Genomic DNA, 144,179 nt, shown 5'->3' with positions numbered 1-144,179 from the left:
CTTCCAGGGCCCGAGTGTGGGCTCTTGTCTAGCACTCAGAAATGAATTGTCTGAGGAGACACACGTGCTGACAAAGCAAGAGACTTTATGGGGAAGGGGTGCCTGGGTGGAGAGCAGCAGGGTCAGGGGCCCCAGGGGAACTGCTCTGCCACGTGGCTCGCAGTCTCGGGTTTCATGGTCATGGGGTTAGTTTCTGGGTTGTCTCTGGCCAGTCATCTTGCTCGGCCCATAGTCTGACCCACCGTCCTTCCTGGTGGCGTGGCTTTGCATCTCTCAGCCAAGATGGATTCCAGTGTGAAGGAGTCTGCGAGGTTGGTCACCTCCTCCTCTTTTGGCCCCTTTCATATTCTCCCGGGGGTTCAGAAGGAGCACCATGTTCCCTATCGGGACCTCCTATTGTGAGACAGCTCAGGCAAGCTGTTATCATCGTGCTTGTCCAAGGTGGGAGGTTTCGGTCAAGATTCCCTTACAATATTACTGCTCTTTTACGTATCTTTATAATTATTACTTTTATTATTCTAAATATACACTTAAGATAGTAAACTTCTTGAAGGCAGGGACTATGGCTAACAGATCTCTGAATATTTTGAAGTTATCAGTACAGCCCTTTAATTGGATGACCATTTAAGTAGTTTTTAAAAGTCCGTAGATCCTGAAAATCCTGACTTATTTTTAAGGTTTCCTACAATGATCATCATGGAATTTAATGCCTAATGCAGACAAGAAACTAGAATCAAGACACTAGGAATGAATTTTAAGTGGCACATGGTAATCTCTTTGGTGTTTCTCTCTGGATCTGTGGTTTCAAAGTTAAATCATTGGTCTGTAAGTTCAGAGTCCCTGGTCCATGGTGAAAGGTGAAAGGTGGGGACAACTTGCTTTCTAGACCTTTCTAAGGTTATAGGCACAGAGTCTGGCTTCCCAACCAGCGCCTCCATCTCTAGGTCACAGGACCATCATGTGAAATGGGTTTCTCTGCAAACTGACCATCTTTCTACCCTATATCCATGTTACTGTGACTGCTTTCTTCTCAACTTTAGTGCCAAATTGGGGATAGGATTCACCTCAATTTCCTCTAATTAAGAAAACAGTTTCTGCCAAAATCAGTTTCTCTGCCAGGGACGGCATCAGCCTCATTTTCCTGCTTCCTTCCCAGAGGTTTGCTAGAAGTGCCCATGGCCTACCCCTCCCATCTCGGGCTGTACCAGCTTCTGTAATGAGAAGTCTTGGATGTAACTTGATCCTTGGAAAAACAAAACCACACTTTCTGTTCTGTTTGAATCAGTACTCAGAAATTGCCAATGTTGCCTGAGATTATCCTGCCTGGTTTCTAAATGGAAAAGAAAGTAATCATATGAAGGAGAATAAATGAGCAATCAGATTTTGATTCTTAAGACGTTTTTAAAAAAGAATTTCACCTTAAAATAGTTTTCTCTCTGAAATGCTGAGAGAATTAAAATAAATACTTTCACCTATTTTTAGTACCTTGGCGAGATCCATGTCAGCTTCAGCCTCGTCTGGTTTCTTTCTCTGCTCCAGAATGAGGGACATTCTTCAGGTTCATATTCAAATATGTCATTTTCACAATACACTAAACTCATCATCTCATATTGCATTTATTCATTCTACAAACATGCTTCAGTACCTGCTACAGGTAAGGCACAGTGACAGATACAGAGGAGATAGAAATGGTATCTCTGTTTAATGAGCATCTTGCTACTATGCGACAGATGCCATGAGAAATGTTTCATGTACATTCTCTTTATCTTTATGACCACCTCCATCCCTGCTGCTGAGGCAAGTTTTTATTATTATTATACCTTTGGTATTATTATTGTTATTCACTGAGGCCTAGAAAAGTTTAATGGCTGTCCAAGGTCATGCAGCTAGTAAGTGGTAGATGTAGGAGTCAAACTCAGGACTAGCTAAGTGCAGAGTCCAAAACAGCCCAAAGTAGCAGAGTCAACTCTCAATTTTACAGAGGTGAGTGAGTCACAGTCCCTACCCTCCTGCATCTAATGGCCTCCTGGGGTCAGACTGACATATACCAAGTAACTGGAGGAAGCATGCTAACATGAGGGTGGTTTAAAAGAGATACACATTCCAGGGGACCCAAAGAGGGCTTCCACCTGGAGATCAGGAAAAGCAATAAGAAGGCAGGAAGAAGAAGAAGAAGGAGAAGGAGAAGGAGAAGAAGAAGAAGAAGAAGAAGAAGAAGGGACTTCCCTGGTGGCGCAGTGGTTAAGAATCCACCTGCCAATGCAGGGGACACGGGTTTGAGCCCTGGTCTGGGAAGATCCCACATGCTGCAGAGCAACTAAGCCCATGGGCCACAACTACTGAGCCTGCGCTCTACAGCCTGTGAGCCACAACTACTGAGCCCATGTGCCACAACTACTGAAGCCCACGTTCCTAGAGCCCGTGCTCCACAACAAGAAAAGCCACTGCAATGAGAAGCCTGCACACTGCAATGAAGAGTAGCCCATGCTCACCGCAACTAGAGAAAGCCCACGCGCAGCAACAAAGACCCAACGCAGCCAAAAATAAATAAATAAAGTTATTTTTGAAAAAGAAGACGAAGGGGAAGGAGGGGAAGGGAAGGAAGAAGAGGAAAAGGAGGGAGAAGAAGGAGAAGAAGAAGAAGAGGAAGGCAGTAAGTTGAATCTTGTCTTGGCTGGGGACACTACAAAGCGGTGAGCGAGGGAAGGACATTCTGAAGAGCAGTAGTGTCAAAGTAGTAATGCAGGAATGTGAGGGGTTTGAGGAAACGTGCAAATTCTCACACACTATGTCTGGGTGTGGGGGAGCTAAGGCTGGACAGGGAGGTGGGAGCAGATCGGTGGGAGAGCATGGAGCCAGTCACAGAGCCTCAGAGGAGGGGACAGTTTGAGATGTGAGGGAGGGGTTGAGAGGGCTAGATTTCTGCACACAAGGAAGACAATCGTTGGGGCTGACAACCTCTTCATTACTGCCTTCGTGAAGGTCAGTTGGGTCCGGAGAAGGCAGGGATCAGGGACCAGAAAAGCTTGTTCCGCACCCTTTCAGCTCAAGGTTATGGATCCAGACTTCCATATGTGATTGAGATATGGTTAATTAGATCCTTAAATATCTAATTTAAAGATTTAAAACAGGTGTTTGCACCCAAATTTACTTTTCAAATCAGACTAAATGAGGGTAATTTATTCATCCCATCAGCAGCACCTATTGTATGCAGGACACTGTGACAGGTGTTGGGGCAGGTATAAACCTAGCCTTGGACCCTGTCCTGAGATAATTAATAGTCTAGTGGGAGAGATATGACGTGTATGCAACTAATGAGGATTACGAGGTAGAAAGGTCTAAATGCGATAAAAGAAGTCCATGAGGCCTAGGAAGTACAGAGAGTTTAGAGATGGGGGTGGGAGGGGCAGGATTTCTCTCCTCCATGGGATGAGAAAGGACCAGGGAATGGCTCACAAAGAGGCAGGTGAAGACTGAATAGTATGTGAACACAGGGACACACAGGAGAAGGGTTTCCTGGGAGAGCAGGAGCTGGGAAGAAAACCAGCATGCAGGTTGGTGGGTAGAGGTGAGTCAGAGGGAATGAAGCTGCAAGGTTGGTTAGTGATCCTCTTTCAGACAGGACAGACTGTGAATCCCAATCCCATGGAGGCAGGACCAGGGTCTGTCTTACTCTCACTAAATCTACTCTGAGTGAATGGATGAATCTGGACTAACTAAACCTCACCTCCACACCTAGTCAACTGAGTGATATAGTGAGCAACTTTGTCACAATTCTGGCTCAATTAATCTAAATGTGAACAGTGGTGTAAAAACAGGTAAAGAAGGCAAAGTGAAAGGAAAAATATGAGGGTAAAATACATCAGGTTCTGTTCTTATAGAATTTCCAGAGAAAACAGTTGTTTAAGAGAAAAAATAATTTTACACTTAATGCTCTGTTTACCTGTATTCTTATTTTTCCTATTAGAGGTAATCTCCTATAATATTTTTCCTAATAAATGCTGTGTGTGTGTGCATGCATGCTGGAAAAAAAATGAATTTTCCTCTAGGAATTTGGAAGTGCTTTAGGGGAAATACATTTCTTTCTACTAGTTGATAATGTTCTTCAAAGATGTTTATATTAAAAATAAATAATGTATAGTATGAAGCAGTAACAAATTCTCCCAGACCTCACATCAAGACTTGTCTGAATCCCACACGTTAATCTGCAGCTAAACATGTGAAAATGCTAAAAGAGCTGTAAACATGATGAAGCTTGTCTTTTCTTTGATTTAATACATTTTTTTCCTTTCCATAGGAATAATCTTCACTTAGAAGTTCACATGCACAGAAAAAGAACAAAGTGCAACCAAGTGCAAAAGATTCAGCAGCAAGTATTTAGTGCTACCCTTTAAGGAGAAATATTGTAGATCTGTGAAAAACCAAGTTTATCTGCAATCATGGCCTCCAATACAGAAATCACTGACAGAAAAAAAAAAAGAATTCTGACTGTACTGTTATCTAATATTATTATAAAATAATACAAATAAAATGTACTTGGTAATAAAATGTACCAGTGCTACATTTCCATTATATTAGGCATGATCAGATGCCATTTTACATTATTACTGTATCTTTGTGATGATTAATTGTATGTATCAATTTGGAGGGTGGTTTTAGATGAGATTAACATTTAAATCAGTAAAATTTGAGTAAAACAGATTGCCCTCCATAATGTGGGTGGGCTTCATCCAATCAGTTGAAGGCATGAATAGACCAAAAAGATATGCCTCAATGAGCTAGAAGGAATTCTTCAGCAGACTGCCTTCAGACTTCATCTGGACTACACACTACAGATATATATATATATATATATATATGTTTTATATTTATATATATATGTTATATATGTTATATATATATATATATATATATATATATATATATATATATATATATATGTTATTTTAATCTTAGCCCTTTGCAGAATTGCTTTCTCTCATCTACACTTTGTTGTTATGCCCCAGCTTGGCGATGTTATAAGAATGAGGCATAGGACATTCAGTATGTTTGGGCCACAGGGAGGTTGTTGAGGTACTTGTACAGAAACATTTGTTGTACTAACCTCTTGTTTGTTTTTCTTCCACTTTGTTTTCTTTACCTATTTTTATGTATGCATGTATGTCAGCCACCCATACTATTCTAAGAATGAGGTGGAGTAGAATAAACAAATGAATACATTAATGATTTTTGCTTTATATGTTTTGCTCAGATGTCTTACCAGAAAAAACAGCGAAGCCAGAAAGGATTAAAACACCATTACAGTATTTATTAGTCTTGTACATACCATTCTTATAATTACACTTCTGCTTTTAGAATTGTAACTACTTGTTAAAATATACATTACAGACTTAGAGAAAAATCTTTCTTGCTATTTTCAAGTCAACTTTTGTTCTATTATTCTGTAATCTTCCAATTCAAGGAGAGAATATATAATAAATTTTTAAAGTTAAACAAGATATTATGTTATGCTGTACATCTAAAACTAGTACAAATTTACATTTCAATTAAGCTCAATAAAAATAATAAAGGTGATTATTGTAAAAAAAAAGATTACAACTGATAGTCGTTTTTTTTATGATTCAAGATAGTAACTTTTATATATACATAATATATTATACATTCTATGGTATATATATATTTACCCATTTTATATTAAAAATTTTATATTACATATATTTGTATGTTTATATAATAATTTTTTTTACATATTCCTATATATATGTTATAAAGTATTGAGTTTGGTTTTTTGTTACTGAATGTCCCTATTTGACTGCAAATGTCCAAGTTCCATAGCGACATTTAAAGAGGCTACAACATGAAGTCTTAAGTTATATAACATTATGGCTTTCTTTGTTTTGCATTTCCACCCATATGTTACTTGTAATAAAAGGTGAATTGCATATGATTTTTTACTTAAATAGTTGTTATTGTTGAAAAATGCCAAAAATTAAAAAAAAACAAATGTTTATATAATGAATTTTTAGAGTTTTTCTCATAAAGTAAGGGATACCCCAATTACTCTATTTCTAACCCCAGATACCTGCCCTTGTCAATTATGAAACTTTCACTTATGAAACTTTCCTGTAGTAATTTATATAAACACAACCAGAATAATAGATTTTAGAACTAGAAGGGATATTAGGGGTTTGGTCTAGCTCCTTAACTTTACAGATGTAAACATCAGGCCCAGAGATATTAGGCACCGTAATTAAGGTCATACACATTCTTAAATAATTCTTAACCACAAATTCTTAAAAATGAAAACAAAACACTAAAATAGTTTCCAAAGTCTGAAACAAACATTTTAAAAAGAAACACAGGAGCCAGCTTTACATTGAAGCACCATTTATAATCCTACATAAAAGATTGGTTTACTCCCTGCTAAAATATATGTTTGCTCCATTGTAACTGTAGTCGTAATATTTCAGCACAGTCAGCTCTAAAAAGTGGTTGGGGTATTGTAATTTGTGATGCCACCTGGGTAAATAAGAAGTAATTCATACGTATGATTATTGCTACCTTTAATCATATCAGAAGAAGAAAACGTATATAAATATATATCTCTACCACATGTGATGGAAAAACTTCATTTTCTTTTCCCAAAGAAATAAAATGGAGAAAGCCTCTTGAGTGGCAAAACAAAACAAAACAAAACAAAACAAAAAAAAAGAAGAAGAAAACGTTCCAAAAACACTGCCCAGGGCATGTGGTTTTCTCATGCTTTGGGCTCTCTCTCTGACAGTAGACATAACCCTGACTGGCATAAAAGGATATTAAGAGGCTTCAGTCTTGCTAGTAATTTTTTTTGACATTTGTTCTCAGGTGTTGTTAATATTAAACTTTCCATATTGCCATCTTTATGTACTGCACCATGAAATACGTCTAGAAAGAGTCAAGGTCCCTCTTTAGTCCAAATGGAGTCTGAGCTTGTCGATATCTTTAGCTCAAGCAACCACAGTATGAGGAATCGAATGTTCAGGTTTTTCTTGTTGTTAGAGGGTTCTAGTTGATTTTGGGCCAAAAGCTGCCTCTTTGGCTCTGCTAAGTGTAGTCCTGACCTTATAATAATAGAAAGACACCTGGCAGGAACAACATTCATTATTAAAAATAATTGGGGGAATGATATATTATGGATACAACAACCCTATTTTGATCAAGATTCAACCTTTGCACTAATCAATTTTTTCTCCCTCAATCAGAATGATGTTGATTAGAGTTCATGCATTCTCAACAGGGGCAAAAATTAGTCTCTTGGGGGACACAAAAATCTAAGCCATAAACATTTAAAAATTCTTAGCATAAATTCTAAAAACAGGGCTTCCCTGGTGGCGCAGTTGTTGAGAGTCTGCCTGCCGATGCAGGGGACACGGGTTCCTGCCCCGGTCCGGGAAGATCCCACATGCCGCGGGGCGGCTGGGCCCGTAAGCCATGGCCACTGGGTCTGCACGTCTGGAGCCTGTGCTCCACAACGGGAGAGGCCGCAGCAGTGAGAGGCCCGCATACCGCAAAAAAAAAAAAAAAAAAAAAAATCTAAAAGCAAAACACCAAAAATTTTTCGAAGGCTGCAACAAATATTTTTAGAAGAAATATATGAGCTAAATTTATATTTAAAACCCATTTATAAGCCCAGAAATAAACCCTTGCATATAAAGTCAAATGATTTTCAGTAAGGGTACCAAGATCATTCAATAGCAAAAAGATAATCTTTTCAACAAACAAAAGAATATTCTTTATTGGAAAAACTGGATATCCACATGCAAAAGAATGAAATTGAATCTTTAACTTACATCATATATAAAAATTAACTCAAAATGGAACAAAGACCTAAACACAAGAGCTAAAACTATAGAAGAAAACTTAGGGGGAAAGCTCCACGACATTGAATTTGACAAAGATTTCTTGGATATGACACCAAAAGCACAGGCGACAAAAGCAAAAATAGATAAATTGCAGTACATCAAAATTAAAAACTTTTGTGCATCAAAGGACACAATCCACATTCTCAAAAGGCAACCCGAGAATGGGAAAAAATATTTGCAAATCATATATCTGATAAGGGGTTTATATCTAGAATGCATTTAAAAACTCTTACAATTCAACAACAAAAAACAACCGTGATTGAAAAATGAGCAACGAACTTGAATAGATATATAAATGGCCAATAAGCACATGAAAGGATGCTCAACATCAACAGTCATTAAGGAAATCCAAATCAAAACCGCAATGAGATACCACCTCCCACCCATTAGGATGGCTACTAACAAACAGACAGAAAATAATGTATTGATGAGGGTGTGGAGAAACTGGAACCCTTCTGCACTATTGATGGGAATGTAAAATGGTATAGCCACTATGGAAAACAGTGTGGCAGTTCCTCAAAAAATTAAAAATAGAATTACCAAATGATTCAGCAATCACACTTCTGGGTATACACCCAAAAGAATCAAAAGCAGGATCTTAGAGAGATATTTGTATACCTATGTTCATAGCAACATTCCACTAAAAGGTAGAAGCAACTCAAGCATTTATTGACAGATGAATGGATAAACAAAATGTGGCCTAAACATACACTGGAATATTATTTGGCCTTAAAAAGGAAGGAAAGGGCTTCCCTGGTGGAGCAGTGGTTGGGAGTCCACCTGCCGATGCAGGGGACACGGGTTCGTGCCCCGGTCTGGGAGGATCCCACGTGCCGTGGAGCAGCTGGGCCCGTGAGCCATGGCCGCTGAGCCTGTGCGTCCCAAGCCTGTGCTCCGCAATGGGAGAGGCCACGACAGTGAGAGGCCCGCGTACCACAAAACAAACAAACAAACAAACAAAAAAGACAAATACTGTGTGATCCCACTTATATGAGGTCCCTGGAGTAGCCAAATTCATAGAAACAGAAAGTAGAATGGTGGTTGCCAGGGGCTGGGTTTGGGGGAGGAATGGGGAGTTATATTTTAATCAGTTCAGAGTTTTAGTTTCATGAGATGAAAAGAGTTCTGGAGATGGATGGGGGTGATGGTTGTACAACAATGTGAATGTATTTAACACCACTGAACTGTACAATTAAAAATGGTTTAGATGGTAAATTTTGTTATGTATGTTTTAGCACAAGTTTTTTAAAAGCTGTTTATAATCTTACATAAAAGATTAATCTATTCCCTGCTAAAATATTTGTTTGCTCTTAAGTAACTACAGCCATATTATTTCACCAGGGTGTAAAAACAGCAGTTATACATAGAGTACACAAACAGATATGCAGTGTACCTATGACATTAAAATTTCATGGTAAGGGAGGGTCATTAGGAAAAAAAAAGTCTAAAAAGGCTTCTGGGGTGGAGGAGGTAAGGAAGAACAAGTTGAGAAATACTCCGTTTCCTTAATGAGTTCCTGCTCCCTATTCCAGTTGAGCAGACACATGTCTAATGGTGAGACTGGAAAATGCAGAATAATCTACAGTAGGGTTTCTCAGCATTTTGACATTTGGGGCCAAAATGGTTCTTTGTCATGGAGGGGGCTGTCCTGTGCATGGTAGAATGTTTAGCAGCCTATCTGGCCTCTACCACTAGAGGCCACTAGCATCTCCAGTCCAGCTATGACAACCCAATTTGTCTCCAGACCTTGTGAAGCATCCATTTGGGGGCAAAACCACTGCTTCACAATTAGTTAAAGTTAACCATAACTTGGACAATGGGTAGATTTTGAGTAGGGGCTCAGGTGTCTCAGCCCTGGCAGGTATTGGCAGGTGCTGTCTTGGCTGCGACATGTGTAAGGCTGTCCTATATATATATATATATATATATTATATATATATTATATATATATATGTATATATATATATAATATATATATATAATATATATATATATATATGTATTTTTTTTTTTGGTGGGGGGTATGCGGGCCTCTCCCGTTGCGGAGCACAGGCTCCCGATGCGCAGGCTCAGCGGCCATGGCTCACGGGGGATCCTCCCGGACCGGGGCACGAACCCGTGTCCCCTGCATCAGCAGGCGGACTCTCAACCACTGCACCACCAGGGAAGCCCAAGGCTGCCTTATATTAAATGGTGATCTCTGCGACAAAGGAATGCCATGCCTTCTGAACCTGTTTGGGAAGCTTTGGAAAGGTATCATTATTTCTATTGTTACCCAAAGAATCTGGTGATGACAACAAAGTTTAAATGTTTGGGAGGCGTGGAGGAGGCAAACAGTCCAATTAAACTGGAAGAGAAGCGAATTCACAGCGCAGGCCTAGAGTTCTCCCTAATATGTTCTTGCTAATAAGTTCTTGCTAATCTGGCTAATATGTTTCTATTTCACAGGTCACATTTAAATTACAAAACAGTGCACAGGTGTTTATCAGTCTGCAGTTGTCTACCACTGTTAGGATAATGCAGGCATGTACAACCCTGTTTTCACCCTAAGGGGTGTAGAATATGTTTGGGACTTTATATATATGCAGTCCCACCACAATGGGACAGAGTATATGATTAATTGCTGATGGTTATTATGCAGGGATTCACATAAAGATGAAGCCATCATTGTGGGCTCGACTCCTGTACTGGGTTGAGCAGTGTCCCCCCAAAATTCATGTCCACCCAGGACCTCAGAACGTGACCTTATTTCGAAATATTGTCTTGGCAGATGTAATTAGTTAAGATGAGGTCATATTGGACTAGGGTGGGTCTTAAATCCAATGACTAGAATTCTCACTAGAAGGCCACGCGAAGACACAGAAAGACAGAGGGAAAATGACCATGTGAAGATGAAAGATTGGGAAGGATGTGTCCTCAAGCCAAGGAATGCCAAGGCAACCACCAGAATCTAGGACAGAGTTATGGAAAAGATTCTCCCTTAGAGACTCCTGGAGGAACCAACTCTGCTAACGCTTTGATTTCAGGTTTCTAGCCTCCAGAATGATGAGAGAATAAATTTCTGTTGTCTTAAGCCATCCAGTTTGTGGTACTTTGTGGACACAGCCCTAGGAATCTAATATAAGTCCTAAGGGAAGATTTCATCAAAATGCTGAGGAGAGAAGGGGTGATGAGTGAATTCTAGACGAAAATCAAGGTGAGGAAAAACAGGGAGCAAAGCATTTCCAGAACACAGGTGTGGGTGGTGAGAAGCAGGGACTCATGTCGATGATGAATGAGCTCTGTCTGGGTAGGTAGGACGGGCGGTCCTGTCCATAGATGCCCTGGGAAGAGACACACAGGAGCTTCCAATCTGGGGAAACAAATGCAGGCTGAGGCTTTACCACCTCAGTGCTGCCTGCATATTTCCCTCTACCTGATTTATCTTCTATTCCTTCTCACGCTGCTTGCTATTTCCTGCTGAAAAATATTTTCACTTTATGTCTTTGTTGCCAATCTATATGTTTTATTCATGCTCTCATGGTGGTGTATCAGTGAATTAATTCTGCCTTCAAGGAAGATGAAGCCTTTAATAAACTTCCCTTTGTATTCTCTAGAACAAAACTACACTGGCCTTTGAGCTTGTTACACTCGTGGTTCTGAAATAGGAGTGAATGTTGCTACTTAGGAACATCTGTGCGGGAAATTTCAAACTTTTTAACAGATTTATTAACGTGCTTAGTTCTAAATATGTGGTATAAGAGGGGTGATGAAAAATCTTGATACAGTGCTCTGAATTTTTTTTTAGAGTATGGATTACAGTTATTTTAGGGGTCATGAATTTGAATTGGTTAGAAATGTTAGCATCTTGGAGTCGGTCCTTTCTCTTCTTTTCCTTCTTTCTACATGATTCTTTATTTGTTGCTGTTCCAATCCAGCAAAGGTTACTAGACAAACCACTACTGTACAAAATACTATTCATTCACTTTTGTCCACCCCTCCCCAACATCCCTCCCTTCTAAAAAGATGATTTGATATGAGCATATATTACAAAATGACCACTACAGTAAGGCTAGTTAACATCTGTCACCATACATAGTTACAGAAAGTTTTTTCTTGTGATGAGAACTTTTAAGATCTACTCTCTTAGCACCTTTCAAATATGCACTACAGGATTCTAACTATAGTTGCTGTGCTGGACATTCCATCCCCATGACTTATTTTATAACTGGGAGTTTGTACCTTTGACTCCCTTCACCCATTTTGCCCACCCCTCACCTCTGTTCTCTGTATCTATGAGCATGTTTTATTTGTTGTTGTTGTTTTCTTTTTCTAGATTCCACATATAAATGAGATCATACGGTATTTGTCTTTCTCTCTCTGACTTACTTCACTTAACTGAATGCCCTCAAGGCCCATCCATGCTGTCATAAATGGGAAGATTTCATTCTTTTTTATGGCTGAGTATTCCATTGTGTGTATATATAAAAATATATAAAAATATATATATATACACACACACAATGTATTTGTATATGTGTGTGTGTGTATATATATATATATATATATATATATATATACTGCATCTTCTGTATCCATTCATCTACTGATGGGCATTTGGGTTGCTTTCTTATCTTGGCTATTGTAAATAATGCTGAAATGAACATGGGGGTGAATATATCTTTTTGAGTTAGTGTTTTCATTTTCTCAGGTAAATATCCAGAAGTGGAATTGCTGGATCATATGGTAGTTTTTTAATTTTTCTGAGAAACCTCCATGTGGTTCTCCATAGTAGCTGCACCAAGTTACATTCCCACCAACAGTAGACAAGAGTTCCCTTTCCTCCACAGCCTTGCCAACATTTGTTATTTCTTGTCCTTTTGATAGTAGCCAGTCTAACAGGTATGAGGTGATGTCTCATTGTGGTTTTGATTTGCATTTACCTTATGATTAATGATGTTGAGCATCTTTTCGTGTGCCTGTTGGCCATCTGTATGTCTTTAGAAAAATGTCTATTCAGATCCTCTGCCCACTTTTTTTTTTTTTTTTTTTTTTTTTGCGGTACGTGGGCCTCTCACTGTCGTGGCCTCTCCTGTTGCGGAGCACAGGCTCCGGACATGCAGGCTCAGCAGCCATGCCTCATGGGCCCAGCCGCTCCGCGGCATGTGGGATCTTCCCGGACCGGGGCACGAACCCGTGTCCCCTGCATCAGCAGGCGGACTCTCAACCACTGTGCCACCCGGGAAGCCCTGCCCATTTTTTAATAAGGTTTTTTTTTTTTTTTGCTATTGAGTTATATGAGTTCTTTATATATTTACTCTTTATCAGATGTATTTTCTCCCATTCAGTAGGTTGCCTTGAAGTAATATTGAAAAAAAAAGAAGTGTGGGGCGCAAACCCTCACGGAACACACGGGGAGCATAAGGATGCCATTCTAGTCTTACACTGAGCCCTGCTGTGCTTCTGTGAGCAAGTCCAGGCTGCTCCACTAGACCCTAAGTTCTTGGGATGCAGGGTGGCGTTTTTGTCCTTCTGTGTTCTCCCTAGTGCCTAGAGAGTGTAGTGCTAAGAGCACCTTGATGCCTGGGAAGCAGCATGGCCAGTAGACAGATCGTGGACTTTGACCCTGGACGAGTCCTTGAACCCTGCCTCTCCACCAGCTCTGCCCCCCACAGTCTGCGCTTCAGTGTCTTCACCTGTAAAACAGCAGCCACTGTTGTCATTGTCATGAACATTACATGAGAGTGTAGTATAAAGCACCATGCAGATTGGCACTCAATAAAGGTTCCCTTCTTACCTTTAAATCTCACCACTGCTAAGATTCGTCTACACATTTGGAGGCTGCAGTTTTTGCACTGAAACTATGCAGCCAAAAGAGTCCATCATGCAATAAGTTGTATCTTTAGTCCCCAGAGTTTCTCTCTTTGAACTTCATTCATTTGTCTTTAATCTGAACCCAGAATCCAAGTTTCGATTCTTCTGGTTGCTGGTGTGCTTGCTCAGATGTCATTCCTTGCTTGGGTAAAGGACTTGGCAGAGGGATGGTGAGTGGCGAGGGTGAGGTGGAGACACTGGAAGAAGAGACTCTGGATCTCGTTCAAAACAACTTGCATTCAGGAGGAAAGGGGGCTCAGTATTTTTTAAAAAGTAAGTGATGTATTATTTGAACAAGATATGAGTTCATCTGATGCAGTTGCTCTTAGACACTTAATCCCTTTCCCCCTGATATTCTTGCTTGACAGTCCAGGGAGAGTATTTAGAATGGTCTCTTTATGCAGATATTAAAAAAAAAAAAAACTTCCCAATTCCTACCCCAGTTATCTTGGTTGAGGAATAACTACTTGAGAGCATGTAGTAGCAGAGTTGCCTGTAGCAGTTCTCAAGCTTTTTCTTGTTGGGGGGGGTGTGTGTGGCGTTGGGGGTAGAGTTTACTTGTTAAGCCTGCAGCTAACCAGGGAGCTAAACTGTCTATGTTCAAAACCTGGTTCTGGGGCTTCCCTGGTGGCGCAGTGGTTGGGAGTCCACCTGCCGATGCAGGGGACACGGGTTCCTGCCCCGGTCCGGGAGGATCCCACATGCCGTGGAGCGGCTGGGCCCGTGAGCCATGGCCGCTGAGCCTGCGCGTCCGGAGCCTGTGCTCCGCAACGGGAGAGGCCACAGCAGTGAGAGGCCCGCGTACCGCAAAAACAAAAACAAAAACAAAAACCTGGTTCTGTTACTAACTAAGCTTTCCTGGCCTCAATTTCCTCATCTGTAAAGTGAGGATAGTGCTTACCACATAGTCTTTGGTCAACACATACTTGCTCAAATCCAGCCACATCAGAAGAGGGAGGGAGAAGACTTTTTTCCCACTAAAAATATCTATGTAGCGTTTGTTACATGCCAGACACTGTTCTGGGTACCGGGATGACGAATGGTGATGATTGTCCTCTGTAATGGTACGTCATGCCAAGGTACAAAACTGGCCGGGACCTGTGCTAGATGTATCTGTGTAAAGTGGAGTTTCATTCCCGTTGTAGCTCCAGACAAAGAGTGCATTTTATATTTCCATACCCCTAATACAGAAATGGCCCATGAGATGTGATGAAATGTCTCAAAGTCCTTCCCTCGTCCTTTAGCAATATCTTTCACCTTTTCAAAGAGGCAAAAGAGTAATATTTAGCATATCGGATAATAAACATTCATGAAATCACATTGTATTGTCAATAGTTCGTATCTTTTTTGGATTAAGTTGACAAAATATATATAATTATTTATCCTGAGCAGTGGCACAAGTTGAAAAATATAAAATGTTCAAGAAACGTATACAGATGAAAAATAAACGATGGCTGATGAAGGGAGGAATTTAGGAGTGCTGAAGATATACTCAGTGTGGCAGGTTAAACAATGGCCCCTAAAGATATGTTCATGTCCTAGTCCCCTATGGAAAGAGGTTTTTGCAGATGTGATTAAGTGAAGGATCTTGAGATGAGGGGATGATCTTGGATTACCTGGGTGGGTCCCAAATGCAATTACATGTTTCTCTAGAAGAGGAGGGTAGAGGGAAATCCAACCACACACAGAGGAGAACGTGATGGGAAGATGGAGCAGAGAGTTAAAGATGCTGGCCTTGAAGACTGATGCAGCCACAAGCCTATGAACGCTGGCAGCAACTAGCAGCTGGACGAGGCAAGTAAAGATTCTCCCCTAAAGCCTCCAGAGGGAGCGTGGTCCTGCTGATGCCTTGATTTTTGGCCCAGTGACACTGATTTCGGACTTTTGGCCTCTAGAACTGTAAAAGAATATATTGAGTTGGCCAAAAAATTCATTCGGGTTTTTACGTAAGATGCTATGGAAAAACCTGAACGATCCTTTTGGCCAACCCAATATTTCTGGTGTTTTAAGCCACCCAGTTTGTGGTAATTTGCTGCAAGAGCTACAGAAAACGAAAACACCCAGTCATTTTAGATTCATGACAGGGAGGACAACCACTGACTACTCTGTCAACCATCTCTTGGCATGATGCTATTTTGTACATGTTCTGGTTCACTGTGTCACTTCTAGCTTAATGTTCCTTTATTTTCCTTTGCATTCTATTGAATGCCACGTGGCATACAGCTTTTTTAAAAAGTTTTTGATTTGTACATTGGTGTTTTGACTGTGGATGGAACGGTCGAGTCTCCCTCACTTTCTTTTTTTTTTTTTTCTTCAGGTACTCCAAGTAATTTCGATGCATGGATCACGTTGGGAGGCACTGATTTAGGTAAGGGATGGAAAAGTCTGATGTCTGCTCTGATCCACAGCACAGTACACACTTTTAGTGACATGCATGCAAGTATCTCTTAAATCTAGGGTCTCTTTCCCTTGAATATCAGTGGAAGAAATAAGTTAACGCTTGAGGTCGGATTTTATTTTTTTCTTAGGCTCTGCTCTGACCCTGTCACTTTTTAAGACCTTGATAAAAATTTAACTGATGAGATTATCTTCATGTGTTCACTATACCTGATTAGGTCGTTAGCATCATCCCTCCACAATAAGATGATAATACGTGTTGACTCATCATGTTTTCTTAAAATTAAACCCTAGTTACATAAACGGATTTGTGTGCTCCGTCAAAAGTTTCCAAAGAGTAACTGCGCTTTAGTATGTCTCCTCCTTAGGGTGGGGCCTTTCCACGGAGTCTAATGTCACCCATTTCATTTAGATTCTTCCTGCTTTCATTCTCAAGGCTTTATCTTGAAGTGATCATGGCTTTAAATACCATCCATACGCGACAGACCCCCAACTTTCTATCTCATCTCCAGCCTGCACCTCTCTCCCCCACTTCAGGCTCCTTGCCGACTGCCTGCTAGATGTCTGATCGCTCCTTGGATGTCGAAACAGACATCTCCAACTCAACCCCGTTCATCTCCATGAGAGCAGTCATTCGTTGTCACCCAGGCTGTCTGTTGGCTTCCTCGTTTGTAAATCATAAGTTCCGCAAGGACAAGGCCAATGTCATGTTCTGTGCTGTAGCCCCAGCACGTAGAGCAGTGCTAGACACATGGCGGGCAGGCAAGAAACACTTATTTGTAATGAATGAGCAAATAAACCCAGCTGCATCCAGCCTCTTGGAGCTGGGTCTTTTTTGGGGGAGGCTAGACTGGTCCTTTAGGGAAGAGTGAAAAATGGGGTCTGTGTTTACTCATTTGACAGGGACGTAGTGATGAACCCATTTTCCTTCGCCCTCCGCCTTTTATTAAAGGCTGTGGGTTCTTGCGGTAACTTTCGATCGCGCAGAATCCCAAGCCTTTGGCGCGGACAGACTGGTGGTGGCGAGCCCCGGCGCTGACCGCTGGGGTCCGCGGGGTCCCCGTGAGGATGGCGCGCGTCGCGGCGCGTGCGGCCCAGGTCGTCGAGCCCGCGAGAAGAGGTCGGGGCCCCGGGGCGAACACGCCTCTGAACCAGGGCGGCCCGGGTGCGGGCCCTCGGGGTGTGTGCGGCCCGGGTCTGGGCCCTCCGGCAGCGGCGCGTCGGGGTCTGCTCAGCCGGGGGTCGCGGCCGTAGGCTACGGCGCGGGCAGCGCGGGTCCCGGAGGCCGTGCGGCCGGCGCCAACCGACGTCACTTCCGACCGGAGCCAAGATGGCGGCGGCGCGGCCGCGGGCTCCTGGGCCGGCGGAGGGGCGGCGGCGGTTCGGGCGGTGGCTCTCGGTGCTCTGAGGCGCGGGGCGCGGCGGGCGCAGGTAAGAGGCGGCCGGGGCGGGTGGCCTCCGGGACGGCGGCGGGCTCGGCGCCGGGACTCCCGTTCCTGCCCGCGAGGAGCGAGGCGGCAGGGGCGACACGCCGGAGACCCGGGCGCTCAGGGCCGGGCGGGCCGGCGGGCGCGCCCCTTCCGAGGTTCCGAGGTTCCGGTGTCCCGCGCCCGCCGGGGCCCCGGAACGAGGCGCGGCCCGCCGGCAGCCCGGTGGCGGTCCGGGGTCAGTCCGTCCCGCGACGAGCACCCTGGTCCGGCCTTGGGGCCCGGCGCCGGGAAGTAGTGGGGTCCGCTTTGTCGCTGTTGGTTTGCCGCGCGCCCCGCGGGGAGGACGCGTGTGGGCTGCGGGGCGGCGGCGCCGGGCAGGCGGCTGCGACCCCAGCGGGACCCCGTGCGCCCGCGGGTCCCAGGGCCGTTACAATTTCAAGTCGTCTTGTTTCTCTTTTTTGTGTTGCAGCCGAACGTGTCTCTCACACTTGCGTTCTGAATTTGTTTTGTGTCTAGTGTCTTTGTGTTTTCTCAATCCACAAAGTGTGGTTTAAGCCTGGGGGTGTTCTCCCTCGGTAATCCCATCATAGACCCACCGGTGTTCTTGTTTTTAACAGACGTGCAGTTCTCTTTTACTCATTTTGTTACCAAAGATACCCACGAACCTGTTTTTTGATGGTGGCAAGTGAGACACGAAGTAGACCAAACGGGTCAGCGTCTTTCCCACACCTCCGTGGTTGCTCCCGACCCACACGTGAACCACTGAACCGGGAATAACCCCACATCAACCCGGGAAGCCCACATTCCCTCAACTACGCAGCTGTAATTTCCCCAGAGAGGACACGCATGCTGGCCCCTCATCTTCCGTTCAGCGTTGCGTTGGGGTTTTGGTTTTATTTCAGAGGTGGAACGCCCTTTGGTGAATCCCAGTTAAGTCTTTAAATCCCTCTAATCAGACACTAAAATGGTCCTATTCAGAAGGCGATTAAAATGTTTCTTAAAGTTTTTGTTTACTACAGAAAAGCAACCACAGTGTTTAACTAACGGAACCTTTCAGTGATTCTGTTAAGATGCCAGACTTCATCTCCGTTTGATCAGTTGTGTGCAAGTATTGGGGAAATGTAGGCCTTTAAACGTTTTTTTTTTTTTTTTAACATGTTATGAAATGTGCTGTACAAATATTAAGGAGGAGGAACTGAGAGACATGTCGTGTGTTCCTTTTTAGTAGGGTCTTGCTTTTGAGATGGCATGCAGTTGCCCCTTCATTCGCCAGAAGCTCACTTACACTCATTTGCCCACATTCTTTTACATGTAGAATCTCAGTGTAGCCTTGAGAGGACCTTTAAAGATCGTCCAGCTCCCTCATTTCAAGCGATGGAAACGGAGATGGAAATGCATAGCGGGACTAACATTTGTTCACAGCTTCTGGTATTCCAGGGCTCTTTTTACACATCTTTTTTGGTTTGGTTTAAATACGTTAATACATTTGAAGTGGTTAGAAAAGTGCCAGGCACGTAATCATAACGCTCAATAGAGGTTCGCTTTTGTTGATTCTGAAGGTGGTTTCTTTCACTGAAAAGTTGGCATATTCACATTTGTTTTTTCTCATTTTGTGGCCAGTTCCTGAAACAATTCGTTATAAATTTGTAATAATGTATTGATATTCGTTTTGTAAGTACAAAATGTAACAAAAGATTCTCACTGTAGGACAATCTGAGAATGGAGAAAAACACAAAGAAGGAATAGAAATCAGCCATTCCCTTTCCACTCCTCAGATAACCACTGTGAACATTTTGGCAGACCTTCTCCTCCTCCCTGTCTCTCTTGGTGTGCATGAGTATTTCTTTCCTTGTATATATTTATTCACTTCTATATATTTACATTTTCTACAGTATTGATATCATATATACTGTTTGTCTTCCTTTACGATATTGTGAGCATATATCCAAGCCACTAAATCTTATTCAATATGATTTTTAATGGCCATGTCTTATATGCACTGGCCATAATTTATTTATCAATTCCGTATTGATCAGTAAGGTTTCTATAGCCTGAGATTTTCTTTTCGTTAAGATTTGTTTAAAAGGTTTTTCTATTGTGAGTTGTAAAGTTCTGTCATCTTTTAAGATACGTGAGAATGTAAATTCTGTTTTTTAGCCTCTAAACACTCATTCTTCCTGCCAATGCAGTTTTAAGAAATAGCACTCCATTTCAGCTCCCTTTTATTCTCCTCCTTCAGCCGGGTCTGTGCAGTTACGTGCATATATCTGCACGAATATTCTTTTGATGATTATTTTACGTTAGATGTTTATTTATTCATGGGACTGTTTCTTTAAGCTGCCCATCGCTTTTCAAGTTCCAGATCTGATTTACAAACCTTTTAAGTCCTGTTAAATCATAGACTTTCCGGGATGGAAAGCACCTTAGGTTATTTACTATTTTCATGTCTTCTGACTTGCTTTTCATGCTATTTTTAATCCCCATGCAGAAGAAAAAAAGCCTGTGGGCTGCACTAGAAAACTCCACAGTGGGGACTGAAAAGGGAGTAGGTGGACAGTGGGGGAAAATTGTCAAGCTTGCGTGGCAACGTGTAGATCCAGTGAGTTTCCAAATGATGGGGACGTTACCCGACAGAGACTACTACTGATACTGCTGACGTGCGTCCGGGGCTGTGCCGTTTGCCTGGAGCTCCTCAGTTATGCTGTGACTCCTCTCGGCACTTGGTGAGAGGTCTGGGGTTCTGTTCTGGCTCTTTACTTTTGAAGTTAGTTGTTCATAGTTAGAGCCGATAAAATCATCTGAAGGCAGTAGTTAGGATCCACTGAAGCAGGGTTTCTTGGCCTCAACATGGTTGACTTTGGGGTTGGGTAACTTGTGTGGGCTGACCTGTACCTTGTAGGATGTTGGGCAGCACCCCTAACCTCTGCCCCCCAGATGCCAGTGGCACCTCTGCCACGTGTGACAGTCGACAGAATCTCCAGGCATTACCAGATGTCCGTCCCTCGGGGGGGCAAAATCGCCCCAGTTCGCAGCCACTGCATTAAAGGAAGGTTCATCAGACTGGGTGGTTGAATCATTGAAGCGGTTTATGGAATCTCTGTAGTCACAGAACTGGAAGAATATACTATTCAACACATGGTTAACCTCAGGTCCCCACTGAAGCCAGGGAATGGACCTACTGTGGAAGTTCTTTCCTGAGTTTGGTTTTATGACTTTGTTGAATGGTCACTTTCAGAAATTTTGCTTTGGCGTCCCTTTCGTGGCAAGAGGTAAAGCAACGTGAGGTAACCTGGAAACTATGGAGGAATTTTCATGACATAGGATCAGCGTTCCCAGTATGTAGGTTAAATTATTAGGAATTTTAAATAAATTTGCATAGAGTTGATACCTGGTGAATGATTTAAGCTTGTGGTCTGTTATACTGAATAACACGGAAACAATGGTCTTTTCTAGAAAATGAGACTTAGTGAAGCAACCCCTTAAAAACTGATGATAAAAGTCTAGTTTTTCTAAAATCTTTTTTTTTTTTGTAAACCACCGGTTCAGGGTTATGCACTGAAAGTGATAAATTTGTCCTGAAGAAATAAAGTTTACTTTTGAAGTGCTTACTAACTATTTATAGTTTAGAGATAGGTTATTGATCTTTATGGCAAACATGCAACTTCCCCTGGGGAAAAAAAAGTATAAGTTGTCAAATCTTTATTTGAATTATTTAAAAGAACAGATAGTATAGACTGAAATTTATCGTGGCATAAGTAATCTTTAATCAGTAGTAATAGTAATAATAATAATAATGAGTAATTTAGCACTTAACAGATAAATAAAGCAGAGAAAAAGAGACGTGCTCTTGGACCACATTCGGTAATGGGCTGGTTTTCTGAATTACAGAATATCTGAATGCACAGAATCACGTTCATGCACTGGGGTGAATGCATGTGTCATTTAAATATTCTTTCTTAAAGAGAATGCCTTTCATTCCCCACTCCGACTTCCCTGAAACATGTATTAAAGTTATTGTATGTAATAAATCTGGTTCATTTGGAGTGAATTATACTTATAATATTTTTCTCAGTACTATATAATATTTATTCTTAGGGTCTTGGTTCACGTCATCTACTCTGTTTTCATTTATTAGTCCTTTGGAACGTGCAATAAAGGAGGTTTCACTGAATACTTATATATTTGCCAGCCATTTTGGTGAAAAACGTATTTTGTAGCTCTTGCAATAAATCATATGATAGGCTTTGCTTTGGAAGAGCTAAATTACTTCTTGGCACAGTTTGCCTGAAATATGGAAAGCTAAGTGCAACTGTTAGTTTGATTACGGTGGGCAGCCTGTCTGGAAATTGGCGAAGCTTACAGATTTTACATGTGCGTATAAGTAGTTCCACTAAGACTTCATTAAACTCTGGTGGGAAAATTCTGTGGCATTTTCAGATAATTTAAATGATGCCATCAATATTTGAAAAGAATTGTGAGATTCACCAAACCCTTATATACCAGTATGAATTCTGCACATTTCATAAGACCTTATTAAGGCAGTGTAAATTAGGCATAAATTGGAGTATCAGTATAAAAAGATTCTAAATGTTTCCCATTCCGTGAATCTTATTTTAGGGACTTTGCCGTAATTCTGAGAGGCCTAATTTTGAGGTACATCTAAAAGTAGGAATTTTAAAAAGAAGGACTCTTGGGATAAATTTAGATTCTTCATTGTGAAGCTCTGTTAGCTCTGTTAGAGGTTATTGAGCAGGTCAGGTCACTTGTTTTGCGAGATAAATATTGGATCGGTGCAATTCCCTGGTAATTTATTTGAGCGCTACCTCGATGTACAGAATAAACTATCTCACAGATCAAGCGCAGGGACTTCGTTCTTTCTGGCAGTGGTAGGGGTAGGACAGTTATCCTCTCTCTCTTCTTCCTATTTGAAAAGTGTAGACAGTGATTACTTCTGTCTTTTCCTGGGATGTTTTAAGAAGAATAGGTGAATATGTGAGCAATCTGAGATACTTTAGGTTTTTCAGAAACATTAATAGCGTTTTTCTTAGATACCTGTTTAATATAATAGGTATTGAGGGGTAACATGGCACAGTTATTTTCAAGAGAAACACTTCCAAGTTATCTCTGAGTCCTAAAGGTTTTTGGCCTGTCCTATCCTCCCCCTACTGAACATGAACATGGTGGAGGGGGCGACTTTTTTTCCTAGTTTTTTCCACGCCTTGCACAAAGGCCAGTCCTTCATCTTCTACCTCTCTGGATAGTTTTTCTCTTGGCAATTTCCTCTGTCCCTAGGCACCCCCTTGTGGCTGAAGACTTTTAAATCTCTGTCCCCCCACCTTGAAGGCAGTCTGTGGTGGGACCTTTTTTTCCCCCGTTTGATGGATGCAGCTTCCCCTGAATGTCTGGCCTCTCCTCAGAGCCTCTAACATGGAACTCACCACCTTCCACTTAAATGCCATCCCTACTCCGGGCTGCCCTGTCTTTAAAATGTACACATTCTTCTTGTCAGTCACATTCCAGATTTTGAGCTCATCTTCACCATCTCTTTTTACCTCCTGTTCAGTTAGAAAACACATTCTGTTCATTCTTCCTCTGCAGTGCTAGTCATATTTTTTGTTTCTTTTCAGCTGTCATCTGTGTTTCAAACCTTTATCGCTCATCATCCAGATTCTTAACCGGCTTGCCTGGCCCCGGTCTTTCTGGCTGCCCTTTCCTCTCCTGCCTCCTCACTCTTTCCTGTCAATTTAACCTTCCTAAACTGTTAGGCATTGCTTTGTTTGTGGCCCTTCTCCGTCAGAAACTCCTCTGGGGCAAGTTGCCCACCCCAGGTGGCCGAAGCTGCCTTGCTGATGGGCAGTCCTGAAAGCAGGCTCTTTCCCTGTCCTCCTGCCTGCATACGTTCACCGGCTCTGCTTTTAAGTAATCCCTCTTCCGTCTTTCTCTGAAGACCCTCAGGGCCTGTGGAGTGGGTCAGGGGGGAGGCTGGGTGGATAATAACTCCTCCGTCACTACCTGGGGAACGTTACCCACAGGCCAAGTTCACTTTTAACCTGGAACTTAAACACCCCTAGAACTATCCCATCTAGCCTATCACTGCTCTGCACAGACCCTCACTCGAGTGGCACTGGCTGGCTTACTATAGCGGATGGCACCAAGGGGTTGCCTTTCATCCTCCGTATCATACGTGGGGGGCGGGCATTCCTCTTTACCTTGAAACAAGAACCACAAATAATTTATTTTGAGGAAACATACTTCCCTTTAAACAATAAAAATTTATGTGTGTACAGAGCTTCTTAAACTGTAGAGCAGTACACAGACGTTGCTCTGCAAACAGTAGGTGTTGCTGTTATTTTAAAATGCTCTTGAGAACAGAAATAGTTACATATTTAGAGGATAGGCTCCAAACCTCAGTTTTATTTAAAGTAGAAGGGTCACTCCCTACCAAAATAATAAGAAACTCTTGGGAGAAGACCTCTAGAATCTCGCGGTGATTGTGAGCCCGGCATCTCAGTGAAATATAGTTTAAGTTGTCACTTTATCTGGTGTAACTTGTGATCTTGCTCTGTGTTATTCACTTATGAATTTCAGAAGCCTCCTTGTCATTTATGTGTAGTTTGTGGAGGGTGAGTTTTCCTATGTATTTTATCGTGTAGGAAAAACCAAAAAAGCTCCGAGCAGCCACGTGTAAGGTGACTGTATTAATGCTCAGAAAGTGAGAAAGTGCATACTTGAGAGCCGGGACAAGAGCCTCACGTTACTGAAGCCTTCTTCCCTTTTAAAGGAGATTCAGAAGTATTTTGGGGGTTCTTGAAAATCTCTCAATTTTAAATGTTTAATCCCATAAGTAACGTCTGCGTTGGCAACTCCAGTGGAAGAACAATAACTCAAAGGGGTCAGTTGAGAACTCATTTTATTTTGGGAATTGTGAAGTGAACTATCATGGGGCATCTTGCTTTTAGAAAATTTGTGTTTGATTTGGAAGCTTGGCATTTGAGTGTGAGGAAAGAATCGACTTAATTTTCCTTTTATAATAATTTAAAGTTTTTACACATCTAACAGGGAAAATGTTAGAAAAGTATCACTTCATAGGAACTTCTTTGAGTTTAATGCTGTTTTGTAGAATATACAGTCAACAGCTGTCCTTTTCTGGGAGAGATGGGAGTTGTAATAATGATCTTGAATCTGTGCACAGTTCTCATCAGACAGCAGGGACTGGCTGGAAAGATGGAAAAATGGAAAGCATTTGTAGAATTATTGTAGAAACCCTAAACAAAACCTGAAATTTTTGATGTAATAAATTAAACGTTCAGCATAATATAATGACATAGATGTATACATTTAGTCAAAAGAATAGGGAGAGCGTATAATAGTAGCCATCTATAACATCACCAGGTAAATAATCAGCAATTGCTATACATTTATTGCTAAGCTAGCTCTTTATTAGTGGATGCTTAGAGCAGTGTTTTTTGAAAATTTTCCTTTTAATTTTTTTTTTCAAGTGAAGGAGAGATATTCTAGGGGAAGAAAAGAACCCTAAAGTGCCATAATCTAAACTTGGATTTATAGTACTCTCCTAGTTTAGCTGCTGGTCTCTTATTTAACATGCTACTGTGGTGTTGTTTAACTTAGATGTTTCAGACAAAAACTCTAATCAACCTCATTGTCTCACCAGAGCTCTGTGGCTCTGAAGCCATTCAAAACAGCGGATCTTCTGGTTTTCCCCTCAGTTCTGTGGAAACGGTTGTCAATATCGAATTCTCTCACCTGGAGTAAATTCTCTAAACTCTGCTTCCTTATTTAGGTTGGTGTCAGGACACTGCTCTGTGAATTTGGGGAATCAGGCTCTGGGATATTTGTCTGTGGTATTCTGGGCCTCATTGAGGAAACCAGTTTATTGAAATGGGAGAAATCACTGGTTTATCTGTGAGCATTCTGTTCTCTTTGTATCTCTTAACATACACTTTAGGTGGGGAAATTCCTCTGTGTGATACGATTTGTTATACCATTGCCTTTTGCCTTGCTTGGGTGGAAATCATTCTAGAGAGTAAGAAACATGAGCAGTTTAAAGCAGTAAGAGTTCATATTCTCTGATTTACCAAAGAATTACCAAATCCTTGCTGTATTCTCAGTCTCTTTACACGCGCGCACACGCACACACACACAAACACACAGACACCTTATGCTGAAAATGATAAACATACCAGTTTTGATTTTTTCCACTTTAGCTTATTTAATTTGGTGATATAGTCTACTTTTTAAAAGGAAAGTTGGGGGTATATTTTTTAGTGTGAAACTGGATATTCTGGATGATTATTCTTGTGAAATTTATATATTATTTCAGAAAAGGAAAATGAATGATTTTTCATTTAGCAAATTCTTAGGCAGATTCAATATTTATGAATTATGTGCTTTTGCTTAATCCAACGAATAGATGCTAAAAGTTTTCATATTGATAGCTAGAGTTTATAGATTGTAACTTGGTGATTCCATTCTTCTGGTAGGAATTATGAATGGTAGTTTTTTATAGTGAGTACATCAGCTGTGTTTGTTAATAAAAACTGCATTTGAGAAGTTGGCATAATTTAAATATTTTGATTATTTTTCTAGAAGTTTCTGGATTGCAAGAATCTTTTGGTTGAGAAAGCTAAGATCAGTGTTAAACACTGTAAATCTACCAGTGTTAAGCATTGTAAATCTACTCCGCAAAAAGCTTAATCATCTCTGTGTTTACTACAATGATATTCATTTACCATGAGAGATCTACTTTATGTAGTGATTAGTTTTCGAATAATTTTTCTTATGTAGGTCATAAACTTTCCAAGACTCCTTTTACAAAGTGATATTTTTAAAACTTTTTTTTTGGCATCTAGTCCATTTTTCAGTGTATTTATGATTTAAAAAATTTTGATACAGTCATGCTAGTTCTCTTATTTCTGTTTTACTCTTTGTCCATAAGCTATGTGTTGCTTCCTGAATCTTAAAAGTTAGTTTCTTCTGAGTCTTGATGTTACAATATGAGATTTTTTTTGTAATCTAAGAGAATAATTATAATATTAGTGACCTCTAAGTGAATGTTGCAAATTTAATTATTTTCCAAATAGCCCAAAAGATCTAAACTGATTCAAAAGAATAATTGTAAAGTAATTATCAGTAACTTATAGGTGAATATGCTAATCAAATAATTATTTTCCTAATTCTTTCCCTTTTCTCCCAGACTAAAACTAATCTTAAAGAATCTGCTATTGCTTTTTCGTTAAAGGCTTTTCATATAGTTTTGTAGGTTTCACAAGTCTACAGAGGACAGGTACGACAGATTGACGTGTTAGACGTATTGCATTAATGTTAGTTTGTGTCTGTCTTTCTTTTTTAATCTGCCTTATCTCAGAGGATGGGTGATAGAGGTATGGCTGGGGCTGCAGAGCCGGTCTGGCCCTGGGACTGCATATTTCTATAGGGTTTCCTGCATATTTGTAGATTTTCTGGTCTCTGGCCTCCATGTCAGATGATAGCAGCTTAACAGTTGCTGAGGTGGTCTTGACTTTCTAAGGGACCCCGGCATTTGAATAAAGACCCTGATTATTGTATTGTTGCTGTATTCATACTGATCATGTATAATCAAATCATCTTTATGATATTATTAAGCTAAATATTTGTAATGAAGATTTGCCCTAGAATTTGAAAGCAGTATCTTGAAAGGTTAAGTACGTGTATATTATTAAAACCTTGGATCTGTAAAATCAAGATCAAGCTCTTAGTTTTGTAAGAGTGTATGCTGTTAGTAAAGTATAGTTGGTGATAGAAATTCACATGCTCTAAATTTGTATATCTGTCTAATATACTTTATCTGAAAAACGTCAACAGGTAGAATAGAGGGGCAATGTAGACATACTAAAGAAGATTTGGTCAGGCATAGAAATCCAAAAAAGAAACTAAGACAGAATCCAGGGTCAGAGAAGTCCTAGGGGTTTTAAGATTTTCATTATTTACCATTGGAAAACTGAAGGCACTTAATTATTAAGCATTTTTTAAAGTTTGATAGAATTATTAAGTTTCGGTGATAGGTGTGGAAAGATTTCTCTCTGCTTCTACACTGATAGGATTGATACTTCAAGTTCTCACATTTGATAAAACTTAGACCTTGAGATATCTGAGTTAGATAAGGGGGTATATAAATCAATGCTATTGAAGTCAACACTGAATATGAAAGGTACGTAGAATTGCCACACACTTCCACAGGGGTTTTGCAATCCTGGAGGAACCTTAAGGAAGTTATTCCAATGACAATGTTTAGAATCTATAGTTGCTCTAAAATATATTATCATATTGTAGCTAGTACATGATTACTACAGTTCACAGGTTCTCCACTGGGAGGGTATCTGGGGATGTGTGTAGGTATTTTTGGTTGTCAAAGTGCTCGGAGGGACTGCTGGCATTGATTACGCAGGGCAGTGCTGAGTGGCCTTAATGGAAGGGACAGTCCTGCACAAGAGTTCTTCAGCTCAAAATGCAGTGGTCCTCTGTTGAGAGAGACTGCTAAACTCTCAGTTCTTTTCTTGTAACATCCCTTGTTTTTAGTATAGTTTAATAAATCTAATTTGAAATACCATTTGTGAAGTCAGTGTCAGATTTGCAATGTTTTTGATTATTGTAAAATATTTTAGATATATAATTTGACAGTGTTGTGAGTCAAGAGGGAGAAAGAAAAAAAAAGAGGGTCTGGTTTTTAGCAATTAGGATTAGAAGTGATAGGAGGGTCTAAGCATACAGGGTCATTGTGAACCCTTAAACAAAGGTGTTAAGATCCTCTAGTCTCTGGAAAGAATTGATGGGTGCATTCCTATTTGGACAGAGAGGGAGCAGACAGTGTAGAAAGTCAGAGAGAAGATTATTAATATCTGAATTATATTGTAACTTTTTTATTAAGAAAAAGATTCATTGAGGTAAATGGAAGACTAAGATGTTTCCAGTACTTTAATATTTTAGTTATTCGTTTTTAGGTGTCACAGTATCTAAGTGGTTTGGTTTGTGCCTGTGAGCCAGCAACTACAAAACGGGAGGAAAAGGAAGGGAAGATGTTTTAAATAAAGAGGGAAAAACATGAAAAGCAGATGGAAAGAAGGAGGCAGCATGTCAGAAAATGGCAGCTCCATTCTTCCACGTCCTTAGGATAAAAACCCTGGTGTCATCCTGCACTTCCTCTCTTTTTTTCATACATAGTGTCGAATCTGCAGCAAATCCTGGGGACTCTATTTTAAAAATAGATCCAGGATCCAGTGACTTCTCATATCTCCTCTGCTACCTGGGCGAAGGCACTAACATCTCTTGCCCGTATTGGGGCATTAGCCTCCTAAGAGGTCGGCTTGCTTCCACCCTACCTCCTTACGGTCTCTCTTTAAATCTAAGCCACACTAGGTCACTTCTGCCACCTTAAGCCTCCCAGTGGCTTTCCATCTCTGGTTGGAAAAGCTATAGCCATTCTGGTGAACGGCGCTTACCTTGCAAAGCCTGTGCTTCAATCTGCCTCCCCTGTTCCCCTCTCCACCCTGTACCATCACCTCCTGCACTAGGCCTCTCATCTACGGTGTACAGTCTTACTCCCTTACGATGCTCCTCCCCCATCCCTTCCTGACTCTCAGCTCTTCTCCTTCCAGCTTTTGGCAGTTGTCCCTTCTCAGTGAGGCCTTCTCTGACCATACTGATGGATTCACAGGCAGTGAGGTAGAGACAGTTTATAGTCCCTGTCTCCCTGTCCTTCCGCTCCATGTGCCTCTCTGTTTTTCTCTAAAGCACTTTCATCATCTGACTTACTACACATTTTACTTGCGTATTTGTTTACTGTGGTCTCCTTCCTGAGAGGGCAGGGATCCGTGTGCTCACTGTTCAAAAGCAGAGCTTGGCGCATAGCAGGTGCAAGGTGAGGCAAGAGTAAAAAGCTGGTGAAATATGGTTAAGAAACCATAGCAGAAACCAAAATTATGATACTGTGGCGGAGTTATCTTAACTTCCTTGAGTCTCTGTCATTAGTTGAGAGACTAACCTTGTGAAAATTAACAGAGCTGATTTATTTGACAGTAGCACAGTGCCTGCTGGTCTTAGAAGAAGCTTCATAAATGATACCGATGATTCTTGTGAGAAGGAAAAGACAAACCACAGGAAATGATAAAGCATCTTTCCAAAGATCTTTTTCATTAAAACATTTGCATTTTACTGCAGGTTTTTTTCTCAAAGCGAACTCTTCGTGGCCAATGTTAGTAAATCCACCTCTGAAAGTTTAGTGAGAGGGCAGATGAAACCCCTGCCATTTCATTCACTTCTGGGGCCCTAAGGTGTCACACAAGGTCCTCCTGGTGGAACTGTACGGCTGTCAGTAGGCATTTGGTAGAGGGGGTCGTGCGTGCACGCCTCAGGGGCCACTAATCTCATCACTGTTTGACAAACACACATTTTAAACTTCATAATGATTTCAAGTCTCATAGAAAAGGATGGATTATATTCAATAAAGGATGTATATACTAAGGAAGGACATGTTAAAAATATGTGAGAAAGATGCTTAATGTTAAAATTTAAAGGAATGGACTTCATGGGTTAACCACCAGTTTTCTGAAATTGTATTCACTGAGTATTTACTTCATAAAAGTTTATATTTGTATAGCACTGAGCTCTCTAACAAATTCCAAGTTATCAAATACATGTCCTGTGTCAGTTATGAATAAAAGCTGGTTCAGGTGACCAGGCCCTAGCTTAAATATAGTGCCTTTGTTAAAGGCGATCCAGGTGAGTGTGGTTAAACAGCTCAAGGAAGAAGAACCCAAAACGATCCATATTAAGGAAATGGGGTGAAATGTCAAAGCGCTATTCTTTAGGATAGTGGGCAGGCTCTCTGCCCAGTGGCAGGTATATTCTCGGGCGAATAATGTCCCTGAATTATACTTTCTTTGGTTTATTAGCAGTTAGAACATGAAGTTACAATGTGAGCAGAGTCTTGTGGGTCTAGGAAGAAAACATAAATATAGGCAAATTGGTGAAGAAATAGAATTATGCTTAATGATGTGTATGTATACATGCTGAAAACAAGAATATTACAGTGGAAGTGCTACTCTCATGATTTTCGTATATTATGAATGACATCAAATGACTCCTAAGAGAGAACGTTGCAGAAAGGACCATCTTCATAGGTTGTTATCTAGAGACAGGTATGTCATTTGCATTTCCAAGAAATGATTTTGTCGTCTTGTTACTATACTATGAGTAAATTGAAGGAAAATTTTAAAGGAATAAGTGTAGGTCTTTCCAAACAGCTTTTATTAAAACATTTGCATTTTACTTCAAAGTTTTCATTCTTTTCCTCAAAGAGAACTCTCCATGGAAATGTTAGTAAATCCACCTTTCTACTTCAGGAACTTGAAAAACAAAATAACGTATAGGGGTCTAATTGTGTTTGTAGTCAACACAGTATTGATATAAGTGAAAGAAGAACATTTACATTGCATAATAAGTTACTCAGCACTGCTTTGTGTTTCTGTTAACAAAGCTAATTTATTTCTTCTTAGGGATGATTCAGTTCCAAAGCAAAAATTTGATGTCATTCTAATGAGTCTGCTTTCAATTGTAGAGTACAATGAAGCCTCAGTAAAGAATAGTAAGACATCTATTTTATTGTAGATAATAAATCTGCAAAGTAAGTTCTCAGCATATATTGAAGTTGATCTGGCATGGAGTTGCTTTATGAATAGCCCTTTGAGCAAACTCTACAGTTCTGTATGTAGTTTTAAATCACTGTAAATTTGTAGGCAGGTACATATCACAATTGTCTGTTTTTCTTTTTAGGGCTCATGTAATCAAGGAAGTTTCTTTGTTGTGTGTATCTTTTCAGAACACAACAGGAATTGAAAATGAATCAGGTGAGTTTAAAAATAAGAATTTATACAAATACATTATCTAGATGTTAGACCAGTTCTTGATTTTTAAAAGATAGTAACACACACCTTCATTCCTCCCAGATTTTCCTTTCTGTTTCTTAATACCATTCATTAGTTCATCATTTTCATAGTGTGTGTTTGTTCGTGAAGTGGAGTGTGCATTGTTTTGGCGTGAGTTGGCTTTTCTGTGGAACCCTAAGTAGAGGACTCATTCTTAGGGACCTTAGTTCAGGCTTTCTTTTTTTACCTTCCCTGCCACACTCTAGTGTTATTTTTTTGTTTTTGTTTTTGTTTTGAAGCTTATTAAGCTTTCATTTTTAGTACTTTTTATTTTATAATAACCCATTGGTTGCACAGGGAAAATTGGAAGTTATTTTTAGAGACCAAAACTGAATGGGAAACTTTAAGCATTCTGTCCTTGAAAAACCCATTTAGAGGGCTTCCCTGGTGGCGCAGTGGTTGAGAGTCCGCCTGCCGATGCAGGGGACACGGGTTCGTGCCCCGGTCCGGGAAGATCCCACATGCCGCGGAGCGGCTGGGCCCGTGAGCCATGGCCGCTGAGCCTGCGCGTCCGGAGCCTGGGCTCCGCAACGGGAGAGGCCACAACAGTGAGAGGCCCGCGTACCGCAAAAAAACAAAACAAAACAAAAACCCGTTTAGGATAAAAACGAGAGAGCAGATATTGAAATGTAAGATGTATTTCTCCTTACAGGAGGGTGTGGGATTACCTGGAGATTAAACAATTCTGCTATGGGTATTTCTGTAGCCTCAAGGGTGTTCTGATAAGTAGAACCAGTTATGTAGATTTTATATGTTCTAAAGTAGGATTCTTATTTTCTGCTCTTAATATCATTTCACTTGCAGTTATAGAAATGTATGGATATCAGAAACATTCTCTTTTGAAATCTTTATAAAACGCTTTTTTTAAAAATATGAAGGACAGAACTTAAAAGTGTGTAGTCTGTAATTTTTGGTGTTTAGCTTGAAGCAATCAGGCTTGAAAACATTTTGTACTCTCAATCAACTGAAACTTCCGACACCTTTTTTACCATTTACAGGTGCGTCTCACTGGAGCTCACAACTCCAGTTTCATTAAGTGACCAAGTATGATAAATTCAGTCCTGTGTTGGGGTTGAGAGGTGTGAAGTTTTTGAAATGGATTCTTTTGATTTCTTTTCATTACTTTATCAAAAATTCGTTGATTTTAATGCAGAGGACTATGCACCATAAAAAATGAATCTGGCAAACACATGGGGCACATGGTTGCTATTATTTTAAGCTTGCAGATTTACTGACATGCTTTTGAAGGCAAATTATTTTTGAAATGATGAGATGGGGGAGGGAAAAGAGAACAGAATGGATTTTTCATAGTCATTGTCCATCAAAGTTATGTGCGGATATATGTCGTAGAGTTCATTTATTTTCCTTTTTTAAGATTGAGTCTTAATGCTGACCTGGTCTCCCCATGGAACTTGCTTTCCTCCTGCCTCGGAGCTGTTGTTAGGGGAGTCTCGATTCTGGATTGGAATGATGGTGAATGCTTCCAAAGTGGAACCTCAATATGGACATCACCTAGGTTGCATCACTCTTCAACAGCCATTTATTTCAGGTGGCTAACTGTGCTAAGCTAATACTATTTCATTTCGAATGTATTTAGACCTGTTTGCCGCCTCACACTTTCGCTTTAATATTCCATTCATATCAAAAGGACTTGTGTTTGAAGAAAGTCCACATGTCATTCAAAAGAGTCGTAGTAATAACCATTTCTTTTTTTGGCTCTCTTACAGTTTGGTTTTGCTCTTGACAAGTTTTAATGTCAGATCTACAGAGGACTGCCTTTGATACCAAATGCCAACTATCAGTGGGAAAGTGTCCTCTTATGTTTCTAGTGGCTAGCGCATTTTCTGATTTGGGTGTCATTTAAATGGTCTGGTAGTAGTGAAACTTTTATTTGGATTATAAAAATTGTCTGCTTTTTATGAGTAAAATTTTCAGCATCATTAGTTATATTTTTATTATTTGAGGAGTATTAGTCCCATGATATTGAGCTCTGATTACTACAGCGTGACATACAATCTATGAGTGTTTTTCAGTAATTGTCCCAGTGATTTTTAAAAATTAAGAATTGTTTCAGGACACTTCATGTTTTTCCCTCTTGTATTTATTCTTATTTTCAGCCAGTGAAATTGAGCAGTAAGTGCTTGAAAAGCTTCAAAACAACTACACAAAAATTCAGATATTAAAAAAGTTTTAACTTGAACCAGATTGATTTTTAATTAAAATTTTGATGGTGAGTTTAGGGTTAGATTTTTCTCTCTAGGGACTGATCAGCATTGCTTTGGTGAATTTTAGCTGTCAGACCTGCCTCTTATGATTGGTGTAGTTTCTAAGACCATAGCACAGAATCTTTCATTCATACAGGCCTGACGGTTGAGTTTTAGGGACCACAGGATCCCAGGAGTGAGCATACCATATTGTTTACAAGTGAGTCCTTTAGAAGAAACAGCAGAGTCCAAAGCCTCCTGGCATTTTAAACACTGACTGTTGAAGCAGCAGCTTGACCTGCTGTCTTATCAATATGTTTCAAGCCATTCCTGGTGTGGCTAGCCGTGCTCTCCCTCCACCCTCAGCCCTGGGCTCCACAGAGCTCCAGACCCACATGCTTTTTGTCCTTCATTGTCTTTCTGTCTGTTCTCAGCACTTACCCTTTCTTACTATCTCTTCTTTTTCTAATTTAGAATCCAGCCTTTGCAGCCACTGTATCTCCTCCCCTCACTCTCCATTTTCTTTTCTTTCCACTTTCAAATCACAGCTATCCTTTACTTGCTTCATTGTCATTCCACGCCCATCCCTGTTAACTTTGAGTTGTTCCACTATTCTTCTTATCTTCTCCTAGATTTATCTAGGAGAATCCAGAACTTTATATAAGTGGCTGTTTCATGGACAAGGAGTTTAGAATACTTTACTTTATAGAACATCTAAGGTGAGCAGAGTTCCATAATGCAGATATGCTCATAGTCACTTAAAGTAGATGTTCTAGGGTTGAATGCCACTTGCTACGTAGTGAGTGCTTAACCAGCATGCCAGGCACCGCAATGCGTATTACATATATATTCTTTAAACTCAGTCTTTTGCAACCACTCTATGAAGAGTAGGTATTATAACTATTTTATGGATGAAGACATTAAGGCCAGAGGCCCGTGATCACTCAAACAGTAAGTGATAGAGCTCTGATTCACTCAGATTCAATCTGAATCTGATTCTGATTCAGGCCAGTCAGATTCCAAAGCCCAGGGGTTCTTGGTCACCATGCTATACTGCCGTACCGGTCAGGATAAGCTGTGTTATGCTGCACTTACAGACGGGCAGCTCCAAAGCCTCAGGGTCTTACACAGCAACCATTTATTTCTTGTTCTTGCTGCACATCCAGTGTGGATCTGCTGTTTTAGTTGCTTAAGAACCAAGGGTGACGGAGGCTTTGTCTCAGTACATGTTTCTCCTACTTCTGCTTAATTGGCTCGAGTGACTCCCATGGTTGCATTGAACTTAAAACTCAAGTGGGGAAAGCAGTGCAAACCCATCAGGCGCTTGGGAGGAGAAGAGAACTATAATATTTAGGTACAGCCCCAGTGATTTTTTTTTCCTGCTTTATTGAGATATAATTGACATATAACATTGTGTAAGTTTAAGCCCTAATGGTTTAATACTGCTGTCTTGATTACTCACTTTTAAAGAATCTTTATATAACTCAAGTTGTTACTAATATATGAAACTTTCTATCAGTATAGTAGTTTTATGATTGCAGCATGTCTGTATACTGATCAGTCACCTCTGGCAGGGGTCCCCAGCCCCTGGGCGGCAGACCGGAACTGGGCCACACGGCAGGAGGTGAGTGGTGGGCGAGTGAGCGAAGCTTCATCTGCGGCTCCCCACCGCTCCCCGTCGCTCCCCACCGCTCCCCACCGCTCCCCACCACTCCCCACCACTCCCCACTGGTCCCTGTCGCTCCCCACAGCTCCCCACCGCTCCCCGTCGCTCCCCACAGCTCCCCACCGCTCCGCATTGCTCCCCACAGCTTCCCACCGCTCCCCATCGCTCCCCATCGCTCCCCACCGCTCCCCACCGCTCCCCACCGCTCCGCATCGCTCCCCACCGCTCCCCACCGCTCTGCATTGCTCCCCACCGGTCCCCACCGGTCCCCACCGCTCCCCATTGCTCCCCACCGCTCCTCGCCGCTCCCCATCGCTCACGTTCCCTCCTGAACCACTCCCCCCACCGCCCCCGTGGAAAAAATTGTCTTCCACGAAACTGGTCCCTGGTGCCAAAACGGTTGGGGACCACTGGTCTGTGGTATTGCCAGTAATCAGTAGCAAAGCAATTTAGCGTTCCAAACTTGTTTTAAAGTTTTACTTACTAAAATAACAGAAGAAGCTTTTAATCACTGATGCTGCAGATCCAACCCTGAGAATTGTGATAAGCCATCGGAATAATGGAAAGATCCATATTCCATTACTTTAGCTGTTCTGAATGCTCTCTCATCCCCTCATTCATCCTGCATAGACTGCATCCCAGTGTGTTGTGGATTCTGCCTGCAGGGAACTAGGTAGGCAAGGGCTCAGCTTTGTAACACATACTTTTAGAGGGAGACAGTTAAAAAGCAGGATGACAAACAGGATAATTTCAGATAGTGAAAAGTGCTGTGAAGACAGTGAAATAAGGTAATGTGATAAAGAATGGTGGGTGGAGAGGTTCTCTGGATTACATGGTCAGGGAATGCTGTTCTGAGGAAGTGATTGATAATAGAACAGAGACTCAGGTCATAACCAAGAACCCGATATATGAAGATCTGGGGAAAGAAATTCTAGGCAGAGTGAACAAACAGTGAGTGCAAAGGCTCTGAGGTGAGAATGAGCTTGCTGGTTCAAGGAATGGAGTGCAGGCCAGGGGCTGGAGCTTGACGAGCATCAGGGACTCTGGACAGGATGAAATTGGTGTGAGGGATGAGGGCCAGATTTATAGGGCCTTTAGGGCCGTGAGAAGAAGTTAATCTTTTATTCTTCTAAATGCAATGGGAAGCCACTGGGCAGAGACATCATCTGATTTCCACTTTTTAGAATATCTTTCTTGGGGCTTCCCTGGTGGCGCAGTGGTTGAGAGTCTGCCTGCCGATGCAGGGGACACGGGTTCGTGCCCCAGTCCGGGAGGATCCCACATGCTGCGGAGTGGCTGGGCCCACGAGCCATGGCCACTGAGCCTGTGCGTCTGGAGCCTGTGCTCCACAGCGGGAGAGGCCACAACGGTGAGAGGCCCGCGTACTGCAAAAAAAAAAAAAAAAAAAAAAGAGGTAGAATATCTTTCTTCCTGTGCTGCAGAGACTGGATTGTTAGGGGCAAGAACGTAGTACTATGTCTGTTCACTATTAACACCATATTCGAGGACAGTTTCTTTAGTTGGAAGCTTAATAGACCTGCCAGCTTTTTGAACGAGGGTACTTCTGAAAGTGTTTTCAGAACTATTTGACTGCTTTCCTTTTGCAGAGATGGTGTATAAGATTTTCTTGTTCTGTGTCCCCATCTGCTTGTTGTTAATTGCAGTCATACTCATTCCTTAACCAAATACAATTTAATGCTATTTTAGAAAACTGAAGCTTGTTTGATATTTTTCCTCCATTGTTTGCCCCCAGAATAGTAACTAAGGGTATTGTCTGCGAGTCTAAACAAAGAATTGTTCATGGAATTTGAGTGTTTTAATACTCTCTGATTCTTGGATGTCTTTTGCTCGTGACAGCAATTGCTATGGTGATTAGTATTAGTCTATTGTAGCAGGAATATGTATCTTAGTGTGAATGTACAATGTTGTGTTCTTAATATTAAGGGATGTTGAATCTGATCTCTCCTGTCACCCACTGCTGTTGCTCCCCAGTGTTGGTTTTGATCAAATCGATATTTAAGAAACGAGGTGCTTTAATTAAATAGGTTAAAACTGATGTAGTAATTTATGATCAGTCTTTGGATGAAGTGTATAAAAGGATTTACTGATATAAATTTAAATGAAATGCCAGTTAAGCTTGCTTATTCGTATATTTTTAAAAATAAAGACATTAGGGACTTCCCTGGTGGTGCAGTGGTTAAGAATCCGCCTGCCAGTGCAGGGGACACGGGTTCAAGCCCTGGTCCAGGAAGATCCCACATGCCGTGGAGCGTCTAAGCCCTTGTGCCACAACTACTGAGCCTGTGCTCTAGAGCCCGCGAGTCACAACTACTGAGCCCACGTGCCATAATTACTGAAGCCTGCGCACCTAGAGCCTGTGCTCTGCAACAAGAGAAGCCACTGTAGTGAGAAGCCTGCACACTACAATAAAGAGTAGCCCCTGCTCGCCACAACTAGAGGAAGCCCGCGCGCAGCAACAAAGACCCAGCGCAGCCAAAAATAAATGAAATAAAATAATTAAAAAAAAAGAGGGACTCTATTTAGCATCTTAAAAAAAAAAGACATTAGTATGTGTTGCCTGTGTAAGATAGTACATGCAGCCTTATGTAATAGCAGCCAGTGCCAGTGTTCTGATACATATTAAACACAGTGACTGTTTATTTGAGAGTGTGAAGAGAGGGGTGCAGGGAGGAAGTGGAGCAGGCTGGTTCCAGAACACACGTGCCTGGAGCAGAGTGGATGGGGTCAGAGAGGTGTTGGGTCAGACCTGTGGTCATTGTGAGGACCAGAGTGGACTTTGCTCAGGGAGATGGGACACCTTTGGAGGTTTTTGAGCAAAGGAATGCTTGACTTGGGTTAAAGAAAAATCTTGAAAAAAATTTTTTTCCATGGCATTGGTATTTTTGTTCTTTATTTTCTCAGAGCATTAAAGGTTCATTTTAGCATGATTTAAAGAGGAGAGTATAGGATTCATTTACTTATTTTACTTTAAAAATCAACTTTGAGGTATAATTTATGTGTAATGAAATACACTCATTCGAAGTGTTGAGGTTTGACAAATGTCTACACTCATGTTACTACCATCACTGTCAAGATATAGGACATTTCCATCACCCTCAAAAGTTCCTTCTTGCTGTTCTGCAGTTAGTCCTCCCCCGAGCCCCGACCCCCGACCCCAGGCAACCACTGATCTGCTCTCTGTCCCTATCGTTTGTTTTTTCCCATTCTAGAATTTCAGGTAAATAGAATCGTATAGTATGTGCTCCTTTGTGTTTATCTCCTTTTGGTCAGCGTATGTTTTTGAGAGTCATCCATTTGTTGTGCATATTAGTGGTTTATTCCTTTTACAGGAAATATTTTATGGGAGACCCATCTGACCATCTAGATAAATCTGTTCATAATCATATTTCTAAAGATTTGGTGAAACTGTGGGATGGCTACTATCTTTCGTTTTAGGTATCTCCCCTGCTTTTTTTCTATCCTAAAAATATATATGGTGTAAAAAATCAAAACCACTTTTGCTGTTGTAGCATATTATTAATATAGAATTATATTTTTTGTCGGTAACTATAAATACAAATTTGACACTAAAGACATTTTTTAAAAAGCCTTCCAATTAAGGTGATTCCAATCTGTTGTTATTACCTAAATCTCAACTAGTGAGTGTATAGTTTAGGGAAACTGATGCATTGAATAATGATGGCCCTTAAATCTCATTTTGAATCATGTATTTTACTAGGCAAATTAGCAATTTTTATAAAATCCAGGACATTGTCTTTCCGAATGAAAATATTAGGTTTCTGAAATTTGAAAAAAGAAATTAGCCACTTGACTAGCATTTCCTTACATACCTGTGGAAGGAGCTGTGGCAGAAGTCTTACATTTCTTGTTGTTCTGAGATTAACGCTTTGGTAGAGAAGGTTAGAGGGTTGTTCAGCTCCGCCTCACCTTTGGTGTCTTGTGACTGACATTCCCCTCCAGCTGTGTAAACTGGGGCAAGTCACTTGTCTTCTCGGTATTTGTCTCTCACCTGTTAAATAGGGATAATAGCAGTGCCCATTCCATGCGATTGTGGGCAAGAGAAAATGAGTAATAAATGTAAAGCACTAAGGCTAGTGCCCGGCATATAGGGAACACTGTAAGTATTGTTATTATCATCGTCATCCAGTAACCGAGTCTCTCGATTCCGCCCTGTAAAATACCTTCTAATCACTGTTACTGCTTGAGTACAGACCGAGACATTCCTTGTTTACTAAACCTCCTAATTGATCGTCTCACCAACAGTCTGTCTCTCCTCGGGGAATCGTTCTCCACGTACCTTGAAGTACTATATATAGAGAGCATAAAGCTGACCATACAGGAAGCCAGCAAAGTGGACAATCCTGCATTGTTTGGAATGTCTTCATGGAGGAGCTGGGATGTGAACTTGACCCGGAAGGATGTAGAGGATATTGACTGGTCAGAGGAACTGAGGGTCAGAAGGACCAGTGGTCTGGGTCACTGTAGGCTGTGAGAGCCCCAGAGGAGTAAGAGGACCTAGGCTGGTGAGGGCAGGAAGAGCCAGAGGGTTGTGCCTGTAGGGGCCAGGAAGGAACTTTGAAGAGTAAAATGGGGAGTTTTCTTCCGATAGAATATATATATGTATTTTTAATCTGTGGGTATACCAAACAAACTACCTGACTTGAAAGGCTGTAGATCCACAGTTTGCTGCTTTGGATGAAGGTGGTTTGAGAGGTTGCAACTCAGTCTTGCCAGTAACAGACTCACTGGGAGGCAACAGAAAGCTCCTTTTCCTGCTCAGCCCCCACTCCATTCCCACCCTGCATCAGAACCTTCTGGACAAGGGGCACGGGTATGTCAGGGTGAGAAAGCTCTCAGGTACCTCATTTTCTTGGCTTCCCTTGAACTGTGAAAGTTTCTAAAACCAGTAGAGGAACTACAGGACTTTATTTAGAATGTTTTTAAAAGAGTTTTGAACCAGATGCTTTATAGGTTGATTAATAGAGAAGGCAGAGGGTTTGGAGGAGTTGAATATGGAATAGACTAGAAGCCAGAAGACTTTGTCACATCTTGTCACTCCCCTGCCCCAAACCCTGCAGCGCCCCACCGCTCTCCAAAGGCCATCTCGTCTCCGTACCTTGGTCGTGAAGGTTCTGCAGGATCTGGTGGCAGCTGCCTCTGCTTTCTCCCTGGCTCACTCTGACCTGGCCACAGTGGCCTCTTTTTGTTCCTGAACTTGCCAAGCCCTTTGGTCTCCTCAGAATGTTTCTTTGGAATGCTCAGTCCTTCACACATGGCTCATTCTCATCTTTCAAGTCCAAGTCTGTGTGTCATTCTCTGTGTCATTCTCTGAGATGCACTTGCTCCACCCCCAGCTACCCTAACTAAAGCAGAGTCCCCTCCTTATCTCTGTTTATCACACCCTTTCTTTCAGTGGTCCCCATTGGAACACCCTGCCGGTCTCCCACGCTAGGCTGTGGGCCGCAGGTGGGCAGGACCCCATGTCCTCCTTGTTGCTTTCCTAGCTTCCTAGGGTAGCACTGTGGTGGCACGTGGGACAGAGACTGGACATTTGTTGGATGGGTGGGGATTGCTGTGCTATTTCATCTTTAAAGGATGGCGGTGGTGGGTGCTGGAGGGAAGGGATCCGATCCAGCAGATTTTGAAGCCTCACCAGCAGCGTTTGACTGTTGACCTCTCTCCCTTCCTTGAACCTTTTCGTGGCCTTTCTGGTACCTCACTGCCTCTGGGCTGCCTTCTCCTAGGCCTCTTCTGCTGCTTTCACTCGTAGGTAGTGGTGTCCTCAGGGCTCGTCCTCACTCTTCTCTTGCTCTCTGCTCTCCAGTCTCATCCACTCCCCTGGACTCCGTTACCAGTCGAGCCGTGTCCACTTACAGCCGTCTCTGCACCTGGACCTCTTGGCATTGACTGCCAGACACTTGTTTATTTGACTGTTCACAGCAACCACCGCTCTGAGCTATGCATCCTGTGCCGGGCTCCGGGGGCAGGGCGAGTGAAACAGACCTGCCCTGTGTGTCTGGGACCTTGGCTTTGCCTCTGGTGGAGAGGCCGTCGAACAGGCCAGCCCATCAGTGCATCAGAGTGCAGCGTGCAGTGAGAGGCCAGAGCGTGGGAGGGAGGCCTGATGGGGACCCTTGCTCCGTAGGACAGTGGAGACAGGCTTCCTCTGGGTAAGGCAGGGGCCTGGAGCACTGACACACACTGGCTCCCTTAGGAGTCCTCAGGCCTTGATGGGGTCGCAGTCCCACCATCTGGGGCTTAAAGCAAAGGGTAGGAACTCTGTTCTCCTTGTGCATCCTTGCAGGAGCCCTAACGGGCATGGACGATAAGTTGTTGCCTTTAATGTTTTGAAGCCACTTAACTCAGTTTGTTCTAGTCTGTTTTACTTGTTCTCCTTCGGGGATTAGCAATGAAACCTTAAAAAAAAACCAAACAAACCCTTGTGCCTATAGGGGAGCACCCCCTCCAGTTGTGCTCAGGAAGCTTGGCATGGGGGGAGGCGGTGGGGGGCACAAATATGTGGATCCAGCCTCTGCCCTCGCTCCTCGCATCACCACAGTCTCCTGTTCTCTGCCTCTCAGTCCTGAGATGGGAGGTACCGGAAGGTCAGGGGTGGTCTTCCTCAGTCCAGCCATTCTCAGGCTTTTTGTTTACGTGGATTATGTATTTGGATATTTACCATGAAATTGAAACAAATTTTAAAACTTTGGCGGGGGGAAATAATTATAGATACACAGGAAATTGCAAAAGTAGTAGAGTCCTTACGGTCCTCGGCACTCACCTTCCCCGATGGAAACGTCTTAACTCTAGTACAATATCAATACCACGGAATCAGCTTGGTACAGTGATGTTAGTCAGACTACAGGCCTTATTCATGACTCAGAAAATTTAAAACACATGATTAAACAATCACACATTCCATTAGCCAGTGGAATGATGACATCATCACACGTCAGAGCCTCCAGAAAACTCCCCTGTACACATCTGAGAGTGAAAAAGGCAGATAACGTCTTATTATTATAAAAATGGCTCTGGCCTTGTGGACCCTCGAAAGGGACTTCCCAGGCACCACCGGATTACAGTGCGAGACCCCACTGGTTTAGTAGTTAAAATGTGGACTCCTGTCTGGAATTTACCTTGGCTCCACTACTTTATGTAATTTGGGGAAGTTACTTGACAGGGCTACTCTAAGGCTTGGTGTTTGGGATTCCTGCTCCTGAAGCGTGATTGTCTGGGTCTGAATCCTACCTCTGCCACTTACTAGCTGTGAGTATAGGCAGGTTTCAGTTTCATCTGTAAAATGGGGTTATAAAAGAACCCACAACCAGCATGACAGTGTAAAGATTAAACGAGGTGCTGTAGAAAGAGCTTGGAACAGTGATTAGCATCCTGAATGCTCCGTCGGCGTTAGCTCTGATTACGGTGAGCATTTGGTGAGGTGATGTGCAGAAAGTGCCTGTTAGCACAGAGCTTGGCCCAGAGGAAGGAGTGAGAGCCATGTTCCCTGAGCGCCCCGTCATCCAGCACGGGAAGGTCATCCTCGGCCAGAGGAAGAGTATTGCGGGAAAGCGTAGAAGGACCTTCCAGAGGCTCCACAGCAAGGTCAAAACTGGAGATTCCAAGTACCTGTAAGGTTTCTTGTGTTCGGAAGCAGAATCAGAGTTCCTCTGCCGGTGAGCCTCTTGAGAAGGGGGCCTGGGTCAGCTGTGTTAACCGTAGTATCTTCACCACCAGCACATGCCAGCCCGGAGCAGGCACTTGGGAAGTGTTTGTTAGTGATTGAATGATGGACAACTTGTGGCCATTAGTTGGGGGAGAGAGGGGATATTGACTTTCTTTAACTTTGAGGTAGGAAGTTGGAGGCATGGAATTAAGGAGGTCAATTAACAGTTAATAACTAACTTACTAACTTAAACTTACTATGTTAAATTTATTACGTTACATTTAATACATACCAATCCAGATCAGTTCACTGATACTTGTTTCATTAAGTAGGGAATTGGGGTTCTTACGTTTTCTATTACATAACAGGAAAGTAGAGAAGTCCTCGTAGCTTCCCCCGTGCTTATCACAGTGGTCAGTGTCAGAAACCCTTGAAATGGGAATGTGCCTTTATTCTGGGACAGCAGGGATGGGGTGCTGGGAGGCCGTTGGCCCCTCTGGAAAGAGGAGCAGCCAAGGTTCCTTCCTGGAGTGTGCAGCCTGGCCTCCGGCCGCTTACCTTCCACCCCTCTCATTCTGTGTGGTTCATAGGTCTCCGAAGGCATCACCCCCCCCACCCCCCACCCCCCCGCCCCGCACACACACAGACAGCGCTGGCCGCTCTTCTCTTCCCTGCTCTGCTGTGGACACATTGGTCTCTGCCTGTCTGTTCTCTGAACACACCACACTTATTCCTAATTCAGCAAGGTCCTTTCCTGACCTGTTTTTCCTGCATATTGTCACAAGATTCCCTTCCTACTTCTGGAGAGGTCTTCCTTAAGCCCTCTGTCTAACATAGCACCCTGCCCCTTCTCCCATCACTGTGTCCCATTCTTGTGCTTGATTTCTCTTCAGAGCATCAATAAGTACCAAGCACTGTATATCTTTGATTTCGTCTGTCTTCTTCACTAGAGTAATATATATATATTTGTTAAGGCATATGTGATGCTTAAAACGTTGCCTGGCCCACAGAAGGGACTCAGAAATCTTTTAACTAGACGTTACAGTTTCTTTTAGACAAAATCAACCTAAGAAGTATTCCCAGGATTGTTACTCTTTAGTGTAAGCACCAAGGTGACCCTGTTTAGAGTATGGTGTTACATCTAATACTATCTGTCTATCTATCTATCTATGTATCTATCCATCTATCTATCTAATACTATATATATATATATATATATATATATAGTATTAGATGTATATATTTATATATAAAAGAGATTGTGTGTGTGTGTGTGTGTGTGTATGTATATGAAAGAGATCCCAGTTTATGAGTGTGTTGGGAAGAGCAATTTTCTTTTAACTGTTCTTTTGTTCCAAAGGTTTACTTGTAAACTGGTTGCTTGGAATTGAGAGCATAGCACATTTTCTAAAAAAGGATCCTTGCGTTGACCCAGAAATACCTCAAATTCAAGAAATTCAGGCACTCTGAGAGAAAATGCTTTCAGATAGATGACTCTGCTATTTAATTTTTTCCTAGCCTTCTTTTTTCTAAAAAAAGGTTTAAGTTAACTTGCAAGAATCATTTATTTGTTCAGGTACTTAAGTGACAACAAACATTTCAAGTCTGTTGCTGAGCACTGGGAATGCAACATCGAGTAAGATGGACACAATCTGTCTTCCCTGCAGTCTGACGGGGGAGGTGCATTAAACACATAATTATACAAGTAATTATTTAAAATTGTGGTAAGAGCTATGAAGGAAAAATAAGGAAGTGGGGGGAGAGGGTGGTTCTGCTTAGGCAAGCCGTCCTACCTTCTTCTACTTCTGATTTCCTAAAGATGTTCCATGCAGTTTGCAGCCACAGCCACTGCAGTGAAGATTGCAAGAGCCGGAGCGGTGAGAGGAAGGCCCTGGAGCTGGCCAGTGTCTGGACCGAGGTCCTCCGGTTTTAGTTGAGTCCCTTTGTAGTGTCAAGGGTACGGAAATAAACAGGAAAAAAAGCTTTCCTCTACTAACTAAAGGAACCCAAATTAAAAATAATGGTTTTGCTGAAAGCAAGTAAATATGTGTATGGGAACTTTCCTTATTTCTTTTTCCTGTGGCACCTCTGCTGAGGTCCTTTATAGTCACAGGTGTCTCATAAATTTTAATATCCATGATCTTCAACTTATCCCCAAGTTACACATTTCCTGTGGGAATGACCAATCCTACCTTAGGCGCCATCTCCTGTTGACATTTCTGGGGAGGTTTGGAGGTTTTAGGGCAGAGGTTCTCAGATTATATTCCAGCAGAATCTTTTCTTTTTTGAAATCTTTGCTTTATTGAGGTATAATTGACAAAATTGTAAGATGTCTAAAGTGTGTGTACATCATGGTGGTTTGATATACCTATACATTGTGAAAGAATTCCTACCATCTAGTTAATTCACATACCCATCATCTTGCATATTTATCTTTTTCTTTTCTTTTTTTTGGTGAGAACATTTAAGTTCTACTGTCTTAGCAAGTTTCAGTTCTATAATACATGCTGTCAACCATAGTCACCATGTTTTATATTAGGGCCTCATACCCGATCCAGCAGAATTTTAACTGCGAATACCACAGTAGTTATGGGCTCGGGCTCTGGGGATAGACAGATGGAGTCTCAAACCCTGTCCTTGAGCAGCTTGGACCACTTCCCTAAGCCTCAGTTTCCTCATCTGTGTGTGTGGTGAGGGAGAGGGGAGCTGGGAGGGGGCATTGACAGTGCCTGCTTCTTGGGCTGTTTGGAGTAAGCTTGCACACAAGATGGTTAGCACAGTGCCTTGCACTGAGGCCTGAGGAAGTTCCTGGTACACATTAAGTCATTAATATTACTGTAATACTGCCTGGAAGTATCAGTTTGAGTTGGCTGACGCACTGTCTTTTCAGAGCTTCTGGGGAGGTTAAGTGGTGTCAAATCCTTTAAACTCTTCTCCTGGGTCCCATCTGAGAAAGGGGAAGAAAATTCCCACTGACTGTGCTAACTAGCCATGTGCTAATAGGACTCATCACTGTGGCTAGTACTTGTTAATATTGTGTAATTTATCCAAGTTAAAAAATAATTATTATGTAGCCTAGGATAGCAACTACCAATTTCATACCTTTTCCCTCTTTGGAAAAATTTATTCACGTTTCCAAAATTCCAGTTTATACATGAAAAACTTTTTAAATGAGGGCACTGTATTTAGAAGTGAGAAATTTGTGTGCTAAATTTATTCACACTTTAGCTAATGAAAAATACCATAAGACCATTTTCTGGGCCAGTTCTGATATTCCCACGTCTGGGAAGACATTGAACTTGTGCTTGGTGATACTGTCAGGACCAAGGCGTAAATCAGGCAGGATGGAAGTATTTGTGCTTCTGGAGTGTATGCACCGTCACCTTCGCCCTGTGCAGGGAATGAACCCTAGTCCCTCGATGCCCACTTCTGCACATTTCAACTCAAAATAGCACAGTAGACCTTCATAATGACATGCTTGTTGCCGTGGGATTTACTTCTCTCGAAGCAGCCTATTGATATGTTTTTTTTAAAAATTGAAATGCTAGGAGTACAAAAATTTGGATGATATTCTTTTCTTGGAACAAAACATTCTTAAAAACTACAAGATCGGGGCTTCCCTGGTGGCGTGGTGGTTGAGAATCTACCTGCTAATGCAGGGGACACGGGTTCGAGCCCTGGTCTGGGAGGATCCCACGTGCCGTGGAGCAACTAGGCCCGTGAGCCACAACTACTGAGCCTGAGCGTCTGGAGCCTGTGCTCCGCAACAAGAGAGGCCGCTATAGTGAGAGGCCCATGCACTGCGATGAAGAGTGGCCCCCGCTTACCACAACTAGAGAAAGCCCTCACGCAGAAACGAAGATGCAACACAGCAAAAATAAATTAATTTAAAAAAACCCCCAAAAACTACAAGATCTTCATTGTTCTGGGAAAAGTAATCTTTTTAGCTTGGAGTTTCCTTTTTGCCTATGTTGGTTTCTTTGAAAGTCCTTGAGAAATGTTTCCCTTTGCAGTGAAATAAAAAACATTCAGACTACAAAACCCATCATTCTTGGCGGGGTCACGACCTGCACATCAGTTCTTCAGGGTATATGTGGTGCCGGTTAATAGCCACTCACTTTTCCTTTAATTTGAAAGTTATTTTTAGACTAACAGTCATGTTCTATGAGTTGGCTCAAATCTCCCCTTTCCGTTACCTTACCTACATATATCTAATAGTAATCTTATTTCTTAAGAATTTTGGCATATACTTAGTAATTTCTAAATTCTCTATTTCTTAGAGACTTTATGATATTGTGGGGACTTTGCTATTTAGTTACTTGGTATACAGTCGTATAGTACTGTTTCCTGGAAAGGTCTCACTTCCATGGAGGGCCCAGAATAAATTGTAGTGTTCTTGCTGGGAATCCTCAAGCCGTTCAAGGGGTTGTTGCTGGAGGGATGAAAGCATGGATGGGATGGGGGTCCGATTGGCTGGCACGGCCTTTACAGCATGTGCCAACAGTGTTCATTTAAGTCGGGAGTGTTGGTTTTTATTTTTTTAATGTCCTTAAATGCTGATGGTGGCCTGTGACTTAAAAGTAAGCTTGAGCTGTATTTTGCTGCCAGTTTCTGTGGGAGTTTAAAACAATATGGTGCCAGAGGTTTACATGTTTTTAAAATGGCCACAGGTGGCGGGAACAAAATAGATGAACACAGACGTGCTTGAAGGTTACAGTGGTTTCCTTTGGAGACTCACAGACAAGCATCAAAGCCTCTCCTGAAACGCTTGACATGATCATCTTAGTCTGGCTCTCCAGCTTCGGGTTTCAGTTACATTTTTGCTTATTGGGCCAGAAAAAAATCAAAATGGAGCTGGGTTTTCTTCCTTTTGCTGTTATCCTTCTGCTTCTTAACCTGCAGAACGCTGAGCCTGTGGCAGCCGCCGAGACCCTGGCCGAGGTACCTGAACATGTGCTTCGAGGCCTTCCAGAGGAAGTGAGGCTTTTCCAATCTGCTGTTGACAAGACTCGGGTTGGTGAGCACTGGGGTCAGAGAAGGAGAGGGAAGGGAGGGCAGGCTGTGGCGAGGCTTCCTCTGGGGCTTCTCAGGTAGGGAGCTCCCTCTAAAAGCAACGCATCTATACTCTGACTCAGAAGATTATGTTTTCCAGTTAAGAATCCAGGGTGGACCTAGATTATAAAATTAAACCAGAAGCACACCTTCACCCATCCCCCATCCTTCGTGATTCAGCCTGAGCAGCCCCCTTCCTCCGTGTCTCCCCAGGGCTCTCCTTCCCATAGAATGTATTGCTCCCTCCTCTGATTTCACTGTGATTTGAGTGTGATTATGCTATTATATTTATTCCATTATTTTGTATTTGTTTTCACATCTGTCCCTTTCACTGATTGTGAGTGCCTTCATTTCTTATTTAGCTTATGTCTCCAGTACCTGACGCTCAGTAGTTATTTTAGTGGATGATGACATGAGTGTATTCCAGTGCTTCTGGCTGGAATTTCTTGTTGAATACAGCCAAGCTTTTTTGTATTTAGTCTTGTTTTTGTGTCCTCATCTTTAGACAGAAGGCTAAGGAAATAAGTTATAAAAATTAGTCAAAGTACAATCTTGGAATGTATCATGTTTCTGTCCTGTTTTCTGTTTTTAAAAATGTACTTCTGATATTGCAGTTTATGTGTATATGTGTGTGAATAAATTTCTAATAAATCATTTTCCTAATTCTCATTGAAAATTATTCATTGAGTAATTTGAGCATTTATATTGTATTATTCATGAAAGTAGTTGATTTTATATCTCCATTAATTAATTATTAGCTGGGGTAACAAATGGGATTCATAGCAGACTTATAAGCAGTGGAATTAGTTCATTGTAGCTGGGCAGGACTGGCTGAGACCACAGCCTCCATCTGTAGGTGAGGTACCTGAGGCCAGAAGGTGACGGAACCTGTTCACAGTAAGAGTCACCCTGGCACTGGTTCCCTTGACTCCAGGGCATCTCCTGCCATTTTATCCACTGCTTCTGCATCTTGTTTGTTTGCCTTATGGTCAGTGTGGAGAAAATAGAAGTACCCCTGAGAATACCACAAAGCAGCATAAATCTGAGTTGCTTGAAAATCTGAAAAGTGAGTTGTTCAAGTTTTCAGGAAACAGAGAGAGGAGAGCGTTTTCCACTTTGAGCAAACAAACTTCAAAAATATTTATTCGAAACTATGTTTCTAACCCTTTATAAAAGCAACTTATGTTCATTGGGGACAACTTGAAATCTGTAGAAAAGTAGAAAGAAGAACGTAAAATTTATTTGTAGTTTTATTACATTCCAATATTTTTTTCTCTTTTAATTGTTGTGACTTTGCCCTCCTCCAAGTGTTTGTGATTATGCTGTCTGGGTAGTTTTACATGTAAAAATTAAAAACAGGCAAATATAAAATAATCTCTCCTACTTATAAAACAGTATAGGTTCTTTGCAGGCTATTAGGAAAATACGGAAGAATATAAAGAAGAAAAATAAATATCCCCATTGAATACTTGATTTAATTTGATTTTGCGTGATCTCGATTAATTTAACATTGTCTTGCTTTTAGGCTATCTAGCCTTTTAAGTATTTTGTGAAACTGAATTGCTTTTAATGCTTTAGTCTTTAAAATAACCACAGTACATTATGAAAATATTGGTTTTATTTTCTAGGTGTCTGGGCCACTAAGCCAATTTTAAAAGGCAAAAAGTTTGGGCCATTTGTTGGTGATAAGAAAAAAAGATCTCAGGTTAAGAATAATGTATACATGTGGGAGGTAAGAAATAATTCTGGTCCTTTGTTTATCAGAGTTATGTACATTTTTTAAGATATCATTCTATTCTCTTAGGATTTGACATTCTGAAATTAAAATAATCATCTTAATATGTTCTTTAAAATCAAGAATATTTTTGTTAGAGAGAAAATGTGTTTCCTTAGATACAGACTGATTTTACATTTGTATTTTGAAAGTGCTTGGCTGTCCTCAACAATAAATGTCAAATCGACCCTTTATTTGCCTTGTTCAGGACTTTGCAGCCAGGACTTTGGTCTGCCACTTTACAGGCTTGCAGACAGATACCGTAAAAGACACTCCAAGGTGGCCACAAATACAGCGTTGTTAGGGTCTTCTCCGTATTTTAGAAACTAATCTCTGTGTTGCTGGAACATTCAGAGTTGGACATAATTAGCACGCGGTATACTTATATAGTGCTTTGGACTTTTAGAAAGGCTTTCATTCTGTTCATTTCACGTTCTCACAACAGTCCTAGGAGAGAGGGAGTGTTCGCACACTCCGTACTCAGGGAAGCCATCCAGAGCAGAGGGAGCAACTCCTCCTTGTGGGGCCCACGTGTTGAGAGTGTTGTCAGTGCAGAACCAGAACCCACGTCTCCTGCCTGGCAGTGCGGCAGTTAAAAATGTTTCATTGGCTTGCCTGGGTTCACATCCCGCCTTTGTAACTTTGGGCAGGGCACTTAACCTCTGGGCCCTAAAACCCGCAATTTAAAAGTGGGGAGAATAAAAAATAATCTCATTAAGAAAGCTGTAAAGATAAAATATCTTGTTATTGTTTCCTGGAGAGTTGCCTGTGAATTCAGCATTTCTGTTGAATTTAATTCAGATCAGGTGCCCTCGGGAAGCTCCTCATGTTCTTGTAGGACTCAATGGTGTGACTCCTTTTTAAAGCAAGTGAAATTTTTTGATTGTAAGGAAAAGCATTTCTTTCAGATTGTCTTAGATTGAATCACATCTGTTTCATATGTAAACATATAAAAGTCTAAAAATAAAATACGCCTAGGAAATGTCTGGATACTTTCCATCAAGAAGTTCTGTGGCATTTGTCCGTTGGAGGTATGTTGCTATTTTTCTCAGTGCTATGAACAGTGTTTCTTGCCTTGAAAATTCTGACGGTTTCTCTAAGTAATTTTGAGAGTTTCTTTGAATCCCTTATAATAAATCTAGTGACAGTTAACCCAAGGAGTCTTAGGAAATGACCATTTACCAAGGGAGTGATTACTTTGTGTTATTTCACAACTTTTGAGTGAAAACGGTGCTGTATTTGTAGAAAAACTGCCCAGCCAAAAAAAAATTACTCAGGATAATGCCTGAACGCTTAAAATTGTCTTGACCACAAAATTATGTTCCCAAATAAACAGCATTTTTAATTTTAGGAGTTTCCCAAGTGAAACCAACAAATACGCTCTACCAGGTTAGCGTTAATCCTAGTTAGGATGTGTCAGGGAACCAGGAAATGCTTACTCTAGTTCTGTGTGTATCTAAGGTTGAAAAAATGTCATTAATAGTAAACCTAAGTTTATGGTACCTGTTGTACTCGGCATAACAATTTGATATTGTTGGGCATATTATATAAATTATTAACAGTGCCTTTTGTAAATTAAGCTTCATTTGTATTGAAATTCATACAGAGTATGAATTCATAGTAGCTTGGTGAAAATTATAATTTGGAGCCATGATGTATTAGAGATTCGATTTTTCCTATAAACTTGTTAGCATCCCACTGTTAATTTAAGATGCTTCTACTTATGTACTGCCACAGTTTGGGAATCCTTATGACATTGCCAGTTCTTGTTAGTCAGGTTTAAACATTTAGTTCTTGTCAAGGCTGGCTTTTCCTCCCTGCAATTAAAAAAAAAAATCTGGCTGTCATTCGGATAGTTTCAACTCTGAGGTATATATTCCATGCAGAAACCTTTAAGCCTTTTGCTATGTTAAAATAAAAGTAGAATATGACATACACATGTGGAGGTATGTATTTGGCAAAGTATAGGAAGCGTAAATTATAATGTACATATTTCTTATAAAGAAGAAAATAAAAATCCAGGTAAAATTTAGTGTTTCCCCATTAACTTATTCCAACCTTGGTCTTATCTTCAGAGTTGCAACGGAGTGCCCCCAATTAATGTAACGGAAACTGCTTATCATTAAAATCTCATCTTGGCATTTGTTCTTCCCATTAAAGCCCCTTAAGGCCAGTTTATCTTTTTGCGCACTGGTCTTTTGCCTCAGCTAAAACTCCATTTTAAAGCTAATCTGAAAGAAAGTGTTAAATTGCTTTTCTTGAGCCCCTTATTATCTAACACAGTCTGAAGTCCTCTAAGTTTTCACTGAAAGCATTCTATTAAATCAAAACTAATGAGAGAAACAGTAGAGTATCCTCAGGGTGAATGCACAAAACAGTCAGGTTCTGGAAAGAGGAGGGCACTCTTTGGTCAGTTCCCGGTGGGGAATTGCTGGCAGGCTGAAGGCTGGACTTCACGTAATACTGCTCTCGACTCCCCTCCCCCTGAAAAAAACACAAAAGCACAAAAAAACAAAAACGCGCACACACACCCCGAGCAATGTGCAGTATTCTAAAGCCACTTCTGGTAAAAGCCCTTCACGTTCACTTCCATGGGGCTAAACTTGCTTCTGATGAACAGAACTTTTGAATTGTTTGCATGTTTTAATAAGTCTTTTTAAAAAAAAATTAGCCTTTATTTATTTTTTTTTGCGGTACGCGGCCCTCTCACTGTTGTGGCCTCTCCCGTTGCGGAGCACAGGCTCCGGATGCGCAGGCTCAGCGGCCATGGCTCACGGGCCCAGCCGCTCCACGGCATGTGGGATCCTCCCGGACCGGGGCACGAACCCATGTCCCCTGCATCGGCAGGCGGACTCTCAACCACTGCGCCACCAGGGAAGCCCAGTCTTTACTTTTTAGAGAGTTTAAGGTTCATAGGAAAATTGAGCAGAAAGTACAAAGAGTTTTGAAATCTCCCCCATGAGCCCTACAGACACAGCTTCCTCACTATGCACATTTCTACCAGAGTGGGACATTTGTTACAGTTGACACACCATTATCACCCAGAGTCCATGGTTTATATTATGGTGCACTTTTGGTGTTGTACCTTCTAATAAGTCCTTTTTAAATTATAAAGGTAATACATGCTCAACTGTAAAATAATATAAACCATACAGAAAACTATAAACAAGACAGTAAAAATCACCAGTGAACATCATGGTGTGCATTCTTTTAGTTCTGCTTCTCTGTCCTCTCTGTTTTTTTTTCTCTCACACACACTGGTATGTATACAAACACCATATATAGACATTTCATACAGTTGAGATCAAGCAGTATATGTATGCAATTTTGTAATGTGCTTTTTTCTCTTAATATGTTATGGATGTGTCCATGTCAAATGCTTATCTACATCATTATTTCTTATATAGTACCTAGAATTCCATTGTATCCTTCCACTGTTTAACCAGTGGACATTTAAGTAGTTTTAATCTTTTCATGATATTAACAATTCTTCGGGAGGGAAGGATTGGGAGTTTGGGATTAGCAGATGCTAGTATAGAATGGATAAACAACAAGGTCCTACTGTAAAGCGCAGGGAACTATATTCAGTATACTGTGATAAACCATAAGAGAAAAGAATATGAAAAAGAATACATAGATATGTATAACTGGATCACTTTGCTGTACAGCAGAAAATACAACATTGTAAATCAACTATATTTCAATAAAATTAAAAATAAAAACAATTCTTCAAAGTATGAAACTCACTGTATATACATTTTTGTTCACTTGTCTGGTTATCTTCTTAAGATAAATTCCTAGAAGTATAATAGTTAAATCAAAAGTTATGTACATTTTAATTTTTGGTAAATGTTCCTAACAGGCCTCCAAAAGGATTGTACTAATTTACATAGCTACCAAGAGTAAATATTCCTTCCTAGTTTTTTTTGTTTTGTTTTTTGGCCGTGCCAGACGGCATGTGGGATTTTAGTTCCCCGACCAGGGATTGAACCTGTGCCCCCTTCAGTGGAAGCGTGGAGTCCTAACCACTGGACTCCTGGGGAAGTCCCTTCCTAACTCTTTAAAACCAGTACTGTTAATGTTTTTAATAGTTTCTTCCCCCCATTCTTAATAGATGAAAACTGATAGTTCACTGCTTGCATTTGCATGTTATTCATTTAGGCAACAAATTTTGAGTCAGGTGGATGGAGGGAAGAAGTAGAATTGCATTTCAACTGAAATTGATAGAGAATTTATTTCTCTATAATGAGAAGACTTTAATATAATTTTTTTCAGAAGTGAAAACAAACTTTTTATCATTCAGCACTGTTATGATCAGATATTAACAAGTACATTTCATGATCTTTACTATCTCAATTCTTCTAATTTCAAATTATTTCTAATTAAAAAATGGAGGCAAGAAGATATGAGACCAGAGAAGTCAACCAGCTGATTCTACAGAACCTTTTTTCAGAAAGTACCACTCAGCCCTTACTGCTCCTTTCCAGCCTCTCAACGATGCCTAGCATGCTAGTAAAAGACCTGGAGCACTAGGGAAATCCAACCTGCCACCTGTTTTTTCACAGTCCGAGAGCTAAGAATGGACTTTACGCTTTCAAGTAATTTTAAACAAAGATCAAATGTTTTGTGACATATGAAAATTATATGAAATTTAAACTTCAGTTCATTAATAAAGTTTTGTTGGAACACAGAACATTCATTTGTTTACATATTACCTGTGGCTGCTTTTGCCCTACAGTGGCCAAGTTGAGCAGTTGTGACAGAGACCATATGGCTTGTAAAACTGAAAATATTTTCTGGCCCTTTACAGAAAGTTTGCTGAGCCCTGGTCTCTGTGTGTGAAAAAGAGAAGCAGTGGGAGTGAGTGTGGTGATGTCTGGGGTCTTAGGTTTACTGGGAAGCTGTGTGGTTAATAGGAGTGCAAAGATTTGGAACTTGGTACTTAAAAGTGGGCTAGCCATAGATTTCATTGTCACAGAAACTGCTATACCAATCATATTTCTCTCAGGAACTTCAGGAGGGTGAGGACGTTGAAGTGCAGAGAATTAAGCGACCTTTTTGAATGAGTTAACTTGTACTTAGATTGGCAGCTTGGTATGGTGCAAGAAAAAAATTCTCTTTGAGAGTTTATTTATTTACTTATTTAACCCCTCTTTGTTAATAAGCTCTTACCATGTGCTGGGCACTGTCCTCAATTCTGGAGCACTGAGCTTGCCATATAACATTTGTGGTATTGTATGGACTACTGACAGTACCCCATGGGGATTTTTGTTTGTGGAATAAAAGAATACTAGAAACACCCTAAATCTTTCCACAGATGAGAAATCTGAGATGAGTGCAGATGACCTGCTTAATGTCTGAAACTGTCGGTTTTGGAGTTAGGTCTAGAGCCCAGGTTTCTCGGTTGCCTACTCAGTGCTCTTCCCACCAACAGAGCCTAGAGATTATTACTCTTTTTTGTGTTGTGGACCCTTTTGAAAATCTCCCCAGAAAATATACAAATGCACATTATACACAAAATTTTTTACATGATTTCTAGGGTTACATGGAATTTTTAAACATCCGTCATCCAGAGTTAGAATTTCTAATTTAAGAATGAGTTATTTCATTCATCCTGTGGAGGTTGATTGGGGGCCTACTTTGAACCTGTCAACATTTATTGAGCATCTGTTGTGCGGGTTTCCAGAAATATTTGTGTGGTCGTAGGTATGAAACTTACTCAAAGTAGTTTCAAATGAGGGTCAAGGGTCAGGCAGTGTGGGGTTTTGGTAATGATGGCTCTGGGACTGGGCTTTGCAGGTTTGAGAGGCCCAGCTGTTTAGTTTTTAAATTTATATTTTAGAATCACCTATAGGTTGGCTTATTGTAGTAAAATGTGCTACCACCTATTAGATTTTTTATTTCCCTTATTCTAGAATCTTCAGAATATTTCAGATACAGTGATGCCTTTGAATAGCTCTTAAAAGAAGCCCTGGTTTTCTAAAGCAATCTACCAAAGATCCATTTTTGTCTATAGCTCTTGGAAAGTTACTTCTGTAGGGTGGTGTCTTATGGTCCTTAACAAGCCCTCTGGGTGTCTAATTCTGGAACTCAAAAACAAATGGAATGTGAACAGACCAAGAAGGTGTAGTGTTTTCTAGGTAGCAGTGTTAATACAATTCTTTATATCTTATAAAGACATAATTTTTATTAAGTGTTTTCCTTGAAATGCTCTTATTCCAAAAGGTTATCCTTTTTCTTTTTCCTTTATCCTTACTTTTAAATGAGGATAACAAGCTCCTCATAGATTTGTTTGGCTACAAATGAGATCATGTATATGAAAATACTTGATATGGATGACTCTGGCTAATAAGTAAATATTAGTTGAACCTGAACATCAAAGAGAAACTCTTGAATGATCATGTAGAGGATAAAGACACTTTAAAAAAAAAATGGTTGCATATTTAAAGATTACTGATCTTTATTTTTTGCTTAGAATTTCATTCTCTTCTAATGTTAGAGTATGAGCTATAATTTGAACCAAGAAGTTAGAGTACTGTGTGGGGGGAAGTCCTGGAATTGACTTCTGAATGCACACTGAGTTATTATTTACTTACGGAAATGCATTGGAGGTAAATGCCATACAGGTTGGGCGGCTAGTGGAGATGTGAACCTTCTGTCTCCCCTTTACTCCTTTTGTCAGTCTAAACACATGGAAATATAATTAGATGTTGTCTGTCTTCCAGGGACAGACAGGGAAGGTGGAAAATGATCATAATGTTGGAAATTCAACAAGCTAGATCCCCAGAGAAAAGAGATGAGAAGGGACCTCAGACAGTATGACAAACCAGAGCCACTGGAATGGAGCTTGGACCTCCAGGAGAGGTTCTGTGTCCATCAACAGTGTGTTAGAGCTCTAGGCTACATACAGGTGGAGGGGCAAGTCCAGAGAACAGCCAACGGAAGGCTTTATTTCTGAAGAGTCTAACTGTGGCGGGACTGGTTTGGATGAGTAAAAGACTTAGCTCAGCGTGAGGAGGTGTCTTCACTGCTCTGCCTTAATTCCTGGGAGTGATTTCTGTTAAAGAAGGTTGGTTACTGCAAGTTGAGAGTGGGTAAGGACCTCAGGCAAACAGTTGAGGGTTGGAATGATGATACATTCATGTTAATTGAATGAGGTTTTTTTTTTAAATTTTCAAATTTGAATTAATACATGTATATTATAACAAGTAAATGATCAGTTAAGACCCTCACCCCCAACCCATGAGGTAATAATAACTGTGTTTAACAGTTTGGTTCTGTACAGACCTTTCTCTGTCTGTCAGGAGGATATCATTTTGAATGTGCTTTTAAATTGGAGTGTGTGCTAATAAAATGTGAATTTAGATTATTTTTAGGCCTTTTGAAATGATTGGATTAAATTGAATTGAAATTGGGTGGTGTGAAAATTACATTCTGTTTGACAGTGAGTTAATACCTAGTCTTTGTTTAGTGGTAGTGGGGGAAAGGAGGTTAGGCCTGGATGACCTAGGGGCGGTTAAGGATGGGAGGAGGGGGTTGGAAAGAGAGAAAAACAGAAATGGAGCAGTAAATGCGGGAACCAGGTTTGAATCCTGGCTCTGACTCTCAGTGACTTCAGAGTTCTAGTCAAGTTATCATCTTTCCCTAGTGTCCTCACGTATAAAAGGGACTTAATAATATGTCATAGGGTTCTTATAGAGGTTAAATAAAATAACACGTGGAGCATCTAGCCCAGTGCTTGGCATAGAGGTGCTTCCGTTCCTTCAATTCTTCCTCTCCAAACAGGGAATTTCCATTTGAAAGTTAACTTGTAAAAATTGTTTTATAATAGTACATAATCAGGTACCCTTGCTTTGTTAAAAGGGACTGTTTATAGGGGAAAAATTATTGATTATATGGAAGTATTTCTCCTTGGGATCAAGTCAGCTGAGTATTTCTTAGTCATTTTCAAGATTTGGAAATAGACTTGTTATGCATCATTGTTGAGTTTGAGCTGGGCTGGGAGTTTTACCTGCCTTTGCATTGTCTCTGCCCGAAAGGAAGGGATTCTGATTCTCCCTGTCTTTCCACTACCCGAGCCTCGTGGTGTTACGGTACGTGTGCCGTCTAGTAATTTGTACTTACATTAAGCAAAATTCTGTCACATTTTAAAAGATAGGTCCTTTGTGTCAGTCACTGAAGTTAATTCTGACTGGAAACCAAAGTTTGACCAACTGAGGTAGGAATTGTATGAAAACACGCTTTCATCCCAGTTCCTAATTACAAGGTTTGACTCTCAATAAAAGTGAGAAAGCTACATATTTTTAAAGAACTTTGTATGTGTGATGATGATGATGGGAAGAGGATGGGGGCTGTGAGCCTAGCATTCAGCAGATCTTGGCTGCCTTTCTTCAGACTTGGGTTTTCATTCATTCTCCCCACCTACTTCCCTTTTTTTACTTAGAGATTATACTAAATCAGTGGAGGAAAGGTAGACAATTCAGATGGGCAGAAGAAAATAAAAATTACGAATAATCCCACGTCTCCGAGAAAACCATTATTAACATAGTCACGTATTTAAGTTTCAGGTTATTTTTCTCTTCATGTATTAATATGTTTAAAACAATAATGGTATCATCTAAGCCATACTTTATATAAATGGCTTTGTTCAATCATCAGTGTATTATGACTTTTGTACTGATAAATATATTTCCACAACTTCTGGTTATCTTTGTTTTCTCCTAATTATAGAGATAATGTGTATTTACTGAAAAAATTCTTAAGGAGTACAAAGATACCAGAAAATACAGGTTTCCACTTGAGTCAGTCATTCATACAACAGTATTTTTTAAGGTCTGCTTAGTATTCCACTATATGCCTGGATTGTCATACTGAGCTAATCTGTGGTGGTCTCCATTTAGCAATGAATTAGAAACAGTCTGTAGTAAACCACGCTGCTGTGAACACCTTCGTACATACATCGTGATGATTGCCCGGTCATCTCATGAGAATAAATTCTTACAGGTGTATATGCTGGTTAAAGTGTGTGTACATTTTAAAGTTCTTTGGTCAATATTTCTTAATTCCCTCCAGAAAAAATTAAACCAATTTATTCTCTGATTAGCATTTTGGGGGAATGTCTTGCTTTCTAATCCTGTTTTTTTTTTTCCCCTTTAAAAAACAATTTTTACCAGTTTGACAGGTAAAAACATTACTTAATTTGGAGTTATTTTGATTATTAGGTAAATTTAATTTTTTTTCTGCGAGGTTTTGGCCATGGGTATTCCTTTGTGAATTACTTGTTTGCACATTGTAAAAAAATTGAATTGTTCATCTTTTTATATAAAACTAAGTATTTTAGTTTAAGCATGACTTAGTAGATGCCTTAGTCTCTTTTGTAACAAAACGAGCTGTACATAAATACTTCACTCAAGTGGAACACCTTGCTCTTTGCAAAGGTCTTTATTGACCTGGGAGCCAGGAAATTTCAGCACAGCCTTGTTACTGTTCTCCAGCTGGCCTATAGACTTGATGCCTCTCTCCAGCTGCCTTTAACTGTGTGGGATTTTCCAGCACCATCTCTGCGTTTGTCTGTAGCTGTGTCAGTATATGCGTGGGGAGTGAGTGGGACTCTGCTATCTATGGTGATAAATCCAAACAAGACTTTTTATTCCTAAGTTAATAAAAAGTAACTAATATGGACTGACACTGTTAAAAGACCAACTGACTACTCCATTTTCCTTATTTTATCATGCTGGCAAACAGGGCAAAAATATCTCTTAAACATTTTAATGTAAAGTAGCTTAAGTTATTTTGGTGTGGAAAGTTTAAATTTTGTACTGTGATTCTGTCTCCTCCTAACATACCATGTGGGGCTGCACTTTCGCTTTATTTTAAAGGGAGAGGAGCGTGTCTGCGTGTGCTTGCATGTGTACAAGCTGAGGGTGAGTGTGACAGTTTGAAAAGGACTCAAGTGTGACATGGATAACCTCTTTTTAGAATGGTGCAGATAGGTGTTTTAGTAAACAACCAGTTTTTGAATAAACTCACTGTGGGTACTTATGGGATAGTGAAAATATTGACACTTCGTGGTGACTAAACAGAGTAACCGCAAAGCACTTTCTAGCATGGCACCTGTCACATAGTAGATGCTCATTAAATGATGACAGTTATATGTTCGTATATCATGTCATTAATTTCATAGTTATTTATTGAGAGCCTACTCTCTGCCAGGCACTGGTCAGGGTTTTGGAGTTACTGCAGTGAATGAAAAGACGGAAATGTCTTCTCACGGAGCTAATACTCTGGTGTGGGGAGATAGTCACTAAATAAGTAAGTAAGTAGATGATCCCACACTTTAAAAGAGCACAAGTACCATGAAGAAAAATAAATCGGGGAGATGACTGGAGGTGCTGATGGGCAGCGAAGGATTCGCAGCTTTAGCTAGGGTGGTCAAGGAAGGCACTGTTAAGTAGAGGTCAAGCAGAGCTGGGATTAAGCCCATCTTTACTACTGATTAAGTGAGTGACTTTGGGAAAGGCATTTAATCTTTGATCCTTAATTTCCACGTTACAAAAAGGGATAATAATGAACTTGATGCATAAGGTTAAATGAGATAATACAGAAAGCATGTAGCATTATGTCAGATATCTAACTCGCAGCAGGAAGAAAGTGTGGTTCGTGGCTAGGAAGGTGGGCACTGCCCTGGCAGTCACAGGCTGGGAGACACAGTCATGCCCAGAGGAGCCGAGAGTGGGGGCTTTGTTCCTGCAGGGAAGCTGCAGCAAACAACAGTGTTTAATGTGGGTAGGAGAGAAAAGAAGAAATGAGTGGTGGGAGTCTTGGTTGTGTATGTGTAGGGAAGAAACAGAAGCATCAAGATCCTCTCCTTTCTTCCAAAAGCGAAAGTAAAAGACTCATTCCTTTTGCTATGTTTTTGACAGGACTGTCACCAGTTAATTCTGCAGTTCTATTTCAGTGCCTGATCAAGTGTTTTGCAGTCTAATTTTGGGGAAGTAAAACCTAGATAAATCTATGTATGTATATACAAAGAAAGTTAAAAATAGCTGCTCAGTAGATTGTGTTTAAGATGAAGGAATGAATGCTGGAAGCATCTGGGAGGAGGAATTGACTGAGAGAGGATGATCAGGGGAAGCTTCTTGCAAGAGTAGAGTTGATCTGACTCCTCAAAGAGGGGTCGGCTTTTTGGTCTTGTTTCGGAAGGACACCGATATTCCCTGCTCTGGATAGAGAAGGTTTTAAGGTCAGCGGAGTTTGCAAAAGCATCATACCCTGTCACCCACGTGGAGGTTCACACTGCATGTTCACTTACTGAAGTTTCTGTCAGCCCTGCAGTAAAGGCACCTGCTGAGCTGTGAACCCCAGCAGGACTGGGCCTCCACAGTCGACTTGCAGAACAGCCCAGAAAGCTCAGGGCATGCGGGTGCTGTGGAGCACCGCTGCGGGCTCCCTCTTCCTCTGTTACCCTGGAGGGAGCAGCGCTGTCACTCGTCTTTGTGTACGTATTTGCGAAGCATTTGGAGATCATCAAGCACATTTCCTTATAGCACTTGAAGTTTAGGAGAAAAAAAATTACACCCAAATAGAAAAATAACTAGTGAGGATTATTCAATTTTGGATCTCAGTTTTCATCTTTATTTTCCTTTTTTCTGTTGCTTATTTATTTTGTTTCCGTGAAACGCTTTATAGAGTATTTGCGTATAATGAGCAAGAACTGTCTTAGAAGTTGAAAATGGAAACCTTTAAACGATATTTTATTTTAACAAAATGTGTTTTTCCCCCTCCCAAGGTCTATTACCCAAATTTGGGGTGGATGTGCATTGATGCCACCGATCCAGAGAAGGGGAACTGGCTGCGCTATGTGAATTGGGCTTGCTCAGGAGAAGAGCAAAATTTATTTCCACTGGAAATCAACAGGGCCATTTACTATAAAACTTTAAAGGTAAGAGTGTTAGAATTAGCCTGCCGGTACTCCGCATGCGTTACTCTGCACGCGTTTCTGCAAACGCTGTCCTCAGTCGTGACCATGGGGAGTGACTTTGCAGACCTTGAAAGGGTTCTATTTGAAAGTGGTTCTTCGACACAGTGAAAGGTCTGTGTTTTAAATATACAGTTGCCACTGCTTCGTGTGAGGAAGGGCACTAAAGCAGGAAGGTCGTGTTAAGTAATTACATACGGCATCTTTATAGATACTGATGAGTTAAGCATGTGGCAGCTACTTCCCTCTTAAGATACAGATGCATTGGGAACTGTCTGACTGGCCAATTTATCTAACTGTAAGAAACTCTCGATAGCTCTGGCGGTTCTGTGTTAACTGAAAACACATTCTTAGTCTTCAGTATAGTGTAGCTTTGGATTACCTTTTCTTTTCCCTAAATTTTATTCAGAATGGAAATTACACAGAACATGTTTCTTACTTCTGCTAAATTTTTATTTGGAGACGTTAATTGTTGAGGAAAATCAACAAGTAATGTAAAGAAGAGGAAAATCATTTTTTAGAGTTTGTGGTGAGGTCAGAGGTCACCGAGTACATTCAGGGAAGTTAGAATTAGGAAGCGTTGTTATATCTGCAACAAGCAAGCCCACATCTGTCTCCCTCGTTTTTATGTTCTCCTGGAAGGCAAATCTGCACTCATCCTGCAGGGAAATGTTCTCTAAGGCAGAGTCTTGAGGCTCTAAAGATAGATGAGTGTTGCTTTTTGCTTTTTGGAATAGGTATGTTCGCTAAAGTTGCTGTAAGGCAGATTTTTCCTTATTCACTTACTTCCATTAAAAATGTCATAGACTGGGGGACAGTCCATGAAAAAAATTATCTCCATGTAGGTGAAAACTCTTGATGAACAAACATTTAAGATGATGGTCAGCTTCGTAGCATGCTGAGTTTTGCCTGTGTGTAGCACTAGGACTTTTGGAAGTTAACTTAGCTTATAGCTGTTTAACTTTCCTTTGTATTTTTCCCTGTCATCTTTAGGCAGTTGGATTGCCCTTTACCTCATATAAACCCACGTCCTTGCTTTCAATTCCTGTAGGAAATATTTTCTTTTGTGGTACTTCCTCATTTAAAACCTCTATAACCTCCTTTCTGCTGGATTGTAATAGCATGATTTTCTGGCAGGCATTACTGTACAATTTTGTTACACTGGAGTTTGAAATTGGATTCAAAATTTGATTCAAGAATTCATTCTGTTCTCAAATTGATTTAAAGTGAGAGTTACATCTGGTTGAATCAGTGAGGCAGAATTCTGGTGGAGATGAAGTACCAGCGAGGGGAGGCATATGAGACACCTGAGGGAGTAGTAATGAGGTTCCAGGGCAGAGGAAGCCCAGGGAGATACTGGGGCACTTGGCAGTTCTTTCATCAGACCTCAAGTTAAGATGTGTTCATCTCTGATAGCAAAGCCGAGAACCGTTGAGAAGCAAGAGAGAAATAGTGTTTGGGAGTGAACTCTGGAGCCAGACTCCTGGATTAAATCCTGGCTTGCTGTGTGACCCAAGGCAAGTCATTGTGATTTTACTAGCTGCGTAACTTTAGGCAAGTCACTTTCCTGTGCCTCGGTTTCCTTATTTGTAAGATACAGATAATTATAGGGTTGACCTCATATGGTTATCATGGGTGATTGTGGGTAGATTTCTAGCACCTAGTAAGTGCTACATAAATGATAGCTGTTATTTTTGGCAAGGCAGTGTAGTGTCATGGTTAGGGCTGGGGACTCTGGAGCAGACTGCCTTGTGAGCAAATTTTGGCTTTGAGATGTGTGACCATGAGAAGTTACACCCTCTGTCTTAGTTTTCTCATCTGTAAAAATGGAAGTAATAGTAAAAATTAATAATACAGTTGTGAAAATTAAACAAACCAATATGTGTAAGATTCTGTGAAGAGTTCCTAGTCTAACCTAAGTACTCAAAGTGTTAACTAGCTATACTACTACTATTATTTTTACCTTTCTTTGTTGGAAGTAACATAGCTCTGATCTTTGCAGACCTTCCCCAATACTGACCTTTGATGTTTGCTCAAGTATGTATGGCCTTTCAGATTCCTTACTTGTGATTATATTCTCCTAGATTAAGCTTTCTGTGGGTTAGGTTTTGTAAATAAATTACATGTGATGTTCTGTATCACCTTCTCACCTATAATCTAGGTAATCACATGGTTTTGTTTGTAATATGATTAAAAACTGTTTTAAATTCCTGAAGGTTAATTGTTAGCTTGCTCTCCATTCATTCCTCTATTTATTGGTTGAGCAAATACTGAGTGTCTACTATGTACCAGGTATTCTCCTGTAGTAGTGAACAGAACAGACAAGGTCTCTGGTCTCATGGAGCTTCCAGTTTATGGGGGAGGTGGCAGATAATAAACAAGTGAATAAGTAAACAAAATAATTTCAGGTAGTGATAAGTGCACTGAAGACAATAAAATGTGTTAGATTGTCCAGGTAGGGGGAGGGCGGCTTTAGCTCTGGTAGGTCAGGGAAGACAAGATATGGGGGCACCTCTTCTCTTCCCCCACTGGCATGGGAAGGAGCCAGCCACTCGAAGATCTCTGCTGGAAGAGCAGTTCAGGAAGAGGGGTGCTGGTAGAAGCAAAGGTATTGAAGTGGGAATAAGCTAGATTTTGGGGGTTTTTTTGTTTGTTTGTTTGTTTTAAAGGAATAGAACAAAGGCTGGTTTGGCTAGAGCAAGGAGAGGTGGTGAATGAGGCTGGTGAGGTGGGCAGGGGCCAGATCGGGGGGCCGGCTGGCCTGAAGGGAAACGTATGAGTTTTAGTCTTCAGTTCACCCATTTGAGAATTGAAGCTGTCTGACCCGTGACTTTTAAAAGATCACGCTGGGGGATAGATGGTAGGTGGGTAAGCGTGGAATGCTTTGTGTGTTCTCATAATTCTGGAGTATTTCTCTTTTTTTTTTTTGCGGTATGCGGGCCTCTCACTGTTGTGGCCTCTCCCATTGCGGAGCACAGGCTCCGGACGCGCAGGCTCGGCGGCCATGGCTCACGGGCCCAGCCGCTCCGTGGCATGTGGGATCTTCCCAGACTGGGGCACGAACCCGTGTCCCCTGCATCAGCAGGCGGACTCTCAACCACTGCGCCACCAGGGAAGCCCTGGAGTATTTCTCTTAATTTGACCTACTGTCAGGAATATTTATGGCAACCCTTGCCTGTACCTAATTGGTCTGGTAAAATTTCAAGTTTATATTTACTGATATTTAGAGAAGAGAGAGTGCTTCATTCTATAAGCCTGTCAGAACCCAAAGGAAGAGTTTAAAGTCTTCCTGTTGTTTTTTGTTAAATATCAAAATATATTTTAAAAAAGGTTGTTTGGACTTTTGACTTTATTTCTTTTAATGTGGGTTTATATTTCCTGTGTTTAAGGACATAAATTTTCTTCTGAAAGTTGACTTACAAAATCTTAAATGCGCTAAGCAGTGCAGAAGAAAAAACTACAGTACAGAAGCAAGCAGTCGTTGATTTTAAAAGATGTATTATTTTCCTCTTCATAAAGCCCTGTTATTTGTGTAGCTGTTTTAATAGAGAGTTGGGAAGTACATAGCTCAGTAATGTTAATGATCATCTCAGTTGCTAACAATTTTGAAGGTTGTTCAGTAGCTAACAAATCAGGTTGCTCCTAATCTAGCTATAACTATTCAGTTCATTAACAACCATTTAGAAATTGTATATTAGATTTGAGGTAAAAACAGATACCGGGGTGTTTTGTGGTTTCTGCAACAACAAAATTGTACCCTCCTAAGTAGAGAGTTTGTGCTGATATTTAACTTCACCCTGTTGCTAGTACAGTTAGTCCTCTGCACAAGGTTGGAGTGGAATGAACGTAGACGCTTAGGCTGAGTCGGGGAGGAATCTCGAAGGTGTCCAGTAGGTTCTTCTAGCCAGCGTGCTGGTTATGCTGTTTGGTTTCGGAAGAAATGGGGAATATACTTTCCCTCACTCCTTTGCATGTTCTTTTTTACTTTTGTTTTATTTAAGACTTTACATATCTCTGCAAACCCTAATCATTTAAAGTATTATATGATACCACCATTTCATAAATATGTGTCTTGTAACAAAAATATAGAGAAGCAGCATACTATATATACATTTGGAGCTAGAAATAGTTTACTTAAATAAAGAAGCTCATTCCTTCAACAAAAACAGGTTAGCTCATAAGAGTGCCAAAAAGGCATCTGTAATGGCTATTTTAACTCATTAAGATTTTATACATTAGATTAAGTTTTTTTGTTGTTTTAGGTGTAACTGATTCAAGAAGGGAAATAATACATTGGTTTAAAGATAAAAAAATGGCAGGTTTTAGCCATCCTTGGAGGAACAAAGGAAACAGTGGCTTTTTCTTTTATCTTAAAGAATTTAGAATATTTTAAAATTTGGACTATATAAACATTGAGTTCTGCAGAGAATAAAACAAAATAATATTTACTTTCAAAGACTTTATCTAGACTAGAAGGTATGTTGAAGTGAAGAACTAGGTTGTTTCTAAATGGACATCTTAGATGGAATTCCTCCTGCCCCTAAAACAAGGGTATCCTTTTCCATAACTATAGTGCAGCGGTCAAAATCAAGAAGCTCACACTGGCACAGTGTTTTATAAGCTAATCTATACACTTTATTCAAATTTTGTCAGTTCCAATCATGTCCTTTTAGGCAAAGAAAACTCCATTGCATTCAGTTGTGATGTCTCATTGGTCTCCTTAGTTTGTGTAGCACCTCAGTCTTTGTCTTTTATAACATTTCAGTTTTGAGAGAACTGATCAGTAATTTTTGTAGAATGTCCCACAGTTTGGCCTTCTCTTAAGTTTCATCATGATTGAATTACATTTATGCATTTTCAGCAGAAGTGATGCTTCACTTCATCTCCAGAAGTGATGCTGTATTTTCTGTGCATCATATCAGGAGGCATATGATGTTGACTGGTCTTGTTATAAAGGTACTGTTTTTCTCTTTGTCATTAATAAATGTTTTATGGGGAGATATTTTGAGACCATGCAAATATTTTGTTATTCCTCAAACTTTAATCTACTAGTTTTAGCATCCATTGGTGATTCTTGCCTAAATCAATTATTAATCTGTGATGATTGTCCAGTTGTGATTTTCTAATTCCATTATTTCTTTTTCATTAATTAGTTGGGATCTACTATAGGAAGGGCTCTCCTTCTTATTTATTTACTTGTCCATTCATTCATTCATTTCTTCATTCATTCATATCAGTATGGACTCATGGATTTTTATTTTATTCACTGGGTTTTTGGTGGAATTTTACTTGTGTTCATACTCTTGGAACTTTTTGAACAGATGAGTCATTGTGAGAGAAACCAATAAGCCATTTCCTTCAATGTTACTTAGGAGTGTAATCTTTCCACTCAGTATATTTTTTCTTCACGATCTTGTCCTCTAGGTATAATCAGCATGGTGGTGGGGTACATGACTGTTAAGAATTCATGTTTTAGGAGCATGACACGTGAGGTATTTTTAGGCATTTCTTTCTAAATTTAAAAGTTGTCTTGTAGACTCGAGGTGTAGTAGAGGGCAAGGCAGTGAATTCTCCAAGGACCGGAGCAGGTTGGCAGCAGAGCAGAGACAAATACACTGCCAGGACGCTCGCGTCCTCAGCACCGCCTCTTCTTTTAGCATTTCCGTGATATAATTAGCGGTGCATTATAAATGTGCACTGGCATGTAGGTCTTATCATGCTTAACTTGCTCTTGGACTCTGAAACCTGCGCTGATAATTAGCTTTCTTCACGTCTTCCAAACTGCCAGGGTGTTTTAAATTATGCTTTAATTTTCTCATCAGCTTAGGTTTCGTGGACATTGAGGTTCCGTGGCTTATTTTTCCTTCTGCGTGGATAGTTGTGAGGCTTCCAACAGTAAGATTCCGGAACATATGGCAGTTTTAAGTTTAAAGCGATCCTATCAGATCCCGACATCCACCGGACGCACTCCGGGGAGGAGGCGGCCGGGAAGTGAGGTCCTCCCTCCAGCAGAGGGTCCCTTCCCGCGTCGCCCGGCCCGCGGCCGCGGAGGCGGAGGAGCTCTTCCTGCCGGGCTGGCCTCGGGCGGCCCGGCTGGGAGCGCCGCCCGCCTGCCCCGCCCCGCCCCGCCAACAACCGTCGCTCTGATTGGCCCGGCGCCTGTCTCTTCTCTCCCCGCAGCCAATCGCGCCGGGCGAGGAGCTCCTGGTCTGGTACAATGGGGAAGACAACCCCGAGATAGCAGCTGCGATTGAGGAAGAGCGAGCCAGCGCCCGGAGCAAGAGGAGCTCCCCGAAAAGCAGGAAAGGTAGGAGCCCGCCGCCGCCCCTGCTCCCCGCGGCTGCCCGGCCCGGGCCGAATCCGGGCTCGGGCAGCACCCGCAGCTCTCAGTGACCTTTTCCGGACCCGGTGCCAACCCTCCCCCGCGCACCCCCCTCCCCCGCGCACCTCCCCCCCCCGCGTGCAGTTTCCCCCCTCCCCCCCGGCGTTGCTGAATCACGGCGCCGGACGCTGCGCTCGAGCTCTTTTCTAACTTGGGGTGGAGGAGCCGGGCGCGGAAAAGTGAGCGGACGCGCACCGCGGGGGGCCCGAGGCCAGTTGTCACTTCCCTTGCCCACAGCGCAGGTCTCTGGACTTGCGGGTGGGAGCGGCGGTCGGTCTCTCCAGAGCCGTACACTACACGCCCGGTATATTCTTAGCTTTTTGTGCTGTTCGCCAGCAATGCGTCATAAAATGTGTTCCGAGAGTGACATTTCCAGGTCCGCAGATTCGGCGGCTTCGTGTCCATCCGCCCGGACTGTGCGGGAGGGCCGGACGCGCTGCGGCCGATGCACTGGCCTCCCGGGGCAGGGAGAGCCGGCCGGGCCGTACACTGCCGCTCCGCCCAGGTCGGGCCCTGCCATCCGGCCGCCCCACTCCTCCCCGGGCCGGGCCCTGGGCCACTCCACGCCACGCAAGACTGCGCTGCACACGATTGCAACACTCGCGGCTGGCGAAGGTTTCAGCGCAGATCTTTTTAAAATTAGGCCATTAACAAAATGGAAGTTGAACGGTGTGCTGTTACTTTTGACTCAACTCCAACCGTTTTATTTTGTTTTATAATGTTTTCAAACAAAAGGTAAAGTGTAGTCACACTTACAGAAGGCAGGGGATAATTTCTGGGAGGAAAATAGTTTGGTTGGATATATCATATTTCCAGCTGGCGTTCTCCACGTTGTTTGTTTGTTTTGTTTTGTTTTCTTTTAATGAAGAATTTTAATATTAATTAGTGAATCTTTCGTAGAGCCCTGTTTGACTATATGCCAAGGCGAGGGGTATGGTAGTTTCTTACTAATATAAATCTGCTTTTTTCTTTTTTTTGCCCGCCTTAAGTCTTAAATAAATGTTTGTAGCCATCTGAACTTGAGTCCAGCCTTTACTTAGAACACTGCCAAGTGAATTGTGGAAGTCATACTGTAAATAAAATCATAATGTAAACTTGATTTTGGAAAAATGTAAAAGTAACATTTAAAAATGTAGGCAGGAAGTTAAAAAAGTCTATTCTGATTTTTCCATTACATATTCTTTGTATTATACGGTATAATCAATAACCCATCCAAGGGAGTTTGTTAGGCCTTTTACTGAATACATGTTCGCTGTTTATCTAACTCGATTTCGTCAGTTTTAGGTCATTAAATGCTTTGATCATGAATCAGATGATCAGGGTCTAGAAAATTGCCAGGTGTTTTTTGTTTGTTTGCTTTTGTTGTTGTTTACTGTTTTGAGGTTTGAGATTTTTGTTGCTGTTAGGCTTAACGCATAATTGTTTGCAAACTCTTCACATAATTTAAATTGTTCCTTTATTTAGTGTTCACTTTGTGTATAACTAATGTCACCAGCCTTTCTAGGTAAGCTGTGATTTGCAGGGGCTGGAGTTTGGAGGGCAGCGGATCTTTACTCTGTTACTAAGCATAACTATCTCATGTATTTAAATATAGTCATAGGTTAATAGGTTAATAGCAACTTCATCCTAATGCTTTTCTCTGTTAAGCGTACTTTGGTGTGCATGTTTAGAACATTTCATAGATTTTTATTTATTCCTTAATTTTTTTTTATTTGAATGTGGAGGAAAAAACTGAAAATAAGTTTTATTAGTGGTACATGAACTTACACATCTTCGTTTTTATACCTGCCCATATTGCTGGGGTTTTGCATTGAGTTAAGTAGTTTATATTTCTTATTATCCTGTTATTTATAACTACTCCGAGCTGTGTATAACCGACTGAATCTTAAGTTTTAGTTAAAGTACTTACATGAGGCTCCCTCTCAGAACTTAACAATCTGTTTTGAATAGCTTACTGGTAAGGAGCTGTGTTTGCTCTTTATGATCTAAAGTTTAAATAGTCAGACCTTTTTTGTTTTTAAGTTAAATACTCTGTGAAAGCTAATTTATAGCTTACAAAGACCTGAAATGGAGAACTTTTTATGCTAACTTGGTTCTATTTAGGTCTTATGTGTGACCTCAGACATTTAAATATCTTTTCAGGCAGTGATGTCAGAGAATAAATCAACATAAATTTCATTCAGTAGCAATATTAATTTAGTGTTTCTGAAAGCCAGATGTTGAAGACGTGCAGCTGACAGGTAGATTGACAGTGGACCTAACTTCATTTTGGTTAGGAGGCAGGCAGAGAGAAACAAAGGGCTGAATTCTTCATAGTTCTGGGCCTCTGATCCTTTGCATGACAGCTGCTGTGCCTACAGCTGTGCATTGCATGTGGTGCCTTTCAGAATTCATCAGATCGCTGGTGGATCATGCGGCGTGTTCTGGGCAGTGGAAAGCCCTGATTCCTTTGCATACAAAGTGTGACCCCTCCTCTTCTCTCTCCCTCTGTGTCTCTATCTCTCTGCCTCTGTCTGTCTCTCAGTCATTCATTGAACTAATGTTTGTTAAGCCCCTGCCATGTGCCAGGTGCTCTGCTAGGTCGTACAGGACAATGGTGAGCAAAAAAGCAGCAGTAACTTTTCTCCTGGCGCCTGTAGTCTAGTGGGGGAGACAAACATTAAATCAGTAAGTTACTGATCAGGGCCTAGATGGTTGGCATGGAACAGGCCCTCAATAAATAATTTGTTGATTGGCAAACAAAGACTCATGCAATGAAGAGAACACAGTGCTGTGAGAACACAGTTCATATTGTCTCTGACCAGGGAGCATGCGGTTTTGCCAGTGACCAAAGGTGTTCGTATGTTAGGCATTTTGAACTAGAATTCTGGATTCTCACCTTTGTAATTCAGCCTAACTTCTTACATGTCTGAGCAGCCCCTGTAATGAGATTGAGCGTGAGAAGTTCCTTGGGTGGGACAGATTAAACTTTTCAGGTAGAAAGGAAGGGAGGGTTTTCAGTGTTGGGTTTTCAATATCTCACTGAAATATTCGTATTTAATCCATGGGAAGATTGTGATCTGAACATAGAAAGGCCAAATTTGGAAGTATTTATCGTCTTGATTTCTGTTCCTTGTCTGCTACTGAGAAATGAGGGATTGAATTTGCTTGTGAGCAGTAAATGACTGTTGGCAAATGTTCTTTTAAAATACGGACTATAATAGAATGCTGTTGCCCTGCTCTCTTCTGGCTACATAAGAACCTTACCCAGAGTTCTTTTTACTCTGAAGAAGCAGCAGTGTCTTGATGCACATGGGCTTAGCGGAAGGAATGAAAAACATGGGACTCTTGGGCTTTTACCAGGTGTATGGCTGGGCAAATCACGTCACTTTTAATGGGGGTGCAGTTTCCATAGCTTTAAAAGTAGGTGTCATAACATGGAATGGTCCTTGTGCTATACCCAGCCTCACTGGGTTGCTGTCAAGAGCAGGAGAGATAATAACAAGGAACATCTCTGTGCAGCATGTGGGTCCGTGGTACCTGTGAGTGCCGCTGACAGAATGTGGCTGACGGTTAGTTACTTACGTGATTCTTGCAGAGGAACTACTGAGCTCGTGAGTCATTTAATCAGCCAGTATTTATGGAGCGCTTGTATTAGCTCTAAGGAAGCAGTGGGTCCTCCCTCTCCCTTCCCATGGCAGGGCCTCACTGTAGGCTGCTTCTCTCTTACTTTAGGCCTACTTCTAACCTGTTGACTTTCCTGTTGATAGCAAGTTAGAAGGAGGAAATTAGAAGAGTTATTTGTAGCAGCAAGTAGTTTTATAGCTAATAGCCAGACAGTTAAGAAAACAAAGTTGGTAGCAGAAACAGTAACGAACTATAAAGAGCACACTGCTGTGAGATCACTTAGCAGGTTCACATAATCTTTTCTAAAAGCTGTAAATAGTCCCTGAGATCAACTAGTTTTCAGTATTTATCTAAGTGACTTTTAGTCACCACAGAGCAGTTAAATTATAACCAGTTTAAAAAGGAAATATTTCATGTTTCCATAATTAAAATTGTTCACATAAAAAACCTGGAGATATCCCCCCCATCCCCCAGCCTTGTTATTTAACAAGTATATTCTGTGTCAGACACTTTGTTAGGTGCTGAAGCTACAGCAGAGAGCTAACATAACCCAGGTTCCTGCTTTCATGGAATTTACATTCTGGAGAATGAGGGGACAACCAACCAACAGATGAACAAGACAAATCTTATAATGTTAATAATGTGTGTGTGTGTTGCAGGTGGTTACGTATGGTGTGACCGTGGACGTGTAGCCGGGGATAGCCTTTCAGAGGCTGTGACTTGACTGGCGCAGGGGTGGGCCCTGTCAAGTTCTCGGGGCTGAGAGCTCCAGGAAGAAGGACCGGATTGGGTGTTCTTTTAGCAGTGTTGGTTATTTATTGCTGGGGTGGTGTATAGGGAGAGCCACCTAGAAACCCACATGAGTCTTTTTGTATGAAACTCAGTTGGGCAAATGGACATACTGGCCCCTTTCCACCAGCGCTGCACTTAGTGGAGGATTGGTAGGGGAGATGAGAGAGATGAGTGAAACATCCAGGGAGGAGTTTATCGTCTGTTTTATTGCAGCTCAGTGTGGGTCAGGTTCACTAGGTGTTGTAGTTGATGTGTGTACAGGCTCTAGAATAGGGAAGGGGTTGGCAGGAGCCCTCTGGGAGAGGAGGTGATGCTACTTTGTGATCGAAAAGCAGAGCACAGTGGGGAGGACTCCTGTGAAGAACATTGAGGAGGGGAAGAAAGAAAGACTTGGGGAAAGAAACTCACGGGGACATGAGAGGTCACAGGACATTGCTGGACAACAAGTAGAAACAGAGATGCAGCAAGAGGCTCTGATGGAGAGGTGGAGCCTCATGGGCTGTGCGGTGCTGCAGGCAGACGGAGCAGTGAGCCCTGAGCAGTGCTGAGTGGTACTGAGCGCTCCCGTGGGTATTCCCATTTAGCCTCTACTTCTGCGTGGTTTGTACCAGTTCCAGATGAGGAAATGGACACGTAGCAAGGGTGGATAACTTGTCCAAGCTCTGTCTGCCAACGAGTGTCAAGAGTCAGAGCTTGAGCCGAGGTTTTCCGTGCCTTTTCTTCTTCAGAATACTCTGCTTTCTGTCTGCGTCTGCCTGTGGGGGACAACGGCAGAAATGATAGCACCGGTTCCATTTAAAGTGAAAGTTGGAGAATACATTTAATAAAAGCGAACAGGCGGGCTTCAGTGGGGTTTGATGTCTTGACCTTCCCCAGTAGCCGACAGCTCTTTTCGAGGTTCCTTGGCCACAGCTGAAGCGTGGAGGCCTGGCTGAATGACAGAGGCCTAGCCGTGGTGCCTGAGGATGACTGCAGATGGGCCCTGAGCTTTCTGGGTGCCTGGTGTGCAGGTCCTGCGCCCACTTACAGGGCGCTCATCCCTAGTTCCTGTTGGCAAGTGTTGGAGCAGGGCTTGGGGCAGTCGCAAGTGGCTACGATCCTGTGGAGATAGGGCCCCAGCATTAGAGGTTACATGGCTTGTGAGCTTGTCGCCTTGGGCCCACGTGAGCAGTGTCCTAGTCGGTCCCCAGTGGAGCTCTCGCTGCCTCTAGCTGAGTGATGCCTTTGCTGAACATTGGGTGACCTGTCTCTGACGGTTGCCTGCCTGGTTGATCCTGCTGTTTTTGTGCTCTATTTTTAAAAGCTTAGTGCAGCTTTAATGTTTCTTCAACAGTAAGAATCTAGGAAGTTTTTCAATTTCTAATTCTACTTCTGCTGCTACTGAATTGCTCTAAATTTAGGTAAAGAAGTTGGTTGATATTTTTGTGCCTTTGATTCGTGCTGTGCATAACCTTGTTCATAGGGAAATTTATGGACTAACTACAGTTTTTCAAAGTATTTGGCAGAGTTTCAACTGTATTTTAGGGGATGAATTTGCAAAATTCTTAATATATACCATAATGGAGCGTGTTAGGAAATACGCTGTGCTCCAAGGTTGTTAGCCTGGTTCTCCTGTCCATATGGAAACTGGAAGGTGAGACTTGCCTCATACAGAAAAAAAGGATTAATTATGATTAAGCTTTCTAAAAGGTAAAAGGACCTTGAATGTAGGGAGTTCAAAATGGTTGATTTTTAAAAATCCAATTGTAATTTGAAAGTAAAAAAAAATTTTGCTGTGCTTTGCCTAGATGAGAATACTGGGTTCTTTTTCTACATTGTGAATTCATTATTGTTTTTAAAACTTATCGTGTATTTCCTTTCCTTAGGCAGTTTTACATTTCTGTTTACAGAGCTGTTACAGTATTGGGTTGGCCAAACAGTTCGTTGGGTTTTTGCCGTACGATGGCTCTAGTAAGCGCTTAGTTGTCTTTAACTTCAGTTGAAACAGTTTTGTTACATTGCGTTGTGACAGCTGTCATATCAGCGTGCGTTTAAAAAGAATCTTATCAAAATTGGTGAATTTTTTTTTTTTTTTTTTTCGGTACACGGGCCTCTCACTGTTGTGGCCTCTCCCGTTGTGGAGCACAGGCTCCAGACGCGCAGGCTCAGCGGCCATGGCTCATGGGCCCAGCCGCTCCGCGGCATGTGGGATCTTCCCGGACCGGGGCACGAACCCGCGTCCCCCGCATCGGCAGGCGGACTCTCAACCACTGCGCCACCAGGGAAGCCCAAAATTGGTGAATTTTTGTGTAGCCATTTTAATATTGAAGATGGAAGAAAAGCGGCAACATTTTCGGCGTATTATGCTTTATTATTTCAAGAAAGGTAAAAAAGCAGCCTAAACGCAAAAAAAAAAAAAGATTCATGCAGTGTATGGAGAAGGTGCTGTGACTGATCAGATGTGTCAAAAGTGGTTTGCAAAGTTTTGTGCTAGAGATTTCTCGCTGGACAATGCTCCATGGTCACTAGACAAGTTGCAGTTGATAGCGATCAAATCGAAACATTAATTGAGAAGAATCAATGTTATACCGCGTGAGAAATAGCCGACATACTGAAAATATCCAAATCAAGCGCTGAAAATCATTGGCACCAGCTTGGTTATGTTGATCACTTTGATGTTTGGGTTCCACATAAGTTAAGTGAAAAAACCTTCTTGATTGTATTTCTGCATGTGATTCCCTACTAAAACATAACGAAAACGTTGCATTTTTAAAACAAACTGACTGGCGGTGAAAAGTGGATACTGTACAATAATGTGGAACGGAAGAGATTGTGGGGCAAGTGAAATGCACCACCACCAACCGCACCAAAAGGCCGGTCTTCATCCAAAGAAGGTTGTGTATTTGGTGGGATTGGAAGGGAGTCCTCTATTATGAACTCCTTCCGGAAAACCAAACGGGTAATTCCGGCAAGTACTGCTCCCAATTAGACCAACTGAAAGCAGCACTTCACAAAAAGCATCCAGAATTAGTCAACAGAAAATGCATAATCTCCCATCAGGATAATGCAATGCGTGTTTCTCTGATGACCAGACAAAAAAGCTTGGGTGGGAAGTTCTGATTTCTCTGTCATATTCACCAGACATTGCACCTTCGGATTTGCATTTATTTTGGTCTTTACAAAATTCTCTTAACGGGGGCTTCCCTGATGGCGCAGTGGTTGAGAGTCCACCTGCTAACGCAGGGGACACGGGTTCGTGCCCCGGTCTGGGAAGATCCCACATGCCGCGGAGCAGCTACGCTCGTGAGCCATGGCCACTGAGCCTGCGTGTCTGGAGCCTGTGCTCCGCAGCGGCAGAGGCCGCAACAGTGAGAGGCCCGCGTACCGCAAAAAAAAAAAAAAAAAAAAAAAAACACACAAAATTCTCTTAATGTAAAAAATTTTCAATTCCCTAGAAGACTGTAAAAGGCACCTGGAACAGTTTTTTGCTCAAAAAGATAAAACGTTTTGGGAAGATGGGATTATGAAGTTTCCTGAAAAATGGCAGAGGGTAGTGGAACAGAACAGTGAATACGTTGCTCAATAAAGTTCTTGGTGAAAATGAAAAATGTGTCTTTTATTTTTACTCAAAAAACCGAAGGAACTTTTTGGCCAACCCAATACGTGAACTTCCATGTTCACAGTAGAATTACAGAGAGGAGAGTGTATATATTTTTACATTTGAAGTTGCCTCTAAAGAACTGAGGAATTGGATAAATACCCCAAGGATACCCTCAAGCTGGTTAAAAATTAATAGCCATTTCTTAACTGTTAAAGGTTGTGTGGGGAACTGGGAGTTGCAGCTTCAGACAGACTCACATGGTGCTCCTGCTGGCATTCACGTTATCTGCTCATATTCTGCGTGCTTCCAAGGACGGTTGCTTTTATTAATGTTAATAACTTGGTCGACATAGTTTAGGAAGTTGGATGACTTGGAGAAGCAGGAGTTATTTGAAAACATTACTGTTGTTTCTCAAAGTGAAGAAGATAAATGTTGAAAGCAACCGTTTTTCTTTATTACTGCTCAGATTAAACCAGTGTCAGACCTTACAAGAGCTCTTGGCTGAATTCGTTCATTACAGTGTATTTTGATAGGGACACATCTCATGATTTGACACTTACGTGCACATGTCGTCCAGTGATGAACTGCTTTCTGTTGACGGTGACAGTGACAGTGACAGCAGTTACTCGTTTCTTTACCACGTCTGTCTTGTGCCTAGCACTGTGCTTGGTGCTCCAGGTACATCATTGCTAATCCTCCCAATAGCCCTGCAAAGTAGGGAATCATTCTCCTCCTTTGTAGATGAGGACACTGATGTTTGAGGGGTTCCATGGTTTGCCCAGGTTCGCCCAGCTACTAAATTGTTTGGCTCCACCTTGCCTAAATCTAGTTTTTGTTTGTAATGTTTCTAAGCAGGACACTTACACTGAATAAGTAGCAGTGTTTCCTAAGGCTTTGCTAATTAGCCAAGATGAATTTTCACTACTCACTTTAGAATTGCCCATTTTAATCCTAAATAATAAGGCAGTGTGATTAAGTAAAATCTTTGGTATTGGAAAGCTAAGTTATGGTGAAAACTAATGCCTTGAGTTATTTTTGCTTTGGGGTTTATGGATTAAACAGATTTATTGTATTCCTTTGAGCACCTCAAACAGTTTTTTAAAAAAAATAACAGATTAGATTTTTTTTTTTTTTTTTTTTTTTTTGCTGTACGTGGGCCTCTCAGTGTTGTGGCCTCTCCCGTTGCGGAGCACAGGCTCCGGACGCGCAGGCTCAGCGGCCATGGCTCACGGGCCCAGCCGCTCCGCGGCATGTGGGATCTTCCTGGACCGGGGCACGAACCCGCGTGCCCTGCATCGGCAGGCGGACTCTCAACCACCGCGCCACCAGGGAAGCCCCAGATTAGATTTTTATCCCTTTCCAGCTCGTCTATTAAGTGTTTTGGGTTTTTTTAATGACATATTTGTTGGTTTGAGCTTCTTATAAATACTTCATTTCTCTTAAGTTGTGTATTATTTTTGAAATCCGTTTGGAAACCACAGGAACCGAGTGAGACATTGCCTTGGCCTAATGCCCTCGGCAGTGTGGATGGCAGAGAGATTGTGTCTAGGATTGTGGAGTTCTTTCATTTTGTTTTATCGATGATTTCAAGAAGCCACTGATGTTTAGTGTCCTCCTCTGAACTAGTGTTCTTTTGTTGAGAATGACTGACTCTTCCACTGAATAAAATATAACTTTAAAAGTTTTCTTAAGCTGAATGTTATAGATCATGAACATGTTTTAATTAACATACACTCTAAAAATTAAGTCTAGAAACTGATTTTAAGTGTAGTTCTGATTTGTTTGTGGTATAATGGAGTTAAATCATGCTTATTAGTTTCCTTCACTCTCACGATGTGACACCAACAAAAGATAGGGATCTTGTTTGTTTTGTCAAAATGTTCATGGGGGCGTGGGTTTTTTTTTTGGTGGTACGCGGGCCTCTCACCGCTGTGGCCTCTCCCGTTGCGGAGCGCAGGCTCAATGGCCACGGCTCACGGGCCAAGCCGCTCCACGGTATGTGGGATCTTCCCGGACCGGGGCACGAACCCGTGTCCCCTGCACCAGCAGGCGGACTCTCAACCACTGCGCCACCAGGGAAGCCCGGGGCGTGGGTTTTTATTCTTTACCTTTTCCTTTAAGAATTCATGAAGTGTTTGAAGCAGTAGCTTCTTAAGAGGTTTTGTTTGCTGATAAAGCTGTTCCTATTCTAGCAACTTGACTCATTCTGGAGGAAAAGCAAGAAAGGAAAGAAGAATGAGAAGGGAGTTGCCCTGACCTGTTCGTGTGCACTCCTGAATTCTCCTCATGCGGGGCAGGGGTGATTGTTTACCCCACAATAGAGTCTTTAGAATATGTGTGCATGTATAAAACTTAAAACTTCTTGGATTTGTAACAAAATGTAATATGGCTTTTTCCACCTGAAACTTGTACTGAGAGTTCTTTATTCAGTTGTTCCTTAAAGGTTTAGTAAGTCCTTAACACCCTTACCCACACTGTAGGCTGGACGGAACTGCTGCTTAGTAATCTGTGCTTTCATTTTTCAAATTTCTTAAGCATTTTTCTTTCTGTTCTGTTTAAATTTTCTCTAAAAATTAAGGGGAAGTAACTTTGTTTAAAAGGTTAAAACTTGGCACGTATATTGAGAAAAAGTCCTGAGGGATTATGGGTAAGAGACTAGAAAGTCCTCAGTATTCTGAAGCACTTATTGTAGCTATTTATTTCCTCTTCTCATTTTTGTGGTCATGACTCTGAAATTTAAAAATACTTCTTGATAGAAGTTTTCATTGTATGATGGTGTAGTTATTTTAATTGTTATATAGTAAATTTAATATACTTTAATATTACAAAGAATATTTGAATAGCTTCAGAGGTAAGAGATTTATTTTAATGATAAAATAATGATATTGTATGTGTGTGTATACAAAAATACCAGTTTCTAAGATAAGATTATGACGTCTGACATCCTTGCTATTTTGATACTTTCAGAACTTTAAATTTTATATGTTCTTATTACTTTAATCAGTATCTGAATGACCAAAACCTAATCTCACCTTTAATGAAAGAGCTGTATGTTACCTGTTATGTAGAGCTGCAGAGGATTATCTTTTTGTTTGTTTGTTTGTTTGTTTTGTTTTTGTGGTATGCGGGCCTCTCACTGTCGTGGCCTCTCCCGCTGTGGAGCACAGGCTCCGGACGCGCAGGCTCAGCGGCCGTGGCTCACGGGCCCAGCCGCTCCGCGGCATGTGGCATCTTCCCGGACCAGGGCACGAACCCGTGTCCCCTGCCTCGGCAGGCGGACTCCCAACCACTGAGCCACCAGGGAAGCCCTGTAGAGGATTATCTTTGCTTTGGTTAAAAAGAAAATCAGGAAATAATACTTAGGCTAAAATTCCTCTTCCCCCTTATTTCTATTAAAGCTACAGTGATAAACAGTCTTTTCCTCTTGTACTTATAATTCTACCTCTTGGTGCAGTCTGTTGTAGGTTTCCTGAGCCACCACATGCCACAAAAATGAGGGCAAACTGGTTTGTTCACCCGTGTTTAGAACCCCCAAACAGAATTATGTGTGGTGTTTGAAGTTAAGGGACAGTTCAGAATGGGCAACACTGAAATTTCTGTGCCTTCTGTTATTTTTCTTCCATTTGGTTTCTTAGGTTCAGTTTTCCATCTCTTGCCAGTTTGAGGTGTAGAATATGCCTTTCTAGTTCTGTTGACTGTATTTTTGTTTTTAACCTATGAGGTTTTCAGAACCTGTTTTCCTGTGAAGTAAAGCAGAAAGTCTCAGGTCCCTGTGAGGAATGGTAGGTTACTGCGCTCCACCTCCTGCCTTGGTCCCTTCGCTGTGAAGATGTTAGTGTTGGCATCAGTGGAAACCCATGTTCATCTCGACCAGATTTATGCTGCCGGCAGCACAGTGCTCGTTAGTTGCAGTTTTGATCTTTGTCTGTTTACACATGCGGATTGTCATTTTTGTAGGATTAACACTGGAGTTGAAATTACAGTTGCCCCTCTCACTGTCCTCCAAACAGATAAAAAGGAATAATTACCAGTAGTCTCAATCTTGGTTGGATTTTTGAACGAGGGGTTTAAGATTGCAGATTTGCTTGCTTTTAGGAGTTTTATTAGTTGCCAAATATATTATTCAGGAAGTATCTCTTCCTTGCTAGGTGTGATCATAGGAGTATTCGACAGCAAGGTCACATTTGAGTGTTGAGCTTAGTAACTTCTATTTGTGGTTTTGATTCCATCGAAATTATAATTTCAGGAATTGGCTGGAAAATTACTGTCTGTTTGCTAAAGCAAATTAAATTCATGGTTGAATCAGAGCGTGGAAAGTATTGACTCAAGAAAAAGTGACCCTTAACTAACACTATTTCTGACCCCTTTCAGTTATAGAGAGGTGGGGTCTTCTGAATCTCGTGGGCAGTTGTCAGAAAGTACATGGAATTGGTAAACTTTGTTTTCATAGTAAATGACTGTTATGTTCCCCTCCAACTTCTTTCTATGTTAAAGCACATTAAGTATGTTGCTCAGGCTTCACTGTTGCTTCTGTATTAAATACAACTGGATCAGTACTTGGCCAATGATACCTTGTTTAAACGAGACTGATGTGTGTATGTTGAGGGGAAGAGAGAAGGGAAAAACTGCTGACCCAGCTAAACCTTTGAGTGCCGGGAGATGTACAGTGTGTGGATTTCATTGTGGCATGCTGGAACATAGCCTTGGAGTTCCAAGGCCAGATCCAAATCCTAGCTCCACCAGTTACCAGCATGTGACTTTGGGTGGATTACTCTACACGTTCTGATCTTCAGTTTACCTGTCTGTAAAATGAGGGTAACACCTACAGTGTAGGGTTGCCTTGAGCATTAAGTGAGAGGCTCACAGGAGCGTGTGTGGCACAGCGACCTCGGTCCACTTCATTGGAATTGGTGGCCACCGGCAAAATTAGCTCCGTGGTAACTGCCTATTCTTGGGCCTATCGTGGCACTTCTGGATTTTAAAAAAAAAAACAAAGAAACGAACAGTTTCAGTATCTTCTTTAAAAAATCCATATATTTTGCTTTGGCAACATGGAATGAATTAAGTATAGATTACAAATTAGGTAAGAGTAAAGAGCCTCTTTGGATCTGTAACTAGATACACATTGGGACACTAGAGAATTCCTCAGTTGCTGGAGATCTGCTTCTATCTTAAAAGCTGTCTTCTTTCACTCGTTACCCCAACTAGGACACCTGTGATCACACAGGTTGGTGGATTAGACAACTCTTGGAATTTGATTTATTAAATAGGCAAAAGTAAACGTTTCACTATTTGCTTGCTGCCCAAATGAAGGGCTTACCGTCTTCCTGTTTCTCTGCCTTACCTTTATGTGAGCCAAATCACTCGCGACTCTCCTGTTACAACAAAATTTTATGCAGGTGAGGTTTTGGATGAATTTTGGATACACTTTCTTAGATAGTAAATTATCAGACATCCTTGAAGGTAACTGTGTGGGAGCCGTTTCAGTGCTGTTTATGACAGATTAGGAAATCTTGTCATTTTACATCTTGATATGAATTCAGGGAAAAACTAAAGTGTGAAAGAGCCATTCTCTTAGGAGAAGTTACTATTTAAGTTGACAATGTCAGTTTTATTTATTATGTATTATACTTATTAAATGTCCTGATTATCTGTGCAGCACTTTTATTGAGCAGTCTGAGGAGTTGGGGTTCTTTTTCAGGGTCACACAGGGGCGCTCCTGTCAAGATGCATATTTACATGAACTCACCACTTGACTTCATAGTAACACAGGTATCCTTGAGCCCCAGGTGTTGTGTTTACGGCTCTTCGTGACTTTGAGGGGAGAGGAGCCTTAGGTGCTATCTGATTTTCAAAGACGTCTAAGATTCCTTCCCAAAAAGATTAGGAACCAGTAAAGTGAACTAGTGTGCTTAATTTAAAAAATTAAGAACAGAGTGTTCTTTAGAAGCAATAAAATCAGTGGGTTACAGACTTTAAAAATTGACGTATACTCGCAACTTTTGCTGTTGGAGCATTTATATATGTGAATGGAGATGTTAGTGAGTGTTTGACGTAATTCTCTCTCATCTCAATTAAACGTCTGTCCTCACTGGACTTGTACGTTTCTGTCGTGATATCTGGGTGGGATCCTGTGAATCGATGTAGAACAAATGAGTAAAAGAAATGGATGAATTCGGATTTGTTAGGGAAGCAGAATGGTATTGTCTTCATAAGAAGGAACATATGCTGACAATTTAGACTTGTAGGCGTGGGATTTCTGTAATTTGTTTAGTAGAATCTACTGTGCATAATCCGTACAATTGATTCCATTTACTGAGTCTGTGTCAGCCACTGTGCGAAGTTAGTTCCTTGTGCACATTATCTTGGGTTCCCTTCCCTAGGACAGTGTCAGGTAGTTATCACCCGTATGCATCATGGTTAGTTCCCCTCTGCTCTGAACCAAGATTACTTCTCCTTAATCGTGTCTTGGCCCATGGCTGCGCAATATAATTTCAGTTCTGTGAATTTCCGTTTTGTGGGCTCTTGTCGTTTGGGGACCTGTTTTATTCAGAATGCCACCCCAACACCAGGGAGGGAGCGGGGGGAGAGCCCAGTCCGAGTCTCACTTTAGTTGGGGCCAGCTCTTTGCAGGGAAGATGTGTGACCTTGGTGACACAGGAACCTTTGGGGGCAGGTGAAATGCGTGACTGGATTGAGAGTGAGTCCCCTTTTCCCAGCGTGGACACTGGCCTAGGAGGCAGCTGTGTTTCATATCCTCATCCTTTTGTGAACTCTTCCTCCTGGACTTCTTTGTTGCCTGAGGGCGTTATTTCACCTCTACGCTGGCAAAAGAGAGAAGCAGCGTCAGCTCGGGACCCTGTGGGATAATCCTTGTTGGAGAGCGGCACCGAGTAAGATTTAGTGTTTCTAAAAGGCTGTGATCTCAGTGCTGGAGCCTGTTAGCAGAGCTGGAGCCCCGTGGCTGTGTTCCTTCCAAGGGCGGGCTGTAGCTTGTAGCTTGGTTACTAGCGATTCCCGGAGCCTCCTCACTGTACCTGGCTGGACGGTTATTTACATCACCCCGCCCCCAATGCTGTCTCTCTCCCCCTCTCCCGCTCTCCCCCCTCCCCCCTTCCTCCCTCTCTCTCTGCCATCCCCATCCTTCCTGCCAGCTTCCTCCCTCCTGCATTCCCTTCTTTCTATTTTTAATGAAATACACATTTTCTAGAACATTTTTTCCACTCAAGATTTGCTTCTTGTTGACATTAGTAGGGCCTTTTTTGCAAAGGGGATTGCTTTTCACAAAGTTAGACAAATAACTTCCATTTTAAATATCTTTGGGGCAGACATCTTTGTAGTAATATATATGTGTTCCCTTATAGCTCTTAACAAAGTGCCTTGTAGGTAACAAGCACCCAAGAAAATGATCAAAATACTTCTACTTCACTGTTACTCCAGAAACTTCACAAAGTATGTAGCGGAAAAATTTTTTTATCTAGCAAGAATAATGAGCTTGGGGTAAATTTTAATAGTAGTCTGATAAAGGCTAATACATGTGAGGATGAGATGAGTTGTTAAGTAGGCTAGTAGGATTTTGTTTTTAGGTGGAGGTCTGTAAGAGAAAAAATCTGGAACTGAATTTATATGTAACTTGTGATTTTAAAAATAATTGCTTTGTGAGGAGAACACATTTTAGTTCCTTCCCTGCTTCTTGAATCTGAAAGACAACCTCGGCAGTTTTGAGTTTGTCAGAGGGGTGAATTTGTGCTACCCTGGGTACGTGCCTAAGCCCTGGAGAGCTCCAACCTCTTTTCCGATGGGAGCCGAGATGTGTCATTTCGTACGCTCTGATAGAGGCACATCTGCAGGCGTGAGAGGGGCTGGAGGACAGTTGAGGTCTTGAACAGAAGGGAATGAGTTCATTTAGCAATAGTGATGAAGAGTCTTAAAAATTATACTGGAATAAATCGTCTCATTTCATGGTAGATCCCAGTGATTTGGTAGTGTAGTAGCTATAAATTCTTTTGTGTTTGTAAATGAATTGCTTAAACCTCTACCAAAATGTGTCATATTCAAATGCCATTGCCAAATTTTTACATTTTAGGAGAAGCAAAATAAAAGCTAGTGAACAAGACTCTCATGGTTATCATAGTTGACTGCCAAGACATTGACCCTCAGCTTATACCTGGGAGGTACTCAGGGTGATTGTTTAAATTAGGTTTTTGACTTAAATAATTATGGATATGATAACCAAGTACATTGAAACAAGAAAAAGAATAGGGGGTGTGTGGCTTTTCAAAAGGAGGAGACAAATCAATTTTTTGTTTGAAGTAATGTGGTGCGTGGCAAAGAGAATTGAAGGATATATACCAGAACGCTCACAGTGGTAATGTGAATGCTTAAGCAGTTAGGGCTATTTAATGATGCCTGTTATGAATACAGTTGACCCTGAACAACACGGGTTTGAACTACAGGGTTCCACTTATATGCGGAGTTTTTTTTAATAATGAATAATAGTACAGTACTCAGTGATCTGAGGTTGGTTGAATCCGAGGATGCAGAAACCCAGCTGGGGAGGAACCGCGTATATGGGGGGCTGACTACAAGTTATACACAAATTTTCAACTTTATAGAGGGTCAGTGTCCTGAACCCCCCTGTGCTGTCAAGGGTCAAATGTATTTTAAGTCCCAAATGTCACTGTATCTCTGTTGTGGATTTGGTGTTCCTGGGGAGAGTGCATTCTGGACACTATGCTGCGGTGTACAGGTAGGAGATGGAAAAGAGAAACACTTCAATACTTTTTGCTGTGCAGGCAAAGTGGAAAGTTGAGGCTTTTTCCAAATTGTACTGATGTAAAATTGCATACGTTAATCTCAGCCAAAAGAAAAGTTTTCTCTTGTCTCATTAATTTTTTGTTAATTTGTAGGTATTTTGTTAATTTGTAGGCTTTTGTAGGTACTTCTTTTTTAAAAAATCGTTTATTTTTTGCAGCATGTAACCAAATGTTCATCTAGAAAAATTAGAAAATACAAACAGATGGAGAATCAGGTATCATACCCTCATCAATAATCTTGTCACCAGGAGCCACCTGCCAACATCTTAGTGCAGATCCTTTTGGTTTACAAAATCTGTGGATAAATTTTAGCCTGATTTCATTAACTGGTGATATGGCTTGACCATTGTTCCTATGGGCATTTCTGTGTACAAATGTAAAGGATGAATTTTACGTGTTGCAATTGTGTTGACTCAGATTTATATCTAGATTTTACTTCCTGAAAGTATTTTTAAACTAAGTTTTGTAATTAATTCATCAGGATATAGCATTGTAAAACTTATCATGGGCTTTGGGAGGAGAAAATAGACTTTCCTTTTGCTGAGACTGACCAATTCTCGAGGGTGTGGCTGTCCCCTGTGTTTTAGGGTTGCAGGCACTTGTAACACACCACCTCCCTGCACAGCTCCCAGGCCTGGTTTGTTTGGCCACAGGGGACTGACACCTGAACTTTGAATTAAGTTCTTTACTTTGCAGTTGCCAATTCACTTTTTATATGTAAGGTTTTCAGACTTTAGATACATTTTTTTTCCTGTAAAATAAAGGCTACTGAAAATCCATGAGAAGAACTTGAGAAATTAAAACGATTGTAAAACAGAACAGGCTAGCAGCTTGTTTCAGTTTCAGAGGTCTCTAACATTTTGTTTATGCCACAAGACTTTTTGAGGTTCCTAAGAGCGTAAGGAAATTCAAAGCTTTCTTAATTTGAATTTACTGAAGTTTATTTGGGGAACCATTTCTAGTGTTTGGAATTATCCAGTCAAAGCCGCGAAAAGCCTTTTTTTAAAAAAGAAATTAAAAGCTCCCTTCAGATGTGATCTTCGCTGTTCTTCCATCAGCCTGACATTTGGAAGAGGTGGGGAGCCAGAGCCTCCACAGCAGCAAAGACTGTGCCCCGCTCCCTCTCCCCCCCCCCCATCCCTCGCTCGGGCTGCAAGCATTCCAGGAATTTATACTGTGATCTGCAGCGCTGAAAAATCCAGAACTTTGTTCCATTGTTTCTGTTGAAGCAAAGCCTAGAGTCCTGTTTTAATACCATGAGCAACTTAAAACCAGAGAGGTTTTATTTTTATAATTTGCCTCCAGGATTGCAGACAGCTCTTGGTGAGGAGTTTAACTACAGAAAAAGATTTGAAATTTTGCCCAAGCAGCATAACAGAATTTTTTACTACCAGGTACATTTCAAGGTTATTTTCTGTGTGAAAGAAATCTGTAGAAAATGTATAGCATATCACTTTCGTAAAAACCAACTGTTGCAGCATCTTACTGCCTTAACATTTCTCTGTTTGAAACACAGTGGGCTGATGGGGCTAAGGCCACAAGTGGTTTGTTTACCCACTGGTCTCACCTTGGCCAGTTTAACGGCCACTTCTGATCATCTGATAAACACGTTCTTGCGTGTGTGGTGACATTGTCGACCTTTACACAGGGAAGCCTTTCTGGTTGCAGTTTCTCACATTGGGCCTGCTGCTACAGGTTTCCTTCTGATGACTTCCAGGGTAGTAAACTCAGCATCTGTTTCTTTTTTTTTTTAAAGAATACATGAAAGGACTCCCCTGGTGATCCAGTGGTTCAGACTCTGAGCTTCCACTGCAGGGGGCACAGGTTCGATCCCTGGTCGGGGAACTGAGATCCCACGTGCCGCGTGGCACAGCCCGCCCCCCAACAAAAAACAAAAAAAAAACATGAAGATTATTGAAATGACCTGTAGTTCTTCGTGGAAAACCTAGTTTTGTATATCCGTTTCCAGCTTCTTTTCTCTCTACTCATCACACCCACTGCAGAATGTTAAACCACTGCCAGATGTGAAACAGTGCTGAGGTCTAACTCTGACCACCCTCAAGGAGCTCACGCAGCATCAGTTTGGCCATTCTTTCAGCTAACGGTTTTGCCGTTGTCCATTGGTTCCCCTTCCTTACTACCTGATCTGCTAGAGATCTTGTTTGTTTGTGGGTTTTTTTTTTAATCCTATAAAGAAGTCATTTAACATGAACTTTATGCTTTTTCTCCAGTTAAGCTTTTCATCTTGTTTTGGGCCTGCTGTCAGGAAAACCACTCCCTTGCCTTTCAGAAATTGAAAAAGATGCACAATGACTTTGTATGTTCATGATGAATTTCTCAGACTTGCCTGAAATGCATATGGCACCGTTCATTCTTTTCAAGGGTGAAATTGGAACCCACAAAGTGTCACTAACAAGGCTGTTAGAACACGGTGGATAGAATGGTGAGTTGGATGGGAATAAAAGTCCCAGTTTTACTACAAACTTGCTGTGAGATTTTAGGCAGTTCTTGTAAATGAGAGCAAGCTCAGAGAAGTGTGTTGGTGAAGTTTGCTTAAACCATCTTCAAGGCTCTTTCTACTCCAAATCTTAGGGTTCTTCTCTCTCTTACCTTTTAATACAGCCCATTAATTCCATTATTCCATGTCTGTTCTCATCTCTAAGATCTGTATCCTCTGCTTAGCTGAATACTTTGTTGAAGCCTTTCTTCAACCGTGTGTGAAAGCATGCTTCCAGTCTTCAGATTTCCTATGTGGGAGCCTCTCATTTCAAGATAGAAAGAAGGGAAAGGTTTTTGCCATAGAATGGTCACAGAAGGAGGGCAGTCTAGATGGTAATGTCATAAGGCTCGGGAGAGGGATTTTAAGATGTTAAGCCCATCAAACTGATCAGACTGTCAAATGCCAAAGAGAGACTTGGGGGCAGATAAAGCAATTAGGGGTTTTGTGATTACAAGATCAGAGGTAACCGTCCAAGTGGAGTTCCGCGGGAGCGTAGAGAGGATGAAAGTTCCGTTGCAGGGGTGCAGGGCTGAGTGAGAGAGGAACTGGGGGCAGCAGGCACACCCACCCTCTGGGGGGTCAGGGTTGGTCCCTGTTCAGGTCAGCCTGTTTCCTTGATGACCTTTCATGGTGTGATTGTGGGTCTTGGCTGGTTTGGAATCATCTGTGCATCTGAGTAAGACGGTAAGCTCCCCAGACAAAGATGGGCTGGACCTGCTTCTGTGCACTGATACTGAATTCTGATTTTAAGCTTCAGAGTTGGGTAGCTCCCCAGTGAGGAGGCAGGCAGTGCACGTAGAGTTACATATGGTTCTAAATTTAATTCATTTCAGTCACCAAATGCATGAGCCTTCACTGTTGTGATGAATTTTTAATGTAACTTGAGCGGGCCTTCTAGAATTTTGCATTCTCTCTGATGCCTGAACATTTTTAACTGAAACATTATTCTTTAGAATTTCCTGGTGTCTGTCTAGCTCATCAGAAGAATAGAAAATAGTCCAGAACTTAAATTATTCATGTGATGTTTTAGGCAATTTTGGTTTTGCACCTTGCATTGCAGGCACCAGCAGCATAATGCCACATGTTGTCTTTAAAATGTAGTCATTGTGGCTGTCTGATTTCTCTATATGGTAGCTATTTCTCTAGAAAATCAAAAAAAAATTTTATTTTATTTTTTTCGGTACGCGGGCCTCTCACTTTTGTGGCCTCTCCCGTTGCGGAGCACAGGCTCCGGACGTGCAGGCTCAGCGGCCATGGCTCACAGGCCCAGCCGCTCCTCGGCATGTGGGATCTTCCCGGACCGGGGCACGAACCCGCGTCCCCTGCATCGGCAGGCGGACTCTCAACCACTGCGCCACCAGGGAAGCCCAGAAAATCAGATTTTATTGATATTATTTACCATATTTGCTCAGGTTGGGGTTCCGTGCTGTTGACTGATAACTTGCTTCTGGCGTAAGATAAAATTGAACAGGAAAAAAATCTCCATTCCAATTTGATCATTCCTTTTCTTTAAATGTAGTGAAAGTCTTTGTATCACTTTTCTTTCATTTGCCGTTGAAAACGAGTGAAATGATGGATATAAAGTGCTTTGTAAAGAATGTTTATATTCTGCACTATTGTTCTTGAGAACGAAATGTAGTGGAGCACCGTTGGTATCGTCGTCGTGGGGTTTTAATTCTGACTCCTCTAGAGATGCTTTAGTTGTGCGACCTCCGGCAGATGGCTTCATATCTGTGGTCCTTGGGTGTCTGTAAAATGAGAGGCGTGGATTGGGACTTGCGGGCCGTCTAGCGGAACGGCACTTAAGTGGTAAGGGCATCAGTTTTACAACACGGGCATGCGATAGGCCTGAGAGTAAGTATACCACATCCGATCCCCAACTAAGAACCAAAGATTATTATTTGGGGGAGGGTGGTGGGGGGAGAACCTTGATGCAGTGGATAACTGCTGTTTTCCTTCTGTTTCATTCAGTTTTCTTCATCTTTATGTGTGTATTTCTTTTCCTTACATACATGAAGTTTTGTCCTGTCCTTCATTATGTTCTTTGTCATTGTCTGCATTCCACTTTCCTTGTGTTTCATTCCTGTATCTTTCTTGTTTAGACCAACTGGAGCACGCAGCTGGCAGAGCCTCTATGTAGGACCCTTCAGGAACCTGAGGGTAAGTGCACATGTGTACTTACCAGGCTCCCAGCGGCTCTGCCGGACCAGTTCTCCAGGCACCTCCTGCCTCACAGACAGGAACTAACACATCTCCCTCCCTTTGTAAAAGTCCTTACAGGTTGTTTTTGGTTATGAGTTGTTTTTGTTTCTGTTTTCTTTTAATTTGATTGCATATAGAACAAAAACAAAGTATCGGGGGGAAAATGTATTGATTTAAGGAAATATAGCAGGTGCCACCAGGTGTTATTACAATATTTGGCTTTATGAGTGACACTAGGCATACCTAAGTGTGAGTCAGGATACCCGGGTTCAGGCTTCTGTCATAGATTGATCAGTCCTCTTGGGACCCTGGTCTTCAGTTTCTCTCAGAAAAAATAGCAGGTCGGACAGTTGATTTCAGTAGCCCCTTCATCTCTAGTCTGCAGTCCTAATGGGAAGTAACTCAGGTATTAGATGATTCTGATAAAGATTGAGAAAATCACTTTATGTATCAGATAATCTCAATTCCATGAATGAGTGATGATTAGATTCATGATAGACTCATTTTCATCATAAACTAAGTCTAATTGTTCCATTTCTTAGTTTTTAGAATTGGTTTATTAGTGTTACTCGAATACTTAAAAAGTGTTTATAAATATGTAGACTGTGGACCCCCATATTGAGTTAGCCCAGTGGTTCTTAATGTAGAGAGACAACCCCTCCCTCCTTTCGGGTGAGACTTAGGCCATGTCTGGAGACTTGCTTGTCACAGATAGAAGGAGGGGCATGCTCTTGGCATCTAGTGGGTAGAGGTCAGTGATGCTTCTGAGCGTCCTCTGATGCTTCGGACAGCCCCACAGCAGAGAGTGATCTCCCCAAATGTCAGGCGTGCTGTGGTCGGGACGCTTGTAGCAGCCTGTGGTGGGTACTCTTGTTTGTCCTCTGAGGAGAATGCACATGTCCCTCAAGTGGCGTCTCTTCCCAGGGCAGATCAGGCTTTCCTGGTCCTGCTTTTTAAAGAGGATACCAGGGGGGGTGGCACGGGGGTGGGGGGATCTGAGGATGGTGCAGCTTCTCACTGATTAGGTTTGGAGAGTCCAAAAATAAGACATTTGACATGCAGTATCAGCTAGGTGTTCTAATATTCTTTTATGTAGGGAATAAAACTAAAAATAGCACTTTTACCTTTTAGTTATATGATTTCATTCTTAGTACATATCAATGAATGGTACTCTTAAAGTTGTGCTTTGCTTTATGTAAATGTAGAAATTTTACTTATTTAATAGTCTATTTATACATATAGGCCAGTTTACTTTTTGTGTACAACCTGCTACTAGGTTCATATAGCACTTGATAGGCTTCAGGAAATTTTTTGAATTGCTTTTGCAAGGGATTGTATTACCACAAATTGACATCTGTTTTTCTATTATATTTTACAGTATGACTTAGAAAAAAAGTATGTAAGGTTTATGTGTAAGAGGTAGGGCTTACGCCTTCAGTTTTACTTATTTCGAAAGTTCATACCTGTACAAAGTAGAAAGTAAGAGGTTAGTCAAAAAAAAGAAAAGGGTCACATTCTTTTGCCCTGTTTGGGGTACATGAGGTGGTACTGATATAAAAATTGGGGGGGGGTTTGATCCAGGGGAAAAACTGTCTGAATATAACTTTTGAATCAGGTGTCTGTGGGCGCTAGGAGCCCTTTCTGTGAACCTCATCAGACATGAACTGCACTTACTACAGCAATTATGTTAATAGCCAGGTAATCCTTTATATTTGCATTGTTTGCTACCAGTAGTCTGCTATGGGCCAGGCATCACAGACAAGGAAGGGCATATGTCATAATGAGGATAAGAAAACTGGTTGAATCCAAATTCCCTTAAAACACAGCTGTATTTTTCAAGAGGCTTTGTCATCATCAGATTTAGGCTAAGTGCTATTAAGTTGACAAAGGGAGAAAGACTTGAGAGAGGAGGTTACTTCTTACAATATGAAAAGGTGTATTCATGTCCTTGCCCCTTGCAGAGGGGATTGGTTTATAACCCTTCCACCTGGAGACTTGAATGGGCCATCTCCAGGCAGACTCTCAGCTTCTGTTTCCACCAGAGTGTGGTTCCAGTGAAGTATATGCTTGTGTCCTGGGTTCCACTTCAGCTGCCTTTAGAAGTGAACGGATTGGTGTGTTGTTATCAGGAATTTGAGTGAAGGTTTTATATAATTGCAAAAAACAGCTTTTTTTTTTTTTTAAACAGGCTGAAGAATTAGGGATTTAAAATGGTGTTTTAGAATTTGTTTTTTAAGACTAACAAATTAAATGGCTGATTATTAAGTATTCTATACTTTATTTTTCTTGTCTGCATCTCAAATATTTATCAAAATCTGGGGACGTTTTTTAGGGTTAATATTTGCTTTGTATTGTAATTGATGTTTCTGTTTTTAATCCTGATCTTTGCAGTGGTGGTATTTTGTGTCTCTGACCTCATTTTCATCTGTTGTCTATATTTTAGTTAATTATTCTCCTCTCTGGTGATTCTCTGTTAAGGAGAATACCGTTTTCCAGAAGCTCCGAGTGGTTTCTAGTTTGTCGTTTTACTAGACCAGAGATAAAGGTGTCAGGAGGCTTGTTCTGAAAGAGAAAGGACAGCTCTGAGAGCTGTTTGGGGCCTGGCTGGGGAGAGCATTACAGAAAGAGAAGGAAGGTTTGGGGAGATGGAAAGGGACTTACTCTGAATCTGAAACCGAAAACCAACAGCCACCAGGAGTAAGAAGCGTAGAATGGAAGAAGTGGAACAAGGTCACAGATTCTGACTAAATCCCAAAGAGACTGAGCTTCCAAACCTTCAGTATTAGTACTTGCACAGAGGATTGTTTTTCCATGTTGAATATTTCGGTGACTTTTTAGTTCATTGTTCCAGCTCATCAGATATGTGTTGCATTTCAATCTTATCTTCTGAACTGCGTTGTCACTTGGAACGCAGTTAGTGTTTCCTGACTTCATCCTGCGAGTTGTTAATGAAATGCTGAATTGTGCTGGACCTGGGACCCTCAGAGTGCCATGCGGGCTGACAGTGAATTATCCAGAATTACTCTGCATTTGATATTTGAGCTGTGGTGCATGGGCGTATCCCTTGCCATTCAGTAACATCTCTGCTTCTGTTGTTTTACTTTGACAAGTCTGGATAATGTCTTAACTAAAAGGGCCCAAGTTATAACATGTTATTTTTCTCTAATGTGCTTCTTACAAATATCTAGACTTCTGCCAGTTCCTATTATTTGTGTGGTCTTGAAATTAGTGCTCTTATCTAATTTTCCTGTACATCAGTGTTGTTAACTTTTTTGGAGTATTTTACATATTAATTTGATAGCTGTTACAGCTAGGAGGGGAACTGTTACTTGAGATTCTCAAAAATGTAGGATTTATGGGTTTCCTGTCTTTGACATAACTTAAAAGTATTCATATTCATCATCTTTCTTCAGGAATCTGAGGTGATAATTGCCTAGAAATAATACAGTTCGCTGTGTTTGAATTAGTAATTGTCCCCAAGAATTCAGGATAATAATGAGTGGCTGAACGAACAAAACAAATAAATAAATATTGTGTTTCAGGGAAGAAAAAATCCCAAGAAAATAAAAACAAAGCAAACAAAACTGAAGACATACAGCTGAAGACAAGTGAGCCAGATTCCACCTCTGCAAATATGAGAGATTCTGTGGAAGGTAAGCTTGGGTATTGGACCTGTATGATTCGGGTATACATTGCCACCAGTTACTTTGACTTTGTATCTCCTTGGAATGCCCTTCTGAGAATCATCCAAGAACCATAAAGGGTTAAACAGCAAAAAGGTCGCCTGAATTTAATGTGGCAAGTTGAGCCTTACACGTCTTACCTCCCCTTCAAAAAATCATTGAAGACCTTCCTTGTTAAAAATGAAGTTATTCCCTGGTTAAAATAAAATGAAACATACTGTGTGATTGTATTTACTGGCAGGGACAGGAGGGGGCTTCTGGGGTGCCAGTACCAGTCCATTGCTGGGTTGGGATGAGCACATCAGTGTATTCATCTGTTGACATCTCACCTTGCTATACTTTTCTTTATGTTTTTTACTTCAATTAAAAACTCACTAAAACATGTCAAGCACCTTTGATTTTATATATCAGAATGAAAAGTATATAGAATGAAAAGTTTCTGGTTTTTTCCTTAGAATTTAAATTCCTACTTTATCTCTTCATGTCTCTCCCCACAAAATTTTCTTCTTTAGAGCCCCTTTTGAGAATTAATATTCTAGGCCCTCCATGATGTAAGAATTCTCAGAGACGGGGATTGAATGTTACTTGGGAAGGCAGATTGCCCTGTGCCTGGTGCCGTCGAGACACCATATCGAGACTCTTGCCAGTAGAAGTGAGGGGGGCGGTGTGTGTCTTAATTTGTTATGTGGCAAATTCATGCAACAGACCGGGCTTGCTCAAGAGTTCGTAGTGACCCAAACAGGCAGATTTCAAAATACAGGCTGTGGCTCTTTCAAAAAACATTTGCAGAAAAAAAAAAAAAGCCCAACAAAATATTGTGGATGCCTTTTATAATCATTTTATTAGCACTGTTTGACATTCGTAAAGGACTGTAATTTTCTGTGGCATCTTAACGAAGCAAGAATAGACAGATTGATTTCCCAGAGCCCTATAAGAAAAAGTGCTGCCTGCTGATAGCAGGTGTGCTAAGACATTTGTTTGAACAATAACAAAAATACTAAAGAACCTTACTACTATTAGTGGCAGAATTAAAAAACAATCCAACAGTCCCCTCTCCCATTCAATAACTCAGGACAGTTATTTTTTCCTGATATAACATCAGGTCCTGTGAAAAAAAGATACTTAATATTTTGCCTGCTTGTGGTGCAGCTGGTCAGTATTTGATTGGTTCTGTACGTTGTGGATGTCAGCTTCTCCTGCATGTTCTGTTTGGTCCTCAGAAAGTAGTCTCTATACTGAGCAGACAGTTCAGACTCTTCCTTGTGTTTCCCAAACCATCCTTTATGTTTAAAACTCACCAGACCTCGAGTGTGGCCACACTTTGGTTCATAGAGCCGTGCACATTTTGGCTCATATTACTTTGGGCAGTTTTAAATCTGGGATTGTTTACCAATCATAGAAAAAATATTTCCATTCAAAGAAGCCATGGATTTTGGCTAAAAATGAACTGTATAAAGAAATTTTTGAGCCTTAGAGATGTTATTTTCATTTCTGTTGTCTCATCTTGATTTTTTTTAGCAATGTGCTGGGTCTTTGTTGAAAATGTATTTGGAAAGGGAGTTGGCCCCTAATTTGAAATACATTACTACCATCAAATGACTGGTTTCCCAGTTTGTGGAAAACTCATGCAATTTAAGAAATAAGTCTGGAGGAAGGAAGGCTGGTGTCCATTTAGAGGCAGAAACCTTAATTGCTAGTGGATGGTAGTGGTAGATGGGGGAAAAGGAAGACCGATCTTCCTAGGAAACAGCAGGAGGACTAGGACGGAATCGTTGAGCTTATATTAATAGCTGCATGTGCAGAGTTTGAAAAGGTTGGCTTTTAAAACCCTTCCTTGTCCCCTGTATCCAGGCAGTCACCAAGTTTGTTTACAGGACTCTGGCAGCGTATCTCCATGATCTGACCGCTTTTTTTTTTCTGCCTCTTCTGCTTCTTTCTGTTTCCATCTCTCCGTGTAGGTAGCCAACCTCTCCCTTCTAATGCCACTGCATCAGTATTGGTTTTCTGCCTCTTCCCAACCCCTTAATACACCCTGCAGCCAAATCTCCCAAATGGCACTCTTCTGCTTTAAAATATCTTAATGGCTCCCCGTTGCCTCCAGCTAAGTCCACACTAATTTACAGTGTGCGGCATGTTTTGATTGCTCCTGCTTGGTTTTCCTCTTCTATCCTTGTCCTTCAGGTTCTGCCTGCTTAGTACCTTCTCTGAGAAGCCTCCCCTGATCAATTAACCAAGCCGCTGGATGTTCCTCCTGTGTGCTTCCGTCCTGTACCTTGGTAACCATGTACTTCCATGAGCTTGACCATTAATGCAGTGTAGTAGTGTTGCCTGCTTGCCTCGCTCCTGTTAAAGTGGAGCTCTGTAAGGATAAGGATCTTGGTGGCCTTATTCACCTAGTTCTGGTGTATAGTAAATACTTGTCCAGTGCATAGGGGGAGAGCCAGTTAATAGAACCAGGAGAAGTCAGAGTAGCTCTGCTGCTTCTACAGACCCATTCTTAACTCTTCAGGTATCTGCAGTAAAAGGGGGTGTAGTTCAGCAGAGAGTTAGGTGGTCCTGTAGAGAAAGCAGCATCGTGGGCCATCCCCGTCAGCATTAAACGCTCTATAACAGCTCCTGTCTCAGAGGCCCTTGCTGTCCCTGTGTTTCCTTCTAGCCGCTACCCCCATTTTTCTGCTTTCTTTTACAGCTAAACTTGAGAGAGTTGCTTATAGTCTCCCTGTCTCTCCTTCCTTCTCTTCTCTTCTGAGCTCCTTGAGGCCTTTGCCCCCACTACTCCACCAAAACTGTTGCTGTCACCATCACCACACCTCCACCGTAGCAAATGGAATGTTCAGTTCTCATTCCCATCTTACCCAGCCCATTAGCTGTTCTGGACACAGCTGGTCACTCCCTCCTTAGTTTAAGGGCTGCCACTCTCTGGGCTCTCCAGATACCTCCCTGGCAATTCCTCTGAACCCTGGGTACTGGAGTCATCTGGGGACACAGCCATCCCCCCTCTTCTGTATGCATTCGCTCTCCAAGTGAGCTCGTCCAGACCCGTGCTCCAAGTGCCATTTCTGGTCTGAGGACTTAGCCATTTCTAGGCTTAGCCTCTTTTGGACCGTGAGTCATATATAACTACTTAATATCTTTACTTGGATATTTATAAGGTACCTCAAACTTCAGCACATCCAGAGTAAACTCTAGTTTCCCCCCAACACACACAAATGCACACAGACCAGACTTGCTTTTCTCTCCGTCTAATACAGTTTAATGAGCAGGATAACGGTAGTTGCTGTGGAATCCTCCTTGACCCTTCCTCCTCCATCACCACCCACCGTAGTCAGTCAACACGCACATCTTGTCAGCTTCATCTGCAAAATAATCCACAGTCTGACCACTTCCTGCCACCTCCCCAAGCCACTCGTCTCTTCTCCTGGAGCATATAGTAGTAGGGTTGCCTCCACCCTTGTCCACCTACAGTTTTCTGTCTTCCTCGTAGCAGCTGGAGTGATTCTCTTGTATTTCAGTCGATCATATATTTCTCTGTTAGAACTTTCCGGTAGCTCCCTGTTTTACTCAGAGTAAAGGCCAACAGCCTACCAGTCTCTGCATGAGCTGATCTCATCTCCTGCTCTCCTTTCTCCCCCCGTATGGACCGCCCCCCCACTCGCCCTACGGCCTCTACGACTTCCTGGCCATTCCTTGACCACACCTAACATGCTCTTGACTCAGAGCTTATGCATTTACTGTTTCCTCTGTCCAGAGGGCTTCCGTCCCCCAGATACTCGCATGACTCATTTTCTTTAGGTCTCTGCTCACCTGTCACCTTGCTAGTGAGTCCACCTGTGCACCATTAACCTCAGGTTGGGCTGGGCTGGATTCCTCCTGGGCATAGAGACTCAGAAGTGACTTCAGGTTTCTCTTTTCTTTCTCTGAGGTACTCCTCTGAGTCCTCCATAATTTAATCAGCCTTGGAGGAAGTGAGCTCCGAAGTTCCTTTTACATGAAAAATTATGATCGCATGATCTTGGAAAATGTTCTAGCTCTCAATATATAGTTTAGTCAGGAAGGAGGGAGAGAATCATTGCTTTCAAGACAGACCACTAAGAATCTAACCTGGTAATATGTTTAGCAATTTTCTGGTTTCCGTTTGGAATCATGAAAAATTGGAATTCATGACCATAGTGTCTTGAATTTCAGTATCAACTACTCCAACGCAGTTTTAAGCACTACAGTTTCTGTAAACAAAAATGTGTTTCTATGTATATGCGACGACAAAGCACAGAAGGACCTAAGCTCCTTCAGGCGTTTGTTGTTCACGTTGTATCCTCACTGCCCACGGAGCTGCCTGGTACAGAGCAGGTGCTCTCTAAACATTTGCTGAATGAATGAAATGGAATTTTACGCAGTAGAGCTTTATAACCGAGAAAGTAGAGCTGTGTGTTGTTACGACCTCCCTTACACATTTAGGGGATAAGGGAAATAACGTGAATAATGGAAACTGATCACAAGTGGCTGGTGTGTGTCCTGACTTCCGTGCTTCTGCCTCCCTGTGCTTTCCAGGCCCCAGAGACGAAGACGAGAAGCCTTCCGCTTCCGCCCCCGAGCAGACGGCCGTCCTTCAGGAGGCGGTTAGTCAGGATGTGCCTCCGGAGCCCGCCCTCCCGCCCCCTGCCCAGGACCCCCAGGCGGGACCGGCCGCAGAGCTGGACGCGGCGCGTAGCGAGGCGAACGACGCGGAGGAGGAAGAGGAGGAGGAGGGGGAGGAGGGGGAGCTGGACGAGGAGGAGGAGGAGGAGGAGGCGGCTGGCGTGCCAGGCGAGAGCGCCGTGGGAGAGCCGGAGATGCGGTGTGACGAGAGGCCGGAGGATTTATTAGAAGAGCCACAGACTGTTCCGACGGGCGCTCTTGAAGACTCTCCGGACGTAGCACCTGCTCTCAGAATTCCCAAAGCTAAAGAAGAGGCCAACGGTGACGTGTTTGAGACGTTTCTGTTTCCGTGTCAGCATTGCGAGAGGAAGTTCACGACCAAACAAGGGCTGGAGCGGCACATGCACATCCACATATCCACGGTAAACCACGCCTTCAAGTGCAAGTACTGCGGGAAGGCGTTCGGCACGCAGATCAACCGGCGGCGGCACGAGCGGCGCCACGAGGCGGGGCTGAAGCGCAAGCCCAGCCTGACGCTCCGGCCGCCGGAGGCCCCAGCCGATGGCAAGGCGCCCGGGGACGGCGCCCCTGCGAAGGATGACGCGCAGCCTCCCAGTCTCGGGCAAGACTCTCTGGCCTTGAATTCAGAGAAGGCTTCCCCAGACACAGTCAATTCTTCTGTTGTAGAAGAGAACGGAGAAGTTAAAGAGCTTCATCCGTGCCAATACTGTAAAAAGGTTTTCGGAACCCACACTAACATGAGGCGGCATCAGCGCAGGGTCCACGAGCGGCACCTGATCCCTAAGGGGGTGCGGCGGAAAGGGGGTCTCCTCGAAGAGCAGCGGCCCCCGGCAGAGCAGGCCCCGCCTGCCCAGAGCGTCTACGTACCCAGCACCGAGCCAGAGGAGGAAGGGGAGGCAGACGACGTGTACATCATGGATATTTCTAGCAATATCTCTGAAAATTTGAATTACTATATTGATGGTAAAATTCAGACCAGCTGCAGCACCAGTAACTGTGATGTCATTGAGATGGAATCCGGTTCGGCAGACGTGTACGGCATCAACTGTCTGCTCACCCCAGTTACAGTGGAAATAACTCAAAATATAAAGACCACACAGGTCCCTGTAACGGATGATCTTCCTAAAGAGCCTTCCAGCAGCACAAACAGTGAGTCCAAGAGACGGAGGACTGCCAGTCCCCCTGTGTTGCCCAGAATTAAAGCCGAGGCCGAGTCTGATCCCGTAGCACCTTCGTGTTCCCTGAGCCTGCCTCTCAGCATATCAACCACAGAGGCCGTTTCGTTCCACAAAGAGAAAAATGTGTATTTGTCATCAAAGCTCAAACAACTTCTTCAGACCCAGGATAAACTAACTCCTCCCGCAGGGATTTCAGCCACTGAAATACCTAAATTAGGTCCTGTCTGTGTGTCCACGCCTGCGTCGATGCTCCCTGTGACCTCGAGCAGGTTTAAGAGGCGGACCAGCTCTCCCCCCAGCTCCCCACAGCACAGTCCTGCCCTTCGAGACTTTGGGAAGCCGGGCGATGGGAAAGCCATGTGGACTGAGGCAGTTCTGAGTTCCAAAAAGCCCAAATTAGAAAGTCATAGCAACTCACCAGCATGGAGTTCGTCTGGGAGAGATGAGAGAGAAACTGGGAGTCCTCCAGGCTTTGATGAATATAAAGTATCTAAAGAGTGGGCAGCTAGTTCTACTTTTAGCAACGTATGCAACCAACAGCCACTGGATTTGTCCAGTGGTGTAAAACAGAAGGCCGAGGGTACAGGCAAGGCTCCGGTCCAGTGGGAATCTGTGTTAGATCTCAGTGTGCATAAAAAGCCTAGTAGTGACTCTGAAGGCAAGGAATTCAAAGAAAATCATTTGGTGCAGCCAGCCTGCAGTGCTGTAAAGAAAAAGAAGCCAACCACCTGCATGCTACAGAAGGTCCTTCTCAATGAATACAATGGCGTCGACTTACCTGTAGAAAATGCTCCAGATGTGACCAGGAGCCCCAGTCCTTGTAAACCCCTAGATCCTCAGCCGGACCCTGACCTTGGTCCCGACTCTAGCTTATCGGCTCCTCCTGGCGAGTCTCCTCCTTCGTCACCTGCCCTGCAGACATCTTCCCTTTCTTCCGGGCAGCTGCCTCCCCTCTTGACCCCAACCAATCCCTCTTCCCCCCAGCCCTGTCCTCCTGTGTTAACCGTTGCCACCCCACCCCCTCCGCTGCTTCCTACTGTACCTCTTCCGGCCCCCTCTTCCGGGGCATCCCCTCATCCGTGTCCCTCCCCACTCTCGAATGCCACCGCACAGTCCCCACTTCCAATTCTTTCCCCGACGGTGTCTCCCTCGCCATCTCCCATTCCTTCCGTGGAGCCCCTCACGTCTGCTGCTTCACCGGGGCCTCCGACGCTCTCTTCATCTTCCTCCTCCTCTTCTTCGCCTTCATTCTCTTCTTCATCCTCCTCGTCTTCTCCTTCGCCGCCTCCTCTCTCGGCGGTATCGTCTGTGGTTTCCTCGGGGGATAACCTGGAAGCCTCTCTCCCCATGATATCTTTTAAACAGGAGGAATTAGAGAACGAAGGTCTGAGAGCGAGGGAAGAATCCCAGTCGGCCACTGCGCGGGATATCGTTCAGGAGACATTCAACAAAAATTTTGTCTGCAACGTCTGTGAATCACCTTTTCTTTCCATTAAAGATCTAACCAAACATTTATCCATTCATGCTGAGGAATGGCCCTTCAAATGTGAATTTTGTGTGCAGCTCTTTAAGGCTAAAACTGATTTGTCAGAACATCGCTTTTTGCTTCATGGAGTGGGGAATATCTTTGTGTGTTCGGTTTGTAAAAAAGAATTTGCGTTTTTGTGCAATCTGCAGCAGCACCAGCGAGATCTCCACCCCGATAAGGTGTGCACACACCATGAGTTTGAAAGCGGCACCCTGAGGCCCCAGAACTTCACGGATCCCAGCAAGGCCCACGTAGAGCATAGGCAGAGTTTGCCAGAAGATCCTTTAGAAACGTCTAAAGAAGAAGAAGAGCTGAACGATTCCTCAGAAGAGCTTTACACGACCATAAAAATAATGGCTTCTGGAATAAAGACGAAAGACCCAGACGTTCGGTTGGGTCTCAATCAACATTACCCAAGCTTTAAACCACCTCCGTTTCAGTACCATCACCGCAACCCCCTGGGCATTGGTGTGACGGCCACAAATTTCACTACACACAACATCCCACAGACGTTTACCACCGCCATTCGCTGCACCAAGTGTGGGAAAGGTGTGGACAACATGCCTGAGCTGCACAAACACATCCTGGCATGTGCCTCCGCCAGCGACAAGAAGAGGTATACCCCGAAGAAAAATCCAGTCCCGCTGAAGCAGACTGTGCAGCCCAAAAACGGTGTGGTGGTTTTGGACAACTCTGGGAAGAACGCCTTCCGACGAATGGGACAGCCCAAAAGACTGAACTTTAGTGTTGAGCTCAGCAAAATGTCCTCGAATAAGCTCAAGTTAAATGCGTTGAAGAAAAAGAACCAGCTTGTCCAGAAAGCCATCCTTCAAAAAAACAAATCTGCAAAGCAGAAAGCCGACCTAAAAAACGCGCCTGAGCCGTCCGCGCACATCTGCCCGTACTGCAACAGAGAGTTCACGTACATCGGGAGCCTGAACAAGCACGCCGCCTTCAGCTGTCCCAAGAAACCTCTTTCTCCTTCCAAAAGAAAAGCCTCCCATTCATCCAAGAAAGGAGGACACCCATCACCTGCAAGTAGTGACAGAAACAACAGCAGCAGCCACCGCAGACGGACAGCGGATGCAGAGATCAAAATGCAGAGCATGCAGGCGCCTCTGGGCAAGACCAGAGCTCGCAGCTCGGGCCCTGCACAGGTACCACCGCCCTCCTCATCCTTCAGGTCCAAGCAGAATGTTAAATTTGCGGCTTCGGTTAAGTCCAAAAAACCGAGCTCCTCCTTAAGGAACTTAAGCCCGATCCGAATGGCCAAAATGACTCACAACGAGAGCAAGAAGCCCAGAGCTGCGGCCAAGAATCCTGCAGCTCAGCTCTCGGGCAAGACGTCTCGGAGCCTGCACGTGAGGGCACAGAAAAGCAGAGCTGTCTTACAGAGCAAATCGGCCTTGGCCAGTAAGAAGCGGACAGACAGGTTCAGTGTAAAATCTAGAGAACGAAGTGGGGGGCCAATCACCCGAAGCCTGCAGCTGGCAGCTGCTGCCGACCCGAGTGAGAACAGGAGGGAGGACAGCAGCGGCAAGCAGGAGCTGAAGGACTTCAGGTAAGCGAGGCTCCAGGGCCGGAGGAATTCAGAGCTCCAGAGCGAGGGGGGAGGACAGTTGGAAGAAAACACTGTCCTTGCCCAATGGCTTCTCTTCCTTTTTCCTGCACGATTTTGACATAAGCATTTAAAGGAAATAGCTGTTGCTTAAGATGTAGGCCGGTGTGCAGGAGGGTCAGTGCTTTGGCTCTTGTAGAGACGGATACATACAGCTTTTACTTCAGGCGTAGGACTCACAAAGTGGTACAGTTTCGTTAATAGGGCCAGTTATGAATTGGATTTGAAGCCATGAAAAGCTCCCCAAAGCACCCTACTATGAAAAGGTGAAATTCTCTCCAACTTCCTTTATATCTTGGGTGGTGTTCCAGTGTCACCGGTATTATTTCCTGATCATAGCTTACTTCTTACGTTAAGATGGATCACGGAGTTCATTAAAACCACATTACAATCTGGTTTAATATTTCTGTGACTTAAGTGCAGTTCTAGCAGCTGAGACTGCTTTTTACTAATCATGCTTGCTTTTATTGTGTTTTAATTTTGAAAACTTGCCTCTTGGTTAAAATAAATCAAAACACAGCACCCTGTTCCTTTTAAAATGCCACGTGTCCTGCCACTCGCTCCTGTTCTCAGGCATAGGGTGGTCAACAGCCAGATTCCCACGGGCGGGAGGAGGAGAGAGTGCCTGCTGAGGGGCCAGAGCGTGGTTCTTTCAGGTGCGGCTGGGGACGAAGGGCGGGTCACCCCGCTTGGCAGTGCCTTTGTTTCCCCGGCGTGATGCCAGAGCCCATCTTAGCTCAGCTCTGAGGTGGTCCCACTGTTTATCCTGTGTTCTTCCTATATTGAGAACGGTTCTTAGCGACCGGTGAAAACATAGGGCAGGAGTTAACGTTTGTTCCATCGACTTCTCAGACTTGCTGAGTTAGTTCAAACGCGAGTGGAGCGCACTCTTGGTATTCCTGTGGTTTCCTGAATAATGCCTACAGGTTCATCTCAGGTGAAATTCTTCATCATCAGCTAGGATTTCTGCACAGTATTTTAAAATCCTGTCCTTTCAGAGTGAGCTGCAGGACTCTAGGCTCATGGCTATAACTTCCAGTGTCTCAAAATTCTTTGGTGTTTTAAGCAAACAGAATCACAGTTAACTGGGAGGTGACTGCCGTTTGGAAAGGTCACAAGGGCTCAGAGATGCTGTTATCACTGCACGTTCGATGAGGCAGGGTTCTTGGTGCTGGTGCGCCATAAGTCACGGCTGAAGATGGAGAGAAGAATCATTAGCCAAGGGTTGATTGGAATGATTGACTGGAGGAATAAAGGATCAGGTTTTTTTAAAGCTACTTCATAAAAATACTAAATAACCGGTGATGGTAGACCTTACTGACATAACGTGTCTACGGCGTCTTGGAGCTTAGTTAGTCCTGGTGAAAGTAAACACCTGTTTATCAGCTGTCCAGAGTTCCTGCCTGTAGCAGCTTCACTGTGTACCTCCTTGTACTCAGTCTGTGTTCAGGAAGTTCCACAACAACAGGACGTTCTTGGACTGTCCTTTTCAAGGTTCAAGAACCCAGAACATGCCGTCATTTTCATGGACTGTACTAAGAAACGTTTCCCAGGTGGTTGATGCTTTAGAATGTATATGTGTACTCTCCTTTGTTTCCGATAATATCTGAAAGAATCACTTATTTTGTACTGGATCTCATTTATACAGTTCAAGGGTAAAGTTGATAAGAAAAAATTAACGTACTATAAAGGAAAACTCTCTGAGTAAAGTTCACCCAGGGCTTTTGAAGAACCCTTAAGACTGCAAAGGACTGAAGTGCCTAATAAAATTGTGTCTCTCTTCTTTGCTCCAGTTAGTTTTAATTGTTTTGCTTTGTTTAAAAGTTAACATTGCTGGAATGAAATTTGGCCTCAGAGGAAACAAGGAACAATCAGTTAAGAAGACACGGGTATCATTCTGACTGTAGATGGTAGCAGCAGCTTCCATGACCATAAACTTGGGAAGTATTTTTGGGAATTGCAAAATGAGCGTTCAGGGGGCATCATATTTTGATCATCCGGGCAGAAGAGTGGGCGATTCTTCAGAGAGCTGCGGTCGTCTTAGTACCTTGTAGTGAATTTGGTATAAAGCCGGGATCCTGGGCGCAGGCCTGGGTATGTGATGGTCCATCGGTGTCAGCCCAGGGCTCTTAGTGGAGGCTTCGTCCTTTTCCACGTTTGTCGTACTACACTGGCAAGGAGTCGTTTTAACTAGTCTTCTTCCCTTTTCGGTCTATTTCTATTTGTAAATTTTATTCAGGGGTGATTTCATAGCACAGGTTTGGAAGTTCCCCCTCTCACTCTGGTTTTCAGTGATTTCGCTGTCCTTGCCCCATTGCATGTTCGAGGACTTAGCCCGGACCTGGCAGCACACCCCTTTCCTGTGAGTTTCATCAGAACTGTGACTAAGGGCTAGTCCTCAGCACTCAGACATGTTACATTCAAATGCCAGTTTAGGACTCCACGGATTTTCAAGTGTACACTTGCAGTCAGCCGAGAGAACGACCTGCCTTCCATTCTACACCGAGAGCTCAGCAGAATTTGCCGTTTGGTCATTTCCTGTAGCACAAGCCATTGTGCCAATCCGGGCGTGAAAAAGGCGTGTGCTCCAAATCCTTTTCTTAGGACAAAGCCGCAGAGACCACCGACTAGATTCTCCTGTTAACAGCTCTTAATCCAGCGGGTCGGGTTGGAGCCCACCTGTGGCTTGTCGGTGGGACTGCATTTAGAGCTGGTGCTGAGGGCTCATTTCCACGGAGTGTAAGACAGAAAGATAAGGAAAGAGGTACATTTTCTACTCCCTTCTTACCCATCTTTGATCTTTGTAAATCCCAAGGCATTTTTTACATTCTTCAGTGCTGCTTTTAGAGCAGCTTTTCTCGTTGTTGTTGTTGTTTAATACTGTGTGCCCATTGCAGCCAGTTAAGGACACGTAAATAAGTGATGGAGAAGCAGAACGAAATTCCAGACCAAGCTTTTCCATTTACCGGGAAATAGGCTAAAAAAACAAAACGGTGCTGATTTCTCCCATACCATCTCCGCCACATCACTCCAAGGAGACTGTCTGTGTCCCTCCCAGCGTGTCTCTTTTGCGTGGGACACCCACGTTCCCACACACCTTCTGAGTCATCCTGTTGCTGTCTTAACATTTGTCCCGTGGTCTTCCCACCTTTTCTTTAGCGTGGTCAGTTCATATAAGGTTGTGTTATGTTGTCATTTATCTTCAGTTTTCTTATTTTCTAGGAACTTCCAGTAGGCAAGCCCCCCCAAACAAAACAAACCTTAATTGACTAAGTAAAGATAATGCATGCTCAACTTAGGATAAGCACTACGGCAAAGGATACGAAATCTACCAAGCTTGCAAGACCAGTTGAAGCTGACTCAGAAACCCTAACACACAGCTGATTTGCCAGCGGGCTTCTTGTTGCCCTGGTTAGAGTCAGGCATCCGCTTCTTCGCTGGCGCCCAACACACGTGCTGGGCTCACAGGTGATTGAGATGCACAGAGGAGGGCGCTATAGCACGGGCTAGCTGACCTGGCTCCTCGTCACGGGACTGGTAACTCAGACCTGAGCGTGGCCCTGGCTTTTGGCACAGAGCAGAGAAGGGAATGAGTTGAACCTAATCTTGCAAAGCAAGTTCTCTGTTTTATCAGTAGTTTGTTGTAGATTTCAGGGATGATGGATTCTGATGCACTCGTTTTATAATGTTTTGGTCACACCAGCTCCTGATGCCTTTCAGAGGCATTTAGCTTCTTTCTCAGCCTGTTTTTTTGTTGTTGTTGTTGTTGTTGCTTGTTTGTTGTTTTTTATCACAAGCCGATTGCCAGCATAATGGAGAGGAAACCAGATTGGATATGGACTCTTTTTTATGCCTCTTCCAGTGTCATGTTTATATATCCAAATGGACATTATCCTCTCAGATTATTATCTGGCACTAATTTATAACTGTTGTATTATCAGAGACGGTAGCAATATATCAGTGCCCAGGATACATCACAGGCCTGTATAGATGTATGTCTACACCTAAGTGTAAATGAATTCACTTATCAGGTTTTACGCATCAGTCTCTAATAGAGATTTAAAAAACCCAACGAATTGGCCTATTTCTGAGTATACAAGTATCATTTCTCCATGCATTATTATATGCCTTCCCTCTAATGAATGACGGAGTTGGTGGAAAATGGCTAAGTTTTATTCGTGTTGTTTTTTTTTGTTGTTGTTGTTCTCAACTTTAAAAGTAATCTACCTCTTAAAATTTGTAGTTAATACTTGTTTGGTGAATTTGTGCCACTTTAACCCTTTCACTATCATTCCCATTTTGTTACATTTCTGTTATGGGGACTTTATGTTGAAATACTGTATAAAGCATTTGTAGCAGTTTAAAAATAAAATATTTAAAATTATTTAAATTGTTTTGGACGCTTCAATTGTATTATATGTGATTTACATTTTACATTTTGTTTGAGTTGTTAATCTGGAGAGTGTTCTTGTATTGAAGTTTGCTGTTAGTAATTTTATTGTTTCTTGTTGGAGAGTGATATAAAAGACTATTCTAATGAAAACATTAAAATTTACAAATTGACATACAAAAGGGGTTGTCCGTTGATTTTAACCAACGTAGCCTTGAGAGAGAGAGAGAGAGAGAGAGAGAGAGAGAGAGAGGTTAATTATAGACAGACAAGTTAAGAGTGGTGTTTGCTATTTTTCCCCTTCCAGCATGACATAAATCATTTGAGCTTGTCAGATGTACAGAAAGTTTTCTTATGCTGTTGCTAGCAAGCACTTACTGATGGGGGAATTCAAATGATGCATTTTATATCATTGTAACCAATAAAAAACTTTCTAAAAGCTGTGGAAGGACTGTATTTTGTACATCATTGGGAGCAGTTAAGGGGGAAAATGAAGGTGCACGTGGGAGGGGTGCTCACAGGCTGCATCTCTAAAGTGCAGTTGTCGAGCCCCACGGCCGACCTCTTCCCACTTGTTTCTGTTTGGCATTGATTGAATATTTGTGAATTCACATCATTTCCATACCACCTAGAGAGTAGACGTGCAATTGGACGGTGGTGCTAAGAAGCGCGTGGAGAACTTTCTTTGGTAAGAGTGAAATAATTTCCTGTATGGGGTGTCAGTTTCCTCTGTGCTTGCGAACAGTTCGCTCTAGTCTGGAGGTTTTTATATTTATGGATCCCCCGAAGAATGAAACAAAGAAGTTGTAACATTTGTATTAGGTTGATATGGAATTGCTGTTTGTTTGTTTGTTTGTGTTTTTAAAGATTAAAAATGGCTGAAACAAGCAGTTTCATAAAAGTCCTACATGGGAACACTTGTCCTCATTTTTTTCCTCCGCCTGTGTCCTTCCTGCTCAGGGAACGGTGGTGAAGCTGAAGGTGCGGTCAGCCTCCCTCTGTGAGATGTTCGCACTCGTGGCTTACGGATTCCTACCTTAGGAAACCCCAGAAGGGTTGTGGGCAGGTGTATGGGAGGAAGAGGCGGAGGTACGGAGCGGCTTTCAGCGTTAGCTGTGTCAACGTTCTAGAAACCGAGCGCTGAGCACGTACAGCACCCGGCGAGGAGCCGGACGCTGTGAGCTGGAAAGGGCGCTGCTCTGGGAACAGGGACACCTGTCCCTCCAGGGCTCTAACAAGCCCCTCCTCCGTCCCTGCCTCGGTGGCTTAGCCTCGGGCAGGTATTTTGCCTCAACGTTGTTAGTTCCTGGTCTGCCCAAAGTGGCGAGTGGACAAGGTGGTCCCGCGTTTTCCTTCTAGCCGGAAGCCTTCTTCCCAGGCTGTGGACGCCGGCACTTCCTCGGGTCTGAAAGAGCAGGGTGAGGTCTGTTGTGTCACCCATTCTTACAGCAGGGCCTGGATGTGGCAGCACCCGCGTGCTCAGCTGAGGGGTCCCCAAGCAGGTGGTCAGCTCCCTCGACAAGAATGAGCTGCCCCAGTTTGGTTGCTCTACTCGTCGTGGAGTTAAACAGTTTGAAACGTTTAAAAAGCTGATAACCAAAGCCTTGTGTCCCTGCAGCTACTAGTTTGAAAGATCTGTCAGTGTCTCTAGGCTGGCTAGTTTAATTTGGATTCTACAGGTACTTTCTAGCACAATGTTGCACAAAATCACATTACTTTATCGAGCACCTACTGGGGTAATTAGGTTACTACCTTCGTGGACCAAAATCCCAGGCTTTGTGAAGCTTATATTTGCGTGGTGCCTTTTTTGCGTTTTTAAACGCTTCATATCCAAAACCTCTCTCACTTTGTCACGGTTCTCCCAAGTCTGGGTGGTCAAGAAGATGCTTCTACCTTAATATTTGAGGGCAGATATCTAGATAACTGCTGACTTTTAATGCTTACGTTAAAGCGACTCTTCTAAAATTATATCTAAATGCATTCGATATTTTATTTCCGTCGATTTTGATTTGATATCAGGCCTCACTTTGAATCGCTTGGCTTATATCCTTTACACGTGGGTGAGGAAAAGGGTATAACTCGGATATAAAGGCCACGTTTAAAGTAGTCCAAAAACCAGGCCGATGGTTAAGGAAAACGGTGTGCCATTTCTGTCATTTTTTTGGACACCTACAGTATCCCCACGCCCACCCCAGGTAATTTCATTGCACACTGAAGAACTTCAGAATTGAATGTGGGATAAATCGTAACGAATGCGTGTAGCTCTTAATTGCTGAAGTACTTGAGTGTTCTCATTTGAGCCTCAAGTGCCTCGACATTTACAGTCACCCTGCTGTAGCATTAAAAGAAAGAAAAAGATCCAGATTGGCGGGAAGGATGACATCCATATTACCACTGAAATTCTTTGCAGACTAAAATATCAAAGAAAAAAAAAAAGTTGAGAGGAACAAAACTTGAGGTTCGAGTGGGTGTGATGTAGGGAAAACGTGGAGCTGCTCGTTGGCCGATCCCTTCAGTCAGATGCCTGGAGTCCTGTTTGGTACCGGCCAAGGGCCCGCCTGGATCCCCGCTCCACCCGGCCCAGGCCACACCGGGCCCTTCGGTTCTCCCACTGCCCTCCCTCGTGCTGCTTCCTCTCCAAGAGGTGTTGAAACGATCTGTTAAGCTCTGGGGTGAACCTGACATAGCCATCGGGTGCTTTCTGTGTGCGAGGTACTGTACAAAGCGTTTTTCAAACTTGACGACAACCCCCTGAGGCTGGTATCATTTACAGATGGGGAAACAGACCCGGGGGGAGATGAGTTTTGTTCAGAGGTCACACAGTTCTCGAGTGGAAGGCTGGGATTTGAACGGCCTCCAAGCTGTACCATCCTATCGATCATTTTTGTAGTTTCTTTTTTGAAAGCTTCATTTCCTCTCGATGTAGGATACAGGCCTTGATATCTTCTCTAGTGAGGGCTTTCCCGGCATTGATGAACAAGTAGAATCATCCCTTCTCGGTAAGGCTCCTTCCTGGTGCAGCAGGACTGTTGATTATTAGTATGGAGCTGCCTGGGCTGGGAACATTCACATCTAGTTCACTCTTCTAACCGTGGGACATGCTTCTACCTCCATCATAGACCTTTCAGGTTCAGCTGGCTTTGTAGATCAGTCTGATCAGTCAACAAAACTCGGTTTCATAGAAATCAAGCACATGATGATAATATGCTTTGATTCTGGAAGTGTTGGTCACCAGGAGTATCCTCAGATGTGACTTAAGAACCTTGACCTGTTGGGCCAAAACCAAAGTCTGTCAGGGCCTGCCCTGCCACCTGAGCACGTAGTCCGTTGTGTGCAGAATGGAAGGTTAAGTTTCTGCCCAAGGTTGTTACTTTTGAAGTATAGGATTAGAGCCCGGAGGGTGCGTGTAGGTTTTATTTACTTTCTGGATGAAGAATAAGAATTGGAAAAACCATCGTGATGCCGCGTTAAATTATTAGCCGTTGCAAAAGTTACATTCAGTCGTGAGCCATTAAAAGGGGCTTGGATACACTTATTAGAGTAAACTTGCCGAACCATCGGGGTGATAGGATTTGTATGAGCTTCTGTTTTCTGCCTCCCTTGGACCAGCTGGATTCCTTTTCCCCTGTCTCTTATAGAAAGCGAGCTGAAATTCAGGTGGGTGGTTCAGAGAACATAAGCCTTTAATGGAAGAAGTTTGTGCCTAAGTGTGCCTTCCCGTGTCCAGCTTATAATCCACAGCAGGAAGCCAGACAACGGACAGTTTTGAAAATTCCTTGAAAGGCGCTCCCCGAGTTACTCAGTGGGGTGTTACTTCAGTCATGACAGAAAGCTACAGGCAGATTTTAAAGTATTGGTTTATGTCCTGAATCAGAACGTATTTAAGCTGAGAACATTTCCATATCAGTGTTTAGATAGGAGCCTACTGCATAATACGGAGTTCTGCTTCGATAACTGCAGAGTCTTAGCATGAAATCTAGATATAGATTTTAAGTAGAAAACATTTTTTAAAAGACCTACAATTTGTTTCACAGGTAAGTTAATAATAGAAGGGGATTTAGGCCTTAGGATACAATTGTGGCAGTTTTAATTTTTTAAGTTAAAGTAGAATTTCAATTTAAAATTGCATTTGTTTTAGTATTTAATACTTGCCAAAAATACAACATTTTAATACTCTCTATTGGAATGAAGTTATTTAAAACTCATATGGATTTAATTTTCCTTGCAGTAACATTCTCTTCTCACTTGCTTTTTATAATCACGTCCAATCCTTGCCAACCCCAGCTCGAGTTTAGGCACATTTTCAGATGGCTTCTATTTTCAAGCTATTATTGGACCTGTGAATTCAGGCACATTCTCCTGTAGTGATTCAGTCGGTCAGCCATTCAGAAAACATCTTTAATGATCAGTCTGGATCATGAAGGTGTTGGTCTGTAGGCCTGATGGACTCTGTCCTGTGTACGAGGGTGTTCAGAGGACCTTGGGGTGTATGTAGCTGGCCACCACGGAGGAGCTGAGGGTGCTCCTGGCTGTTCCTACCCGCTGGGCACTAACTCTTCGGAAGCTCTCCCACCACTTGAGGGAGAGCAGTTGTCCCCATGTACAGACAAATTGACCGAGTCTGAGAGAGGCCACGGCACCTGCATTATGTCCCACAGCTGTAAATAGGGACCCCAAACCCTGCCATCTGACTCCAGACCCACGGTCTTTGCTGCCATGTGAAACAGCCTAATTCACCGTGCCCTTGGGTTTGACGTAGTTACTGTGTCCCCCAAGTGATCAGTGCTGATGTCATCACCCACAACGGGGTTTTGCTGTAGAGAGGTTGGGTAGCATACTGGGAATAAACACTGGCCTTGAACTCGTAGCCACCTGAGTTTTGTTTTGTTTTGTTTTTTCTTTTTTGGCGGTACGCGGGCCTCTCACTGTTGCGGCTTCTCCTGTTGCGGAGCACAGGCTCCGGCCGCGCAGGCCCAGCAGCCGTGGCTCATGGGCCCAGCCGCTCCGCAGCACGTGGGATCTTCCCGGACCGGGGAACGAACCCGCGTCCCCTGCATTGGCAAGCGGACTCTCAACCACTGCGCCACCAGGGAAGCCTGCCAGCTGAGTTTTAATTCCCTGGGTTCCGTTTGTCACTGAGGTGGGGCACGCTGCTGGCTGAGCCCCAGGTTTCTGGTTATGTGAGCGGTCAGGCTAGAGGAGGTCTCGTGTGTTCCCAGTGAGGACTCAGGAGCTGATGACTGTGGTGGCGGTGGTGGTGGTGACGATCAGTGACCACTGTCTAGTGACTGGGGCTCGAGTCTCACAGCGATAGCGCCGGGGAGGCCCTGCTGAGGAAACCGACAGGGTGTGGTAACCGTGCCCGGTGGAAAGAGCCAGAGCATGGACGGTGATGATCGCTGAGGAACTTCTGGAAGAGGCTGCAGAAGAAACTGCTCATGTGTTCAAAGGCCCAGAGGAAAAAAATAAGATTCCTTCATGGGAAATGACAAACCTCAGTTTACGTTAGTTTCAGAGAATGGTGGTTACTGTCTTTGGGGAGAATAGAGCTCTTTTCAGAATTTTAGAAACACTCCCAAAGGCTTCCAGGATGGTCTTAGCCCTCCGTCTGGGCCCAGGCAAAGTGAATGAGCCTGGGGCACCTGAGGGTGCCTGGCCTCCCGGGAGCCCCTCAGGGTTTTGCTGTGACTTCAGGCACTGATTGGCCCTCCCCCCGGAGCCGCTGAGCGCCTGTCTGTCCCGACCGTCCGATCTGAAGGGCTGACGTTGGTGCCTCTGCATCTCCTCACTCTGCTCTCCTGTTCTTGGAGGGACTCCACGCATCCGTACGTTCTGTTCTCGACTTGTTAGGGAGGTTTATTAAATGTCCCCCCTCCTAGAATGAAAGTTCTCCCTGGGCAGGAACTTCGTTTTGTTCCCTGCTGCATTTCCAGCATCTCCCACGGTGCCTGCCACGTAGTAGCCGCTCAATAAATGACTTGCTGAATAAAATATTTGAATCCTGGCTTTACCACTTACTAGCTTTGTAATGTGGGGCAAGTTACTTAACCTTTCTGAGCCACGGCTTTCCTTTCTGTAAATGACAATAACAATCTATCTGACCAGGAAGGACGGTTGTGAAGACTGCAGATATGCCTGTCCTAGTATGTGCTGCTGTTACTATTGAGAGGCGTCCCCTTGAGTCTCAGTGTGAATCTGATTGAGTTACGTCTGCTGCTCAGAGCTGACTTTTGCCACGTATGAGATTTCGTGTTCACACAGATCACAGCAGCCGGAACCTTCCTTCATCATCTCTTGCCTCCGCCCAGAGAGGAGGAGCTCGAGCATCCCCAAGTCCTGGTTCTACTGCCAGTGACCCCGGGGCCCTTTGCTGTATTTCAGCCAGGCCTGTGCTGTTCATATGCCGACCATAGCGCTCCCTTTCTCCCATCAGATGAGAATGAGCCATAAAACAGGAAATCATTTTTCAAATCACAAGAAAAAGAGATGATTGATTCTTATTCTGCCGTCTTTCCATATAACTTTATTCCTCTTGGTTTTGAATTTCAAAGTCAAAATATAAATTTTTAAAGCTAGGTTCAGAAGAAGATAACTTCCTTAGCTCTATGAAACCATGACCACTTAAACAAGGGACCCTGGTTCATTGAAATAATAATATAAGAATGGTCACTGATGTTTTAAAACTCTTACTAGCCACTGTTTTCAGGGCTTTACGCATACTGCCCCATTTAATCATTGCAACAGCCCTATGAAATAAAATACTTTTATGTTCTCCCATTTTACAGATGGGGAAAGTGCAGCACAGAAGTTAAAGAATTTGCTTGAGGTCATAGCTAGTAAAAGGGGAGCCCGGAAATGAGTCCAGCAGTCTGGCTCCATTTCTGAATTGGGAGTCTCTACTGCCCCTCACCCACAGATCTGGGAGTGAGTTCATGCCTGGTTCACCACCTTTAAGAAGCGGGGAGATGTGGCCTGTTAGTACGTAGTTGCCCGGGGAAGCACCAGCTAGTCCGAAGGAATCAAAATGTATGCTGGAGGTGAACACAGGTCTTGGTCCTTCCTGGTCGAGTCCAGTTTGTAAGTTCTTGGGGGACCACACGGAGTGGTTTCAGCCAGGCCAGTGTGCTCACGTACCAGCTTTGTTAGGAAGGGAACAGATCCAGGAACTGACTCATCCAGAGCATTAAACCTTGTTCCCTGGTGTGAACTTTTTTGTTCTTTTTTTTTTTCCTGTTTTCATAGCAGTCTTTCCAAGCCATGGTTGGCAAGTCGGTTTCCATGTGTGCAAGGGGAGCAGCTGCCTGAGGGTTCTGTGAGCTGGATTCCCAGGCGGGGTCCCCTTCGGGGATACAGGCCGGGCCGAGTGCCCGGTGTCCGCCTTGGACTCAGGAAGGGCAATGGCTCTGTTGCACAGGCGTTTGCTGTCTGAGGTCTAACGTATCTGCTACTTCCGTTGCTTTAAAAAAGTACACGGGACATAATTTCACCTTTCCTGGAAGGCTCAAGGTGATCGTCAATTCATACTTTGTTGTGGCGAAGTGACACCCTCGGAGTTCAGACATACGGGATCCAGAAGCTTGAGATGTGGCTTAAGTATTTTTGGAGAAGGATGTACTTCTCACCATCTCCTTTTCCATCTATTATTTATGCATACTGTCTGTACTCCCTGGCAGCCTTCTGATAGGCTTCTGATAATTGTCTGTGAGCTAGGAAGCCAGGGAGGGGTCCTATTGAAGTGATACATAAGTAAAGAAACGCTAGGGCCTGAGAGCACCCAGGGACCTCCCTTGTAAGCAAAGTGCACCGCAGAGAGGGGCGAGTTCAGTGTAACACACATGTATAGACTGCTCGCTTTTAAGCTCCCAAAGCAAATGTTCTACATGTGGAGAGAATAAAAGGAAAGTTTGGGTGATGATGCACACAGTTACTTCCTCAGCAAAGGTTTGTTGCCCGGGGAAGCACCTTAATTCTGGAACAGAATAGTCTGCCTCGCTTTCCCCGACACCTCTGTCCTGTAATCTGTATTTGGGATAAATATTTTACTTGGTGCTAGGTGCTCAATAGTGGTTAAATCTGTAAGGATACGCCTGGAGGTTGGTTCCATCCCAGTACTTGCCTCCCAGGCTGCGGGACCTGTTCATGGATTGGATTTTCCTCTTTCATTCACATGTCCTCCAGAAGTTTTTTAGAATTTCTCTTACAGCCAATGCGTAGCTTATAGGTGTTTTATCCTTCTATCTTCTTCCTTCACGTTTAGGCTCCTTTGAATGAATTTTACGAGTGAGTCTGGTGAGAAGAAGTCTATGTCAACTTTGCCTTCATGCCGGAGCCAACGCTTTTGATGCACCTAAATAAACTGGTGTCAGATACTATAATTGACATGTAGACTCCGATACGTTTTTATGTCCTTAAAACTAAAAAATTACAGATACAGCCCTTTGGTGCCAGCCAGCAGCAGGTGTTGTATTAAGGTGATGTCCTGAATCATGTTGGACAGGTGCTTAGAGGGGAGAGTAGTTTGCTGGTCTAGTAGGTATTGTTAATTTCAGGCTGAGGAAGTACATTTCCTGTCTGTGTTCCCAGGTGTGTGAAGGGACCCTAGTTTGGATCCCCTCACCAGGATGTTAGTGGACCACCTGCATCAAAAAACCACCTGGGAGCCTTCTTAAGAATTTCAGACCTACTAAACCATCCCCTCTGGGAGTGGGTCTTTGAAATCTTCATTTTTTATTAGCTTCTCCAATGTGTCTTACCCAGACTTCAGAGTTCCCTTATGGTTCTTATAAAGGGGGGAGGAAAATGACATGGTGTCACCACATACCATCATTTTTATTTGCTTCCGGTCTTCATTTTGAATTGTTTTCCTTTGCTTATGAACAATCTCTTTCATACATTCATAACATTTTTCAATTCTCAATACACTTCGCTTGTATATAAACACGCTGTGACAGATGAGCCAGGGTCGCTCAAGAGTTTGGGTCACTTCTGAGTGTCAGAGCCAAGGTGGACTTGCGGATTCCCTGCCTTGTCCATTGTTGCTCTTTGTGTATCTTTTTGAGGGGAATATAGGACCTTAGGTCATTCACTAGGACAGGCGTGGTTATCGCACAGTGCCCTGTTGGTGTACGTTCACTCTACCCTGGCACCTACTGCAGCACCCAGCACACAGTAGGTACTTAGTATCTGTGGAATAAAAAGAAAGGAAGAAACCTCCAGGAATAATGGAGCCAAAGCCACCACTCCACTTCCGTGACCTCTGATCTGATCCCACCTTATGACTTTAGGGCTTAAAATGTGTATTTGGGGAGCAATTAACTGTTAGCAGCTGAATAGAGAGCATCACTTGGATAAGTAAATGATCAATTAAAATCAGGTTGAAAGAAAACACTCAGTTATTTGGTGGATAGTGAGTTACAATTGGTCTTAAAGGGTTGCTGCCTGGGGGCACGGTCCTCAAGGTTAAGAATGTGTAGTGAAAGCCCGTCAATAAACCGACAGAGACCAGAAGGGAATTGTGCGCTACAGCTCGTTAACCAAAGGTATTGGTGAAATTATATCTCCGCACCTCCCGCCCCCTGCCCCGGTCTACACCGGTGCACACACAGCCTGTCTGCGATTATAACCGAGCATCCTGAACTTCGTGAGGTAGGACAATCCAAATACTCCTTCACATTTTTAAATCCTTTCCCCCAGTTTTTGGCTCTGAAAATAGAGTCATCCTCCCTCCGTCTCTAGCTTTACTTCCTGACATCTACTAAGGAGTCCTCTCTCGTAGAGCCTCCCAAATACATGGCCGTGGATGGCTTCCCTTCCGTGTTTTCTTATTTTTGCTCAGAATGAGGAACGCCTCCCTCTTAGAGCCTAAACGCTGATTGATTTCACGATGCCACACGCACTTGACTGGGCTGTGCCGAACAAGGCTGTTGCCCAAACTGGACTCATGGCGCATCTCACTCACCTGGGCGGTTTTCTCCATCACGCCCAGGAGTCAGAGCTGCTGCGTAATGGGATCCAGCCGACGGAGTCAAAGGGCCGCATGCAAGCATTTGACGAAGGAAACACAGAGGTCTCCCACTTACACATTCACCCGACCATCAAGTCCGCGTGTTCACCATGGCCTAAGGAGTAATTGGCGTGAGAGCATTTTGCAGAGGACAGGGCCTGGGAGGGTGGGGTGGTACCAGAAATCTTTCTGAACTGTTGTTAGAATACCAACTGTGGATAAAATGAAATACAGTCGAGGTTCAGTTGATTTTCGTTTAACCAACCTGCCGTGTTCATGGATGCCCCTCTCCCCCAGTGACACAGGGAATACCCGTGCCCTTTGGTGCCCTGCAGTAACGTTAAATGCAGCCAAAAGTCAGTTGTATTTGTTCCCAAACCTGTTTATGACACTATTTTAATAACGTTTAATAACCCTATTAGCGTAACCATGTTTATACTAAACATAATAACAAATATGCCAGTATTTATTATTGTACGTGTATGAGTTAATTAAATATCCAAACTGATGAAATGTGAGCAGAGTTGTTTATGAAAAACAAGTTGAATGCGTAGAAAGGCTCATAGTAATTTGCTTAAAAACTGCTGTCCAGTTAGGTGGGGGTGAGAAACAATGAAAAATTTACCTAAAGACATAGAAACATTTTGCATTTACATCGCTCTTAAAAATGTCTTAAGTTCTTGCCCCACTTGAAACAATAAGTGGGAAACAATAACTAGATGATGCATTCTGGGTGTGATGTAGTCAAGAAAGACTGTCGATCTTGACCCTTCCTCCATTCATTTATTCATCCATACACTCAACGCGGGACCAGCGCCTGCTGTCATGTGCCAGGCACTGTACCGGGAGGACGTAGCAGTGAGCAAAACCGACACAATTCCCCGCCCTCATGGGACTCACGTCCTAGTGGGGGGAGACTGACAGTGAACAAGCAAGTAACTCTATAGAATGTCAGATGGTGAACGCTGTGGAGAGAAGTAACACAGGGAAGGGGGAGTAGAGACTACGAACGTGAAAATGGGGGCTACCATGTAAACGTAGCCTGACTGTAAAGGGACTATATATATATATATATAGAGAGAGAGAGAGAGAGAGAGAGAGATGGGGGTGGTGGGGGAGGGAGAGGGGAAAGCAACCCTGTGGACACAGGGGATGAAAACACTTAGAGGGAATGTCAAGTGCAAAGGTCCTGAGGTGGACGCATCCGTGGTGTGCTCAGGGGAGCCAGGCCGGGGAGAGGACTAGGAGATGAGGTCGGGGAGGTAACAAGGGGCCAGTTTATATTGGCTCTTGCAGCCCTTGGGAAGACTTTGCTTTTATCCTGAGTGAGTGCGATTCATTGCAGGGTTTTGAGGGGCGGAATAATATGGTATGACTTGGCCTTTTAAAAGACTCACTCTGGCTGATGTGTTAAGAGTAGGCTGAACGGGCCCAAGAATAGAAATACAGACTAGGAGGTGAACACAGTAACCCAGGTGAGAAATGATGGTAGTTGGACTGGAGTGTAGCAGTGGGGTTGGTGAGTAGCAGTGGAATTCTGGGTGTCTTTTGAGGGTAGAGCCGCAAGATTTGCTGAGGATTGGATGAAAGAGAGAAATCAAGGATGGTGACATGTTTCTGCCTCCTCACCCAGATGGATGGAGTTGCCATTCAGTGATGAGGTGATGGAGCCAGTTTGTGGGGTGCGTGTGTGCTGGAAACTCAGTTTGGGGGTGTGTGAAATTTGAGCTGCCATTAGACACTCGTGGGGAGGGCAGTTGAATACACAGGTTTGAGTTTCAGAAGAAGGGACCCAGGTGGAAATGTAAACGTGGGAGTCCTCAGGGTGCACATGACACTGAAAACCATGAGGTGGCCTCCCCAAGGGAGTGAGTACAGCTAAAGGGAAGCAGCCCAAGAACTGAGGCTGGGGGAGCTCCAGTGTGAGAGGCTGGAGAGATTCAGAAGAGCCTTGGCAGTGTCCTGGGCTGAGGTGTGAATGGCTCAGCTGTGACATCGGATGGAGGGGACCTTCGTGGGCTGAAGGCTCCTCCCCTGGACTTGAGTAGGCCCTCTGTGCTTTGCACTTCTAAGTAGCTTTCCTCTTCACCATCATAGAATGTTCTGGGGCCTGCAGCACTGCCGGAAATGGCCCCTTTGACTTATCCAGGTGGACACACCACAATCATCCCCGACTTTGCTTCCACTCCTCCAGGTGGTGGGCTGTTTCCACCTGAAAAACCATCTGCAGCAAGCCAAGGAGACCCCATGAAAATGCAAGGCTGGTCCTCAGCTGTTCACAAACTTTCAGACCAGCTTCCTGTAACAAGTAAGAGACCCCATGTAACCAGACCTGTTGTTCACGATTCAGAAAAAGGCCTGAGGAAGACTTGATGAACTCTTACCCCAGTCCTGTTCCCATTTACAAACTCCCCAAATCCCCTTGTGTATAACTTGCCTTGAGACTCAGGCACAACAAAGAGGGCGGGAGAGATTTGGGGGTGAGGGTAGGTGGTAACAATGCCCTCTCCATCCCCGAGGAGTGGCCTTCAGAGACAGAAATGACCCCTTCTAGAAATCCTGTCTCGTCTCTTTCTGGGGTTAAAGTAAGTTACACGTTCTGTGCTTTCTTTTCCTTCCCGTCCCTCCCACCCCCAAATGAAGTAAAGCAAAGGACAACATGGTAAAGTGAAGCCAATCCCAAAATGTGTTTCATGTGTTCCACAGAACACGAACACACACACACACACACACACACACACACACACACACTGTTTACACTGTGTTTCTGCGGTCAAGTCCCTTGTTCTGAGCTCTGGTAGCCTGTTTTTCTTCCTTCCTGCTAATCACACTTTGTAATTCTGTATTTATTTATGTATTACGCAAGTAACTACCTTCCCCTTCTAGAACACACGCCCCAATGTTCTAGAGACCATATCTGTTTGCTTTACAGCTCTATCCCCAGTGCCTAGCACGGGGTCAGGTGTATAACAGGTGCTTGATGGATCAGTACTGATAATCACGGGAATGCCTGGTGTTGTTTAGCATGTGGACCAGAAGGCTGACTCACCTTAATAGGCCGGAGGACCCCTCTCCCTGTCGGCACATGACGCCACATGTACGTGTGCAGAGTTGGAAATCTGGCTCTCAAAGAGAATGCTAAATCAGATTCAGGACACATTGCTTCATACGGCTGATCTTAGAACTTTTCTGTCCAAAAAGACTAAATTAAAAAAACAAAAACTTCTGGGTGCTTAACGGGCACCCCCTGAGGCTCAGCAGAGCCCACGCCATCCCCTTGCGGAATTGTCATTGTGCCTTCAGAGGTCACGTCTGCTCGGCACTCCACTGTGCCCCACGGTACCTGGCACAGAGCAGTCGGTCAGTACACAGTTATCAGATAAATGGGGTAAATGACAGCCTGTGTCCTCTTCTTGGGAATTTACACCGCCTGTGGGCACATGAAACTCTCAGAAATCCTGCAGAGACATGTCTCACTGCACGAGCCCGTGCTCTGGAGTAAATCAATGGCTCTGGCTTCCATCCTCCTTCTGCTGCTTGCCAGCTGTGTGTTGTTGCGCAAGCCGCCGAACCTCTCTGTGCCTTTGTTGCTCATGTGTCAACTGCAGCAGTACCCATCTCATAGAGGTCTTGTGGGGACTCCATTTGTTATTCCGGGTCAGGCGGTGGGCACCGTGCTCCACATGTAGTCAGCACGAAAACCCTAGCTGCTGTGATGTGCACGGTAGTGAGGACGACCCATGCAACATCTGGGCAAACCTTCCACCAAACCTGGCTTGGGAAGTGCTGGTAACAAGGAAGGAAAATGAGGAGGGGTTTCATTCCACGTCTGCCACCGCCTGGCTGTGAGTCAGTGGGTTCCCCAGGAGTGTCTGGCTGGGCGGTGGTGTCTGTCCCCCCGCAGGGAGGGAGCCTGTTTGAGAGGCCTCTGCAAGTGAGCGGTTTCCAAACCTAAAGGACTGCAAGATCCTGGTGAGGCCCGAGCAGCCCAGGGTGGAATCAGGCGACCCGGGTCCAAGTCATTTAGCATGTACAGGCCGCCTCTGTCTCCCGCTCTGTAAAAAAAAAAAAGGGTGAACTGTCCCAGCCATGACCACCTGACAACCTGTTTGAGGTCAGCTGGGATTCAGGGTGAGGGCTTTGGCGATCTCGGGGCAGGGGTGGGGAGAAGGGGCAGGGGCAGCCTCTGTATCCACCCCCCTGCACCCTCGAGGACGAGGCCTCCAGGCCCACAGCCCACGGCGCCCCTGCCCTTTGGTCAGCCTTGTCACCCGCTGACTCACATCTGGTTCAGGCACATAGCAAGTGTGTCTTTCGTGTAGCTGTGCCAGCCCTGCGTCCGGGATGCCCTGCCAGCCAGGCACGCCCAGGCCTCCCAGGACAGACTGGTCTAGACGCCTTGGGTAGCAAAGAGCCCCCTGAGCTCCCACAAGGCTTTCCACCAAGGCAGCCACCTCTTCTCGCTGGCATCCTTGGAGGGGCACCAGACATCAAGTTCTAGAAATCCTGTGATCAGGGCGGATGCCTCCTAGGGCTTCTGAGACTCTCAGTCCCAGCAGCTCCAAACCGTGCAAGGGTTTGTCCCTGGAGCTTAACTTCTTTGGCCTAAGGCAACTTTAAAAGATGGAGTGTTCGTAATAATTAAATCTTAGTGTCCTTATAGAATTTTGTCATTTAAAAGAGTTTCCCGTCTGGACTTCGTGCGAGATCCATCAGTCCCTTTCTGTCCCAAGTTGGAATCTGTTTTCTATGCATCCATCGATCTTGTCACGCTTGTATTTGTTTCTGTTTTCTTTTTGGCTTCCCCCCTGTTCTTAGAAGTTTCCTTTTGAAGAAAGCAGACCATTTCGGCTCAGTTGGAGGGAAAGAGAAGGGCCAGCATCTGGGTTACAGCCAAGTGGTTCCCAGGGAGAAGAGCAGTGAGAGGCAGAGACACAGCCAGGGGCGGAGCTGGGTCTGCCCGAGGGGGTCACCCCTCCCTCCAGCCAGGACTCCTCACCCCCAGTTGGTACCTCACAGGCTGTGACTTCTCCTGCAGGTGTGACGTCCTCCAGACGTGACCCACTGCACCAAGTGGAGCGGGGAGGGTCTGTTGGGGACCCTGGTTTGAGTGGGGCCTTGGTGGTGAGAGTAACCTTCCGGGAAGCTGCTGCCTTGGATGATTTGGTCTTGGAGAGACACAGCCGGGCACAGTTGGGCTTGGGCTGCATTGGGAGCCCAGCTCCTGGTTTGCCACTTATTGTTCAGGGAACCTTCTCTGAGCACCTGCTGGTGCCAGGCCTGGTGGCAGGTGGGCAGGTGGGTGAGAAGTGAATAGAGTCACCCTGTGCTCTCCAGGGTCGAGTCCCCAGTGAGAGGCAGGCAGGTGGAGGCAGGGACAGCTGGAAGTGCCCTCGCCTGGGCCATGCTGAGAAGGGCACCTGCCTCCCAGGGTTGCTTTTACCCAAGTCCATGGGGGCCCCTCACTGCACTTCCTCTCCATCATCAGTGTCCCCCAGAAAGCAGTGCGACCAGGCATGTCCCCCCCACCCCACTCCTTCCCAAGAACAACTTGCTGTGTGACCTTGAGCAGGTGACCACCTCGCTCTGGTTCGTTGTCCTCGTCTGAGAGTGAGGGGCTGCTTGCTTGGCCTCTGGGGTCCCCGGCCCCTCGCTTGTCCTGACAGGGCTGGAAGCAGCCCCGGCTGGGATCTCCCTGCTGGGAAACTTCCTTTGGCCAAGGTCATCGCGGGCCAGGCCAGCCTTCCTGTTGACCGGCTTGTGTCACGAGCTGTCACATGCTTGGTGTTTGGAGTTCAAGCCAAACAGGTTTGGGGGACTCATGAAGACCTAAGAACCTGGCGTAAAAGCCCCAGGAGGAAGGTATGTGATTGGTCTTTTGGATGCACAGAGGCCAACCAGGAGCCTCCCTCAGGGCTGATGAGAGGGAAGGAAACTCTCTGCGGAGCAGACTTCAGCTCTGGGGTCAGATCCCTGTGCATCCTGCCTTCCTTTCTTCCTTTCCCTCTTTCCTTTCTATTCACGCCTCTCTGTGACCTAAAAGGAGTTACTTCACCTCCCTGTGCAACTGTCCCCTCAGCCATAAGAGGGCACAGTAAGCCATCTCACGTGGTTAAGCGAACATTAAATGGAAAAACCACCTAAGCTACCAGGGCCCGCGATGCCGACCCTTCATGCGTTAGCTGAGGGGCCACAGCGACTGCCCAGGCCAGTGATTTCGAACCTCTGCCCCTCCCTCAAGGATCACTTTCATTTCCCTCCCCTCAGCCCACACATTGCCAAGGCTTTCCCTATAAAACTTCACTAGGCACGGACGGGGTCCTGCCCCAGACTTCAGAACCAGGCCGCCACCCAGCACGCTGCCTGCACCTGACTCTGCTGCAGGTTTCTCCCAGCCCCACGCTCCCCCAATTTCAGTGCACAGGTGCCTCTCCAGGGATCTTGTTAAAATGCAGACTCTGACCCAGGAGGTCAGGTGGGGGCTGAGTAGCTGTATTGCTAACAAGCCCCCAGGGACTGCCGATGCTGGTCCGCAGACCACACTTTGAGGAGATGGATCCAGACCAGTGGCTCTCAAAGTTGGCTTTTAAAATTTCCAATGCCTGGACTCCAGACCAGCTAAATCAGAACCTGTAGGGCTGAGGAGTGGAGCAGCCACAGGGATTGTTTTCATGTCTCGAGGCGATTCCAGTGAGCATTAGGGTTTGAGACCCCCTGCCAGGGCTCCTCTGAGCTGATGTGGTTCCACCGAGAACTGCTTCCTGGCTTCGTGGGTGGCTTGTGTGACTGTTCTGTGGGCACACGCTCACCCCATTAGGCTTTCTGGAATATTGAAAAGAGCTTTTTGATCCCCATCACTACAGGGACTGTGTCTGGGAGGGGGCCCAGGCTTTGGTGTCAGGTGGTCTTGGATTCAGATCTTGGCCGCATCCTGTTGGCCGATAGAGTGTGGACATGGGCCTCCTCGCCTCTCTGGGCCTCCGTCTCCTCCTCTGTGAGATGCACGTCATCACTGTCCCGCTTCCGGGAGTGAAGCCCCTGCAGTAACTCCTGGTGTATAGCAGGCACGTATGTAAATGATGCTATTACCTTTTTTCCCTCGTTTGACATCCTCATTTTGCAAGCAAGACTACCCTGGCTCAGAGGGGTAGTGGCATTTTCCAGAGGCCACACAGCACGTTATCGGTGGTTCAAGGGCTGAAGTTTGGGCTCCTGCATCCCAGGGCTGTGTCACTACTCCCACCCCCGACTCCCAGCCTGGGAGTCCCATTTGAGTGCAAGGGGCCTCCCTGGAGCAGAAGGTGGAGACTGCTTGGATGCGGAGCGTTCCTGGCAGTGGCAGGTGCCAGGAAGCAGGAGGTGGCTCCCGCGAGCTCCCACCTGGGGCTTCACCCACCTCCAGGGAGCATCAGGACCATCTCAGCTTGTTAAATGAAACTGACGTCGGCTCGCACACCCTTTGCCTCTCTCTTGCCTCCTGCAAAAGTGCTGACCATCAGGCACCAACTTCAAACGATTTGCTCTCAGAATTTGTGGAGAGTCATGTAAGACGCCGCGGCGGCCGTGTGGCCTAACCAGCTCTGGGGGTTGCATCCCCCGAGGCCCCTCCTGACTCATGCAGGGGAAGAGGTGGAAAGCGGGGAGGCAGGCAGGGTCTCGGCTCAGAACGCCCAGGCAGCCTGGCAGGGAGCACGGTGGGGAGGCGCCCTGGAGCCCTGGAGCGCACGCCCTGGAGAGTGTATCCCGGAGCTGGCAGCCCCTCCCCTTGACCTAAAAACTCCTCGGTGGGGTTCTCTGAGCCCCTGCTGCAGTTCCTCTCCTCCCCATCTCTCTTGAACTCACTTCTCTCAGGCATTTGTCTCCACCATGTCCTGGAAGCTGCTGTTACTAAGGTTACCAGCAGCCTCTAGGCAGCTAAATCCCGTGGCTGGTTGGTTCTCTGTCTTCCTGAACGCGACGGCAGCGTCAGACACTGTCAGTTTTCCCTCTTCCTTGAAATATGTGTCACCGTGGACACCACTCTCACGTCCCCCCCCGCCCCTCTGCATCCCATCCTCAGTTCCTGGACCTGCCCCTGTCTCCCCTGCCCTGGGTGAGCCTGTCCAGCCCCCCTAAATGCTGACCCGTCCCAGATTTATCAGTTTCATTTAACCCGCCCTCTTGATTTCTCCCTTGGGTGTGTAATGAACATTTCAAATGTAATCTTTTCAAAACGGTCCTCCCCACGAAGTCTTCTCCTGCCATCTTCCCCTCCTCGGTCAAACAAACTATCCCACCCTGGACTCCATCTAGACTGCCTCCGCCCTGCCCCAACCCTGACACCCAGTTCCAAAATGTGTCCTGATTCCACTTCTCACTTCTCTACATCCTCCGCCTCCATCATCTCTTGCTTGACGAACTGGTCTCCCCATTTCCGTTCTTTGCTATCCTGCAATCCGTGCCCAACCCAGCGGCCGCATCGGGTCATGTCACCTTGCTGCCCAGGAGGATGAGACCCTCCCCTCTGCCCTCTCTTACGTCCCTGACATTCCAGGCAAGTGAGAAGATGCTCTCAGGAGGTGGGGGCAGGTGGGCGCGGCCTGCCCAAGTGTCAGGGAACCGGGGGTGTCTTCATCCCGCTCACGTTCCCTCACCTGCGGGTAACACCCATACGGCACCTGTCCCCCGTCTGCCCTGTGAAAGCGGCCTCTTGTGTTAACTGCTCTTCTTGGACAGTCGTAGGGCGGCCAGGCATCTTTGCATATTCCTCGGCTTTGGATTTCTCTGTGAATTGCCTTTTCGTGGCATTAAATGATCTATTCAGTGATAGGCAGCCTTTGCTCATTTTTATTAGGCACTCCTTAGTTTTCGTTGTCACTACTTCATCTCCCTGGCCCCAGCATCCCCTGCCCCCGGGACGACCCCGAGATGAGAGGCCACGTGTGGGCCCTGATCCGTGACATCACCTTGTCCCCAGCTCCCCAGAGCCCAGTGAGGGCGAGCTCCAGTTGAGGTGCTGACCTCCTTCCCCTGTGACTCATTAGCTCGTGCAGACACCCCTCGCAGACAAACCAACCCTGTTAGATCCTCGCCAGGTCCTTGCATCACTCTCTCTGCTCGGGCCCCACGCTGGGACCTTCCCCACATCACCTTTCCCCATCTTCTCCCCGACCCTGGCCTTCCCTCCTGCTTCTTCAGTTTTGTTTGTCGTGTGTAGTTCAGTGTATCAGATGCCTCCTTTACCAGAAACCATTGGGGGCTGAGCGAGAATGTGGCTGGCCTGGGAGCCCAGAGGCCCCAGTCTCAGCCTCGCACTGGCATCTGAAAATGAGAGTTTTTCCCTCTAGGCATCACTGAGTCACACGCAGACTGTGAAAGGTAACGATCTCTGTGTCATTCACCAAAGCTTCCTTGGCAAAGCACCTGGCAGGTAGTGGACACGCCATCCATCCAGCAAATAATGAAAGGCTCCCTACTGTGTGCCAGCCATGGGTCTAGGTGCGGGGGACGTCAGGGACAAAACACCTCCAGTGGAGCCAGAAAACAAACAGCCAGGTAGACATGGAGTGTGTTGGTGCAGTAAATACAAGAAAGACAGAAGAATGGACTAGAGGCTGGAGTTTCAGGGCAGGGTGTTTGCAATTTCAAATAGGGCAGCTGGGAGGGAGGCTTGCTGAGAAGGAGGCCCTTGAGCAAGAACTTGGAGGAGGGGGTGGCGTGACTATGGTGGGGAGACTTCAGGGCAGGGTCTGCAGGAATGGACCGGAGGAAACATAAATGACACCCTCAAGGGTCAGGAATGGAACAACCCTGCCTTTCAGTGCCTTCAGACTATGGAGGGTTTCTGACAGTGAAGAAGTGACTGTGCAGCCCTTTCTCGATGCCTTGGATTCAGGATCATGAGTGTTATCCATTTTACCGGGCTGCGAGGAAGGATGCTCGAGGGGGCCCACTCAGCCCGAGTTCTGGCCCCTGCACTGAATGGGCGCAGATTTCCGTGACTGAGAAGCCTGTGCAGCGGGGATATCTGGAATCTAGGATCACTCATCTCTTCATTCATTACGTTTTGGGGGTTTGCCGTCCACGCCTTCAAAATTAGGTGTTCAAGGCTGCCCTGGTGGCGCAGTGGTTGAGAGTCCGCCTGCCGATGCAGGGGACACGGGTTTGTGTCCCGGTCCGGGAAGGTCCCACATGCCGCGGAGCGGCTGGGCCCGTGAGCCATGGCCGCTGAGCCTGCGCGTCCGGAGCCTGTGCTCCGCAACGGGAGAGGCCACAACAGTGAGAGGCCCGCGTACCGCAAAAAAAAAAAAAAAAAAAAAAAAAAAAAAAAATTCGGTGTTCAGGCTGCTGTGACGAGCAGACCCAGGTCGGTTCCCTGGCCTCACATGCACCGTGCAATCACGTAGATGACGTGGAACCGCCCGTGGAGGGGGCGGGTGTGTGTGCTGAGGTCAGTGGGGCGGGGCCCGGGAGCATCTGCAGAGCCCTGGTCCCCAGCCCTGGTCCCCAGCCCTGATCCCACGTTGGAACCGCTGCGGAGCTTAAAGATGCTGATGCCCGACGCCACCCCAGAGGTTCTGACGTCACAGGTCCGGCAGCAGCCCGGGCCTCCCCAGCGGCCTCTAGTGAGTAGCCGTGGCCTCTCGTGAGGCCACGGGGAGGAGGGCTCCACGTGCATGTGCCGAAGGAAGCCCTGCGGAGCTGGGGAGACAGGAGCTGAAGGAGCGAGAGGGCTGGGAGGTCGGCGGGGCCGGGCTGTGTGTGGAAGAGCTCGGTCCCCACCAGGAGCCTGGGGTTGAGTTTCAGCAGGGACATGTCACACCCCGCTGTACCTTAGGGAAGGGGAACAGATGGGAGGGGAGCCAGCGGGGGCGGGGTGGGGAGGGGGCCTTGCAGGAGACCAGACCGGGCGGCAGAAGAGAGGGAGGAAGGCGGACGGAGCCTGCAGGGCCCCGGTTGGTCCCCTGCGCTGGTGGCCCCCGCCCTCACACCTCCAGAAATAGGCCCCTTGTGCTGAACTCTTCTCAGAAGGCCAAGGGCCCTCGTATCCTGGTCCCCCGGGGCTCTTCCTAGCCCCACTCGGCATCAGCAGGCTGCAGGGATTGTCTCCATTTTACAGATGAGGAGGCTGGGGTTTGGAGGCCGGGGGGCAGGAAGGACCTTCCCGGGGTCACACAGCCAGTGAGTGTGAGGATGGGAACTCGCGCTCAGGTCTCCGACGGCTGTGCTGCCTCCTCGGGGGTTATGACTGCTGCCCGTCCCCACAGCGGCCACAATCAAAACAGCACGCGAGCTGATGTTGGCCTTGCTCGTCATAATAACCCCATGAAATAAAATTGCTCTTCCCGGGCCTCCCTGGTGGCGCAGTGGTTGAGAGTCCGCCTGCCGATGCAGGGGATACGGGTTCGTGCCCCGGTCTGGGAGGATCCCATATGCCGCGGAGCGGCTGGGCCCGTGAGCCATGGCCTCTGGGCCTGCGCGTCCGGAGCCTGTGCTCCGCAACGGGAGAGGCCACAACAGTGAGAGGCCCGCATACCGCAAAAAGAAAAAAAAAAAAAAAAAAAAAAAAAAAAAAAAAATTGCTCTTCCCGTTTTGTGGGTGGTGACACTGTAGCTCAGAGAGGGTCCATGGCTTGCCAAGGTCACACAGCCAGTGAGTGGGAACCAAGAATCACAAGGTGCTCGTGGGTTAAGCGTAACTGTGCTGAGGATCGGAGAATATCTGGTTTCTTAGCACCTCACCTCTCAGCCTCAGACAGCTGCTGGGCTCTCAAAGTCCTCCGACCAGAGAAAGGCTTTCACAATCAGGAAGGAGACTGTCCTGCTGGGCATCACCACCCCAGTCCCTAAAGGAAACACCCAGGTGGTGACTTGGGGTCTCCTCCAAAACTGTGGCCCATAGAGCTGAAAGACCTGGGTTCTGCTCCCCCGGGAGAGTCTCCATCTGTCCGAGCCCCAGTTTCCTCATCTGTGAAATGGGTATAAAAGCACTTGTTCCTCCTACCTCCTGGACTGCTGGTAGACTCCGGAGATAACAGCAGACGGAGCACTTGGGAATCACAGCGGCTGTTGTGTTGTCCCCCATGGGGCCAGGCAGTCTGTGAGGGTTGGCGAGAGGCACCTGTCTTCGGGGGCCTTGCCCCTAACCATTAGCGCTCTACCCAGGTGGACGACCAAGACTGGGGAGAAAGCCTGCTCCCGAGTAGAGATGGCTGTGCGGCCACAGGAGCCGGAGGGTGGAGCGGAGCAGACGGGAGCAGAGATGCCTGGCAGCTGGAGAGGGCTGGGAGGTCCACGGTGTTTTCTTTGTTTGACTGATTAGGTTTTTGAATGTTTAATAGATGTGTGATGATGGTGAGAGGAATGAAATGGAAATTGAGGATGCCAGCCCGTTCGTCCCCAAAGCTGCTACATCCTGCGGGAGATGTTGCCCCAGAGAGGGGACAGTGTAGGGGGACCTGCCACGTGCCAGGACTGTCCCTTATGCCTCAGCCGGACAAGGTGTGCAGGTCGTCCGTGTTTCCAGGCAGCCTGGCAGCTGACTGTCCCCTCCCAGCGTTGGGTGGGCTGGCCGAGGGGTCGTCGTCGTGCTCACCCTGAGGTGCCCCCCCCGCAGGCCACCTCATGGGTCTTCTGGTCCATCCGGGGCACAAGCTTGCCGCCGAGCCTTGGGTCTCAGTTTTCTGCCTTGAATCTCTCTCAGGACTGATTGCAGAGTTGGGGAGGAATTCAAGCAGGGGCAGTCCTGAGCCATGGCTGAGAGCCAGGACCCCAGAGGGGATCTCATCTGTGGAGAGAACAGAAATCTTCCCTCTGGCACCTTCTTTGTTCTGTGTATACATTCATCTATTCTTGTAGGTATGTGGGAGAGCTACCTTGTCAGCTGTAGCACTGTTCACATCTGGGCGGATCAATCATCATGGGGGTGTCCTGTGCATTTTAAGATGTTTACTAGCATCCCTGGCCCTGTCCACCAGATGCCGGGTAGCAGCATCCCTCCCCTCAGATGTGACAACCCCAAATGTCTCCAGTTATTGCCAAACCCATGCCCTGGTTGAGAACCACTAATTGAAACCCTGATGTTTCAGCTTTGAGACGGACCCTGTTCCCAGCTCTTTCTCCCTCCCTGGAGCAGGCGAGGTTCCCAGAGGGGTCGCCCTTCCTGCTTTCCCGCCCACTCACTTCCATTCTTCTACCTAGAGGGGCAGACTTGGGACCCGGGACAAGTTACTTGACCACTCTGTGCCTCTGTTTCCCCATCTGTAAATTAGGGCTAGCAGAGAACCATCTTGTAGGAAGAGGAAGATAGTTGATATACGTAAAATATTTAGCACAGTTCTGGGCACCCCATGTGTTGTTCTTATTCAACAAATATTTATGTTTGTGATGCTAAGCCGGGGATGCAGCAGCGAACAAGACAAGGGCCCTGACCTTGAGATTTCACAGCTCCTGAGGGAGGCAGATGCACAATTCTGTGATTGTGATTCAGTATAACAAGGGCTGTGATGGGCAAGCGTGGGGGGGCCGTGGGAGCCCACAGGAGGGTCACCTCATCCAGGAGTTAGAGAAGGAAGTCTTCCTGGAGGAGGTGATATTCCAGCTAGGATCTGGAAGGTGAGTACGCCTTAGCTGGATGCAGGAAGGGGAGGAATAATGGTCTGGGTTGTCTATCTTAAAAAAAAATTTAATGCTTTCCTGAAAAAGAAATCCAGTTTAATGGGCTGTAGTAGCAAACAGGACCATACCAGGTCAAGGGACCCAGGTTTATACCCCCTCTGAGATCCCTGACACAAAAGTTCTCCGCACAGTGAGGCCGGAACAGGTGCCAGGTGCAGAGTTCCAGCCTGGAGGGGACCTGGACCTACTTCCTCTTCCTTCTGTAGGCGATGGTGGTAACTTGGTACCAGAACCTCCCCAGATGCTTTTACGGGGAGCACAGTGCCCGGGGAGGCAGGCGGGGAAACGGTGAAGCTGCCCTCGGCACAGCAGTGTCCATTCCTGGCTCGCCTGCCCATCCAGTGGGGGTCCTGAGGGCGGGCCTGCCCGGTGCCGTGTCTCAGAACCCCGCTTGTGGATGCTTCTGCCGGCCCGTCACCTCCGAGGGGAGGGAAAGGGGTGGGCGGAGCATGGTGGCGCTCACTCCGGTTGTTAAAGCTCGAGTCCCATTGTCTTCAAGGTGCCTGGAGAGGCGGTGCCAGCACGAGGCCTCCCAGGTGCTGTCTGGGCACCCACCGGGCTGGGCTCCTGGTGATGCTGTGTGTTATTCCTCTCCCTGCACAGCTACAGTCTCCGCCTGGCATCTCGATGTCCTCCGCCAGCTGCCCCGTACGTCACCAGGCAGTGTAGGAATGTCAAGGCCACAGCTGCAGCCCAGTTCCAGGGATCCCTCTTCAAAGAGTAGATGCTTCGCCTGCTCCTTGACAGGTACGCGGAGGGTGGAGCAGCCTCCGGTGGCTCTGGGGGCCTAGGGGCAGGGCTTGGATTTGGGGGTGGGCTGGGCAGGAGAGAAGGGGGTGTGCTAGGTGGGGCAGGGGGCCTTTCTGCAGGGAGGGTATATAGTGGCTGAGAGTGTAGACCCTGGACCATCTGATTCAAATCCCACCTCTGCCTCTTACGGGCTGGGGGACCTCAGCAAGTTACTCTGTCTCTCTGAGACTCAGTTTTCCCATCTATAAAATGGGGATGACAGTAGTATCTACTTCATAGGATTCTGAGAATTACAAGGGTCAAATCTATGAAAGCACTTAGAACAGTGCTTGGCACAGATAAGCACCAGGTAAGTCTAAGTATTAGCGATCGTTATTGTAATAATAATAATGATAATAATACTCAGCACTTAATTGAGACCTTCAGTGGCTTTAAGACCAGAGAAGGTTATGGAGTCCCTTTTCCCACAGTGTATTTGAAAGTGGAAGTCATACTAATTCATAAAGTATAAAAACTTAGATTTATGTTGAACTAGAAGTCTCCTTCCAGATTCTCTGATGGTGAAACCTGAATTCATTCATGGATGCTGGACTTTTCCTCTTGGGGGGCCGGGCTTTGCCAGTGACCTTGAGCAGGCTTGGGTTTCCCTGCTGGTGACATGGCATGTCTTTTTTCATTGTGACCCCGAGACCAGCATCTCAAGCATGATTGGGGCACCGGTTAAAAATACAGACCCCAGGATCCCACTCCAATTCATTAAATGAGCATGCTGGTGAGCAGGGCCTGAGAATCTGCACTAGCAGGTGGCCCTGTGGCTCTGGGACACACTCAAATTCGGGGATGGATGCCCACTTAACACGGCCAAGGTCACTTGGAATGAGAACGCAGCTGTTTAAGGCAAGATGGGCTGAATTCCGAAGCTCTGGGGTCTTTTGTGCTGTGCCTTCCTCCCTCCCGCCTCTCCTCTCCTTGATGGCTTACTCACTCCTCTCTCCCACAGCAGGTGGAGTTTCTGGGATTGGCCTTATTTCTCTGGGGGTTCATTCAGGAGGGAAGTTGGAAATAAAACCCACTTTCCCTAGAGAGTTTGTGCTGTGCAGCTGGCACTGAGCCCACCTCCTGGGCACCAGCCCCTGAGAGGGGAGGTAAGCCCAAGTCCGGAGTGCAGTGGAGCAACGTTGCCATGGATGCTGCAGTGCACAGGACTGGACGGCTCAGGAGACCATCCCCCCTCCCACTTTACAGCTGGAAGAATTGGGCCCCGGAGAGGAGGCTTGGCTAGAGTCTTCTGGAGAGTGGCAGGCAGAGCCAGGATGTGCAGTTCCCCACTCTGGGTCCCGTGCGTGTCCTGGGATCATCCTTTTGGCAGCTGCGTGGACTTTCATGCTGATGGGCTGGCAGGGTGTGGCTTCCAACTCAGAGCAGGTGTTCTTTGCAGCCTGAGGGAGAGGCGGGTGCAGCTGGACTGATTCCTGCCCAGACCGGGGTGTTTCTGTCGGCCACTACAGTCTCAGCCGTAAGCATGCCTTGCAGATTCGGGCCCTCCCCTGGGGCCCATGCTCAACCCTAAATGAATTCTTTTCCCTTAGTTTTCAAATGTGTGCAGCTTCCCAAGCTGGGTGCTCAGATGAATAGAGGCCCAATTTCATTTGTATCTGCAGCTCACAGCTTCTGTTCACTCACCAACAGTGAATGTTCAGAACTCAACAGTTTACTTTCAAAGTGACTGAAAATTGCCCCTTAAAATCTTATTTAACTTTTCCCCTAATTTTTAAATTTGTATGTATAAGAAGTATGTGCTACTTATTATTTCAAAAAATGACTTTTTCCCTTTTTTTTTTTTATAAACACCTTATATTATTTGTCTTAGTCTGCTTGGGCTGCCATAGTAAAATACCACAGACTGGGAGGTTTAAGCAACAGACATTTACTTCTTATGGTTCTGGAGGCTGGAAGGCCGAGATCTGGGTGCCAGCATTGTGGGGTTCTGGTGAGAGCTCTCTTTCTGGCTTGCAGATGCTGCCTTCTAGCTGTGTCCTCACATGGCAAAGGGAGGAGGCTCTGGTGTCTTTTCTTATAAGGGCACTAATCCCATCATGAGGGCCCCACCCATATGACCTCATTTAAGCCCAATCACTTCCCAAAGGCCCCATCTCCAAACACTATCATTTTGGGGGTTAGAGTACAATTGTGGTGGGGAACACAATTCAGTCCACAGCACTGTTTAACACAGTTCCAAACCGATGTTTTGAGATGCCACGACAAAGGATTTTAGCACCAGAAGGGATGTGTAGGCAGAGAAAGAAACTGAGACACAGAGGGGCAAGTGACAGCCCTGGGGTCAGCTGTTTGACGCCCAGATGGATGATGGATTTTAAGTGGTTTGTGCCCACTGTACATGCTCTGGGGTTTGTTCTGAGGAAAGGATGACATCCTCAAAGCACCCGGGACTGCCGTTCTTCCTGCTGCCCTTGCCGGGGTAGAGGCTCTGTGGCCAGCTTACTGGACAGTCTGACCCACGGGAGGGACCAACACAGAGGAGCTTGGCTTTTCTCCAGCACCTGCCTTCCACTGCCTCCCTTTTCTGTGCTCTCACGACGTCTCGGGCAAAGACCAGAGCTCTCTGTTCACTTTTAGGTATAACAAAGTGCCACGTTGCCTAGTGCAGCCTGAAACTCCCATTGCACATCCTATTTTGCCTCTGTCTCTTTCCCATCCTAAGGGGCCAGCTGGACTTCTGCCCTAGGGTCTAGGAGGGGAGGTCCAGGGCAGGGACTGACACCTCTCACTTGTCTGGCCGCTGCCATGATCCTCCTCTTGGCTGTCACTGCTCCTTTGGCTAAGACTGGCTGGCCATGGGGCAGACTTCCCGGTGCTGGCCCTCCCACAGGGTCCCAGGAGTGGGGTGTGTGGAGGGTCTCCGAGATAGGAGAGCGCCCCTCTGGCTCAGCCTCTGCCAACCTCCCCTCAGCTCCAGTCCCAGGGGTCCAGCCACAGCGCCTGCTGCTGGGGTCTCCTTCCTGGAGGGCTGCCTCTCGGGTGGGGGGCTGGCAAGATGGCTTCTTTATTGGATCTCACCCCATGACGCACAGGGGACTCACATATACTAGCCACACCAAACCAGGGGAATGCAGAGCGCTCCACGCTGGCCCCTGTCTCTACGTTCCTCTGCTGCTGCTTCTGCTCACATGGGCGGGGCACGTGCAGGCCTCCACTGGGCACGAGGCTCCCTCCCTCAAAGGCACCCTGCTCCGCTGCAAGCAGCTCTTTCCAGCCCCATCAAGAGGTCTTGCGGGGGGGCTTCCCTTGTGGCGCAGTGGTTGAGAGTCCGCCTGCCGATGCAGGGGACGCGGGTTCGTGCCCCGGTCCGGGAAGATCCCACATGCCGCGGAGCGGCTGGGCCCGTGAGCCATGGCCGCTGAGCCTGCGCATCCGGAGCCTGTGCTCCGCAGCGGGAGAGGCCACAACAGTGAGAGGCCCGCGTACCGCAAAAAAAAAAAAAAAGAGGTCTTGGGGGTTGGAACTGACATAGTGTAGTGGTTAAGAGCACAGTTTCTAGAGTTGAATCCCGGCTCCAGTAATCCTGGCAGCTACTTCACTTCTCTGTGTTTCAGGTCGTCCGTCTGTAAAGTGGGTTAATAATAATAATACCATACCATACCATTTTATATAAAGGACTTGAGCATCTGTGGATTTTGGTATCCAGGGGGGTCCTGAAACCAGGCCCCCTGTGGATAGTGAGGGATGACTGTACCTCTCTCATGGGAATATGGTCAAGATTGCGTAGGTAAGTACAGTAAGTCCCCTACATGTGAACCTTCAAGTTTCGAACTTTCAAAGATGGGAATGTGGGTTCGCATGTCCAATCACGTGTTAGTTCACGTGTCTGGCGTACGTTGTCACGTGCGTGCATCCTCTGCAAGTGGCTGTGCTTTTGTGAACTTGACTGTACAGACTGTATAGAGTGCAGTAGTTCCCCTGTTGCTGACGATCCTTCAGCTCTACCATCTCCCACCTCCTCTCCCTCCTCCAGTCAGTAACTCTTGCCTGTTCACTCAATGCCAGCCCCTGTGTGCCAGCTGTTATACTGTACTACTGTACTTTCCAAGGTACTGTACTGTGAGATTAAAAGTGTTTTATTTTTTGTGTGTGTTTGCTTTTTATGTATTATTTGTGTGAAAAGTATTATCAACCCATTACAGTCCGGTACTATATAGCCGATTGTGTTAATTGGGTACCTAGGCTAACTTTGTCGGATTAGGAACAAATTGGACTTATGAACTCGCTCTTGGAACGGAACTCGTTTGTATGTAGGGGACTTACCGTACATGAGAAGCACTTAGGAAAGTGCCTGGTATGTAGTATTGAATAACTCTTCCATAGATCAGCTCTGCTATTCTTCTTCTTCTCACTGAATTATTCTATTAGTAGTAGTTGTAGTAATAATAATAGTAGATAGTAGTAGTAATAGGAATAGTCATAGCAGATGTTAGTGGTAGTAATAGTAACGAAGACCAGGTCCACTGGGTGGGAGAACTGAGCCCCTGAACTTGGCCCAGCGCAATTCCAGGCTCATATTCAACCCAGGGCAGCAAATGTCATTCAACAGTCACTCATGTGCCTGGCTGTGTGCCAGCTCCTGTGACTGGGGTTTCCTTGGAGGCAGCATGTGAGCTAAGCCGCTCCCTCGGAACAGAGAGCACACAAGGCTCTGGAGGGGGCTTGACCTGGGTTCAAGTCCCGCCTCTACTGCTGGTCATCAGCCTGACCTTGTACAAGTTCCTTCTCCTCTCTGGGCCTCTGTCTCTTGCATTTGAAATGGGGATCTGTGCCACCTGCCACAAGGGTCATTTTGAGTGTCAGCATGAAATGAATTGGTAGTGAAATTACTCTGGGGCAGTATCTACTGAAGCTGCACCTATGCACTCCCCAGGGCCCAACAGTTACAGTGCTAGGGATACACTCAGCAGAGATGCACACACGTGTGCACCACATGTTCATATGTTATATATGCACACCCTACTGCCTAGAGTTTCCACTCGGCATAAATACATACACGTGGGCACTGTATGCGTCTTCTAGACATACATAAGAACATTCTAGCGGCATGACTCATGCTGGCCCCAAAGTAGAAACTACCTAATTGTGCAAGGGCAGGGGACTAGGCAGATGAGAGTGGCCTGACCCTGCACTAGAATCCTATAACAGAGAAACGAAAAGAACTACAATCACGTGCTCGAAATGGGTGCATCTCACAAACGCATTATGCAGGAGAAGCCAGACACAAAAGATATGTATTGATTGATTCCATTTATTTAAGTCAAAAATGGGTAAAATCAATCTATGGTGATAGAGGTTGGCAGAATGGCTGTCCTGGCGGGGGGGGGGCGCGGTGAGGGTTGGTGGGTATCCTAGAAGGGGGCCTGGGCGGGGCTGACAATTGGTTGAATTTTTTCTCCATCTGGGTGTTGGTTACACAGGTGTGTTCACTAACAGTTCCTCAAGCCGTACTCTTCCGTACGTGTGGTATGCTTCCAAAAATAGCTTAACTAGAAAAATTACATAGACAGATCATGTTGAAGAGCCCAGGGTAGGCCCTGAATATGTAGCCGTCATTATTATTTTTCTTTTCTTCTTCTCCTCAGCACCTGAAGTGACCTGGAATCAGTGAAGCCAAAGGGACTGGCCTTCTGGCCTCCAGGGAGTACCGACCTATTCCAGATCCATGAGCCTGCAAGAGAGAGAGAGTGTGTGCGTGTGTGTGTGTGTGTGTGCGCGTGTGCGTGCGCCTGTGGTCTTCAAATGAGGGTCCCGATCCCCAGGGAGGCAGGAAGGCAGCTGATTGCACGCCGTGGATGACACCTGGACGCAGCCCCCGGCCCGTGTTCTGCAGCTCAGCCTTCCTGTTGGGTTGGGTCCCCTCCTACTATGCAATTTTCCAAGAGCTCCTTGATCCTGCTTTTTGCTTCTCCAGTTGTCTTTTGCCACAGCGGGGACTTGGGTCTGGCCCAGGGGTCAGCTCCAGCCCCGTCCGGGGAAGGCCTTCAGGAAGAGGCCAAGTTCCCCTTCCAGGCAGCCCCGCCCCTGCCTTCCCTGGCCCCCAATGTCTCTGGGAATCCGTAGTGTGTAGACACTTCGGAGCCTTGCTGATCATCCCCCTTGGCCCTTGCACTTGGAAGACTTCCTTCTTTGCCTGAGCAATCTGAGCCGCTGGCTCTCGAGTCGTTTCCAGATTTGTCATTCTCATCAGTCAGGCCCTGTGCGTCCAGGAGAACGTCCTCACCTCCGTTTCTAGATCGGCCCCTCCCGTGGGAGAGGCAGGAGACAGGATGCTGTGAGGGCGGTGTGGGGAGCTCTGCCGTGTGTGCTTCTTTGCCTCCCTTGGTGGGACCATCAACGCCTTTAGGGTCTGAGCTTCTCAAATTGGCTGAAAAGGGAAACAAACAAACAGAAATTGGGAAATGAAAAATAAGCTGGAGGATTAAAAAGCCTAGGGGGGAAGAAAAGAGATTTCCGGAGGCCATCCATCGCCTGCCAGGGAACGATGCAGCTGGCTCCATCTCTGATGGAACAGTCCATGTCTCGGGAAGACGGGTGAGCTGAGCTAGGAGTTTGGACCCAGTTCAGTGAGGGTCTTGGGTTTTGTGCCTTTGGGGCAGACTCTCAGACAAGGATGTCTGAGACCACTTTGGCGCTGTCTTCTCAGCCCCAGTTTGGATGGTGATACGTCAAACCCAAAGCGGAAGGAGGGAACTCTTCAGAGTACTGACGAGTGGTCATGCAAAAAAAAAAAAAAAAAAAAAAGGACTTTTTTTCAGGGCTACTATGGTTGATCTTGCAACTCTGTAAATATGTACGTAGACACTTTTAAAAAGCATGTATTTATGTCCCTGACTGTAAATGCCCCATTTTTAAAGTTTTATAACTTGTGTTATTTAATGAATCGGTCGACTGGCTGCAGTGTGCGATTTGATAACGGTCCAGGAGGAAGGTCTCACGAGAGCCTCACGTGGGCAGAAAAACACTGATGGTTGCCCTACGTCACAGTTTTCCTATTTCCCACCCAGCTACAAACCGTGGTTTGTTTTAAATTCTCACAAACTGGAATCCTTTGGCCCACTCCTAAAATTAACCCTCACAAGCATGAAAATCTGTGGCTGTTCCTTATCCTAACAGGACGATTTTTGTCCCCTCAATGTTGACACTCGTGAACCGTACCCCAGCCTCTCAGTTCTTGAGGGTGTTTTTCCTTTCAGCAGCGAGGGAGGTCCACGAACCCCAAGCTTGGAAAGTCACCTTCAGCCACTGGCGAGTTCTGGAAAACGTTGTGAGGCCTGGGGAACACTCACGTCTTGCACGTGTGAACGTGCTGGTCAGCCTCCAGCACTCAGACTGTCAGGAAAACTGTCACGAATGTTCTAATCATGAAAATGGGGGAGGTGGTTTTTTTTTTTTAAAAAGCTGTGTTTCCTGGTCAGTGAAGGTCTCTGAGCGTGGGTTTGGATTGCAGAAGAGGACGTGTAAAGAAAATTAACAATAAAAGTGTGAAGCGCGATTGCGAGGAACAGGCGTGGGAGTGATCATTTTGGTTCCTGTGTTTCGTGTCTTGTGTTTTGGTGACTTCTGTGTCTGCGGGCTGGGGGTCCTTGAAGGCTCCATTCCAGCGATGAGGGAAACCTAAGGTTCCCAGGAAGCCCCCTGTGGAAATACCCACCTGGTGAGCAAGCTTACCCTGCCTTCACATCCCCTCCCTCACCCGCCAGCCCGTGAGTTAAGCCATTTGGCTGAGACTAGAAAGGCCTCCTGCGATTGCAAACATAGTCCTTGCTTTAAACAGCTTCATTGGAGATGGAATTCACATACCGTACAATTTACCCATTTAGGTGTACAAATCATTGGTCTTTAGTATATTCACAGAGTTGTGCAACCATCACCGCAGCAGTCAAGTTTAGAACATTTTCAATCAGCCCCAAAAGAAACCCCAAACCCGTTAGCAGCCACCTCTTACTTCTGCCCAAACCCTTAGCTCTTGGCAACCACAAATCTGCTTTCTCTCCCTGCAGACTGACCTATTCTGGATATTTCATATAAATAGAACCGTACAAAATGTGGTCTTTTGTGACTAGCTTCTTTCACTTTGCATAATGTTTTCAAGGTTCATCCAAGTTGTGGCATGTATCGGGACTTCATTCTTTTTTACGGCCAAATATCCCATTGTATCGGATATGCCACATTTTATTCATTCTTCAGTTGATGGATTTTTGGGGTTTTTCCACTTTTTGGATATTAAAAAGAATGCTGCCATGAACGTTCCTATAAAAGTTTTTGTGTGGATATACTTTTTTTTTTAGTATATTGCTGGGAGGGCATTGGTGGGTCACATGGTAAATCTATATTTAACATTTTGAGGAGCTGCCAAAATTTTCCAAAGTGGCTGCACTATTTTACATTCCCACCAGCAGTATCTGAGGATTCCAATTTCTCCACATTCTCTCCAGCACTTGGCATTGTCTATTTAATTTTTGCCCTCTTCGTGGGTGTGAGTACAAATGAATTCTTTTGAAGAGCTAACCGTCCTTCTGATCACACATCCTAGCAGAGTTAGATAAAGGCCCTTGAGAGGATAGGATGAGGGCAGGTGAATTATGATGGAAGGTGAGAGAGAAGCATTTTCTTGGGTTTGGGGTGGGTAGACGGTAGGAGGTCCCCAAGTGGTCTTTGCCCATATCCAAATATTTCAGAGGGATAGGAGGAAGAGCACAAAGTTTTGCCTTTTCACTTAAACACTTTCTCTAAAAACGTGATAAGATGTCATATTAGAATTCTCTAGAGAAACAGGAGATATGTAGATATAGATATATTGATTAATTATAGGAATTGGCTCACAAGGTTAGGGAGGCTGAGAAGTCCCATGATCTGCCATCTGCAATCAGGAGACCCAGGAAAGCTGGTGGTGTAATTTATTCTGAGTCCAAAAGCCCGAGAACCAGGGGAAGCTGATGGTGTGAATCCCAGTCCAAGGGCAGGGGATGAGATATCCCAGTTCAAGCAGGGTCAGGACAAAAGGGTGAAGTCCTCCTTCCTCTGCTTTTTGTCCTGTTCAGGCCCTCAATGGATTGCGTAAACCCACTTACACTGCGGAGGGTGACCTACTTAATGCTAATCTCACCCGGGAACACCCTCACAGACACCCAGAAACAGTGTTTAATCCAGGCTTGCCATGGTTGCTCAAGTTGACACAAAGTAACCCTCACACAGGACTTTCCACTCTCTGGAGGAAACTTACCTAGAAAGCAAACATTGTGGAACCTCCCAGTGAGGTGAAATCCAAACATCAGGCTCTTCCACCTTGGCTGACCCCTGGTCTGGGCCTGCAGAGATGAATTTCCCACAGGCCTGGCTATGGAGGGAGTGGTAGTGGGGGAGGGGCGGGAATGTAGAGAAGAAAGGAGGCTGTTTCGGGAAATGAAAGGGGCTGGTACAGAGCTCAGCCTTGGGTGATTTGACGGCCTAGAGGTGGGATCCCTCACCAACCTGGGGCATTAGGGAGGACTTCCTGGAGGAGGAGGCCTGTTGCAGACCCTGACAGTTCTCCTCACCTGATCTCCACATTGGGCTTTAGAAAGATTCATGAAGGTTTCTTAGTTATTGCAAGTAGCCTGGAGTTAAAATAACAGTGTCCATTAATGGACTACTTTTCAGCTCCATCAGATACCCTCACACACATAATTCCATCTCATTCTTCTAATAAGCCTTGAGGTAGACTGGGCAGGTCTACTGTCTCTTCTACCAGGTGGAGCTCTGAGAGCAGGCAACCTACCCAGGTCGCACCTGTTCAATGTCAGCCGGGAGCTGAGCCAGCCTCCGAATCCAAGCGCAGGGCTGTCACCCACAGGCACCGTTTACTGAGCACTGCCACATGCCACACATGCCCTGCACTATCCCTCTCCTGTCACAGCAGCCCAACCACATGGTACCGCGCTAGCCAGTTCACAGATGAAGAAACGGAGGCTCAGACACGTTAAGCTATTTGTCCAGGGTCACACAGCTGGCAGATGTGGGTCAGGAACTGGACGCAGGCCTTTCAGGTTCAATGTTCACTCTTTCCCAGTCTCCCACCCCAGCCCTTCGGTGCTCCTTCCGCCGCTGCCCTATTGTTCTCCCAGCACTTTGAGCCACCTGCAGGTGGATAGTCACTAGAGAGGTCAGTCCCCAGCCCCGAGAACACAGCAATGAGCTGTTGGACTTTCGCTCCATCCCCAATGCGTGGTCATAGGAAGTATGGGTTTAGAAGCACAGGCTCAGAGGTCCCCAGGCCTGGGTTAAATCTCAGCTCTGTTCTGTACCGGCCAGGTGGCCTTGGGCTGGTCACTGAACTCAGCTTGGTTCCTCGTTTGTTGTAAGAGGGTACGATCACTGTACTCGCCTTCCTGTGTCCTAATGGGTATAAATCAGCTACCACTGTGTCTCCTTAAGGTAAATTAACATACTCATCTCCGCGATCACCTGGCTGATGGTTAAACAAGAGACTCTGCCTGCACCCTCACATCCATCTGCTGGATCAGAATCCCCGGAGGAGGCGGGGGCTGGACCTCCTGCACCGGCAACAAGTTCTGCATGTCCCACCAGGTTTAATGCCGCAGATGCTGAGAACGAAGGTCACGGCAGGGACTGAAAATAAGCATCCCCAGCCTCAGCCAGACCCACGAGTCAGGGGGCGGCCCTGGGGTATCGAGTTCGCATTAAGCAGCATCTCTGGTGATTTCTTTGAGCATCAGGCTGTGCCTGGACCTTGGTCACTGCTGGGAGAGGGGAGGCCCGCTCCAGAAATGGACTCCTTCCAGGAGCTTCAAAGATCCTGTTGGAACTGGCAGGCCACCTGTGTCCGGTGAGAAACAAGAGCAGAGCGGTGCTGGGGACGGGGATCAGGAAACGGAATCCCGAGGCCGCCTGTGGCAGCCGTACGAGGAATGAGAACTGTCTCGAATTCCCAGGGAGGGTTAGACCGAGCCCCGCGGGGACGGCGGTGGAGACTCTGGCGGGGGCTGGAGTCAGCCCGCCGCGGAGCGAGCAGGCCTGGAAGCGGGTCGGCCCAGGAACCAGGCTGCGGTGTCACTGCCCACCAAACCCAAGGTCTGCGCGCGCCGGAGAGGTGGGAGCCGGCGAGGGGGATCCCGAGCGCCCCCGAGGCTGAGATGCTGACAGCCGCCAGCAGAGGGGGCCCTCCTCGCGCCGCGGCTCCAAGGCCCCGGCGGGGAGCCAGGTGCTCCTCTTTACCACTGATGAAGGTCAAAAGGAGCCCCGAGGCCCCAGAGCTGCTCGGTCGAGGGTGTGGAAGGCAGGTTCTTGGGCTCCCTGCTCCAACAGGGAAGCTTGGCACCCTCCTTGGTGTGAGGTGAAGGCAGAGAAGCAGTGGTCTGGGTGGGATGTCCAGCTCCCTCTCACCCGCTGGGTCCTGGGGGGCGGAGGTCCATTAGGCCGGGGGTCTAGGAGCTTCAGAATACCCCAGCAGCTTTGCCTCCCCACGGCGCAGCTGAGACGCTGACCCCCAGCTCCCGGTGACCGGTGCCCCAGCAGGCGCCCTGGCCCCTGTCTGCCCCGATTTAACCCCCGCTGGTGGGGGTGGGGCAGGACGCGCCCAGCCAGGTGGGAAACGGACCCTGCAGCCTGTCCCAGATGGATGGAGCGCAAAGTAAGTTTGTCTCTTCTCTTCCTGATCTGCCCCCTACTCCAGCTGCTGGTCAGATAATGGGCAGGTTTGCTGTAGGGTGAAGCAGGGGACGGTCACTCCCGGTCATGTGCCTCCTGGGGTCCCTGCAGGGTCTGGGGGAAGGGTGCTGGTGGGCACTGAGACTCAGCACTTGCACAAATCTAAGAATGAGGGTCTCCTTAAATTTCGTACCCTAAACGCCTTACCTGTCTCCTCCTAGCCCTGTCCTGGCAGCCTGTGATCCTGTGTGTACATCTCTGAATCCCATCATGTCACTCTAAAAACCCTCCAAGGATTTTTTTGTGTACCAACTCCCTTTTCTGGTTCAGAAACCCCTCTGGCCCCAGGCTCCCCCTGCAGACCACTGTCTCCCTCCCTGCCCTCTCTATTCTAGCCATAGCAATTGTCTTTCTGCTCTCTTCTGCCACAGGGCCTTTGCATGTACAAATCCTTCTGCCTGCAATGATTTTCCCTCCAATAGCCGCATGGCTGTCAGCCTAAATGTTGTCTCCTTAGCTTCCTTTCCCGACTACTCAGTCACCTGGTTTTGTTGACTGTTTTCTACTACCTGAGATGCTCTAGTTTCTCAGCTTCCCTAGAATGTCAGCCCCACGGGAGCAGGGGAACCTTATCTGTCTATCTTCTTGTTGGCCACCATGTCCAACACCCAGAAGGGGCTTTAGGATTCACTGTGGGATCCGTTGAGAGGTATCCCTGGGGTAAGGTGTCCTCATCAAGAGGAGCCCTTGATGAGCTGGGAATCTAATGCAGGTGTGTGAAAATGCTGGTTTGCAGCCTCCAAGCTGGGTGGAACATTCTGCCCGATTCTCAACCATGGCCTGCTTCTGTGGCCAGAGGGGGAAATGAGGGGGTGTTTTCCTTTCAATGTCACTGCTTCAGAGGTAGGGTTGCCAGATAAGATCCAGCATGCCCAGTTAAGTTTGAATTTCAGATAAATAAGGAGTGACTTTTTAAAGTATAACTGGGTCCCAACTATAGTAGGGGGCGTGCTTATACTAAAAAAATTTTTGTTGTTGATTTGAAATGAACATGTAGAACTGAGCGTCCTCTGTTTACATTTGCTGAAACTGGCAAGCCTATTCATTGGGCTAAGGCCCTCCGCGATGCCCTTCTCTTCTGGGACATCTTGCCAGGGGTTCCAGCTGGTCACTGCACACTCGTCAGCCAGCCGTGGCCCTCAGCCCAGCCCCC

The 144,179-nt window shown here is 44.6% G+C and overlaps 1 protein-coding gene across 2 annotated transcripts; it reads left to right on the top strand.

Annotated features, from left to right (window-relative positions):
• The first annotated feature begins 31,408 nt into the window (after positions 1-31,408).
• On the top strand, positions 31,409-138,814 carry PRDM2 (PR/SET domain 2). Of its 2 annotated transcripts, XM_081256028.1 has the most exons (9): positions 31,409-31,482; positions 48,017-48,131; positions 49,795-49,898; positions 61,729-61,881; positions 68,098-68,224; positions 93,338-93,448; positions 98,027-102,401; positions 131,111-131,254; positions 136,903-138,814. In XM_081256028.1, exons 1-8 carry the CDS (start codon positions 31,474-31,476, stop codon positions 131,229-131,231), a joined length of 5,115 nt encoding a protein of 1,704 aa, XP_081112154.1. In that variant the 5' UTR covers positions 31,409-31,473; the 3' UTR covers positions 131,232-131,254; positions 136,903-138,814. The 2 variants fall into 2 exon arrangements, with proteins under 2 accessions (XP_081112154.1, XP_081112155.1); XM_081256029.1 differs by lacking the exons at positions 31,409-31,482; positions 131,111-131,254; positions 136,903-138,814 and adding an exon at positions 115,106-115,597 and having other exon boundaries at positions 47,952-48,131.
• Positions 138,815-144,179: the final 5,365 nt, after the last annotated feature.

Source organism: Mesoplodon bidens, assembly GCF_964165515.1.
Source record: "Mesoplodon bidens genome assembly, chromosome: 2".
Taxonomy (NCBI): domain Eukaryota; kingdom Metazoa; phylum Chordata; class Mammalia; order Artiodactyla; family Ziphiidae; genus Mesoplodon; species Mesoplodon bidens.
This window is presented reverse-complemented; position numbering and strand designations above follow the sequence as displayed.

Coding starts and splice junctions, on each gene's coding strand:
- PRDM2 (XM_081256028.1), top strand. Junction 48,132..49,794: donor TGTTGACAAGACTCGGGTTG/GTGAGCACTGGG, acceptor TTTATTTTCTAG/GTGTCTGGGCCACTAAGCCA. Junction 68,225..93,337: donor CTCCCCGAAAAGCAGGAAAG/GTAGGAGCCCGC, acceptor ATTGTGTTTCAG/GGAAGAAAAAATCCCAAGAA.